Consider the following 144,179-nt stretch of genomic DNA (forward strand, 5'->3'; position numbering starts at 1 on the left):
TTGAATTTATTTTGTATATTGCATGAAGTAAAATTTAGGTTCACTCTCTTAGTATGGATACACAATTATTCCAGCACTGATGTTGAAAGATTATCCTTTTTTGAATTGGCTTGGTGGCGGCTATGGTTTGAATAAGATTTTCATGTGTTCCCCAAGGACTTGTGTTGGAGGTTCAGGGTGGCAATGTTGTAAGGTAGTGGAACTTTTAAGAGGTGGGCCTAGTGCAAGGTAATTCGGGTTATTACCTTCTGAAAGGACTTAGTATAGGTCTTGGGGAAATTTAGCTGATTATGTAAGAGTGAATTCTTGAAATAGATCAAGAGCAGCCCCTGACCCTTCTCTGGCTTCCTGTCTCTCCATGTAATCTCTTCCACACACATTCCCACCCACCATTCTTATGGCATTTGTTATGAGGCCCTCACCAGACCTGGCACCATGATGTTTGGACTTTCAGACTCTGAAACTATGAGTTAAATAAACCTTTTTTACATAAAGTACCCAATCTCAAGTATTTTGTTATAATCACAGAAAAATGGACTAAGAAAGTAGCTTTATTGAAAACAGATTAACTATATATGCAGTTGAGTCTATTTCTGGACTGCTTACTCTGTTCCATTGATCTTTATGGCTGCCTTTACACCAATACTGCAGTGTCTTGATTTTTGTAGGTTTATAATAAGTTTTGAAATCAAATAGAGCAAATCCTACAATTTTAATCTTTTTCAAAATTGCTGTGGATATCTTGGACCTTTTGAATTACTGCATAGATTTTAAAATCAGTTTTTCAATTCCTAAAGAAGAACTTGCTGGGATTTTGACTGGGATTATGTTTAATCTGTATATTGAGAGAGAATTGACATTTTTACAATATTTAATTCTAATATAGTAACAGGATAAATCACTTCCATTTGATAAGTTTTTATTAATTTTTCTCAACTATTTTTAGTAGTTTTTAGTATGCTGGTCAAAATATTAATATGTTATATTTTTGGAACCATGTAAATGGCAATGTTTATTCAATTTAAATTTCCCATTGTTTTTTACTTGTATAAAGAAATATAATCTATATTTAAATTTATTTTTGTATCTTGAGAACTTGAGTTCTTACTTAGTAGTTCTAATAGGTATAACAGCTTTTATTATAGATTAAGATTTCCCAGAAATCCATATCATTTGTGAATAAAGATGGTTTTATTTCTTTCTTTCCATCCGGATGCTTTTTATTTATTCTTCTTGCCTATTTCAACATACAGAATCAGTAATTCACGGTATTGATGATTTGAAAATATTAAACCTATCTTGCACCCATAGGGTGAATCTAGTGGGTCATAACATGTTATGCTTTTCAATATATTGCTGGATTCAATTTGCTATAAATTGGCTTATAAATTTTTGCATTTATGCTGGGATATTGGCCTAATATTTTCTTATCTCCTATGTCTATATATCTTTGGTTTGGGGACTAGGTTATAAATGTTGGCCTCATAAACTAGATGTGTATGTACAGAAGTGGTATTATTTCTTAGTTAAATGTTTGATAGAACTGGTCAATGAAGCCATAAGTTCCTAGAGTTTTCTTTGTGGCAAAGATTTACACCACAAATTTAATTTCTTTAATAGATATGTGCCTCTGTTTCTGATTGAGGTAGCTTTGATAGTTTATATCTTTGAAGGAATGTGTGTATTTTATCTAAGTTGATACATTTATTGCCATGAAATTACTAATAATGTACTTTTTTATTCTATTAAAGGATCTGTAGTGATATCTTCTTTCCCATATTTTGTTTTTATTTATTATTATTTTATTTTTTTATTATTCATATGTGCATACAAGGCTTGGGTCATTTCTCCCCCCTGCCCCCACCCCCTCCCTTACCACCCACTCCGCCCCCTCCTTCACCCCCCTACCCTCTCAATACTCAATACCCAGCAGAAACTATTTTGCCCTTATTTCTAATTTTGTTGTAGAGAGAGTATAAGCAATAACAGGAAGGGACAAGGGTTTTTGCTGGTTGAGATAAGGATAGCTATACAGGGCATTGACTCACATTGATTTCCTGTGCGTGGGTGTTACCTTCTAGGTTAATTCTTTTTTGATCTAACCTTTTCTCTAGTTCCTGGTCCCCTTCTCCTATTGGCCTCAGTTACGTTTAAGGTATCTGCTTTAGTTTCTCTGTGTTAAGGGCAACAAATGCTAACTAATTTTTTAGGTGTCTTACCTATCCTCACTCCTCCCTTGTGTGCTAAAACTTTTATCATGTGCTCAAAGTCCAATCCCCTTGTTGTGTTTGCCCTTGATCTAATGTCCACATATGAGGGAGAACATATGATTTTTGGTCTTTTGGGCCAGGCTAACCTCATTCACAATGATGTTCTCCAATTCCATCCATTTACCAGCGAATGATAACATGTCATTCTTCTTCATGGCTGCATAAAATTCCATTGTGTATAGGTACCACATTTTCTTAATCCATTCATCAGTGGTGGGGCATCTTGGCTGTTTCCATAACTTGGCTATTGTGAATAGCGCTGCAATAAACATGGGTGTGCAGGTGCCTCTGGAGTAACCTGTGTCACATTCTTTTGGGTATATCCCCAAGAGTAGTATTGCTGGATCAAATGGTAGATCAATGTCTAGCTTTTTCAGTAGCCTCCAAATTTTTTTCCAGAGTGGTTGTACTAGTTTACATTCCCACCAACAGTGTAAGAGGGTTCCTTTTTCCCCACATCCTTGCCAACACCTATTGTTGGTGGTGTTGCTAATGATGGCTATTCTAACAGGGGTGAGGTGGAATCTTAGTGTGGTTTTAATTTGCATTTCCTTTATTGCTAAAGATGGTGAGCATTTTTTCATGTGTTTTTTGGCCATTTGAATTTCTTCTTTTGAGAAAGTTCTATTTAGTTCACTTGCCCATTTCTTTATTGGTTCATTAGTTTTGGGAGAATTTAGTTTTTTAAGTTCCCTATATGTTCTGGTTATCAGTCCTTTGTCTGATGTATAGCTGGCAAATATTTTCTCCCACTCTGTGGGTGTTCTCTTCAGTTTGGAGACCATTTCTTTTGATGAACAGAAGCTTTTTAGTTTTATGAAGTCCCATTTATCTATGCTATCTCTTAGTTGCTGTACTGCTGGGGTTTTGTTGAGAAAGTTCTTACCTATACCTACTAACTCCAGAGTATTTCCTACTCTTTCCTGTATCAACTTTAGAGTTTGGGGTCTGATATTAAGATCCTTGATCCATTTTGAGTTAATATTGGCATAGGGTGATACACATGGATCTAGTTTCAGTTTTTTGCAGACGGCTAACCAGTTTTCCCAGCAGTTTTTGTTGAAGAGGCTGCTATTTCTCCATCATATATTTTTAGCTCCTTTGTCAAAGACAAGTTGGTTATAGTTGTGTGGCTTCATATCTGGGTCCTCTATTCTGTTCCACTGGTCTTCATGTCTGTTTTTGTGCCAGTACCATGCTGTTTTTATTGTTATTGCTTTGTAATATAGTTTGAAGTCAGGTATTGTGATACCTCCTGCATTGTTCTTTTGACTGAATATTGCCTTGGCTATTCGTGGCTTCCTGTGTTTCCATATAAATTTCATGGTAGGTTTTTCGATCTCTTTAATGAATGTCATTGGAATTTTGATGGGAATTGCATTAAACATGTAGATTACTTTTGGGAGTATCGACATTTTTACTATGTTGATTCTACCAATCCATGAGCATGGGAGATCTCTCCACTTTCTATAGTCTTCCTCAATCTCTTTCTTCAGAAGTGTTTAGTTTTCCTTGTAGTGGTCTCTCACATCTTTTGTTAGGTTTACACCTAGGTATTTGATTTTTTTTGAGGCTATTGTAAATGGAATTGTTTTCATACATTCTTTTTCAGTTTGCTCATTGTTAGTGTATAGAAATGCTAATGATTTTTCTATGTTGATTTTATATCCTGCTACCTTGCTATAGCTATTGATGATGTCTAGAAGCTTCTGAGTAGAGTTTTTTTGGGTCTTTAAGGTATAGGATCATATTGTCTACAAATAGGGATATTTTGACAGTTTCTTTACCTATTTGTATTCCTTTTATTCCTTCTTCTTGCCTAATTGCTCTGGCTAGGAATTCCAGTACTATGTTGAATAGGAGTGGAGATAGTGGGCATCCTTGTCGAGTTCCTGATTTTAGAAGGAATGGTTTCAGTTTTTCTCTGTTAAGTATAATGCTGGCTGTAGGTTTGTCATATGTAGCTTTTATAATGTTGAGGTACTTTCCTTCTATTCCTAGTTTTCTTAGAGCTTTTATCATGAAATGATGTTGGATCTTATCAAAGGCTTTTTCTGCATCTATTGAGATGATCAAGTGGTTTTTGTCTTTGCTTCTGTTAATGTGGTTTATTACGTTTATTGATTTTCGTGTGTTGAACCACCCCTGCATCCCTGGGATGAAGCCTACCTGGTCGTGGTGAATAATCTTTTTGATGTGTTGCTGAATTCGATTTGCCATTATTTTGTTGAGGATTTTTGCATCAATGTTCATTAAGGAGATTGGCCTATAGTTCTCCTTTTTGGAGGTGTCTTTGCCTGGTTTGGGGATAAGTGTAATACTGGCTTCATAAAATGTGTTCGGCAGTTTTCCTTCCCTTTCTATTTCGTGGAACAGTTTAAGGAGGGTTGGTATCAGCTTCTTTAAAGGTCTGATAGAATTCAGCAGAGAATCCATCAGGTCCTGGACTTTTCTTTTTGGGGAGACTCTTGATTGCTGCTTCAATTTCATTTTGTTTATAGATCTATTCAGGTGATTAATTTCCTCTTGGTTCAGTTTTGGATGGTCATATGTATCTAGAAATCTGTCCATTTCTTTAAGATTTTCAAATTTATTTGAATATAGGTTCTTGAAGTAGTCTCTGATGATTTCCTGGACTTCCATGGTGTTTGTTGTTATGTCCCCTTTTGCATTCCTGATTCTACTAATTTGGGTTTTTTCTCTCCTCATTTTAGTCAGGTTTGCCAGGGGTCTATCGATCTTGTTTATTTTTTCAAAGAACCAACCTTTTGTTTCATTAATTCTTTTTATGGTTTTTTTGGTTTCTATTTTGTTGATTTCAGCTCTTATTTTTATTATTTCTCTCCTTCTATTTGTTTTGGGATTTGCTTGTTCTTGTTTTTCTAGGAGTTTGAGATGTATCATTAGGTCATTGATTTGGGATCTTTCAGTCTTTTTAATATATACACTCATGGCTATAAACTTTCCTGTCAGGACTGCCTTAGCTGTGTCCCATAGGGTCCGGTAGGTTGTGTTTTCATTTTCATTGACTTCCAGGAACTTTTTAATTTCCTCTTTTATTTCATTGATGATCCATTCTTTATTAAGTAATGAGTTATTTATTTTCCAGCTGTTTGCATGTTTTTTGTCTTTACTTTTGTTGTTGAGTTCTACTTTTACTGCATTGTGATCAGATAGTATGCACTGTATAATTTCTATTTTCTTATATTTGCTGAGGCTTGTCTTGTGCCCTAGGATATGATCTATTTTGGAGAAGGTTCCATGGGCTGCTGAGAAGAATGTATATTGTGTAGAAGTTGGATGAAATGTTCTGTAGACATCAACTAGGTCCATTTGATCTATTGCATATTTTAGATCTTGGATTTCTTTATTGATTTTTTTGTTTGGATGACCTATCTATTGATGATAATGGAGTGTTAAAGTCTCCCACAACCACTGTGTTGGCATTTATATATGCTTTTAGGTCTTTCAGGGTATGTTTGATGAAATTGGGTGTGTTGACATTGGGTGCATACAGGTTGATGATTATTATTTCCTTTTGGTCTATTTCCCCTTTTATTAGTATGGAATGTCCTTCTTTATCTCGTTTGATCAATGTAGGTTTGAAGTCTACTTTGTCAGAGATAAGTATTGCTACTCCTGCCTGTTTTCAGGGGCCATTGGCTTGGTAAATCTTCTTCCAGCCTTTCATCCTAAGCATATGCTTATTTCTGTCAGTGAGATGGGTCTCCTGTAAGCAACAAATTGTTGGATCTTCCTTTTTAATCCATTTCGTCAAGCGGTGCCTTTTGATGGGTGAATTAAGTCCATTAACATTAAGCATTAGTACTGATAGGTATGTGGTGATTCCTGTCATTTAGTTGTCTTAGTTGTTTGAAGGTTTGATTGTGTGTACCTAAGTTGAGGTTACTCTCTACTGTCTTGCTTTTTCTTTTTCTGTGGTTTGGTGCTGCCTGTCTTTTCATGGTTAAGTTGGGTTTCACTTTCTGTGTGCAGAATCCCTTGAAGAATCTTTTGTAATGGTGGCTTTGTGGTCACATATTGTTTTAGTTTCTGCTTATCATGGAAGACTTTTATTGCTCCATCTAGTTTGAATGATAGTTTTGCTGGGTAGAGTATCCTGGGGTTGAAGTTATTTTCATTCAGTGCCCGGAAGATCTCACCCCACGCTCTTCTTGCTTTTAATGTTTCTGTTGAGAAGTCTGCTGTGATTTTGATGGGTTTACCTTTGTATGTTACTTGTTTTTTCTCTCTTACAGCCTTCAATATTCTTTCCTTAGTTTCTGAACTTCTTGTTTTAATGATGGTATGTCGTGGGGTAGTTCTATTTTGATCTGGTCTGTTTGGTGTCCTGGAGGCCTCTTGCATTTGTATGGGAATATCTTTCTCTAGATTTGGGAAATTTTCCGTTATTATTTTGTTGAATATGTTACGCATTCCCTTCGCTTGCACCTCTTCTCCTTCTTCGATGCCCATGATTCTCAAGTTTGGTCTTTTGATGGAGTCGCTGAGTTCTTGCATTTTCTTTTCACAGGTCTTGAGTTGTTTAATTAATAGTTCTTCAGTTTTTCCTTTAATTACCATTTCATCTTCAAGTTCTGAGATTCTGTCTTCTGTTTGTTCTATTCTGCTGGATTGGCCTTCTGTTTTATTTTGCAGTTCTGTTTCATTCTTTTTTCTGAGGTTTTCCATATTCTGGGTGGTTTCCTCTTTAATGTTGTCTATTTTTGTCCTGAGTTCACTTATCTGTTTCTTTATCGTGTTCTCTGTTTCACTTTGGTCTTCATACAGTGCTTCTATGGTTTCCTTTATTTCTCCTTTTGCTTTTTCAAATTCTCTATTTTTGTTGTCTTGGAATTTCTTGAGTGTCTCCTGTACATTTTGGTTGACCCTATCCAGTATCATCTCTATAAAATTCTCATTGAGTACCTGTAGTATGTCTTCTTTTAAATTATTCTTGTGGGCTTCATTGGGTACTTTGGCATAGTTTATCTTCATTTTGTTGGAGTCTGGATCTGAGTTTCTGTTCTCTTCATTCCCCTCTGGTTCCTGTACTAATTTTTTGCTGTGGGGAAACTGGTTTCCCTGCTTTTTCTGTCTTCCCGTCATTGTCTTTGGTGTTGTTACTGTCCCTGAACTGTGTGCAATTAAGTATTTTCTAGCTTGTAATAATAACAATGGTAATATTTAGAATGGAAGGGTGAGCTGAGATGGAAAGCAAGAAGTTAACGAAATGGGAAAAACAAATACACAGACTGGAAGGAGAAAACAGAACAAGGTATCAGACAAGAAGGTTTCAAAGGTATAAACAGGGAGCTTTAGTGTACTAATCGTCAGTAAGCTGAACAGACATCAGCGAGACAGAGATAGGATTGAAAATCAAAAATAAAAAAAATAAAGATAAGAATAAAAATAAAAAATAAGTAAATGAAAGAAAAATCTATGTATAAAATGTATTAAAATAAAATGAAAAAATAGAAAATTTTAAAAAACCAAAAAACCTCCAAGTTCAAATGCAATGAAGTTTCAGTCTTAATAATTTGGATGTCTGTCTCAGTCTCCAATCCTGGAGATGGTGCCTCAGATGTTGTTCTGTAGTTGTCTCATCAAAGGGGATGCATAAAGTAGAACAAAACTACACACACACACGCACAAAAAAAAACCTCACCAAGTGTCCTAAGTTCAAATGCAATACAGTTTCAGTAAGTTTTTCAGCTTGCAGGTGTAAATCGGTTGTTCTCTCATCAAAGGTAGGGAGACAAAGAAAAAAAAAGAGTCTGGAGACAGTTCTGAGAATGGAATCTGTAACTGTGGCTTGCCTGCCCGCTGCTGTCAGCCTGCTGTTGCTGGAGGCGTTATTTATGCAGATCTCAGGGGTGAGCTTAGCAGTCACCTGGCCCTGCAGGCTTTGTTTACTCAGATTTTTCCTGTGCGTGAGCCTCTGCTAGAAGCTTTCCCCTTTCCAAGCACACTGGGAAAGGTGACACTGCACCCACATTGTCAGGCCTGCGTGTTTATTTACAGTTCATGTGGGAGGTGGGTCTTCCCCCCTCTCCTGTGCAGTTCTCCTCCCATCTCCACTTTCACAAGCTTTCCTGCTCCTGATTACTGGGCCGTGCTGCTGCTCCTGCAAGCCGCCATGTTTGTTTACAGCTCACATGGGAAGTGGGTCTTCCTTCCTCTCCTGTGGAGTTTTCCTCCCTCCGCCACTCTCACAAGCTTTCCTGCTCCTGGTTGCTGGGTGCGTGCCCCTGCTCCCGCCAGAGGCTCTCTGGCCAGGCAGGCTTGTTTATTTACAGTCCCGGGAAGGATTCCCTTCCCCCAATCTTCGGTGCTCAGTGTGCCCTACTCTCTTTCCCGCATGTCTTTATTGCTCTTATTGCTTATTACTCAGTTTCTCTTTTTTCCCCGGGTGGAGGTTGGTCTGTCCAGGGGGCTATGCTGTTCTGGCCCAGTCTTGTCTGTGGGAGTACCACAGTACTGTGAAGCTCACCTGGTCCGTGTCTTCCTAAGCCGTCTGGGCGCCGGCAACTGGCGGCCTGGGGGCCCTCCTGGTTTCTCCGTTTAACGTGAAGTGGAGATTCTCTGCGCCAGCTGGAGGTGTGGAGGGGTCAAAGTTATGCCTCTTCTCAGTGATTCTGCCTGCAAAGTGTGTCTCCAGCGTCTCTCCTAGATTTCACTATAGGAGGCTCGCTTTCTGCTTCCTCCCTCTAGCCGCCATCTTGGAATCCTTCCCATATTTTGTATTGGTAATTTGTGTCTTTATGCTTTATCTTCTATTCAATCTGGCTAGAATTTTATTAATTTTATTGATCTTTTCAAAGAACCAGCTTATAAATTTACTGATTTGTCAAAGACTATATATGACATTGAAAGCATATGCCATGAAGTAAAAAGTATTAACATGAACTTTATAAAAATTAGACCACTTTGCTGTGCTAAAGAGACTGTTAAGAAAATTAAAAATCCAGGAACAATGGTGTAAACCAGTAGTTTCAGCTACTCAAAGGCTAAGGTAGCAGACTCATTGAGTTTGAGGCCAACCCAGACAAAATAGGCAACATAGTAAGACCCTGCCTCAAAAAGAAAAAGGTGGTCATTGGAGAAACATTGGTAAATAACATATGTGGTAAAGGACTTGCATCCAGAGTATACAAAGAATTGCCAAAACTCAAGAAATAAACAACCCAGGAAAAATGGGCAAAAGATCTGAACAGATACTTTACCACATATACATGAGTCAAACAGTATAAGTAAAGATGCCCAGCATATTTAGTCATGAGAGAAAGGCAAATTAAAACCACAACGACATACTGCTATACTTGTTAGAAGGGGTAAAATCAGAATACTGTAAATAATAAATGCTGACAAAGGCATAAAGTAACTGAAAATACCACCTATTGCTGGAAGGAATGCAAAAATGTTACAGCCACTTTGAAAATATTTTGACTGTTTTTTACAAAGTTAAACATACACTTTCCATGTTCTGTAGCAATCCTGCTCTTAGGTTTTTATTCAGGTGAATTGAAAACCTGTTTTCAATTATACATGCTTATAGAAGCTTAACCAATAACTGGAAACAACTCAGATATTCTTTGAGCAATTAATGGATAAAAAATTGTGCTCTATCTATAAGGTGAAATACTATTTAGCAATAAAAAGGAATGAACCATTGATTCATACAATATTATATTACAATAATATCAATAAATCTTAAACAGATATTGCTAAGTGAAAAAAGTCATATGATTCCATTTATATGACATTTTGGAAAAGGCCAACTAAAGAGACTGAATACCAGCCAGCGGTTGTCAAGGGTTGTGGTCTGGTAAGGGCTGGTGGTGCTTTGTTGCTGCACCCTTGGAGGGGACTAATGTATTTTCACACAGTGAAAGGCACAGAAGAGAAAAGGGGATGGAAGGAACAAATTCACCTTTTTAGACCCTAATACTACACATGAGAGTAGAGCCATCATGGCTTATTTATGTCTTAAAAACCCCACCTCTTAGCACTGCTGCACTGGGGATTAAGTCTCAACATGAATTTTGGAAGGGACACAAGCATTCAAACCAGAGTACTGAATTGACAGTGGACACACCTTAATCAGGGGATCTAAGGTAAAGACTGCAGATAATAGGACAGATGATAAATGTGTCCCCAATATGTGACCTGAGAAGAGCATACCATCTTTGTGACATTCTCCCCACAAAAATATGGCTTCAAGAAAACTGCCTAACACATTTTATGAAGCCAGTATTACACTTATCCCAAAACCAGGCAAAGACACCTCCAAAAAGGAGAACTATAGGCCAATCTCCTTAATGAACATTGATGCAAAATTCCTCAACAAAATAATGGCAAACCGAATACAACAACACATCAAAAAGATTATTCACTACGACCAAGTAGGCTTCATCCCAGGAATGCAGGGGTGGTTCAACACACGAAAATCAATAAATGCAAGAAACCACATTAACAGAAGCAAAGACAAAAACCACTTGATCATCTCAATAGATGCAGAAAAAGCCTTTGATAAGATCCAACATCATTTCATGATAAAAGCTCTAAGAAAACTAGGAATAGAAGGAAAGTACCTCAACATTATAAAAGCTATATATGACAAACCTACAGCCAGCATTGTACTTAACGGAGAAAAACTGAAACCATTCCCTCTAAAATCAGGAACCAGACAAGGATGCCCACTATCTCCACTCCTATTCAACATAGTACTGGAATTCCTAGCCAGAGCAATTAGGCAAGAAGAAGGAATAAAAGGAATACAAATAGGTAAAGAAACGGTCAAAATATCCCTATTTGCAGACGATATGATCCTATACCTTAAAGACTCAAAAACCTCTACTCAGAAGCTCCTACACACCATCAATAGCTATAGCAAGGTAGCAGCATATAAAATCAACATAGAGAAATCATTAGCATTTCTATAAATTAATAATGAGCAAACTGAAAAAGAATGTATGAAAACAATTCCATTTACAATAGCCTCAAAAAAAATCAAATACCTAGGTGTAAACCTAACAAAAGATGTGAAAACTGGTTAGCACTCTGCAAAAAACTGAAACTAGATCCATGTATATCACCCTATGCCAATATTAACTCAAAATGGATCAAGGATCTTAATATCAGACCCCAAACTCTAAAGTTGATACAGGAAAGAGTAGGAAATACTCTGGAGTTAGTAGGTATAGGTAAGAACTTTCTCAATGGAACCCCAGCAGCACAGCAACTAAGAGATAGCATAGATAAATGGGACCTCATAAAACTAAAAAGCTTCTGCTCATCAAAAGAAATGGTCTCCAAACTGAAGAGACCACCCACAGAGTGGGAGAAAATATTTTCCAGCTATACATCAGACAAAGGACTGATAACCAGAACATATAGGGAACTTAAAAAACTAAATTCTCCCAAAACTAATGAACCATAAAGAAATGGGCAAGTGAACTAAACAGAACTTTTCTCAAAAGAAGAAATTCAAATAGCCAAAAAAACATATGAAAAAATGTTCACCATCTTTAGCAATAAAGGAAATGCAAATTAAAACCACACTAAGATTCCACCTCACCCCTGTTAGAATAGCCATCATAAGCAACACCACCAGCAACAGGTGTTGGCGAGGCTGCGGGGAAAAAGGAACCCTCTCACACTGTTGGTGGGAATGTAAACTAGTACAACCACTCTGGAAAAAAATTTGGAGGCTACTGAAAAAGCTAGACATTGATCTACCATTTGATCCAGCAATACCACTCTTGGGGATATACCCAAAAGACTGTGACACAGGTTACTCCAGAGGCACCTGCACACCCATGTTTATTGCAGCACTATTCACAATAGCCAAGTTATGGAAACAGCCAAGATGCCCCACTACTGACGAATGGATCAAGAAAATGTGGTCTCTATACACAATGGAATTTTATGCAGCCATGAAGGAGAACGACATGTTATCATTCGCTGGTAAATGGATGGAATTGGAGAACATCATTCTGAGTGAGGTTAGCCTGGACCAAAAGACCAAAAATCGTATGTTCTCCCTCATATGCGGACATTAGATCAAAGGCAAACACAACAAGGGGATTGGACTTTGATCACAAGATAAAAGTGAGAGCACACAAGGGAGATATGAGGATAGGTTAGACATCTAAAAAATTAGCTAGCATTTGTTGCCCTCAACACAGAGAAACTAAAGCAGATACCTTAAAAGCAACTGAGGCCAATAGGAGAAGGGGACCAGGAACTAGAGAAAAGGTTAGATCAAAAAGAATTAACCTAGAAGGTAATACACATGCACAGGAAATTAATGTGAGTCAACTCCCTGTATAGCTATCCTTATCTCAACCAGCAAAAACCTTTGTTCCTTCCTGTTATTGCTTATACTCTCTCTTCAACAAAATTAGAGATAAGGGCAAAATAGTTTCTCCCGGGTATGGAGGGGGTGGGGGGAAGAGGGAGGGGACGGAGTGGGTGGTAAGGGAGGGGGTGGGGGAAGGGGGGAGAAGTGACCCAAGCATTGTATGCACATATGAATAATAAAAAAATATGTCTTCAATTTAATGATAATACTTATTATTTATCCTAAGTGAAGGGTCATTCAACAAGCTATCTGATCAGTATCCTTCATAAGCATCAAGATCACAGAAGAAAAGAAAGAGTGAGAAGTTTCACAGACTGGAAGGGGGGACTAAAGAGACATAAGTGTTATGTGGACTCCTGCATTAGATCCCAGAATGGATCCCAAATAGTGTCTTTCTTAGGGTTTAATTAGGGAATAGGTAGCAGCATGAATTTCTCAGTTTTGATAATTATATAATGTAGAATGCTAACACTGGGTAAGCTGAGTATGTGGCAGTTCTCTGTACTGTCTTTGCAACCTTTTTGCAAGTATAAAATTATTTCAAAATATAAGGGTTTTTTAAAAGGAAAAAGATGACTTACAATACCAAGTAAGGGCAAGTGAAAAAAGAAAACTGTCAGCAGAAGTGTAAGTTTTTGCAAACACCTTGGAAAGTGTTTGGTATTGACTAGTAATGGTGAAAAGCTGCATGTGCTGTGATTTAGAACTACACTTCTAGGTTTATATGATAGAACTTCATATATGTATACCAAAAAAGAAGAGCAACGATGTCTATAGCAGCACTATTTGTAATTGCTAAAGAATGGAAATAATCCAAGTGTCCATCAGCAGAAAATGATAATGTGCAATCTTTGAGTACTGGAATTAAGTAACTACATACAGCAATGTAATTTTGAATAGAAGAAATCAAACACAAAAGATTACATGCTGTTTAAAGCTCAAAAACAGGCAAGACTAATTTGTGAGGTTAGAAATCAGAATGATGGTTATTTTTGAGAGGAAGAAGGGAAAGTAATTTGGAAGGGCCCAAAAGAAAATTTTTAGGATGCTGATACTATTAAATTTCTTGTTATTGGTGAATACATAGTCTTTAGTATAACTAATTGAAACTGTACTTTTACAACATATATACTTCTCTGTATGTTATAGTCTAATAAAAAGTTTGAAATATTAAAATATAAGAGCATATTTTTTTAAATCCATGTAGCTGAGATCTTTGTTTTAAAGATCTATATTAGTTACCTTGGTTTGCACTAATACAAATTGGAGAACTACTGAAGGACATTTTATTGGATGGATGACTGGACTGTGAATAGGGAAGCCATTACAGAAACTGTTGTTCAGGACTTGAGTCAGACGTGGGGATGGGTAAGACCAGATACATGTCATAGAGATAAAACTGGAAGAACATAGTGTTTGATTGAAGGTGGTTAAAGACTTTTGACTTTATTCTCTGGGCCATAGGATCTAATAGATTTTTCTTAGGCGGGAAAGAACATGATGAAACTGTTATTTTTGAAAAGTTAATCTGTTTTTCACTCATAACAGACTCTACTGTCTCTTATAGTTATATTAACTATAATATATTCATTTATAGCCATGTCCCTGCTAGTAAGTCACAAGTCTCTTCACAGAAGGGCCTGATTTGGTATGTCCTTCTCTCTCTGAGCTGAAGTCTTTGCCTACTACAGCAGATTTATTATCATTTAAGAAGACCATAATCAAAAGGCAATAAGCACCAAATGATGGGGAACTGGATCGGAAATAAACAAGAAAACATCTTAGAAAATACATGAGGGACATTATATTAAAACATCTATCATTAATTTTAAAAACTTATTAAACCTTATGTAGGATACTTTATTAATGTAATGAAGACTATTATTTCAATGCAATAGTCATCCTCATACTCAGTAGTAAACTAATAGAGTCATTCATAAGAAAATAAAAACAGTTATTGACTATCAAGAATGTTTACTATTATTTTGTCAATGTAATAAAATTTAAAAAAATAGATATAAGTATTGAAAAGGAGACCAAAGAAAGCATTATTATTTATAATTTGATATGGTTGTATCCCTGGAAAGCTCAAGAGAATTAAGCAAAAATATATCAGAATGAAATATTTAAATTAGCTTCTTTCTTCCTACTTACATCTTAAGTCATCTTTGAGTCTGTTGTAAGTTCCACTTTCTCACAAGCCAATGGTGAGGAAAGAAATGAGGGAGAATGGTAGGGAAGCTCAAAGGAACCAACATCATTATTATTGTCACCATTGGATTCACCCATTTATTTACCCATTTATTCAACAAATGATAATTCTCCCACCATGTTCCTTGCATTTCTTCCCACCTGAGACAATCAATCTGAAGAACTTGGTGTTTGTCTACCTTGTCACACATTTCTCTACATTTATAGGAGGACATTCCAACCATCAGGCTCTGTGTGAGGCACTACACTGGTGAAATGCCAGGCTCTGAGATTCAGTTACAGTGGTGCATCAGTGTGGCTAGTTCACTGAGTATTGATTTCCTTCTCCTTTCACAGTAATTCAAGTTTTATCTTTGTACATAGCTACTCACTTAAAACAATATTTCCCAGTCTTCTTTGCAGATAGATGTGGCCATATGAAGAAGTTCTAGCTGAAATTTCAACAAGTATTATGTAAAACTTCTGTTCATGTCCTTAAAAGAAAGGAACATGGCTTATCTTTTCTCAGTGGCACACAATGGTAAGAGTTGGGTGTGGATTTTGAGATGGAAGCTTTATACTGAATATGCATCAAAAGAGCCTCAATCCTCTGGTTTCCAACATCATTAAGCCACCTACTTATCTGAAATTTTATATGGGGTGGGGGAGAAACATCCTCTTACCTTGTTTGTGCCCCTGTATGTGTGCTGTGCTGTTACAGTGGATTCCCCTCTGTGCTAACTCATAAAAATGCTGAAAAACATTAAAATGTTCCCTGTCTTTAAGGAGACCACAGTTTAACACAGAAGTTAAACAAATCATTATAAAAGTATTTGCTATGTGCCATGATAGAACAGGCACATAGCAAATGAAGCCACTTAGGAGCAACAAGACAGGTCTGTGGAGGACATAATGTCTTATCTGGGAGCTGAAGGAGGGGTAGAGTGTAAACCGTTCACTTCTTCAAAAACCTCATCTCCAGGCTTCAGTGACAACATCCTCCTGAATTCCCTCCCACTTCTATGATGTTCCTTCTTTGCTTCTCTTCCTGTATCAAGTGGTAGATGCTGACTTTCTCAGCGTTCTCTCAGCATATTCTCTCTAAAGGATTCTTTTCATGGGTGTAAATAATCACCTTGGTGCTGATGATTGCCAAGTCCAGCCCTTTCTTCTGAGCTTTGGACTCATAATTGCATAGTGTACTGATCCACCTGAAAATCTCACAGGCATCTCAAACTTAGTATGTCAAGTATGAACTCTTTTTTTCTTCCCTCCAACCTGCTCCTCCCACAGTCTCCTTCCTTAATAAAGGTTATCACAATCTACCCAGTTGCTCCAGCCAGAAACCTGAGTCATTTTTAACGCCTCCTTTTTCTTGCCTCCCACATATAACTTATAACCAAGTGCATTCATACACTTTAAAAAAAACTATCTTAAATCCATCCTCTTTTCTCCATCCACTGTTACCTCCATGGTACAACTAACTCTCTAACTGAGCCTCACTTCCACTTTAACCCACTCCCTGCCATTCTCAACACAGCAGCCATAATGATCTTTTAAAAAGCACAAATCATATCTACTAAACATTTTTCAGTGGATTGTTTTGCATTTAAGTTAAAAGCTCCAAATGCATGGACTAGCTCTTGCTTATTTCTCCAACCTCATCCCTTGACATTTCTTCTTACCTCACGACTGGTTCTGCTCCAGTTACGAGACCCTAGCTCTTTGTTGACTCAAGGCAGTTCCTTCTGTGGGAAAAAGTCTCTCCAAAACTCTTGTCCTGGCCACCTCCTACTTATGCTTCAGGTCTCATTTTAAAGTTACTCCTTCATAGAGGCTTTCCTTATTCTCTAATATAAATTATATTCTTTCAATTTCTCCTGCATATCACTTTTTCTCCCCTCTGTTGAAGACTTCTAATTGTTTCTCAACATTCATTCTCCTTTTCTATTATAATAATAGGACTTAGCTGGGCATATAGCAGCTCAGCAAAAGACACTGTTTCCCTCCTTTGCTCCCAGATGTAGCCATGTGACTATGTTCCAGCCAACAGGAAGTGAATGGATGTAATGTGTACACATGCTAGGGCCTCCCTTAAGTGACTGGGTTTATAGTTTCCATGCCTCATGGGTTGGGAATGGTGAGACCTGAAGCAGTCAACCTTGACCAGAGATGGAATCCATGTGCTTGTTTTGTAGATGGTGGGGCTATGGTATCAACTTACTTGTGGGCTATTATATGAGAAAAAAATTCTAATCCCTTTTAGCTTCTAGACCTTTGAATATCTTTGTTATAGCACAGGAGGTCTTGGATGGTTTTTAAGTAGAGGAGCAGGACTTATGGTAGCACATACAGGAGGCACAATAAAATGTGAAGAGTGCCCCATGGTTACATAACCCTGAGGGACTGACTACAAAGAAATTGCATGGTCAGATGTTTTTAAAGATTATTTTGGTGGCAAACTGGTTTCGAGGACATGCTGAGGCAGACAGGCAAGATAAATGGTTGTCATAAAGTGAAGAGATAACCTCATGGATTAGGATAGCACGGGCATGTAGAGAAGAGGATGGATTCCAAAAATATTTCAAAAGGTGGACTCAGGAGAGTTTGGCATTTTGACTGTTATGGTAAACAGTTGTAGCCCCCTAGTCCCAATCCCAGGCACCTGTAAATATGCTACCTTCCATGCAAAAGGGACTTTGCAGATGTGATTAAGGATATTATCTTCAATTTTCAAGATGAGCCTAATGAAATCAACAGGGTCCTAATAAGAGGGAGGCAGGAGAGTCAGAGTCTGAAAAGGAAACTGAAGACTGAAGCAAAGATTAGTTAGAGTGGTGTGCTTTGAAGATGAAGGAAGGGTCCATGTGAGCCAAGGAATGCAAACAGCCACTAGAAGTGGGAAAAAAATCAAAGAACTGGATTGTTCTCTGCAGTCTAAAGAAGGAATTCAGCCCTGCATCACTATAACTTTATCCCACTAAACCCCATTTTGGACTTGACTTCCAGATTATAAACAATCCACTGAATTTATAGCAACCTGTTTCAGCAGCAATAAGAAATGAGTGCACTGGTGTAGGGGAAAGGGTGAAGGAAGCATCTAGTGTAAAGGCCTTGAACAACTGGGTGGATGACAGTTTGGAAACCCAGAGTTTGAAAACCCAGAAGTAAGAGTGAGTGGGGGAGGAACAGAAGGTAATGAAGCAGTGCTGTGAAATTTAGTGACTCTGGGATGCCTGTGATACATCCCACTGCACAATAGCCATATGGGTCTGGCATTCAGGAATGAAGTTGCCCCAGGGAGAGGGATATTGTGGTATCTTCAAATATTCTGTGATTGAAGCCAAGGGTGTGAAAAAGAGCAGTGACAGAAAAAACAGAGTCAGAAGAAAGGAAGGCCTAGAACAAAATCCAAGAAAAACTAAAATCCAAATGTAGTATACAAAGGAGTGTAGCCGGAGAGGAAGAGGAAAACCCAAGTTGTTGGGGTCATGGAAACCAGAGGAGGGAGAGTTTCCATGAAGAAGGGATTTTGACAGTGTCCAGTGTTGCTGTTAGGTAGAGAAAAAGTGGTTGATACATTTTCATAAGAACAAAGCCCCTGACCCTCCATATATGAACATAATGTTTGTAAGTATTCAAATGAGCAAAGAGGAATGAGTGACTGAGAGCCAGGGCATGAAACCAGCCTATATTCAAAATACAGATTCTATCATTTACTAATGGTGTGATCTTGGTCAAATTGCTTTACTTTTATATGTACCAGTTTCTTCACTTATAAAATGGGATAATAACAATCCTACCTGTATATGATAGCTGTGAAGATTATGTGACTAAATATGTTAAAAGTTCATTGAGCACTGCCTGGCACATATAAGTCCTGTGTAAGTGTTAGGTATTTTTGCTATTATCATTACCAAGTGCAATGTGTTTATTATATTATTATAAGAATAAGTGATCCTGCCAAAGGAAATAAGAGAAGTAAGCATTATGAGGAAGATAATTGATAAGATAAATAAGTAGAAGAAAGTAGTTAGTGAGATAAAATAGTATATATAATGATCCGAATATAAAGAAAGGACCAAGTGGGCACCAAAAATTCTTGATATGCTAAATATTCATGAGGCATTCAATATTCAGTAAGGCTTAAAATAATCACACACTGGTGACACCTGTGCAGGCTGCATTTGCTTTCTGCCTGAGAAATGCAGATAGAATCCACAGCTACTCATCAGATTAATTGGTGAGCTATAACTATGGCCAGGCACACTTGCTCCATGTCTCCTGACAGAGCAAGTAGTATGTTCTGGGTTTGGCACCAGGCACCTTCTGTCTACCAACCCTCCTTTGCCAACCTCATCTCTGCTCCTTGTAACTACAGTATCAACAGGGAAGAATGGTGCAGCTGAGAATGAGGGAGGGGAAGACACAAATCTATGCATGTTTCATAAAATACAACACCCATTTGTATCCTATCCTGAGTGTGTTAACCTAGCCTCTCTCCCCTAGCTTCTTGCCATATGTTTCAAATTGCTTCAATAAGCATTGTGATTTCAACATCTTAATTTTGCCCTCCAGTCTTTCTGTGCAATGACCTCTGGGATAGCTTGATTGACTATGTACTTGGAAGGTAATTTCCCACACCACAACCACCATGGCTACCTCATAGAAGGTAGGAATGTGAGCACAGATCACTTTTTATGCATATTTGTGTCTTCTTATACCGATTTTTTTGTATTATAAAAATTAAGAGAAACTTAAATATGGTAATATTTAGTATGCACATGCATTTGAATAATGACCTACTAACCAAAACCCCTAATATATTAAGGGATTGTGGCTGCCAGGAAAAAATTCCTGCCCTAAGAAGGCCAACTAAAACAGTTTCTCTTATATTGATTCTTGAGGCTTCTCTGATATTGACTCTTGAGACTCTCTGTCCTATTTGAAACAGAAACACCAGCTTTGATCTCTAGGATGACTTCACTTCACTTTTCAACATGGAGCAACCTTTGAAGGTTAGGAACTAGCCCACCTTTCCCCAAATTCTTTCTGTTCTTTCCTCTCCTCTCAGATGCAGAAAAAGACCTGAAGCAAGTTAGGCCGGCAGCCTGTTTGCTTGCTTTCATTTCTATTTTGAAAAGCTGCTTCTTTAATAGCTGGACAGATCAGAAGAATGATGATTCTATGATATCAGCTACCACCTTTATTGTTTTCCAGTGAAACTTTAGCACTTACTGTCTTTTGCTTTTATGTTTCAACACAGCAAGTAGGTTTATCATGAAGCTAATGTCTTGTTAGACTTCAGGGATCTTTCATGGGCCCAGAGAGGGAACCCAGCATCTTTGTAAGTGTTTTAATTCTTCCTAGAGAAGGACTCCAAATTCTGAAGCTTCAGGGCCTATATAAGATTCTCATTAAGAGTTCATGGTCAGGAGCTTAAAGCGTGATTTAAAAAGAAGCCAACTTTCTTTTCTACTAGTTAGTAATTTTGGATAGATGATGTTAACTTTCAGCCTTGGTTTTCTTAGTTGTAAAATGGGAACAACATTACCTATATCCGTAGGATTATGATAAGGCTTGAATAGTACTTGAACGTTAAACAATAAACATTCATCAGTGTCAGCTACCATTAGTACTGTTGTCAGAACAAACCATAAACTCTCTGACAACAGGATCTGGTAGCCCTTAGAACCCATCACAGGCACACACATAAATACTTGAATACTTTACATATTCAACTCCACTCTAATCAAAAGACAACTTATTTGTAGTGCGACACCTGCGGCTACCTCTTCAGCAAACGCCCCACACTCCGCAGCGCCTTGCTAACAAGGGGTGCCCGGTGAGTGCTTCAAACTCACCATGTTGTTTGCCTCCCTTCCCCTGCCCTCTTCTCTCCGGTCGGCTGCGGACAGTCCACTGAGCCTGTCACTAGACGCACGCTGATAACGCGTTAGTAGCGTTTTGTGCCAGGTACCCAATAAGTGCTCATTAAATGGCAATTACAATTTCCAGACCAGGAGGCTACTAAGCCCCCGCCCCTCGCCAAGGCCTGCATTCTCTGGCTGGGGCGAAGTGGGGAATGAGGGGGTCCTCAGCCCGTCTGTGCGCCCGTGTTGTGGCGGCGGTAGTGGGATGGAGAGGGATGGTCGCCCATCGCATTCCCCTTCTCAGTGCACTTTCCCAGCCCGGGTGTGCCCAGGGGTCCCCTGGGGCCGCCAGGGCGGAGGGCAGGCCGGGAGGAGGCGGACGACGCATCCGCCGCCGCCGCAGGAGGCGGAGCGCTGCACCTGGCGGCCGGTCCTCGGCACTCAGCCCTGAAACGGGTCCAGCCGGTGGTGAGCGGCGGCAGCGACAGGGAGGCCCGGGCTCCAGAGGAGGAGCAGGAGCAGGCGCGGGAGAGAAGGTCGCGCGGCGGGTGCGCTCGTCCTCCGCTGTCGGGCGCCACACCCGATCCGCATCCGTCCGCGCCGCGCCCCGCCCCGCTCGCCGCAGCCCCCGGGGAGAGAGCGAGCCGCCGGCCCGCGATGGTGCGTACCGGACCGACAGCCGCCACCCTGGCGCCCCGCGCCGCCGTCCCGCGCGCCGGGGACAGGACCCCCTGCGCCCCGCGCAGCTGAGCGCCGTCGCCGCAGCAGGTGAGTCGGTGCGGGGCGCGCTCGGAGGGCGGGGGCGGCCCGCAGCTCCGCCCGGGCCTCCCCGCGGGGGACGCGCGGCACCAGCCCTCCGCCAGGCACACCTGCCGTCAGGGAAGGGCCCCGGGAGGGCGTGGAGGTGTCTGCGTCCCCTGCCCCGCTCGCCGGCCGCCGCTCCCTCCCTCCCCTGGGCTCCTGTGTCTGTTGTCATCTTTGTGGGGTGCTGGGGGAGGCTGCCGCCTGTGCCCCGACGCGCTGGGCGCGGGCAGCACTTCCGCAAACGTAATTGGAGTCGGGAAAACAAAGGCGCTGCCCAGGGAGTCCTTGCCGGACGCTAGCAGCTGCTGCCCAAGGTGGGGGACGAGGGGTGGGCCCCAAAGTCCCGGCCCTTCTGGGCCCAACCCCGTTCGCGCCCTTGCCATAAACATCCCCGGGAGAAAGGAGGAGATGAGAACCTCCACACAGTCCAGGTGACAAGGACGTGGCCAGGAGGAGGAAATTGACATTGTCTGCCTTCCCAGGTAAATAAATACTGGGAAAATATGCCTCTTCCTCTGGCCTGTCACCATCCTAGGAGTAATTCTGCACCTCATGCTTTTGTACTTCCATTTGATGATATGTCTGAATCCCTTTTGAGGCAGTGATGGGGGTCTCTAATCCTTCACGTACTGTTTATTCCCTATCTAGTAACTATCCTGTAAATTTAAGTAGGGTGGTGAAAAGTGCCAGACACAACCTTCCCCTCCTGAATCCCATCCCCATGTGGACACACAGGTGGATTAATTACCTAAGTCTGGCACATGGTGCATTTTGTCTCTCCCACACACATTTGAAACCACAAATATTTCCTTTCATCTAAAAATATTTAATAAACATCTCATAGAACCACTGGAACATATAATAAATACCTGACCTCTTAGTTGCTGGAAAGAACCTTAAAAGAGTCAGAGTTCCAATCCCAACTGGTGTCTAAATAGTTTTGTGCCCTTGGTCTGTCACATCGTCCTGGGCTCTAGTTTTCTCACAAGTTAAAAAAAAAAAAAGAAGAAAGAAAGAAAAGATAGTATAGTAGTTAAGACCATTTTCCCTTGGCCTTTCTAGAAGTCCATGATTTTGTGTAACTCTAACCTCATCAGTGGAGATGAATATAAACAGTGGATAGACATACAGTTTAGGTATGACTAGCAACATGTAATAGAAGGACAAGAATATTTGGTAGGACTGTGATATGGATAGAACATCCCTTCCCCAAGATGGGCACTGGCCAGCTAAAGGTTTATGCATTATTGATGGCCTTGTTAAGTGAAAGGAGAGGATAGAATCCTCCTTATTGGGAAGCTTGGCTTTTGACACTGAATGCTGCCGGTCACAAGCAGACATCGGGGATTTCTCAGTTATTTAATGGTAGTAGGATAGATGGTGTTTTTCCTAAGTTGTAAGTAAAAATTAGCATTGCTTAGGAAAAGGTGAGAACATTGCTTATGAGCCTGGTGCAAGACACTTAAGAAGTAAGAGAAGATCATATTTCAATAATGCATTAAAGCTACAAAGCATATTTATAGTAATTTTTAAGACATTTTCTGTCTATACAAATAAATACAAAAATATAAGGCAAACAAACCCAAAGACAGAACAGCAAGATTTGCACATTTGATGGTGTAGATATTGGATCACCAATGCTATCATATAATTTCTGGATCATAAACAGTAATAAGTCACTTTTGGGGCACTAAGAATGTTGAAGATAACATCTTAAAGAGTTAATTCTAAGTCTCTGTAAGATGACTTTCCCCTAATTTTGTGCATGATGAAAGGGAAGCTCAGAAAGGTTAAGCAACTTTCCCTAACCACATAATCAGTAAAAGGTAGAATTAGATTTGACCCTGTCTCTGGCTCCAAAGCACAGGAAATTTCCACATGGTATCCCTTCTTGCTCAGGACCCATTAAGCTAAACCACCTATGCAGATGCTTTCCTTTGCTTCTTCCCTTTGAAAATTAATTTCATTTCTGCATACATCTATTCCAGATGGTAACATTTACCCATGGAGGATAAGATACAAATTTATAATGGATATATATTAATTAGTGCATGTATACTTACCCATTTGTTCTTAGCATTCTTCAGTTGCAGCCAATGGATAAATTTAGTATTAGGCAAATAGGCCTAATACTAAATTTTGATAGCCAGTAAATCTTGATTTAGCATTCTAATTGTGGTAAAAGTAGAAACACAATCTATGTATGTCTCCTAGCTGCTTTGGTACATTGACTTTGAAGAAATCAAGATTTATTAAGTGAAAAAAGCAAGTTGCCAAAGAGATTTATATATATTTACTTAAACTGTTATACAGGCACACATGTACTTCTTTGTCCCCAAACTGATCTAAGGAAGGGGCACAGGGTAGAGACAAGAGGGTGTTTTTTTCTTTTTTACCTTATTAAGTTAGGTATAGGCTTAAAAAAATGGAAGAAGCCTGTGTTCTTTTGTCATATAAACTAAAAAGAGAAACAAAAGAATGGAATTAATTCACTTTACAAAAATCCAAAATAATAGAAATCTCATTTCAGTAAGTGAGGTGAGGCTCAGAGATCAAAGAGAAGGGGTGTTCTGGGAATTGCAGGTGTGGTGCAAAGAGTAGCATGTTGGTGACTGATTTTTACCCTTCCTAACAGTAGTAGCATAGTCTGCAGCTCCTTAATTTTCCTCCCCGGCAAGAATGCATTGGTGCGCACCCAGTTTATCTGACAGACTAAGAACTCCTTTTTCCTGGTCTTGGTAGTGTAGGAGCAATCAGTTTACTTGCTGTGTCATCTCATGAAACTATGGCATTCTGGGTAACTTCAGGTGTAATTATTCTGAGGAACATAATTTCAGGAGCAGTAAGTTATCAAGTTAATCTAGCCTGTTGCATATTTATTAAATACGGTCTCACAGCTGGGCATCAGTAGCCCACATCTATCCGCTAAATCCTTTAGCTGCTTGGGAGGCTGAGATTGGGAGGATCACAGTTTAGGGCTAGCATGTGCATAAAGTTCTTGTGATCCCATCTCAATCAATAGCTGATGGTGATGGCACACACCAGTTACCTCAAGCTGTGAGAAGACTGAGGTAGGGAAGATTGCAGTGCCAGATCAGTCTGGGGTGAGGGGATAGGAAAGTTCGCTAGACCCCATTTTGATGGAAGAAAGCTGGGTGTGCTGGTGTGCATCTATAATCCCAGCAATGGTGGGAAACATAAAATAGGGAGATCAAGGTCAGCTTGGGCAAAAAGCAAAACCCTATCTCAAAAATAACCAGAGGAAAAAAGGGCTGGAGATATGGCTCAAGCAGTAAAGCACCTGCCTGGCAACTGCAAAGCCCTGAGTTCAAACCCCAGTACCACCAAAAAAAGAGTACAATTCCCAAATTCTCCCCATTTCTATGTAAAATTAGTGAAAATCAATGCTTATAATACTTAAAAATTAACACATTTCCCTGTTCAGACTTGGAATTCCAGAACTATATATCCAGGCTTTTCAGAATCAAGAAAACACATTCTTCTTGTGTTTTATACATGAAGGAAATCTGAATAAGCTTGGTTTATTATAAATGTGGTATTAATCCTGAGAAAGAAATAATTGTGAAATTGTTTTGCAGAGGAGATATTCTGATCATTTTAAGTGTGACCCAAAATTTCACTTAATGTTTTAGACAAAAGGAAATCTCAACCCTTTAATTTAGGAAACTTTATTAAATCAAGTGCAAAATCCTGCCTTAGTACCAAGCCAGTTTGGATCAAACTCTTCCTCAAAACGAAACTACCATAGCAATCACTGGACACACAATTTTGGATTCCTGGGAAAAGCAAACATATACACCTGATGTGAATTCTCTGTGGGGCAAAAAAAACACCTTAGTGTCTCCACAAAGAGTGTTCCATTTGGATTTGTAATTCTCCCATGGTTAGTTACCCAACATTAGCTGTCTGTGGCCATCCGTTATGCTGGCATTTGGGATGATAGGGGCTTCTGTCAGCTTGATCTGGTTCCCTAAATCCTGAATGGCATGCTTTCCAGTACACAGCCCCATTATTGGATTCAGTACCCTTTGCTTTGTAGCTATTTTAGTTTTCTGTATTTGGAAAATGATTATTTACTGTTTTGTAAAACAGCATTGTCTCAAATTCATTGGTTGGGCAGCTTTTGGAAACCACCAAAGTCCTCTGCTGAAACAAGTGATGTTTGCTTTGTTGGTGCAGAGGCCAAAACAAAACCATAACATGTTTTACAAAGATGTGGAACAGCTAAACCTTGAGTTTAGGTGACACATATTAGTGTGTGTCTGCTATAGATGACACAACTCTTGTCTCCATTTTGTGGCTCTAAAATGTACACTTATATACGCACACACACATACCTACCAGTTTGTTGTGTGTATTCAAAGTAGTGCCCATAGTATAGTGTAAGTGTTGCTGAGCCATGGATGTGCTGGTGACTGTATTGAAGGCATGTTAATATTGGGAGAGGTAAATAAGAGCTTTATGGGCTGGTGTGATCCTGCTGTATTTTAGGATGTGGAGGTAGAATGAGAGATAATGGGGGAAAGATAAAGAAATTCAGGCTACCAGAAAAGCCATGCTCAAGAGGCATTCATTCTGGGTATGTTTGAGAATGAGACTAATTCAGGAAGCACTCTAAACAGAAAACAGAAAAGTCCAACTGTGAATGACTCTGAAAAATGTTTAGGTAGAGTGTTCTGATCTGAGACTAAGAATGAGACTAGGAAAAGAGAGGAGGACGGAACACCATGAATCAGCTGTGGCTACAGGGCGCTATGGTGTGGCTTTGTGGAGTGCAGAAAAGAAAACTACAAGGAGGAACTGGTCCTGCCTGAACAGGTCTGATTTGTGGGTTAACTTTGCCAAGGGAAAGTGAGTAACTCTTCTGGACTGGTAGTTAGCTGCCCGTGTGGAGTTACCCAGAGAAACGCTCACTCCACAGTCAGGTACCCTCTTCTTCCCCATGGCCTGCCCAGCAGAGCCCCTGTAAACCCACGAACCAAATGCACCTTGAGCACCTTTTCACCACTGGGGGAAGAGGGAAGCTTGCCAGTAGAGCCAAGAACAGTGCAGGCATGGGTCCCTATGACCTATGTTGGGAATCCTTTTATAACCATTCTGGTCACTTTTAGGGACAAAGGTTAAGGTAGAACACACTTGGGCCCAAGGCAAAGTTTCTTTATATACAGCAAAACACAAAGCACCCACATGAAACATACAGAAGTGCACACATGCTACCTATTACTTTTTTTTGTTTGGTAGTACTGGGGTTTGAAGTCACTCCTGCTAGGCAGGAACTCTACCACTTGAGCCACACTGACAGCCGTGTGTGTGTGTGTGTGTGTGTGTGTGTGTGTGTGTGTGTGTGTGTGTGTTGGGTATTTTTGAGATAGGTTATCTTGAACTATTTGCCCAGGCTGGCCTTGAACCAAAATTCTCCTGATCTCTGCCTCCTGAGTAGTTAGGTTTAGAGGTGTTGGATCACTAGCACCTGGCTTCTGTGACTTTTAAGATATTTACTTTTGTGAGTGTGTGTTGCGGGGGGGCAGTACTGGGGTTTGAACTCAGGACCTCCAGCTTGCTAGGCAGATGCTCTACCACTTGAGCCACCACAGCCCTTTTTTGCTTTTAGTTAGTTATTTTCTTTTTTCAAATATACTTTATTTGGAGCAAATAAATGAGTTTTAAAAAAATCCTGTGAAGCAGATCACAAATGATACCAGTCAGCTGGGAAATTATTTTCTCCTTAGTTTAGTTTAAACCCTGTCTAGCACACTCAAAAACTATTTTTACCATGTTTTCTTCCTCTAAAAAATATTTTCTAACAATCTCACACTGACAGAAGTAGGGTCTTACATTTTTTGCCTGGCTCAACCTGGACTGCAATCCTCCTACCTATGGCTTCCCACATTAGCAGGGACTGCAGGTGCATGCCACCATGCTCGGTTTATTTTTTGAGATTGGGTCTCACTAAATTTTGCCAGTACTGGCCTCAAACCATGATACTCCGAATCTCTGTCTCCCAAGTAGTTGGGATTGCAGGCAGGAGCTACTGTGCCCAATCTAAGAAATTCACTATTCTTGATGAACATGATTTGATCCAGAAGAGTCAAGTTTCTTTAGCTGATATGGATTGCCTATATAATTCTCTTTCAGAGTGTCTGTGGAATTGTGTTTAACTAATGTGCAAATGTGTCCTCAATTCACCTTTATAAAGGAGTTTAAGACTTTACTTTTGAATTTTCTAAAAGGTAAAAATGGCACATACTTTATTTTGTATATGATGTGTCTCCCTCTTGAAGATATAAAATCTCTAAAGTTCAAAGCTTGTACAGGTATGAATTGATTCTACTGGTGGAGGCCTAAGGCACTTGTGGATAATGAGACCAGTTTGGTAACTCCCTTGTGATCTTTCAGGAACACCAGGATCAAGGGTGTTCCAATTGTCCCTCAAATGTTTTGTATTTCAAACAATGCCTTTTAAAAATATGTATTTTAATAGTGATAAAAGGTCATTGAAGAAGAACTCAGCTAAGTATAAGAAAAAACTTAAAGTAAGAGCTAATTTAGTGCACAAAGATAGCACCTAGTAACATTTTGGTGTTATTTTCTTCAAGTCTTTCTCTGAAATATATTTCACATGAGGTTCATAGATTTATAGATATCAACTCTCACTATAAACAGTAAGAGTTAAGTCCTGTTTCTTTCACTCAGTAAGATACATTTTTCCATGTGATTAAGTTCTATTTCCCATCACATGGATATAAGATTCTAATTTTCCCACATACAGACTTGCCATAATTTATTTAACTGCTTCCATTATTGCTTACTTTGTTCCAGTTTCGATTGCTATGAAAACTGCTGATAAACGTCTTTACACTGAAGTCTTTGCTTTGTAGAAGGCTTATGCTTCTGTCCTCAGCAATTGAGAGTGCATGCCAGTCTTCATCCTCATCAGCATTAAATATTTTCATTTTAAAAACTACTGGAATGACACGTATGCTAAAGTATTTTTTAACAGGCTAGATAATAAAACTTTTTCTGAAAACAATTTTATCATTAGAATTGATAGCACATAATAATTCTCAGTATCAAAATCCTGACAGAATAAGAAACAAAATAATTTTAGATTATATGTACTGGGATGTGCTAAGGATATAAATTATTCTTTTTAGACTGTAATACATTTAGGGAATGTAGAAAAATCATGTCTCTATGTATTTTAAACCTTGAGGTTTAAGTTGTAAAGTCATAAAACATACATCTGAAAAAGAAGCGCCTATAAATTTCTATTCAAAATGCCTTGTTCCCCTGGGTAGATTGTGCTTTTTTAAATCCTCTTAACTCCTCAGTGTCTCATAGTATAAGAATAGCCAAGGGCTAGCACCAGTCTTTTGTTGAATTAGCATTTATTAAGGACCGCTTGTAAATAAGTACAGTATTAATATGTCTAAAGTAGTACTATAATCTATGTCATATTACTAATACCTGGAGTTTCTCTCTCTCTCTCTCTCTCTCTTACACACACACACACACACACACACACACACACACATACATATACATTTTTTTTGGTGGTGGTACTGGGGTTTGAACTCAGGGCTTCATGTTTCCTAGGCAGGTGCTCTACCACTTAGAGCCATGCCTCCAGCCTCCTGGAGTTATAATTCTTATTTATTATAATTCTTATTTTCCTACAGTCTGATTTTTCTGTGTTTCTCATATTTTTATGTTCTTGGGCCCATAGTTCTGCTACTAAACTACAGTTGCTTTCTGAAAAGATGGGGGGAAAAACTGTGTATTTCTGTATAAAAGAGGAATTCACATAGCTGGGTTTACAGACCATTCAAATTGGATCTAAACCATTCAAGTTGAATTATAATTTGCTTTTTTAAAAAACTGATGTATGTTCTGTATAACTCATCTCTAAAGAAATCACCTCTAAAGGATAACACACTATAATTTATTGAGGAAAAGCTTCTAAGACTTTAAATGAACAATTGCTCCAATTTCTATCTTTTACATATCTTTTGTATTGTACTATGGAAAGATGAGAAATCTCAGTTTTGCCTTGTTAGTTTACTGGCAAAGAAACAATTTATATTCATAAAAATAATGAAAGTTTAATAGTGTTAACTTGCCATGACCACTGGCTTTGCCATGGCCTTCAGTGGTTCTGTCTGTTTCCTCCCTAGCCTTTTACCTGGCCTATGATCTATAAGGAGTCTGAAGACACCATTTTAATGTAGGCTTCCCAGGCTCACATGGTCATAGTTGGTTTCCTAGGGTCCCCTATCTGAGAAAGTACATGAAGATAAAAGAAATAAGAGTTGCATTAATATTTATTAGAGAAATAAATACACGATGGCAGCATGAATAGGTATAATTAAGAACAAGTAGAATGTAGATGTGTGACACATTTATGTATCATTTTTAGAGACCTCTGGCCATAAGCCCATATTTCCAAAGATTGGGTCTGTTGCCCTGGAGGATGCAAGGGCTGGTGATCCCAGGCCCACCCCTGTGGCTCGTGGCTAGAAGGGAGTGAGTAGGATCCTCAGGCTGTGGGTGTGGATGCCATGATGAGATGTGGCATTGGCATCCCAGACTGAAAAGTAGAAAGATTTTCTACCTTATAAGTTGTACACTCTGTAACCTTTCAGTTCTTAGTACTCTTAGTTAAGTAATCTGCGTACGCTACTATTTGAAATACTATTTGTATTTCAGTGGGAAATGGCTTCTAAGCTGAAGCAATTGGAAGTACAGTGCATACTATGCAGTCTTGTCTTTTGTTGTTTGAATGTACTAGACAAGAAATTTCATGGCCCCACCTTGCTACTGATCTTTGTTTAGGAGGAGAGGAATATACCTTGCTTCCTACTTTCACAAAATTTCTGTTGAATACATTGCATTCCTTCTTAACAAATAATTGCACAGAACCAGCAGTAAATTCAATTAATTTCACTTCCTATCTTGAACATATATTGATTTTTTTTTTTCCTTTGGAGAAACTCAAAAGATGAAAATATGTTTTCTAAATTTTTTTTTTCATGTTGTGATGTAAACTGTTATTGTTCTTCCTGCTGGGCTTGTTTTAAGACAGGAAGAATATTTGAAAGATAGAAGAAGTGAGGTTCTAGAGCCTGCTTTAAATTTATGTTATAAATTTTGCCGTATTAGTACAATATTTATTCATGAATAATTAATGCTGAATTAGTACAATATTTAATATTTAAATAAATAGAAGTCTGCTTCCGTGATGATTGATATGGTCTGAAGGAGCTGAATTATAATTTCTTTAAATATTTCTTTCTACAAAGTGAAAGCAAAAATGCACTTGGCTTTTAGTACTAAAGCCACCTTTATGGTTAAAAGCAACTCCCCACCCCCACTTTAAGAGATAAAATTAGTTCGTTCCTTTTACTCTTAGCAGATTGAAGGGAAGTGTTGGGATATCAGCTCTGTTCTTTCAGATTTGTGCGGTTACAAATAAAAGTAAAATGATTGTACAGAGGAGTATTTTTTAAATGAGTAGTTGTTTCTGACCTACAGATGCTTATTTATCATTCCATGGTAAAGCAGTGTGTTCTGTAGTGATCCCATTCCTCCCAGCCCCCCAAGTAGGCTGTGGGCTAGGAAGTCAACAGGAGCACAAACCCATGAGCATTGGTGGGTAAATGCCAGCCTAGGTCAGGGGTAGTGTTGGAAGGTCCTAGAACACTCACTTGGGAAGAACACTGTACTCTTCCTATATATCCTGGAACAAAACTACAACTACTGTTTCTTCCAAATGTTCATGTGTTGGTTTTGAATTAACAAAATGCTTTTTCATATGTTATTTCATTTAAACCCTAGAACCTCTGTATGAGTTAGTTGTCTTGGGTTTGTATTGTTATCCCCACATTACAGTGAGGAAAAGGAGGCTCAAAAGGGCATGATTTATCAAAGCTAGAAAGTACTGGAACTTTTTTCTGCTCTACTTCCTAAAATTACTCTCTCATCAGGTTAAACTTTAATTAAAAATCTTATACATATATTACCACTAGGTGCTTACTGTTGGTTATTGTTGAGCATTTACAGAAGTAAGGGGCAATATGCAAAGTACTAGATTCCTCTCTCAAGGGGTTAGAATCCTGTTGGGTGGATAGGAGACATCTGTAAAAAGAAAGTACCTATAAATCAGGGTTGAGAACAATCTTTAGAAATAAAGGAAGGAGTAAGGACAATGTTGCAAGTTTGATCTCTTTCCAGGTGTTGTAAAAGCTGGTATTAGGTAGAAGTCACAGAACACCATTTGTTCAGAAATGATACTGCCACAGCAGTTTTTATTGCCATTAGTGATAAGACCCTACACTAAAATAGACGTTCAGCTATTAGGACATCCTTAATAGGGATTGTAGTAGCAAAACCCTGCTGATCTATTTTCCAGGCTTAAGCTATGATGGTCTTTGTAGAATATAAATGTGGCCATTTTTTTCTCTCTAAATAAAAAGTACCTACAAGTTCTTTTGTCTGTCAGCAGTGTGCTAAGGGTTCAACATGCATTATGCTTTTTATCCTCCCAGCTATCTTGTGGAAAACTGTTACAAAGTTTCTCATTTGTAGATGAGGAGACTAAGCTTTTGAGAAGTTAAGAGCTTTTCCAGGTCCTCACAGCTAGTTGGTAATAGACCTAGGATTCCAATCTCTGCCAGTTTCTCATCCATGCCTTAGCAACCACTCAGAATCCATGTGGGCCCTCTGGATCAACCCACTGTTCCTCTTCTGGGCTGCTCCCCATATTCTTGGAGGCTCCCTCATGACCCCACCCCAGAAACTTCTACATCACCCATGCTTGCTCCTGTTTTAACACAATGTTGTGATTGTATTTATTCCTACATCTCTCACACTGCCTGGTCTTCACTTTGTGAATCATGAGTCACCAAGTACATGACTTGTCTAATGGTTGGTGCTAAATTTATAGCTGTTGGGTTAAAAGAACAGATTCCTTGAATTTTAGTGTAAGTTTCTAACACTGAAGTTTGTGTTGTATCATCCCTCAGCCTGATATTCAAGGCCCTCTGTAATCTGTTGCTATCTGGTAACTTCATGTGCCCCATAGTCCTGGTATAAATCTTTTGAGGAACCATTGCTTCTTTTCCATTTCCCATCCTGGAATAGTTTTCCCACTCATCTTTGCCTAAGGTAGACCCTACCCACCTTCCAAGGTTCAATGTAAGTCATTCATTCTCTTTGCCAACCCCTGTGTGAAGTTTGGGCTCTTTACTTAGAACTCCAGAAGTACTCCTATTGTGTGTAAGGTTTTTGCTGTTATTAATTATGGCGTGCTATGTGATTTCTGTTTCATTATTCTTCTGACCTGTCATTTAACTCTTCCATATTATTTAATGTTTCCTTCTCTTCTTATCTACTGTACACAAAAGTTTGACATTGATGACTTATAGCTGCACAGTGCAGCTATAGCTAAGAGCAGCCCTTCTACTTATTCCCCATTGTCACCTTGTGCAAGTTATTTGACTTCTCTGTGCCTCAGTTTCCTGGTCTATAAAGTTGGAAAATAATCATACCCACTCCAGAAAACTGTTGTGAGGAATGGATGAGTTGATACTTGTTAAACCCATGGCAAGTGTTTACCTAAGTGTCACGGTATAGTTAGTGATATAATGAGGACAATATAGCACATTAAGCCCTATTAAAATATAAATATATTGTCAACATGGAGCAACCACAGGTTATGTGTGGATCTCTTTGTGATATAGCAGTGAAGTTTTGCTAGGAGCCTGGGAAAGGGCCTGCAGAAATGGCAAGAGTGGCAGTTCTGGTTTCTAGGAGGAGGCTCAATCCCATTGGAATACTGTGATAAAGCCTGGGGGAGCTCTGAGAGATTAGAGGGCTCATGCTGAAAACTGGAATGGCAAGGACCAGTTTGGGCTCTCACAGTTTGCCTCAGCCATAAAGGAGCCATGTCAGAATGCTTTGGAAGGAAGAAGATTCCAAATTAGTCATTCACTTTCATATCCTTTAGTACCCTTGTACCCTGTGTGGCTGTTATAAAGCCAGTTTTATTTTATTTATTTATTTATTTCATGACATTGGCTAAATGTCTAGCAGATGCTAAAGCATTACTGATTTTTTTTTTTTAAAGAAAAAAAAAGACCTACTGGATTGACGTAGCATGCTGTGTTTCTGAAGAAAGCTTTATTCTAGAAAATGTTAGGGGTTGAACTGAATGTTCAAGAGTGTGGTATATAAGCACCAGGACTCTAAGGCTTATTTACAGTGTTATCTCTTTGTCTATGCAGACAGTAAATAGCGGCAGTGTTAAGAGTCCTGCTCTGGGACTTGTATCACCCAAAGGCATTGAGAATGGGCAGTGAGAGTTGACAAGGCAGAGCCAGCTCCCAGGGATCAAGTAGATTTTCCTGTTTCACAGCTTCCGTCCTGGGTCTCTGGGCAGCAATGAGTTAGGATGATAATGGCACAGGAAAAATGTCCCTTTCGTGTTACCCAGGGATTGTTTCCTCGCTGTCACTGGTGGTTATGTCACTGCTATGTCATAACACACATTATCATCATATTTGTAAATCTGACCTTTGGCAATGATTATTCCAAATATACAAGTCTAAAAGCTGTTTTCTTCAGAACTTTAATCCATTTCCGTATTCTTACATATTTGTGGATAACAATATGTTTGTGTCATTGTAATTTAAATACTTAATGAAGAAAGCTATCAATTTTAACAAGAATGATTTCATTGCCTCTCGTCAATAATTCAGAAACCTGCTATTTGAATGATTCAGTGTAGGTACTGGTAGGCTGCCTTTTAAGGCTGTGTTATGTTTTCACAGTAGTGGTGTTGATTACTATCACTACAGTGTGCTAGGTGAGAAAACTTGTTTGCCTTACTAAAAATTAAGCAAAAGCCCTTCTTAACCAAATCTGCAAACCTGTGATAGAGAAAATTTCCTAAAGAAGTTCATACATTTCTGTGTTTAATTTGAAGTATCTTCTTATTCTTTTTGTTGTTTATTTTTTTGGCAGTACTGGAGTTTAAACTCAGAACCTTATAGTTGCTATGCAGGCACGCTAGCATCTGAGTCACACACCAACAGCCCTTCTTTGCTTTAGTTATTTTTTTGGGCAGCATCTTGTTTTTTGGCTCAGGCCCAGCCCTAGACCCTGATTCTCCTACCTATGCCTGCCAATTAGTTGGGATTATATATGCATGCCACCATGCCTGGCCCTCACTTTTTTAAAGTTTCTTCTTTTTCTTTTTTTTAAAATTATTGTTGTTGTCTTCCTCTCTCCCTTCCTCTCTCCCTCATTGCCTCCCTCCTTCCCTTCCTTCCTTCTCCACTCTCTTCTTTTTCTTTTACAAAAAGCTTTAAGACTAAGAAGTTTAAAAGAAACTATTAGCTGAATAGATTTGTGTTGAATGACCTCTGTCGTAGTCTGTTCAAGCTGCTGTAGCAAAATACCATACATACTCAGGTGGCTTAAACAACAATTTATTTCTCTCAGTTCTAGAGACTGAGATGTGGAAGATCAAGATGCTGATAGACTTGGCTCCTCATTAGGGACTCCTTCCTGGCTTGGAGACAGCTGTCTTCTTACTGTGTCCTCACCTGGCCTTTTCTGAGCAAGTGTGCATGGAAAAAGACCTTTCTGTCTTCCTGTTCCGTAAGGGCTCTAATCCCATCCTAAATCCAAGTTCTACCTCCAAATACAGCCATGCTAGGCTGTAAGGCTTCAACTTAGTAATTTTGGGGAGACACAAACACTCAGCCCAAAGTAATGATACTTATAAAAAATAAAATTTCCCTTCACTTTGTCAGCATATTAAGTACCTAATTCAGCATATAAATATTTTTACCATTCCTTATACTTGCTCTGTCTATACATATAGCAAGTTTAATTGTAGTTTCATTCAGGTAGGTCACTATTTTGGAACATATTTTAATTTTATTCAAGTACAGAAGTTATTCTAATTTATTTCTTTTTCCTCAATCTTGTAATTACAGAGATGGTTTTAATTATACTTTATTTCATTACTGTTACAATGATTTCTCCATGTTTTTGTTCCTTTTCATCAAAATCTAAATATGACATGAAAATACTGTCTAAAAATTAATGTCCCAAATTCAGGAAGATGTTTAATTTGAATTTTTAGATTTTCCCATTTGTTAATGTTTTGAGAAGTACTTAGTATCAGGACTTATGTAAAAAGAGAAACCTTGCATCATCTTAAAATAAATCATTTGAACAAAGCAGAGAATAGTTTTAGAGAAAGTCACTCATCAAGGTTTAATTCAACATCCTAATGTAAGCTATTTGGCATCTTTGGATTAGCACTTGGCCATTGGTTCATCATCATAAATTGTACAGTTCAAGGGAATTATGCCTTTCTGGAGGATTTTGTGTCCCTCTCTATCCTACTTGGTAAAGTCTCAGCAGTTGATTTACGGAGGAGAATTCATTAAAGGCCACTGTATGGCACCTGATTAGAATTCATGCAGTCAGACATCCTGTACACTTCTGAAAAATATTTTTAGTCAGTGATTTAAGAATACCAGAAGCTGTTTTAAATTACTTTCTCTGGCAAAGCCAAAGCTCATCTGACTGCATATTTCTCTTTTCTTCTTTTTTTAAATTAAAATTATTTTTAAAGTGATCCAGGACAACATAAACATTGTACAAGTCAATGGGGTAAGGCTTCCACATGTTTATGCATTGTGTAATGTTTAAATCTGGTTAAACATGTCTCCTCAAACATTTATCACTTCTTTGTAGTGAAAACCTTCAATCTAATTTATTCTAGTTTTTTGAAATGCACAATTCATAGATTTTTGTTTTTAAAATGAGAGTTATGTCTGTTCAAAGTTTTAAAAATTGAAGCAATTTACAAGGCTTCTTTAAAAAACTAAAAAGCCCCCTCAGACTTTGTGTGCTCTCCCTTCTCATTTCTTTTCCCAAAGGCAGCTGCTTTTTCTGCCATTAGGTAATTATGTTGATATTTTTATTTCCTGACTTTGGAATGTGGCATTATTTGTTTTTCCACTATGGAAGATATAAATCTAACTTCCTTTGCTGTTCAGTCTTCTCCTTGCCTGTCTTCCCTGTGTAGTTATGTGGCAATTTGGTTAGTTCAATTTTCACTGTTCACATTAGCATGACTGAAATCACAGTGGAGACATGTAGTAAGCTGCGTTTATTTTTGCTTTTCCTGTGTAACTTTTTGTTTTCTTGTAGTGTCCTGTTAACTTTCTTTGTACATACCACTAATTCATCCCTGAACTCTTCACCAGTTGTCTAAATTCAGATGTATTGATACTTTACCAATGTCATTGATCTGACATTCTCCTCTGGAGCCTCCCCACCTAACCTGCTAGACTGGTTGCCCTTTGTGTACAGTGCACAGCTGTTGTCTTGGCATCTGTCATCATCTGTCTTATTCTCCCTTGATTTATCCTTTTGGTGTGGCCAGGTACAAGCTGAGAAAAAGACCAATGAGAGATCAATTTTCTGTGAAGTTACATATGTAAAATGGCTTTATTTCATTGCAGAGGATTATGACTATAAAAATGAATCTGCTTATTGTCATTTTATTGAGCTTATAGAAGGAATCAAGCTTAGATGTATGCAGTATTCCCTGTTCACCCGGAAGTGTCATAAAACTTTATGCTTTTTTTCCCCCTTGCGATACTGGGGTTTGCACTCAGAGCCTACACTTTGAGCCACTCCACCAGCCCTTTTTTGTGATGGATTTTTTTCAAGATGGGGTTTCACGAGCTATTTTCCTGGGCTGGCTTCAAATAGCAATCCTCCTGATCGCTATCTCCTAAGTAGCTAGAACTATAGGCATGAGCTGCTGGTGCCTAGCTAACTTTATATATTTTAATCATATCATTTCTTTCTGTTTTGAGCTCAGGAATTAAACGAGTTTGGGAAACAAGTTCAAAGGGGAGTTACTTGTTCTTGTCAAGTGATACAGTAGAATTGGAGCTGCTGAGCTGGATAGCTGAAGATACGAACGATGAAAGAAAAATAATTATAGAGCTTCAAAGAAGGTCATAGCTAGGCAGTGAAAGATTAGATTTTGCTTTTCCTTCAAGTTTCCTTTCACCATTAAGAAAAATGAGATTTGGAAACTAGGTAGAGGTGGTGGCCATACAATATTGTCACTATACTAAATGCCGCTGAATTGTTTTACCTCAAAAAAATTTTTACATAAACCATGAATACTTTCAAAGCTAGTAGCTACATGACATCCTGTTTTTTGGGATAAAAGATAAGTTGACTTATTACACAGGTCTCATTAAATTCTGTTTCAAAGCCTAGAAGTTTTGTAGAGCTTTAAAAAGTGCTCACAGGCATGATTCTGGGATGTTTTCAGAATGTTAATACATTTTGGGAAAAGAGAAAGCAAGATCATTCCAAGCGTTGGCATGTGAAATTGGTATTTCTTTGTGATAGAGGTGAAAGGAATTAGCAAGTTTTTGCCTCAGAGTATAAGTCATTGCAGCTAGATAGCACAAATTTTGATGCAAGCAAGAACTTTTGACTCTTTAGTTGTTTATATGGCAGAAAAACGGGTAAATGCTGATGGAATGTGGTATAGTTCTTATAAATTTATAACGCAATACAGTGCTAATCTTTCATATCAAACACCATGTTTCTTAAAAAGGGTTAATAGCATTTTATTACCTAAAATGTAATCTGTGGCAGTTTGGTGTAGTGCATTAGAGCATGTGTCCTGACACCATAATATCAGGGTTCAAATCCTGGCTCTGCCTCTTATTAAACTTCCCAGGACTCATTTTTGTTATCTATAAAATGGACAAAATGGTAACCATGTTGTGATGAATGTGAATTAATACATCTGAAGATATTTAAACCTTACCTATCACAGAGTTTATAAAACATTAGAAGATTGAATTTACTATGCTTTATTTCCTACCTTCTATCCCTTCCTCCCTCCCTTCCTCTTGGGATCAAACCTTCATTCCTCTGGGGATTAAAGAGGACCTCATGCATGTGAGGCAAGTACTCTACCACTGAAATGTACCCACAGCACGTAATAAATGTTATTTTATGATGTTTATTAAATTGAAATCCATAAAAATGTATTTAGAGTAATGTATATAACATAACTAATGAGAAGACTACTTCCTTACCAGAATGTCTTATTGTGTTTCTGGTAACCAACTCTAGTCACAAACATGCAGTTGACTATCTTTCTTACTACATTTGGAATTGTGGTTAAACATTTATTTCTCTTTTTCCTCTACAAACTGAATGGTTTTAGCTACCTTTTTAATTTATAAAGAATTTTATCCTTCATTTGCAGTGGATTTGCTTGAATAGTAAGAGCAAGAATCTGTCAATCGTGTTTATTTTCAATTCCCTGTATTTGGTTTAGACATAATGCCTGTCATTTGTGATTTGCCCTTAGAAGCAATGAAAAGATTGAGAATGAATATGAGCTATAAACCTGCATCTGAAAGATTAATGAGTCACTGACCACAAAGAATACTTAATTTTTTTAAAGTTATTTTTCTTTACTAGGATTTTGTGGTTCTGATAAATGATGAGAATTCTCTCACCAATTATTATCTTAAGTACAGTTTGAAATTCCTCATCTTTCTGCAAGACGAAGTTCTATGCTTACATGCTCTGGTTTTCATTAGTAAGACATCTTTTAAATTTTTCTTTACAGATCACCAGTCAGAAATTTGAAGGTCATAAGCTTTCTGATGGTGGTGGTAAGCCATGGCGGCAGATGATAAAGTTGCTATCCTAACTGATGATGAAGAAGAGCAGAAGAGAAAATACGTGCTTGCTGATCCCTTCAATGGCATTTCCAGGGAACCAGAACCACCTTCCAATGAAACACCATCTTCCACAGAAACGTCTGCTACCCCTGAGGAGGAAATAGACTGGATAGAGAAGTATTGTGTGAAAATAAACAACGATCTTCTCATCTCCAAGGTTTTCTACTTCTTCTTCTACTCTGCCTATGGCTCTCTTTACCCACTTTTGCCTGTGTATTACAAACAGCTGGGAATGTCACCAAGCCAGAGTGGACTACTAGTAGGTATTCGGTACTTCATTGAATTCTGTAGTGCCCCCTTTTGGGGTGTGGTTGCAGATCGCTTCAGAAAAGGCAAAATTGTCCTCCTCTTTTCTCTTATGTGTTGGGTTTTGTTCAATCTGGGTATCGGATTTGTCAAACCCGCTACCTTGAGATGTGTACCAAAGATTCCTCCAACAGCTCGCCCCACCAACGCAAGTCACTTGGTAACCATCCTGCCAACAAATTCTTCTGCTGTCTCTTTCCTTACCACATCACCGAAAATACGTGGGAAAAGAAACCTGCCTCCTTCCAATTGGACATCAATGTTAGAAACAGAGCCCAAGAGCTCAGATGCTGATATCTTTTCAACAGCTTTGACCAAGACCAGTGAGCCTCCTCTACATCCCCAAACAGATGAAGTTACTGACCGTGTTATAGACTTGATCTTGAATGCAAGCACAGCAACTCCTGCCCCCACAGCAAATGTAACCAGGGAGACAACCACTGTTATTGTCACTACCACCAAATCTTTTCCATCAGACCAAGTCACTCTTGTTTATGATCAACAAGAAGTTGAAGCGATATTCTTGGTGATCTTGGTGGTTGTCATTATAGGAGAATTTTTCAGTGCCTCTTCTGTCACGATTGTAGACACAGTGACTCTTCAGTATCTGGGAAAACACCGAGACCGCTATGGATTGCAGCGCATGTGGGGCTCACTGGGCTGGGGCCTGGCAATGCTGTCTGTGGGCATTGGGATTGACTATACCCACATAGAAGTGCTCATTGATGGAAAGGGGTGTAAGCCCCCTGAGTACCGAAACTACCAGATCGTCTTCATCGTCTTTGGAGTTCTCATGACCATGGCTTTGATTGTTGCTACTCAGTTCCGGTTCCGCTACAGCCACTTCAAGAACAATGAGAGTAAAGGGAAAGAGGTGGAGATCCCTCAGGTGGAAAGGAACAACTCTACAGAGTCCTCTGAGGAGACACCAACCACCACAAGCCATTCACAAGCCTTCAACTTCTGGGACTTAATCAAACTACTCTGCAGTGTGCAATATGGCTCCGTATTGTTTGTGGCTTGGTTTATGGGTTTTGGATATGGCTTCGTGTTTACCTTTCTTTATTGGCATTTGGAAGACCTGAATGGAACTACCACCCTCTTTGGGGTCTGTTCAGTCCTGAGTCACGTGTCTGAGCTGACAGCTTATTTTTTTAGTCACAAGCTTATTGAATTGATTGGCCACATCAGGTAAGAAAAGAATTGCTATTGCAATTGAACTTTATCTTATTATAGTTTATAACTCCTCTTTGCATATTTAAGGATATTATAATTTGTGTTGGAGTTAAGTGTTGGGATGGGAATGGGACTTTATGTTACTTTTCCTCCTTAAAACAAGAGGAAGAAGACATAAATTTATCTAGATAATCAAAGAGAAACAAACAAGCAAACAAACACGAACGACTGCCTCCCTCTCCCACCTCTCAGAAAAAAATCCATAAGCTACCACCTATGTGCTAAGAGACTCTTACCGTAAATGTTTTCGGGTACGGAGCATTAACTTTTGTGAATTGTTTTATTCCATGGGCTTGGAGGGGTCTACCTGTCTCAGTTATTTATGAAAGAAAGTTTCAGTGGATAAAATGGATTATGTTTTTCCAGCCTTAATTTATTCTCATACACTTACTGACACAGATAGAGCTTAGATATATGACATATAAAGATGATCAAGGGCTGGGGATATAGTTTAGTGGTAGAGCACTTGCCTACCATGTGTAAGGCCTGGAGTTCAACCCCCAGGACTGCCAAAAAGAAAGACCATTCTATTTAATAAAATTGTGATACTGTGATATAACCCACCATAATCCCTAATTTATGATATTAGATGGAGGAAATCTTATATAACTTTTTTCTAATTGTTACATGAATCACTGCATTTTTGTCCTCCATGAAGACATGGACTATTAAAAATCTTCCTTTTACCTGAGTTTCCCTTGTTAACCTTTCAGTAAAAAAAGAAAGAAGTATCTATAAATGCCTATTCTTCCTTTTTTGTGCAGTATTTATCACCATTAATGTTTGCCTGAAGCTGACTGAGGTACCTTGCTCTTTGAGGTTTTTCTGATCTATTTTTGTCTCTAAGATGTAGAACCAGATGCACTTAAAACATTCTTGCCTGAAGAAAAGTGTGACATGTTTGCCATAGCTAAAAGAAAGCTATTGTGTATATTTGTGTGTATGTGATAATCTATAAATTCTTTATTCTTGTAAGAAATTAAAAAGAAGAAATAGATTGACATGATTTGGAAAATGTTGATCTTTATTCCTTTCATTTCCTTGCTAATTGAGGAAAATATTTTCTAATTTAAAGTTTCAATCTAGAATTATGCTTTTCTCCAAACAGTTATGAGTATTTGCCCTTGTTTGGTTTGGTTTTGCTTTGGGAAGCTGTGTCCTGTTCCCTTTTTATTCTCAAATGTTTGACCCCTTTGTTGTCACTAAACAGAGTCAGGCACTGTGCGGATGAGGCACAACCAGTGGGGCTATTCTGAAAAAGAACTGTAAAATATTAAGGACTTGGAGTGTCCTTAACCTTGCCCAGCCATGTTTACGTGCTCTGAGCTATGTAGATTGACCATGATGAAGTAGACACCTCAAAGCCTGGATATATGAGCAGATCTCATCACTAATAGTATTTCTTAAGCCAATGATTTATTCCTAAAAAGATGCCTAGTTAGGTGTTACCAATGAGTAGAATTCCTAGACAGTATTGTTTAATTAGTCAATAGCATCAGTTGAACATTGGCTCAGTACAGAGTATGCATATAGGTTCTATCTTCAGAGGTATTGTTAGGTTCTTCCTGAGTGCTAAGAAATGACAGCATCCTGCATTTGCCCTTTGTCTGAGGCCTGCATTTCCATGATAACATCTTAGTGGGTTCACTACTACTTTTAATAATTACATAAGCTTATACTTGCGTTTTTCTTTCCTGGTGGTATTTGTTACTTGTTATTTTAAAACCTATAACCTTAGTTTTCTGGTTTTATGCACAAAAAGCATTTCTCTTTTCTTATTTAATGATGTGATGGAAGAAGGCCACTCTTGTGGTCACACTGTAGCTCCAAGAGCTGCTGGGATTCCGTGGTCCTTCACATTTTAATTGTTAGTTAAAGCATATTAGTTACTTTAAGTACTGTTAAGAGATTCTAATAGCTAATGTGAGATTATACCCACATTTGTACTCAAGTAGAGTGGATATGTTTCTCTTGCTGACAATTTTGGTAGCTCAATCAGATGATGAATATCAAGATTTTGATGTTAAATGTATAGTGCTGATAGCTTAGACTTTTCATTGGAAGAATATCATATATTAAAAAGTTGAGGAAATGATCTAAGAATCTTTAGTCTTTATATATTTTTATAGGGTGACAAAGGGAAATTTATCTGTGGCTCTTACATATTGCTGTACATCTTTTCACTATCCTATTGGAGTTTTAGGAGTTAGCACTACCATAAACATTATAAATATCCTAATATAGTTAGAAGGATATTTTAAAAAATTCTTTATTTAGATTCATAATGAAGAAAAATTAACATCAGAAAAAGTTTTTTAAAAATAGCATGTCCAGTTTTGAACCACTTAATATTCTCAACAGTTCCACAATTGGGGCCTGCTTTTTCAGAGAATGGCTTGTCAGTCTGAAACACCTACAAATATACGCACACACACACAGAGTTAACAATTTGACCTTGGATTTTGTCCTTTTTCAGAAAGTGACTCTCAGGCAAATAGGATAATGCTTAATATTTACACTAAAAAAGTCAATTTCTTTTTATTTGAAATCCTAAGACTTTGGAATTTACAGCAAATATATTTCTAGGCCCAATTATAGAAGGATGATTAACTGAAGGTACAAATGTATCCTAAGGGTCCATTTACCTTGCTAAATGTTTCAATTTAGCAAAAACCTACCATAAGTAGGTTTTTGGCCAAAATAAATTACAATGAGTCATTTGTAAATTGCTGAATCCTTATTATCCAATGTTAGGCCATCACCTGTGCTATTTGATTTAAATTTAGTTCCATTTTCATGGACACATAAAAATATGCTCAATCAATCAAATACTTTGCCCTGAAATTCTTACATTTAAGGTCAGTTTTGCCAGGTAACTGTTATCTACAGGAAGTGATACATTACCCATTGTTAGCTATGAACTACTTAATAATAGCTAAGTATCCAAGTGGCCTAGCCAATTTGGGAAAGAAGGAGATACATGCTGCAAATAGAAGAAGAGGAATACCAGGCTTTCCTGACGGGCACTGGAGGAAGGAGACCTACAACAGATAGCAAAATGTTGGGATGTTCGGCTAACACTCAGCTGAGGTCGTACAGGAGACAGCTCATAGCTCATGAGAAGTGTGTGGTCATTGGAGTGTGGAGTGTGTGTGGTCTCTCTCTCTCTCTCTCTCTCTCTCTCCCCCTCCCTCTCTCCCTCTCTCCCCGTCTTGCTCCCTCCCTTTCTGCCTCCCTCCCCTCTCTCCTTTCTCAGAGTTTTTCCATTCTCATCCATTCTCTTGTTTCTACCCACTTCTTTGTGCCATCTGCTGATCCAGAAGAGCCTGCTGCTTGTCAGATCCTCTTTCACCTTGTGTGCAAGAAACTGATTTCTGCCAGCTGAGCTTCCCTGGATCTGGAATCTTGTCTTCTGCCTGGGTTTAGCTAATGCATTGGTTCTCAACAAGTACTCTCACCAGGAGGCATTTTAAAGCTCCTCTTCACAGGATGCATCCAGACCAATGACATCAGACTCTCCAGGCATTTGTGCTTTACAAAGCTTGGTGGTTCATTCCAGTGTGCAACCAAGGCTGAGAACCATCAAGGTAATGAGAGGCACAGGCAAGAGGGAGACTGGAAAACCCAGGGCATTTTTCTCTCTTTGCATCTCATGCAGAACATGGAGTGATCTTGGGAGATTGTTCCCTCAGTCCTTCCAGGTGGCTTTTCCCTGGCCTCTGGTATTGTCCTCACATGTACATGCTGGAGACTTGAGGAAGCCCTCTGCAGATCTCTGCCACTCTGTCTCTCTCATGGGTCTCTATTGTGAGTCCAACATCTCCCCGCTCTGTTATCCTAACCTGGGCCATGTGGAGGATGCTTGTAGCTGTCTCAGAGTACTTTGGCTTCTCAGCTCTTCCTTCATTTCTCTAACCAATCCCTGTATTAAAACATATTGGTACCTGATTCCCTGATTAGATGCTGACTCATACAGCATCCATCACTGCTCAGAAAGACTTCCCTGGCAGTTGCCTCAGTGAGGAAATAGCATAGAAATATAGTAACTTAATTTTTAATTAAAAAATAAAATGGATAGGATGATTAGGATGTGGGAATTGAGATAGAGACCCCACATTCCAGCTAGTGTATGGTATTTTCACAACTAATAGGAAATTCAGAAAAGAGATGTGGCATTAGGAAGGAGGGGACATAAAATGATCTGAATTTAGTGTCAGATTTAATTTGAAGTTGAAACATCCAGAAAGGGATGTATGTCTAGCAGACAAATTAAACCTAAAGCTTAATTTGTTAGGTTAGGATTGGGGTCACAGGTTAGGACAATTAAAGCCATGAACATGGATAAGATCATCAAGAAAATCTTGTGGGTAAAGAAGAAAAATGGGCTGAGGAAAATCAGTTACAGTTGTTTCCATGATAGCATTCCGAGACTGTGGCTTCAAGCTCCACTGGGAACGCTGGTGTGTGTCTTATTGCTTAAAGTAAGTATCCTTATACTTGAGCATAGTTAGTCCTATGGGGGATTGTGTTCTGATTTCTACCGTAGTCTGCTTCAACATCTTGGGCAGCAGCAGTTGACTTTCTGAGCATCCCTAGTGCCATCACTGGAGCTGGGCACCCTCTGTGGTGTTTACAAGAGCTGGGCACCCTCTGTGGTATTTACAAGTGGGACTAGGTCATATACAAAGGAGAGAAAAAGTAAGGGCACAGGGAGATAAAGGTGAGAAAGGGCAAGAAGGAAATATCAGCTGTCTTGTGTCCTCACATACAAAAGGCAGCATTACACAGTGGTTACTGCCAGCACAGGCTCAGGGTCAGAGCACCTGGTTCAGAGCCTCGATCTTCACTTGGAACCATATGGCCTTTGGCAAATTACAGAACTTGTTGTATCACTTTTAGTGTCTATCTGTTAATGCTCTTTTCATGAAGATTAAATGATGAAACAGCAATTTTTACAGCAGTGGCTGGCATATATTAGCTAATTTTTAAGTTATTTTTTTGTCAATCTGATATATTATGTTTCTCATAACTACAAGACTATTGAATTTAATAAAAATACAAATGGCAGTACAATACCAGCAGTGTATAGATCATTAAGGCTCCCAAGATGTCTGGTGTTTTCAAAGTAACTGATGTTTCTCCTCAGAAACATCTGGTCAAATCAAGAGTTTTTTTCTGTCAGTTTATGATGACCACAGATTGTCAAATGAAACGCAATTATATTAAATTGGAAGTGCTTAACCTGATATAGTCTTTGCATTATGGAATGTTTTGCTCTTTTAAACCATAAGATTATTTTAAAGATTAGCCTAATCTAGTTACAGGTTATCAGTACTAGAAAAATGAAGTACTTTTATCATTTAGAATTTGTAGGGTATGTATTAAAAGCTGCTGATCTGATATATTGAAGTTAATGAAATAAAATGTAGTGACTTACCCTGTAAAATGAGGTCCACTGGTCTCTTATTTTCTCTGCTTGAGTGGTATGTACAATGTAGCTTCAAACTTGGTGTGTGACTATTTGTGGTCACATGGGTGTTATAGAATATGGTTTTATCAAAGCATTAATTCTGCTGCAACATCAGTGTTAGTTTTTAGGATGTGAAATGAAGGAGGCTCTCCTGCAGGAGACGGGAGTTTATTTCCAAGATCTGGGGAAGGTGAATTGCAGACTTAAGTGACTGTGGAAGTGTTTTTGTGTAAGAGAGACTTTATGATTCTTTTGAAGTCATCATTAGCCACAGCTCAGTTTTGTTATTTTTAATCATATTTTTTTATTTGTTACATAAAATGTTTGGTGAAACACAAAAGAAAATAAATGTAAAGCCATAACCTAAATCATAAAATTGCTTAATCAGCTAAACATTTGTATAGGAGTTAACAATTACATCATTATATATAACTTTCCTGTTACAATTTTGAAAGGGAGAGATTGGGTACAACAAGCAAGCCTCCACTTCTTTGAAAAGCAGTTGTTTCACAATGTTTTGTGCCCTATTTTAAATTCTGATCTTATACAAGAATACATAGTGGAAAGAAGTGGCATTAATCTTTTCCCCCTTTTTACACTATGTATTTGATAAATTAACTCTAGAATTAATCTGAATTACATTTAGAGAGAGAATAGTCCAGTCCCCCCATTTTAAGTCTTCCACCCTTCAGGGCTGGCTGTGGGATTGCCCAGGGTTCCATCCTGCTTCTGCTCCTTACTTAATTGACTGGTCTTGGGCATGTTGCATGGGCTGAAGCTAAGTTTTTTTCATTGGTAAATCTGGATGGCAGTATCTTTTATATAGGGGTATTACAGAGAATTTCACAAGATTTGTGTAAAGCACTTAGTGTGGAGTCAGGTGGATAGCAAAGATGCAGGAAGCAGTAGGAACTGCCACTGTTGTTGTATCAGTGGTGGTGGTATCCTATGCATTTGAGTGTTAACTTTTTAATCAGAGTATTTAAGAGAATGTAGATATTTCACATACTAAAAAGTAGACTGAAATGTGTTCTATGCTTCTTTTCACATTATTACTCTCTTTTTTGAGCATACTATGTCCATTTTAAAAGATGAGAGTTTTTGTTGGCTTTGTCAACCTTTGTCAACTGGTGCTCCTCAGAAGCATAGAACATGGAGAAGGATTTGAGTAACTGTTTCATCAGTTCTCCCAAGGGTGGTATATAATTAGTACCATCGTAGATATATAAAAGAGAAAGTAATTAATTTCCTATTGTGGATGATTTATAACACAAAATCTTACTCCTCTCCTGGTACCTTCACTTAGAAACTCCATTTGCAGAGTCAAGTAGAAAAAAATGATAATGCTTCTCCTTTCATTAGAATAATTATGTTAGAACCATTCATAAATGGCAATATGGAAGGAGTTAATGCTTCTTGTAATTGACTGGCTGTGTAGACAAAAAGAAGGTCATTTTCTCCTTTCATTTTAAGCTCAGGATTATGGAGTCGTGTTTGGAAAACAGTGTTTTTTATGTGGGTAGGTGTTTTATGTGGGTAGTGTATTAAACACTGGTACCAGAAACAAAATGTTATCCTCTCTCCTTCTTAATCAAAGGGTATGAATTTTAATATCTAAAAAATTTCTTTGTGAATTAATTTTTAGAAATCCCACCCTCACAATAGCACTCTACAAAAGAGAATTACTTTTGCCACCACCCAGGAATCTTCAGAATTCTGCCTTCTTGTGATAAGGCTTAGTTCCCCAAGACCAAGCTGAGATTTAGCCTTGCTGAGCTCCCTCTTAGTTCTGATCATCACAGAATCATTATAAACTCTCAAGACCATATTATTCTATCAACAGGAAGTCCAAGTTGAGGCAGAGCATCTCTCAAGCAGTAGTTCGAGAACCCTGCAGACCTCTTGACTCCCTAGCAGAGTATTCTGTCCAACAGAAAGACACAGGCACTTTACTCTTAAATCCTATAATTCAACTGCCACGGCTGCCTAGCTTCATAGAAAAATAAGCCCAATCAAAGGCAGTTCTAACTGGGAGAAACATGGATAAGCGATAAGATGTACTATATCTGAATTTGAAACAAATTATTTGGCAATTCCAGTGATATTTCTAAGTTTGATGAGGGTTTAGGGCACATTCAGTTTATAGAGAAGCTTGTGAAACATGGACTGTGAACTAGCTAGGAAATCTGCAGCAACTGAACATTTACTGATGCTTGTTCTGAGTCTGCCTAACTCAGGACTATATACTGATTTTCCAGAGTACCAGTTATAAAACTTGGTTGTAGTCTCTGACATTTATGCTCTTGCTTTAAAGTTGAGCTTAAACGTTAAGAACCTAGAGAGTCATATAGGGCCATGCTGAATCTAGTTTAGAATGAGCCAGATTTTAAGGAGTGAGGGATTTAGGGATCCAGGGATTTTAGTGCATTGCTCTCTAAAAATATGACTGCCTGTGTGAGCCCCTAAAACAGGTCATAAACCATCACCACAAACATTACTAAGAGACTTCATGTTTAATACAAATCTAAATGTTTCAGAAGAAACTAAACAGATTCTTTTCTCTCTCTCTCTTCTCTCTCTCTCTTTCTGTCTCTCTGTGATTCATAAAAAAAGATATCTTGACATACAAAGTATGAAATATTAGTGCATTTGGGTGGGTCTGACATAATGAGTATTATAAAATGCAGCTAATTAGACCTTTCCTAATTAGGAAATACAAAATTAGGGAACTCTGTTTTTTTTTGTTTTGGTTTGGTTTTAGCCAAAACTGCAGTGGGCATTCCTCTCTTAGACAAGAGCAGTTGTGAAGACAGGTCAGACAAGTTCATCACCATTGGATTTTGTTTTTCATTTGTGTAAACTGGAGAGCACTGGAGTTTTTAAAATATGAGCAATTCCGGATTATCCCTGTCTTGCTTAATACATGGAGGACATATAAGCCTGTCTTATACATGCAGTCCGTATGAGCACTTACAAAAAACAAAAACAACAAAACAACACATCTGGTGATTTTGTTTTTAGAAAGCCACATGTAAAGCAAATTGTTTATACAATCCTTAGTGCCATCTTCTAGGGCTTAGTGACTATAAGCTTCCATTTTTGTAATAGCTTGCATACAACATAATTATAATTGTAGCTATTATTATTTATATGTGGGTAGATTCTATTTTCCTGTTCCTTACTCATTTTACCTTCAAAGATGTTGATACCTATTTTTACAGGAAAAGCCTCTGAGAGATATTTCAAGTATAGATTCTTATTAAACTGTTAGGATGTAGAATTTCAAAAATAGAATTTATGATTGGGAGTTGAAAGGGAGTAATTTGACTTTTATAGTACCTTTAAAGAACATCTTTGCAAAGAAATATATTACCATATTATATCATAGCTATCAGGCTGACTTATTAATTGTAGCACTACTTAAAATTGAACTATTCACAGTTCAGAATAAAAAGCCATTGTTGTAAGGTAGTATAAATGAACCCAGAGCTTCATTATTGGTGTTGCTTTTGGTTTTCCCCTTCACCTTCCATGGCTGGGTTGATTGAGATACTCTTTGGGTTAAAGATAACAGGACTAACTCTGCATGTGCATAGTTTTTGTGGTTGCACGTTGCCCACAGACTGCCACCATCTCATAGGCCAAGGTGGTGGTCTGGGTGTGACTGGACAAGAGTGAAGACAGCTCATACACATTCTTCGTCATTTTGCAGTGTATGGTAATCTTAAGTTGGACATTCCCTATGGCTTGAAAATTGCATTTTAAGGGAAAGATTTGCCTAGAGAAACACACACATTCAGAAATACATATGACCATACCTATATGCTCACTGTGGTTTTCTCACAATGAAAATCAGAAACAGTTTAAATAACCATCAGTTGAGAAATGGGTACATTCAGTGCAGTAGCCATAAAATGGAGTAGTATGCAAGAGTGAAAAGAAATATACTAAATCAATATGCCAACAGATATATGATGTTAAATGGGGAAAAAAGTGAGTTTCAGTCTGAATACTCAGTTTGGTACATTTATGGAGATTTTAACACAAATTTTAAAAGTTAAACATATTTATGGATATACCAATATATGTTTTTTTATTTTATTATTCATATGTGCATACAAGGCTTGGGTCATTTCTCCCCCCTGCCCCCACCCCCTCCCTTACCACCCACTCCGCCCCCTCCCTCTTCCCCCCACCCCCTCAATACCCACCAGAAACTTTTTTGCCCTTCTCTCTAATTTTGTTGTAGAGAGAGTATAAGCCATAATAGGAGGGGTTTTGCTGGTTGAGATAAGGATAGCTATACAGGGAGTTGACTCACATTAATTTCCTGTGTGTGTGTGTTATCTTCTAGGTTAATTCTTCTTGATCTAACCTTTTCTCTAGTTCCTGGTCCCCTTTTCCTATTGGCCTCAGTTGCTTTTAAGGTATCTGCTTTAATTTCTCTGCGTTAAGGGCAACAAATGCTAGCTAATTTTTTAGGTGTCTTACCTATCTTCACCCCTCCCTTGTGTACTCTCGCTTTTATCTTGTGCTCAAAGTCCAATCCCATTGTTGTGTTTGCCCTTGATCTAATGTCCACATATGAGGGAGAACATACAATTTTTGGTCTTTTGGTCCAGGCTAACCTCACTCAGAATGATGTTCTCCAATTCCATCCATTTACCAGCGAATGATAACATTTCGTTCTTCTTCATGGCTGCATAAAATTCCATTGTGTGTAGATACCACATTTTCTTAATCCATTCGTCAGTGGTGGGGCATCTTGGCTGTTTCCATAACTTGGCTATTGTGAATAGTGCCGCAATAAACATGGGTGTGCAGGTGCCTCTCAAGTAACCTGTGTCACAGTCTTTTGGGGATATCCCCAAGAGTGTATACCAATATATTTTGACAAACACCTAAATTAGGAGAGGCAGAATACATTCTAAATTATACATTCTAAATTCATATTAGATCTGAATTTTTGGACAGGATGGAAAGAGAAAAGAATGAAGAAGGGGAACAAAAGGATGGAGAACAAAGAAGACCAGCGCTTTGTAATGTTTTCTTCTTTGAGGAAATATAGGAAAATATCCACATTTTCCCATTTCTTTGAGCTAGATATTCTCCACTTCTTTTATTTTGTATTTTCTATTGGAAACTATCTTGGAGATCTTGAAGCCCATGTTTACTTACAGTGGGTCAATATAATCATCCTACTATTGAAGATCCAAATATGTGTATTGATAATTATGGCTGCATATGTTTTCAAGAGACTTATTCATCCAAATATATCAAATAAACATTGAGATTTTATATCCCTGATATGTGCATTGCTGTATATTTCCCCAAAATAGCATAAACATAAATGATTTTTTAAATCTACTTTATGTAATTACCATGACCTTTGGCTTTGTTTCCTTCTCTTTAAAATGAGATCAGGTCAGATTCATAATATCTAATTAAGAATTAATATGTGCCCAACAAGTCTGACGAGCAGTAACGATAACATTTCTGTATAAAAAGCGGCTGGGGGTATAGTTCAGTGCCAGAGCTCTTGCCTAGCATATGTGAGACCTTGATTTCAATCCACATTCTGAGGGAGAGAGGGAGAGAGGAAGAGCAAGAGCGACAAAGAGCGAAAGGAGGAGGGGAACAGAGACAGAGACAGACGGGGAGAATAGGAGGGGAGAGAGTATCACTTTTTGGACACCAGAAACCAAAGTGATATCCCAAAGATCACAAAGCTTATTACCAAACGTGTTTGCACCAGCTGTTGGGTTGTCTTGAGTCACACAGTGTCAGTTTACTGCCTTCTTATTATATAAGTCAAAAGGCCAAGTAATTTGGCTAATTATATTTTTACATGTCCATGGAAATATTTGGTAAGTTGTGGTTATATGATTTTGTAGGATAATTTGGAACAGAGGAAAAGAAATTGCCTTATAAGGTTTCCTTGTATCATATCTCTTGAAAGCTTTTCTAATCTGAAGGAAAAAATTCCATTCTTTTGAAATGTTAAACAACTATTCTTTGCATTTTTTCTGCTGAAAACATCTAAAGATAGGCAAACTCTTCTTCTTTCCTTTAAAACCAGCATACAGATTGAAGCTTTGACATTATCTAAAGAGTAATAAATGTTCTATAGCTTTAGACTGTGCTCTTGCAGATCATGGTTGACTGCTGAGAATGGTTAAGAATGTTCAGTGGTGGAGTGTTGGTGAATGGTCCTGGTATGTCATTTCTGAGTAGGCATTTCATTCTGTTAAGAAAACTGAGAAAGAAAAGCACAAACTGACCTAAGCTTGACTCTAGCCATCTTCCTAGGCACTACTTAAGATTGTTGGGTTCTGTTTACTAGTTTACCTATAAACTCTGTGTGAGTGTGTGTGTGTGAGTGTGTGTGTGTGTGTGTGTTAGGTTTTAGGTTCTTTGATGGTAAAATGAGGGTAATAATTGTACCTAACTTCCTAGCATTTAAGATTAAATGAGATAAGGTGTAGCACATAGTAAGTGCTCAGTAGGCAGTATTATTATGCTGTTACTAATTCACTGTGACAAGTTACTTACTAAGCACACACTGGGTGACAGAACTTTTATAGACTGGGAATATATGGGATATGTAATGAGATAAAGGCAGGCCTCATCAGATTAATGGGTTGGGGGGAACAATAAACAGTAAACACATTATTTTAATTCTGACAATGATAGTGACATAGGCAAAAATAAAACAAGGTGAAGGAACCCAGAGGGACTGTAGTTTTAGTGTGGGTAGGTTGGGTGGCTTTCTGTAAAGAAGCAACATTTGACCAGTGTTCTGAATAGAAGCCCCCCACATACACCCAGTGAAGACCTGGGGAACAGAGGAAACCATGGGTGTGAATGGTCTGTGAGTGGGAAGGAAGTTGGTGAGGAGGGCAGCGATCCTGCCAGGCCTTGAGCATCAACTGACAGTAATGATGATGTTCTAAGGGAAGCTGAGTTTGCGCAGGGGCTGACATGAACTGATTTCTTTTGTGTGTGTGTATTTTTTCATTATCATATTATTGTTGAGGGTACATTATGACTCTACAAAAGTGCTTACAATATATCTTAGCTAAATTTGCCCCCCTCCATTATTCTCCTTTATCTTCCTCCCCCCATTCTTAGAATAGTTTCAACAGGTCTCATTTTTCCATTTGTATTCATGTATGAACTGATTGCGCTCTCTCTCTCTCTCTCTCTCTCTCTCTCTCTCTCTCTGTGTGTGTGTGTGTGTGTGTGTGTGTGTGTGTGTATTTGAAAATAATTACCTGGGTAGAGAATTTCTCAGTATTTGAATTGCCGTACTGTACAAAGATCTATCTTACTTCATTCTTTGAATTTCAGGGAAATGAACTCATCTCTTGAACTGATAATTTGTGTACTACCAATTCAGTTGAAGTTTTTTGCTTTACTTTTTAACAATGCCAAGGTTTCAGAATGGCAATATAATCTAGAGGACAAATAAAAATATAGGAAAAAGTCTCCAACCATAACAAAAGTATAATTGTAGGATAATACCATAAAATAATAGTAGCTATACTACCATTTGAATGCTTATTACACTTGCAAAGGCATGTGCTAAATGCTTCACCTACAAACCCTTATTTAATCCTTGTAACAGTCTTGGGAGTCAGGTATTGCTATGTCCATTTTAAAGATGAGAATTTTAATGTGTAAATTTGTTGTCCGTGGTGACACAGCTAGTAAATAACAGAAGTAGGATTTAAGCCCAAGCTAGTCAAGTTCCAAAGCCCTCTTTTCAGCTGCTGCTTTATAGGTTTATAGGTACCAAGTTATCTTGGTGAATGTTTTGTTCTTCTCTGCAACCGATCCTCACCTTTTTGTCTTCCTCTTTTCTGCTCTGACTGACCAGTGCCCTCCTGATAGAGAAGTGTGACTCTTTGGATTGAATTATGTCCTTCCCTCCATTCCTCTGTTGAAGCCCTAACACCCAATGAGATGGTATCTGGAGATGAAGCCTTTAGGAGATTATTAGGTTTAGGTGGGGTCATGAGAATGGGGCCCTAATAATGGGACTAGGGTCCTTGTAAGAAGAGATACCACAGTACTTGTGTACTGTTCTCATTCATTCTGTCTCTCTTTCTCTCTCCCTCTTTTCCTCTCTCCCTTCCTCCCTTCCTCCTTTATCTTCTCCTTCTGCCCCGTCTCTCTCCTTGCTGCACTCCCTGCCATGTGAGGACACAGCAAATAGGTAGTCATCTACCTAAGCCAGTAAGAGAGTCCTCACCCAGCCCAACCTTTCTGGCACCCTGTTTTTAGATTTTCACCCTATAGCATTTTGTAAGGGCAGCCTCAGAAAATTAAAATGTATGTCTAAATAGAGAGCCAGAGCCAAGAGAGCTGAAGTACATATAGAGACTTGGGATTTCCAAACATCTTAAGAGTCCAAGGACACTAGCATAGACATTCATGGCTCGGCGCAGTGGGATGATATTATAGTGAGTCCAGCAGTGACAAACTTTTGTTTCCCTGCATGTATATGCATACCTGTATTTGAAACATACTAATTTCTAACAAAATATCATTAACAGACTTTCTTCCTTAATGTCACAAAAATAGAACAGGTGTAGTTTGAACAAAATCTGCTGTTCAGTTAGAATTTCCCATTTAAAAAACTAATGCAGCAAAGTTTCTTGTCATAAAAGTTTACTAATTGGCAGGTTTGGGGTAGGAGTTTATTATAACTATGTTTGTGCTATTTTTTTCTTTTCTTAAAATATCTATGACTTAACTTGCACTTTAGGCAGAAAAAAGGTGTTTAGTATTGTGAGTGGGGATTACATTGAATTAAAATTGCTAGTGAAAGTTAAAGACAGAGAGGGAGATAACCCAAAACACAGTGTGGCCTCTGGTGGCTAAGACTTCCCAGCGAGTCATGTGTTGCCACATGAGGGATCAAGGAATGGATCAGGGCTGCTTTCAGTCCCTGGTGAGTGAGCCCAGCTCAGGAGCTTCTAAGACTGGTCTGGAGACCTGCAGGGTTGAAGGATACAGCTGCACCTGGGATTAGAGAGGCTTTGGTCAGTCCCTGTCTCTGCCAGTCTGTCTCTGTCCTGTCCACTGCTCTCCTCTCACTGCCTTCTTTGCTGTGTGTATGTGGTGCCTATCTGGTTTTTGCTCCTTACACAGTCAAGCAATCAACTTCTGACTATGTCAGTCTGCCTGCTTGATGCAGTCCCCGCCCAGCCTGCAGGCAGGTAAGGGGTGGAAAACATTTCTCATGCGTTATCCTGCCTCAGCATTGACACCTGCAGTTTCTGTGGCTACCTCAGCGAAATGACCTTTTTGCTCAGTTCATCTCATAGCATAAAATTTTGCTTCTGGGTAAGCTCTTCTTTTGTGATCCAGGATATTGGACAGCTGCTGAGTGGCATTTACTTTTCTTCTTTCCTCTTACCCCAGTCTTCTCAATGATTCGTGAAAGTTTAAAATGTCAACCATCTTCTAAAGCTTCCTTAATCCAGATGCAGAGCTACATTCAGTCTTCCACAGAAGAGATTACCTTGCAGTAGGAAAACAGCAGGCACCTTGCTACTTCTGGTAGAGCACTGTAGGGCAAGGGGGTTGGGCCATCATGACCTTCCATTGGCCAACAGGCTTCATGGCCCTATTGTACCTCTCTGGATCTCTCTCCTTGTCTCTATGAAATGAGAGGGTTGGAGGTGATATCATGGCTGCTTCTAATTGTGCTTCTAGTGATACAGCGTTTCCTTTAGTTGGTTTTAGTATGTGAGAAACCATAGGCCAGGCCTCCCCTCTCCCTGGTTGCTGTTACCCTTTCCCCAATACTCAGACCTGTAATGGGTTTTGCTGATGGGTAAGAAATGTGCACAGAGCCATTCATGGAGACTTAGCTATGCCATGCTGTGATGGCAGACTAGCCAGTAATAGTCTAGTAATAGTAATAGGGGATGTGATTTATGATAGCAGTGCTGGGATCTATATACAGAATTTTCTTTCTTCAGAGTCAGTTGACCCAAATGAAAGGACTCAGAAATCTTAGATTCATTTATAATGATGAATCTACTTGATGATGGCTCAAGTAGAATTCGTAAGAGAGATGGTTGTTCTTGCTGAAATATTTATATTTTATTTAATGGTAGCTTTCACATTTGCACAGTGTTTTACAGTTTTTCTTTACACACTTATTTGATGTTTTCAAAACCCTAGTCTATCTAAAACATATGTGACTACTTTTGAGAAAAACCTGTTCAAGTATGCCTGTGTTATGCATTCCTCCATCTCAACTGGAGTGCCCCATGCCCCACCATCCTGTTCATTGTGAAAATGCACTAATTAGCACTGTTGGGACAAGCTTTGTGTTTTATAGCAACCAGAGGAAAAGTACATAGCAATTCTCCAGATAAAGTAAATGAGTAAATATGGTCAGATTAGGTTTTGCAAAATGCTAACAATCCTCCTCTAAGGACAGAGCTTTAGTGTGCCTGCAGAGGCCCAGGGAAGCTGCCATTGCTTCTCTTACATCCTTTATTATTACTCTGTGCAATAAACAGCTCTTGAGAAAGACAGACATTCTTTACTAAATATTGCTATATGTTAGAGTTGTAAGTGATGGTGGGGGACATTTTTATGGGCTAAATTGCATGCCCTAAAAATTCTTATGTTGAGGTCCTGACCCCTTAGAGTGTGGCTTTATTTAGAGTTAGAGTCTTTAAAGAGGTAGTTGAGTAAAAATGAGGTAATTAGGATGGACCCTAATTCTTTTAAAGTAATGTCCTTATGAGGGGACCAGGATATAGACAGCCACAGAGAGAAGACTTCATGGTGGCACAAGGAGAAGACAGCTATCTACAAATGATGAAGAAGGCTGTAGAGACAGCAGTCTCTACTGTACTGACTGTTCCCAGGTCTGACTTTGGGCCACCTCCTCTTCACCAGAAAAACCCTCTGCTTCTTAAATGTCTTGCAGCCTTGCTTCTCTAACTCCCTCAGGAATTACTTCCAGATCATTTTATCCAGGAATCTCCTTTTTTCTTTTCATTTCTTATTCTGGCTCTTTTTTTTTTTTTTTTAAATCATGACCTCTTAAAATATGGTGCCTTTAATTATATCCACTTCTTCCATGGTCTGAGCAAAGTCAAGAACAAATCTGATATTCCTTCAGCTTGAATTTTAAGAAACTTGTTTAGTTCCCTCAAATTTAGCTTAGGGTCAATGAAAACTCTTGTGGCCTTTTTCAAATGAATCACTATGCCAAATGTCAATGATTCTTCTCTGGAAATTATAATGATTGTATTGTATGTGTACCTCAGGCCATATAAGGAAAACATTAGCAAAATTGTGTTTGTGTATAAATGTGTGTCTGTTCATTTGACTTTTACCTAATTGGAAAATATATCAACAAAACGGCATATTGTGTCTTCCCAGTGGTTGGGTTCCATTAATGATGGTTCTGTTTGGTTTTTTACCTAGAGATATACATAACTTAAGAAAATGTAGATTGACAAATTAAAAGAACAATAAAGAGATAATAAATATGGCCAGGAACCAGAATAGTGACCCTGCTGGTGGTGACTATAATTATACTCTTAGCCTCACTTAACCCTTTAGAGAGGAAAGATCTGAAATTAGCAAATAAAGAATGATTTAGGATCAGCACACTCAGACTTCACTTTTACCTTTTCTTTTTCTAGCATAAAACACACACAGCTAAGTACCTGTTGTTTCTCCCTCATTCACTCTTCTGACATACAATGTAGTTCTTATTCTCTATTCTACAAGAATAAGAGGCTAGCTGTACTGCATGGTGATGGAAGTATGGTGGCCTTCAGGGATGCTGTTGGTGATCCCTTTATGCTATGGGAATGTCGGTGACTTTGAGCTTTGTTTTTTTATGCAAACTCTTTTCTGGTGTGATAGGCCCGGGGTGAACAGGACCCTATAACCTTGTTATTTGCTTTAGCACATGTGTTAGGTTCCACTGCATGGTACTTCAGGATGCCCCTCAAAACAAACTATAGTCAGCTATTCATTGAACTATTACATGTCCTCATAAATGACAATATTTGTCTTCAACCAAAGTCTATTAACTGTAGTCAAAAGTGTTACCAAATATGGACATCTTTTTTAAAAATTTTCCAATTTCTAGGAAGAAATCAATTCATTATTTCACAAACCTATCACTCAGTCTTTGCCATTACCAGGTATCTTAAAGTCTACATACACACAATTATATCTTGTTCACCACCATATCCTTACCATTAACACTGCATGTGTTCAGTAAATATTTGTTCATTTGTGTTCTGTGTAAAGTATTATTTTTCTCCAGTTCATGAGAATTTGTTGGGTGCCTGTGATATGTTATATACTGGGAATTAAATTGAACTAATTTAATATGAGTCCTCATCCTCCATGGAGAACGTAGTCAGGCTGTAGGTATACAGTTGAACTGAGGTGAGTGTTTTGTGGAGACATGTGATGCTGTGATCACATGTCAAAAGAAGTGGACCTGGTATGATGTGGAGCTGAGTGGGATCTGAAAGAGGAGCAGGATGTCAGGGCAAGGGATGGGTGAGGGTGGTGGGCAGTGGGCCCCTCTGGCTTTCGTGCAGACTGGAGAACAGGCTGCAAGGCAGAGTATTGTGCTGGATAGGCTGCAAGGAGAGCTGTTGGCTTCGATTTGAATGTCCTCATGTGTAACATACTATCATGGCAACAATTAATTATTTCATGTGCCTCTTTTTTCTTAACTGTTTGGGCAACTGTATGGTTTACTTATATACAACCTCTCAGCAGATTCAAAAGATAGGAGTAATATTGAATATTAAGTTAGGATGTTAAATTATTTTTAAGCCAAAACAGAACCCCAGATAATGATCCCATCAGGTTGGAGAACTAGGGGTTCAACATCACACATTTTTTTGTGTCAGAAACACAGTGATGGGTCACTAGTCATTCTTTGACAGCAGAGATACACATGTGGAAAGAATCAGATGAACATTGTAAGGTGAGCCTGCTTACGCTTGCTTTGCTGCTCATACCCTGTGTTATTGCTGGAGTAATTTCTAGAATAGATCTAGACTGGAAAAGTTTATTTATCTCTCAATCACTCCTTATCCTTTTATCTTTTAAACCCACTCTCTGGCCATAGATTCTTGTGGCTTTATGGTTAACTTTGTTCACCTTGTTCCTGTAGCCCGTCATACTTTTCCCACCATCTTTGTCCAGTTACTTCTGACCAAGATGTCTGTGATCCCCCAGTGTGAGTTAAGACTCTCTCTTTTGTGTTCCCATAGTACTTTGTGCATATCTCTTTAGCATATTTTGCTTCAAATTCTTTTGTCTTTTCCCCCACTCGTCTGTAAGTTCCTTGAAGGCCAGGAGGATTTGTTCTTCATTTTTATTCCCCTTAAGTCTAGCCCACTGTATAGTACATATTGGTATCTCAATAAATATTTATTGAGAAAATTCATGTTCATTGTGGCTTCATATGACTTTTAGGAGGCATTCAGCCAAATTACTTTTTAAAAATTTCTTTTACTCATATGTGCGTACAATGTTTGGGTCATTTCTCTCCTCTTCCTCCTGCCACCTCTTTCCCCCACCCCCTCCTTCTCCCTCCCTACCCCCTCGCTACCAGGCAGAAACTATTTTGCCTTTATCTCTAATTTTGTTGAAGAGAGAGTATAAGCAATAATAGGAAGGAACAAGGGTTATTGCTAGTTGAGATAAGGCTAGCTATACAGGGAGTTTACTTGCATTGCTTTCCTGTACATGTGTGTTTCAGCTAAATTACTTTTCATTTAATTTGGAAAAGTAGGGCATCCTACCTAACCTACAGTGTGTTAGAAATTCCAGAATGACAATTATTTGTATCTATTTCCTGAACACTATCTGTTTAAAAAAATGTAACTACCAATCAAGTAAACTACTAATACTGTGAATTGTGGTTGCATAAAAAATTAGAATTTCATAAGGACTTTTACTCCTACTTTTTAAATTTTGCTCCAGTATAGAATCTAAATAGCTGATAAATGATTTGGATTTTCCTTACTAGTTGTATTCCTCTTTGTAGATGACTGCACTTAGACCAACCACCTGTTCTAAAATTGCCTCTGTATCTTCCCTACTTTTATTTTATTTATTTATTTTTTTTTCATTTTTCTTTTATTGTTCATATGTGCATACAAGGCTTGGTTCATTTCTCCCCCCTGCCCCCACCCCCTCCCTTACCACCCACTCCACCCCTCCCTCTCCCCCCCCCTCAATACCCAGCAGAAACTATTTTGCCCTTATCTCTAATTTTGTTGTAGAGAGAGTATAAGCAATAATAGGAAGGAACAAGGGGTTTTGCTGGTTGAGATAAGGATAGCTATACAGGGCATTGACTCACATTGATTTCCTGTGCGTGGGTGTTACCTTCTAGGTTAATTCTTTTTTTTTTTTTTTTTCATTTTTCTTTTATTATTCATATGTGCATACAAGGCTTGGTTTGTTTCTCCCCCCTGCCCCCACCCCCTCCCTTACCACCCACTCCACCCCCTCCCGCTCCCCCCCTCAATACCCAGCAGAAACTATTTTGCCCTTATCTCTAATTTTGTTGTAGAGAGAGTATAAGCAATAATAGGAAGGAACAAGGGGTTTTGCTGGTTGAGATAAGGATAGCTATACAGGGCATTGACTCACATTGATTTCCTGTGCGTGGGTGTTACCTTCTAGGTTAATTCTTTTTAATCTAACCTCTTCTCTAGTTCCTGGTCTCCTTTTCCTATTGGCCTCAGTTGCTTTAAGGTATCTGCTTTAGTTTCTCTGCATTAAGGGCAACAAATGCTAGCTAGTTTTTTAGGTGTCTTACCTATCCTCACCCCTCCCTTGTGTGCTCTCGCTTTTATCATGTGCTCATAGTCCAATCCCCTTGTTGTGTTTGCCCTTGATCTAATGTCCACATATGAGGGAGAACATACGATTTTTGGTCTTTTGGGCCAGGCTAACCTCACTCAGAATGATGTTCTCCAGTTCCATCCATTTACCAGCAAATGATAACATTTCGTTCTTCTTCATGGCTGCATAAAATTCCATTGTGTATAGATACCACATTTACTTAATCCATTCGTCAGTGCTGGGGCATCTTGGCTGTTTCCATAACTTGGCTATTGTGAATAGTGCCGCAATAAACATGGACGTGCAGGTGCCTCTGGAGTAACAGTCTTTTGGGTATATCCCCAAGAGTGGTATTGCTGGATCAAATGGTAGATCGATGTCCAGCTTTTTAAGTAGCCTCCAAATTTTTTTCCAGAGTGGTTGTACTAGTCTACATTCCCACCAACAGTGTAAGAGGGTTCCTTTTTCCCCGCATCCTCGCCAACACCTGTTGTTGGTGGTGTTGCTGATGATGGCTATTCTAACAGGGGTGAGGTGGAATCTTAGCGTGGTTTTAATTTGCATTTCCTTTATTGCTAGAGATGGTGAGCATTTTTTCATGTGTTTTCTGGCCATTTGAATTTCTTCTTTTGAGAAAGTTCTGTTTAGTTCACGTGCCCATTTCTTTATTGGTTCATTAGTTTTGGGAGAATTTAGTTTTTTAAGTTCCCTGTATATTCTGGTTATCAGTCCTTTGTCTGATGTATAGTTGGCAAATATTTTCTCCCACTCTGTGGGTGTTCTCTTCAGTTTAGAGACCATTTCTTTTGATGAACAGAAGCTTTTTAGTTTTATGAGGTCCCATTTATCTATGCTATCTCTTAGTTGCTGTGCTGCTGGGGTTTCATTGAGAAAGTTCTTACCTATACCTACTAACTCCAGAGTATTTCCTACTCTTTCTTGTATCAACTTAAGAGTTTGGGGTCTGATATTAAGATCCTTGATCCATTTTGAGTTAATCTTGGTATAGGGTGATATACATGGATCTAGTTTCAGTTTTTTGCAGACTGCTAACCAGTTTTCCCAGCAGTTTTTGTTGAAGAGGCTGCTATTTTTCCATCGTATATTTTGAGCTCCTTTGTCAAAGATAAGTTGCTCATAGTTGTGTGGCTTCATATCTGGATCCTCTATTCTGTTCCACTGGTCTTCATGTCTGTTTTTGTGCCAGTACCATGCTGTTTTTATTGTTATTGCTTTGTAATATAGTTTGAAGTCAGGTATCGTGATACCTCCTGCATTGTTCTTTTGACTGAGTATTGCCTTGGCTATTCGTGGCCTCTTGTGTTTCCATATAAATTTCACAGTAGATTTTTCAATCTCTTTAATGAATGTCATTGGAATTTTGATGGGAATTGCATTAAACATGTAGATTACTTTGGGGAGTATCGACATTTTTACTATGTTGATTCTACCAATCCATGAGCATGGGAGATCTCTCCACTTTCTAGAGTCTTCCTCAATCTCTTTCTTCAGAAGTGTATAGTTTTCCTTGTAGAGGTCTTTCACATCTTTTGTTAGGTTTACACCTAGGTATTTGATTTTTTTTGAGGCTATTGTAAATGGAATTGTTTTCATACATTCTTTTTCCGTTTGCTCATTGTTAGTGTATAGAAATGCTAATGATTTTTCTATGTTGATTTTATATCCTGCTACCTTGCTATAGCTATTGATGATGTCTAGAAGCTTCTGAGTAGAGTTTTTTGGGTCTTTAAGGTATAGGATCATGTCGTCTGCAAATAGGGATATTTTGACAGTTTCTTTACCTATTTGTATTCCTTTTATTCCTTCTTCTTGCCTAATTGCTCTGGCTAGGAATTCCAGTACTATGTTGAATAGGAGTGGAGATAGTGGGCATCCTTGTCTGGTTCCTGATTTTAGAGGGAATGGTTTTAATTTTTCTCCGTTAAGTATAATGCTGGCTGTAGGTTTGTCATATATAGCTTTTATAATGTTGAGGAACTTTCCTTCTATTCCTAGTTTTCTTAGAGCTTTTATCATGAAATGATGTTGGATCTTATCAAAGGCTTTTTCTGCATCTATTGAGATGATCAAGTGGTTTTTGTCTTTGCTTCTGTTAATGTGGTTTATTACGTTTATTGATTTTCGTATGTTGAACCACCCCTGCATCCCTGGGATGAAGCCTACCTGGTCATGGTGAATAATCTTTTTGATGTGTTGCTGAATTCGATTTGCCATTATTTTGTTGAGGATTTTTGCATCAATGTTCATTAAGGAGATTGGCCTATAGTTCTCCTTTTTGGAGGTGTCTTTGGCTGGTTTTGGGATAAGTGTAATACTGGCTTCATAAAATGTGTTTGGCAGTTTTCCTTCCCTTTCTATTTCATGGAACAGTTTAAGGAGGGTTGGTATCAGTTCTCCTTTAAAGGTCTGATAGAATTCAGCAGAGAATCCATCAGGTCCTGGACTTTTCTTTTTGGGGAGACTCTTGATTGCTGCTTCAATTTCATTTTGTGTTATAGGTCTATTCAGGTGATTAATTTCCTCTTGGTTCAGTTTTGGATGATCATATGTATCTAGAAATCTGTCCATTTCTTTAAGATTTTCAAATTTATTTGAATATAGGTTCTCAAAGTAGTCTCTGATGATTTCCTGGACTTCCATGGTGTTTGTTGTTATCTCCCCTTTTGCATTCCTAATTCTACTAATTTGGGTTTTTTCTCTCCTCATTTTAGTCAGGTTTGCCAGGGGTCTATCGATCTTGTTTATTTTTTCAAAGAACCAACTTTTTGTTTCATTAATTCTTTGTATGGTTTTTTTGGTTTCTATTTCGTTGATTTCAGCTCTTATTTTTATTATTTCTCTCCTTCTATTTGTTTTGGGATTTGCTTGTTCTTGTTTTTCTAGGAGTTTGAGATGTATCATTAGGTCATTGCTTTGGGATCTTTCAATCTTTTTAATATATGCACTCATGGCTATAAACTTTCCTCTCAAGACTGCCTTAGCTGTGTCCCATAGGTTCCGGTAGGTTGTGTTTTCATTTTCATTGACTTCTAGGAACTTTTTAATTTCCTCTTTTATTGCATCGATGATCCATTCTTCATTAAGTAATGAGTTATTTAGTTTCCAGCTGTTTGCATGTTTTTTGTCTTTACTTTTGTTGTTGAGTTCTACTTTTACTGCATTGTGGTCAGATAGTATGCATGGTATTATTTCTATTTTCTTATATTTGCTGAGGCTTGCTTTGTGCCCTAGGATATGATCTATTTTGGAGAAGGTTCCATGGGCTGCTGAGAAGAATGTATATTGTGTAGAGGTTGGATGAAATGTTCTGTAGACATCTACTAGGTCCACTTGATCTATTGCATATTTTAGATCTTGGATTTCTTTATTGAGTTTTTGTTTGGATGACCTATCTATTGATGATAATGGAGTGTTAAAGTCTCCCACAACCACTGTGTTGGCGTTTATATATGCTTTTAGGTCTTTCAGGGTATGTTTGATGAAATTGGGTGCGTTGACATTGGGTGCGTGCAGATTGATGATTATTATTTCCTTTTGGTCTATTTCCCCTTTTATTAGTATGGAATGTCCTTCTTTATCTCGTTTGATCAATGTAGGTTTGAAGTCTACTTTGTCAGAGATAAGTATTGCTACTCCTGCTTGTTTTCGGGGGCCATTGGCTTGGTAAATCTTCTTCCAGCCTTTCATCCTAAGCATATGCTTATTTCTGTCGGTGAGATGAGTCTCCTGTAAGCAACAAATTGTTGGATCTTCTTTTTTAATCCATTTTGTCAAACGGTGTCTTTTGATGGGTGAATTAAGTCCATTAACATTAAGTGTTAGTACTGATAGGTATGTGGTGATTCCTGCCATTTAGTTATCTTAGTTGTTTGAAGGTTTGATTGTGTGTACCTAACTGGATGTTACTCTCTACTGTCTTGCTTTTTCTTATCCTGTGGTTTGGTGCTGCCTGCCTTTTCATGGTTAAGTTGGGTGTCACTTTCTGTGTGCAGGATCCCTTGCAGAATCTTTTGTAATGGTGGCTTTGTGGTCACATATTGTTTTAGTTTCTGCTTATCATGGAAGACTTTTATTGCTCCATCTATTTTGAATGATAGCTTTGCTGGGTAGAGTATCCTGGAGTTGAAGTTATTTTCATTCAGTGCCCGGAAGATCTCACCCCACGCTCTTCTTGCTTTTAATGTTTCTGTTGAGAAGTCTGCTGTGATTTTGATGGGTTTACCTTTGTATGTTACTTGTTTTTTCTCTCTTACAGCCTTCAATATTCTTTCCTTAGTTTCTGAACTTGTTGTTTTAATGATGATATGTCGTGGAGTAGTTCTATTTTGATCTGGTCTGTTTGGTGTCCTGGAGGCCTCTTGCATTTGTATGGGAATATCTTTCTCTAGATTTGGGAAATTTTCCGTTATTATTTTGTTGAATATGTTACGCATTCCCTTCGCTTGCACCTCTTCTCCTTCTTCGATGCCCATGATTCTCAAGTTTGGTCTTTTGATGGAGTCAGTGAGTTCTTGCATTTTCTTTTCACAGGTCTTGAGTTGTTTAATTAATAGTTCTTCAGTTTTTCCTTTAATTACCATTTCTTCTTCAAGTTCTGAGATTCTGTCTTCTGTTTGTTCTATTCTGCTGGATTGGCCTTCCGTTTTGTTTTGCAGTTCTGTTTCGTTCTTTTTTCTGAGGTTTTCCGTATCCTGGCTGTTTTCTTCTTTATTGTTGTCTATTTTTGTCCTGAGTTCATTTATCCATTTATTCATTGTGTTCTCTCTTTCACTTTGGTGTTTATACAGTGCTTCTATGGTTTCCTTTATTTCTTCTTTTGCTTTTTCTAATTCTCTATTTTTATTGTCTTGGAATTTCTTGAGTGTCTCCTGTACATTTTGGTTGACCCTATCCAGTATCATCTCTATAAAATTCTCATTGAGTACTTGTAGTATTTTAAATTATTCTTGTGGGCTTCATTGGGTCCTTTGGCATAGTTTATCTTCATTTTGTTGGAGTCTGGATCTGAGTTTCTGTTCTCTTCATTCCCCTCTGGTTCCTGTACTAATTTTTTGCTGTAGGGAAACTGGTTTCCTTGTTTTTTCTGTCTTCCTGTCATTGTCCTTGGTGTTGTTACTGTCCCTGTACTGTGTGTAATTAAGTATTTTCTAGTTTGTAATAATAACAATGGTAATATTGAGAATGGAAGAGTGAGCTGAGATGGAAAGCAAGTAGTTAAAGAAAAGGGGAAAACAAATATACAGACAAGAGGGAGAAAGCAGAACAAGGTATCAGACAAGAGAGTTTCAAAGGTATAAACAGGGAGTGTTAGTGTACTAATCGACAGTAAGCTGAACAGACAATAGAGAGACAGAGAGAGGATTGAAAATCAAAGATAAAAAAATAAAAAATAAGTATATGAAAGTAATATCTATTTATAAAAATGAATTAAAATAAAATGGAAAATAGAAAATTAAAAAAAAAAAAAACCAAAAAATTTCCAAGTTTATATGCAATGCAATTTCAGTCTTAATAATTTGGATGTCCGTCTCAGTCTCCAGTCCTGGAGTTGGTGCCTCAGATGTTGTTCTGTAGTTGTCTCATCAAAGGGGATGCATAAAGTAGAACAAAACTACACTCATACACACACAGAAGGAAAAAAAAAAAAAAAAGCCCCACCAAGTGTCCCCAGTTCAAATGCAATACAGTTTCAGTAAGTTTTTCGGCTTGCAGGTGTAATTCGGTTGTTCTCTCATCAAAGGTAGGGAGAAAAAGAAAAAAAAGCGTCTGGAGGCAGTTCTGAGGGTGGTATCTGCAACTGTGGCTTGCCTGCCTGCTGCTCTCAGCCTGTAGCTGGAGGCGTTATTTATGCAGATCTCTGGGGTGAGCTTAGCACTCACCTGGTCCCACAGGCTTTGTTTGCTCAGAGTTCTCCTGTGCGGGGGGCCTCTGCTACAGGCTTTCCCCTTTCCAAGCACTGGGAAAGGTGACACTGCCCCGCGTTGTCAGGCCTGCGTGTTTATTTACAGTTCACGTGGGAAGTGCGTCTTCCCTCCTCTCACAAGCGTCCCCGCTCCTGGTTGCTGGGCGCGCCCCGCTCCCGCCAGAGCCTCTCCGGCCCGCCCGGCTCGTTTATTTACAGTCCCGGGAAGGATTCCCTTCCCCCAATCTTCAGCGCTCAGGGCGCCCCACCCTCTTTCCAGCGTGTCTTAACTGTTCTTATTGCTTAGTACTCAGTTTCTCTTTTTTACCCGGGTGGAGGTCAGTCTGTCCAGGGGGCTATGCTGCTCTGGCCCAGGCTTGTCTGTGGGGGAACCGCGGTACCGCGAAGCTCACCTGGTCCGTGTCTTCCTAAGCCGTATGGGCGCCGGCCACTGGCGGCCCCAGGGGCCTCCTCGGTTCTCCGTTTAACGTGAAGTGGAGATTCTCTGCGCCGGCTGGAGGTGTGGAGGGGTCAAATTATGCCTTTTCTCGGTGATTATGCCTGCAAAGTGTGTCTCCAGCGTCTCTCCAAGATTTCACTATAGGAGGGTCGCTTTCTGCTTCCTACCTCTCTCTTCCCTACTTTTATTACTGACTTCTTGTTAGGAAACAGAAAAGTGATACTGTTATTAGGGACCTTTATCAGTAAAGATGTTTAATAGGCATCTCTATCTCACTGAGAAGCACTTTTTCAAACTATTTTTCTGTTTCCAGACCTCAGTATTCAGGGATATTCTAGGACTTTGAAAATAAACTCTGTATTCAGCAGAAGGAAGAATTTGGTCATCCAGAAGATGATCTAATAAAATGTAAATACCTTCTTACTAAGAAATCCTAAATTTTATGAGAGTAAATATATTGATTTGGCTGCCATAACAAAATACCATAGATTAGGTGGCTTAAAACACAGAAATTTATTTCCTCAGTTCTAGGCACTGGAAGTCCAAGATCAAGGTGTCATCAGGCTAGATTTCTTCTGAGGGCCACTCTCACTGTCTTCATGGTCTCCCCTGTGCCTGTCTCCTAGTCTCCTCTTCTAAAGATACCTGTAACATTGTATTAGGTCCCACCCTGTAACCTTGTTTTACTTTAATTACCTCTTCTAAGACTCTGTCTCCAAATATAGTCACAGTCAGAGGTACTAGAGGTTAGGACTTAGCATGTCAGCATATGAAGTTGGGGTACAGTCCAGTCTATAAAAAGAATATGTCAGCTTAAAAATTCCCATTCAGGTATTAAAGAGATTCTTAGGTTGCTGAAATACTTTCCAGTGATTGTTCAGTAAGTATGCTTATGTCTTTGCCTTGTCATAGGTCCAAATGCTGCCTCCCTTTCTGCTCATATTACCTTTGGCAATTTCTTAAAGCCACTAGTTTTCCCGAAAATGGTTAGAGAAAGGTATACAAGGTACCATGTTAGTTAGCTTTTCATTACTATAACAAAATACCTGAGATAAACAAATTAAAAGTGTAGCTCAAGTAGTAAGAGTACCTGCTTAGCAAGCATGAGGCCCTGAGTTCAAGTGCCAGTGCCTACAAAAAAACAAAAACAAAAAGGCAAGTTATGGCCTAGTGAACTGGATCAAGGTGTAGACACTGAGTTTAAACCCCAGTGCCCTCCCCCAAAAAAAACAAAAGGGAAGATTTATTTTGGTTCATGGTGTGAGTTCATGGTCGCTTAGCCCCATTGCATTGGACCTGTCATAAGGCAGAGCATTGTGGTAGAGAGGGTATGGTGGAGCAAAGCTGCTCCTCATATAGCATCAGAGAAGCAAAGAGAGCAAGGAAGGAATCAGGATCCCAATATCCTCTTCAAGGACACACCCCAATGTCCTAACTCCTTCTCACTAGGCTCCATCTCCTAAAAGACCTACCACCTCCCATCAGTACCATCACATGTAGACAAAGCCTGTAATGCATGAGACTTTGGAAGAAAATTAAGATCCAAACCTAAAAGGTTCCTCTCTCTTTTGGAATTCTAGGATAAAGCTTTAGTCAAAAACCAAAAAGCTTTCTTGGATACTTTTCTTTAAAATAATGATAGTGCTACCATTTATTGAGTGCTTATTTTGGGTGAGTTGTTGTGTTGTCATTATCCCTACAAACTTGTAGAATAAACTTTATTATCCTTACCTGGTACATGAGGAACCTGAGTCTCAGAGAGATGGACCAGCTTGCCCTGGACACTTATTTTGTTTGTCTTTTTTTAGGGTACCTGTTTGTTCCTAAACAGTTATCAGTTGTGACATTAGAAATGTGGAAAAGAAGTAAAGGCTATATTGAGTTTATAGTTCTTTTTGAGTTTGTTGGTGGCAACAAACTCAGCTTGTTGGTGACAGTCAAGACCTATGGATCCCAGAACTATGGGCCAGTAACTCCAGGGACTGAATTCCACATGGGTAAAAGTTTGAAGACATAGCATAATCTGCCTCTTAAACTGGGTCTTTGGAAATGGAGTGAATGACTGTTGTCATGGCAACGTTGGTTCAGTGATGGGCTCAAAAGAAAAGATGAAGATAGACAATATGCATACTAGGAAAATTTGTTTTATGAGGGATTATGGGAAAGTGAGTTGCACCAGCTATGCAGTGGTTCTCCACCCCCAATCAGTTATCAGAATAACCTGGGGAGCTTTCAAAGGCACCACACCCAGGTTTCAGTCATAGAGATCTTAATTGAGATGGGTGTGAGTTTGATATCTGCTGTTTCTAGGAGTTACCAGAGTAAATCTGATAGATAGCCAAGGTTGAGAATTAATGAATGAGGCCAGGGCTTAAGGTTATTGGTCTCAGAGCCAAATTGACCCACTGTGTATTTTTATATGGTCCATGAACTAAGAGTGGTTTGTGCATTTTGAAATGGGTGAAAAATCAGAATAATAATAATATTTTGTGACACATGAAAATTATATGAAATTTAAATTTTACTATTCACAATTTGAATTTTATTGTAGTGTAGCCATGCTCATTCATTTATATATTATCTGTGGCTGCTTTCACGCCTCTAGAGCAGAACTAAGTAGTTGTAACAGACTTTGGTTCACAAAGCCTCAACTTTGACTTCATGGCTCTTCATAGAAAATGCTTGCAGTTCCCTGGCTTAGGCTGAGTGCAGGTCCTCCCGTACTTATCAGCTGGTTATAACTTAGTAGGAGGCAGAAGGAGGTTTGTGCAAGTGGTTTTGTTTTTCTGTAGTGTATTTTACATTTTAACTCCCTGTGAGGTTTTTTTTTTTTCTTTTCCCTAGTGGAAGAAGATTGATGAATCAGTCACGAGCTTATTCAACAAAAATTTTATCAAACAAGATTAATAAAACATACTTTTTCATCAAATGACACAAGTTTGAAGAATCCAATGTCCATAAAACTATATGACACAGGCCTTTTAAATAAAGTCCCTTCAAATACCCATTTCCTATCTTTCCCTTCTCTCTCTTTTTTTATCCTTTCCCCATCTTTTTGTTTCATATTTATGACCAATGCCAGTTTGTACATGAGAACATTTTTTTCCTTGATTCAGAGTTGGAAAAAAGAGACCAGTGTTTATAGAAATTATTTTAATATAAATATATAGCTGAGTAAGATCGAGAAAATACTACTGATTGCCATGTTGGCTTATTTCTTTGGCCTTCTGGTTTTCATCCACTTGGATTCAGAAAACAAAAGCATTAAGGTTAGGAAAATTAGCACAAATGGAAAACAACTGAGAAAAAGAAACCCCTATCATCAGGCTGTGTTTTGTACAGAGACGCAGCTACCATTTACCTCCAAACCAGTCTGTCCAGTTCAGAGTGAGAGAGATTGTAACTTTATGCCTGGACATCCAATTTCAGCCCTTTCTTATTTTGTTTTTACTTATATGTTTTGTGATAGTAATGTTAGGTGTGGGATGAGTCAAGAAATTAACATGTATTTATCAGTTTTGTAAGAAGATGATGTCATGGATAATTTTGAAAATAATAAATATGTGTCAATTTAAATCATAGGAAAATATTTGATTTCCAAATAATTTATTATTCATCATGAGATGATTATTATCAATGACCTTGAGAGTCTCCTTGTAAACCTGTTTGGTGACCTGGATATTATGAGTGAGGCCATATTCATGTTTACATGTTCTCATTTTTATCCTGTCATCCTCCCATCATTGTGAAGTGGCTACAATCCCAGGCATATTTACCCTACAGCCACCTGGAAAGAAGCCAGTAATGTCATTATAGATGGTAGTGTGCCCAGACTATCTTAAAAAAGCATCGTCTCTGCTACTAATTAAGTTTCAGGAAGGGTGATGTTCACTTTTATATTAAGCATTTGGGAAAGGCTGAGGGCAGATATGTTAGAAGCAGTCTTCTTATTACTAAATTCATGGTTAAATTTAATTGTCCTTTAACTTTCCTGTGCCTATGATTGGAACACATCTGTTTCATGGTAGATCATTTGGGGAAGAGGGAAAAGTAGGTAATATTTGCATGTTTTGTGTTTTCTACTGGGGTCTTAAATTGCTTTTTTTTTTTTTAATTTTTTAGGGTTCTGTACATTGGCCTGGCCTGTAATACAGCTCGCTATATTTATATTTCCTACCTGGAAAATGCCTGGACTGTCCTCCCCATGGAAGTTCTTCAAGGTGAGTTAACAACTGGAATTAGGATTTTTCTCTAGCTAGCGAGCTGTAACTACGTAAGAAAGAACTCAGTGGCCTTCAGCAACTGATTGTTCAAAGGAAGGGTGGAACCTACTGCTGTATGATTTTGAAGTGATTTGTTAAGGAAGGAGTGACGTCAGGAGGTGCTGGTTCTTCAGTTACCCTGAATGCTATCTTGCATTGAGCCAAGCAGAGCTGGATTTGATTCACACCCTTGTGATTAAACAAAGAAAGAGGAACTCTGGAATAAACTCCTCTGTGCAGTGGTTGGGCATAATCATTCATAGGTGGTTTTCAATATGAAAGGATTTATCTTGCAAAGGGTTAGATACTTTTGTTTTTTTAGGTTAACTATACTTACTAAACAAACATTTTTGTCAAAATTATTTTATCTTTTCAGTTATTTTTATTACTTGTGATGGTGTATAACTTAAAGCATTATAGTCACATTATTGTTTTTCCATGAACCTTCTAAATCTTTGCTCAAATATCCTGAGTTCCTCTTCTTGCTTCAGTGTACTGTTTCCCATTAAGGTGTAACTGAAAAAATTTCTCTGAGGTTCTTGCCATGTGACTTAAGAGCACTGAAAACATGGATTTATGTTCAGAGCTCACTGTCATGTTAGCTTATGTAATACTGACTAGATCCTGAAAACCCTGTGAGCATCTTGGATAGACTGTTTAATGATTAGAATTCTGATTAAAATAGAGGCATCTGAACAAGATTACTGGAGTTGAGTCTACTGTGACAACCTAGACTCCTAAATCATTAATTGTACTAAACAGTCTCAGTCAACATAGTTTCTTGTCATGATTTAGATCCTTTAAAATGAAAGATGTACAATTATGCATCTACACAGAGTGTACAAAATGCAAGCTTATTCATCAGATTCCATCATGGCAACAAAAAACAAACACAATTTAAAGGACATACAATTTATATTCACATTTTAATTGTAAAATTCAAAAATTACATGCTTTAAAGGTGCTTTTCTCACGTCTGACAATGGTGAAAGATTTGTTTACAAACATAGAACATTAGACTTATATAAGAAATTATTGTTTATAATAATTAGAATTCTGAAAGGGTCTTGTGGTGAAGCACATATCTCAGCATTGTGTCACTTAAAAATAACAAAACAGTAAACCAGAACTACAGGAGAGAACTGTGTACTGGCAAGCTATATACAACCCAATTCTTAGGATTTTCCATTCATGTTCCTGTTCTCTCCTTGTCTGACTTAATTGCTTTATTTATTGCTATGTCACAGTGTGAGGACTCTATAGAAAGATTTGTATGCCTACTGAAAAGAGTATATTGCAATAATATATGTATGTGCTCTTTGCTCCATTTTATGTAATATGTGTTAGATGTAAAAGGATAGTTTGCATAAGAAAAGAACATTTATGAAATAAAGGAACAACAGAATTTATAAGAAGGAAAATCAAATGCTGTTGTGAATATAAAACTCTTTTCCTATTAATTTATCAAAGATGTGTATTAAGTGGCTATTAAGAGCTAGGCAGCATGCTGAATGTAATAAAATAAATTTTAAAAAAATTAACTCAGGGCCCAGGGTCTCACCATCTGTTCTGAAAGCCAGATGTGTAAACATGGAATTATTATACAGTGTGTTGTTGGAATCATAGAAAAATGTGCTAGGTAACAGACAAGGAGCTAGGTAGAGGGAACAATTAACTTTTTGAAACAGGGAGTGGGAGGATAGAGCTTTTATGGAAAAATTCTCCCAGGAAATAATACAAGAGTTGGGGTTTGAAGGGCTAATAGGAATCCACCAGGTGGCCTGAAGAGAGCTGGTATTCTGGCACAAGGAAGAGCCATGAACCAAAGCATGAAAAGGGGGAGTAGAACAGCACCTTCAGGAACGTAATGGTGGATTCATCATTCCAAGCTGCTGATCCAGGACATGTTTTTATAATACTGTATGCACCTCAGGGCATGTCATCTCAGGATTTGGGGAGATGGACATACTCCGAGTCTAACAAGAATTCTTCTTCCTGTGGCTGACTATAGTTTATAGTGTGCGTTTCATTTTGTTCTTTCCTGTGCCAATAGAAACCTAGTTACTGATAAAAAGCAAGTAAAAGAGATCTATAAATGCAGAGTTTCCAAGCCCAACAGAGGGCTCTGTGACCAGTTTCCAGAGAGCTCATTGTTTCTAAAGTTGGCAGAGATCGGTTTATTCCCTGGCAGAAGAGAGTACTGTGAATATTTTGGCTGCACAACAAAAACAAAATCCCTTGCCTTTGTTTGACCCATGCCCACCCCTCGGAAAGTAGTGGATCATCTGTGTGGAATAAATCCTGTATCGCAGGAATACATTTCTGACTGAAATGGTTTGCTTTGGCAGTCTTGATTCTGCTGCCTTTACAGGGTTTGTCCAAATGACTTTAAAGTCCCTATACTCAAAGAAGACTCTACTTAGAAAGCACTAAAGACAGAAAATGACTATAGGAAAACATTGAATGATTTAATTACAAGCCCACTTTGGTGATAGATACCTCTTAGTTCATTGACTGTAAACGTTACCTAATTATTATGAAGGCCTTGGAAAAGGGAAGGCTGGGAGTCGGGTGTTACTTCTTATCATTGATGATTTAACGCTGGACAGTATGCATTTTCATTCTTCGATTCTTAACCAGTGCCACACAGGAGTCTTATTTTAAAAATATAAGCAGAGTCTCTCTTCATCCTTTCACCCATTGCCCCATACCCAGAACACCATGAAAATTAATACTATCCAATGGGTAAATGGAGGGGAAGAGACAGAAGCTGTGCTGTCTTCCATATCACCAGCTACTTATCTCTTCCTCTTTTGGGTTGCATGGAACTGATGGTGGAGAATTCTTTGTTTTCCTTCATTTCTTGGAGTTTTTGGTAATTCTCTCAGCATCTGTCTCCACAGGCCGCGCTGATAGTAATTAGCAGTTGGGATGAGAAAGAGGCAAATTTCCTCCTCTCTAGGCCCCTAGGAAGATCAAAATGAGACCATTGGATGCTGTTTGGAATTGAGAACTCTTTTCTTTCTCATGATCTCTCCCACATTTGCCAACATTCTCTTGCAACCTTATTCTTTTAGCAATTCAAACATGTTCAGTAGACAACAAGGGGCATATAAGGAAACTACCCACAAAGTGCCTGCAATTTATTTTGTAAAAAAAAAAAAGGGTGGGTCTAAACCATTGCTGGATGATGGTGGTGGTAGTAGAATTAGTTTACACTTATATCTCAAGATCTCATTTTAAAAACTCATGGAAATTTTCACCTTTAAATTTGCATAAGAAGCATTTAAACATTCATGATTGTGATAGGAATATAAGCATTTGATAAAAATCAAGCTTAAATTTGTTATGATCCTTTCCCGTATGGGTATTGGTTATAGTAAATCCTTACAAAACTCAGAGGTGAATGTGTTCACAATTATTCTTGCTATCAAAATGTATTTAAGAGAGTAAATCCAGACCAGGGGGTACTATAACTAAAGAGGTACTTTTGAGTTACTTGAACTAATAACTCCAGCACTGAGGGGTGAAAATAAGGTCTGGGTCAGCTTGCTGTCTGTAGGATGCTCTACTGGTGGGAGTTGGGTTAAGATGTTGATGAAAAATAGCTTTTTAATGTCACCAGTAGGAGGGCCTGAGCTGACATTTATGAAGCTTTATTCTGTTTGTCTTATGCAGCATGCCTATTCAGCTAAGTAAGAGTCCTATTTTCCTTTTTCTTATGTTCTTGAAGAGGACAGAGAAATTATAAGAGGATTACCATCTAGCCCTTATGTGACAGTGGAAATGCTACACATGATTCTAATCTTTTATCATCCATGTTAGAAATTTTCTGCCTGACTTAACCCTTGAAACCCAAGTAGTTTGCTACATGAATAACAATAGACAAATGCTATAAGTTTAGAATTTTACTAGATAAACTGGCATGCAAAAGTCATTGATGTCACTGTTAAAATTAATTTTTATTGAAATAGTCATGAATTGTAATTGAGTGATTATTTTCTGTCACTGCCTGTTTTACAGTTATTACAAGTTCTTATAAAACATTTTCTTCTGAGTAGAAGTTAATTTTATCCATTTAGTATTCATTTTACATAGGTTTGTGGTCCAACAATCCTTTTCTGGTAGTTGCACTTAGCTCTCTTTTTCTGAGTTGTTCTCAAACATATGGGCTGTGTACATAGTTTAGCATGTAATTTCAAATTATTTATAAATGGTAGTTTTGTTCCTGTAGTCTAATCCCTTGAATACAAAGACCATGCCTTATACCATTTGAATTTCCAAATATTTGTGCATATAGGAAAATAAGCTATAAACATTTATTGTTTGTTTTTATGGTTCCTTGCATCTATATTCTTGTTGGTATTTTCCAATTTTTAAATCTCTGGAATAATAAATGTTCTATATGAAAAACTGTAAGTATCTGAATGAAATTTAAAAACTAAATTTAAAAGCTGAACCTTTAATATCCTAGCTCTTCATAGGATGATGTCTTATCATCCATGGCACGTCTGTAAAAACACTGGTGTGTTTTGTTTTCTTACAGTCTTACCACATTCTGCAAGTTGGTTGAGGCAGTTTACCACACTGTGTAATAACCTGGAACCCATAAAAGTTATGTTTGTGTTTGAATTCCAGCTTCCCTGCCTGTAAGCTGTGTCTTTGATCAAGGTGCTTAATCGCTAAGCTTTAGCTTCTTCAGCTTTAGAGGAGGTTGATTGACTAAAAAATCCAATCCATGCAAAGTATTTGGCATAGTACCTGATACACAATTCATTTGTAGTTGATAGTAGATAATATACAATAAGAAACAGGTAAGATAAATTATAAATAAAAATCAACACCAAGGGAAATACAATTAAAATATTCTATTTTAAGAGGTACATGAAATTATGCATGAAAGCCTGGCCATAAATTAGGCTCCAAGGCCTGGTAACCAAAGCACAGGGAATCCTGGCTAGTTAGTGCACACTGTTCTTAAAGTTATCTTTGGCATTTTTTCTGGCTTTGATTTAAAAAAAAAAAGTTCTTGTTTGGCTTCATGTGGGAAAATACTGAGCATGTAGTCTACAGTGTTGCCAAGTCTTGACATTAAACACACTCAGTTTTGGGTAATACTTCTAAAACCTTCAAAATATGCCAAAGGCATAATGTCACCATGTCAAATTCATGAGGACCCCAAAACATTGCTACATCAGGTATAGACTGCTTTTTTAAGGAACTCATTTTTTTTTTTAATTTGCAAGCTAAAGCTTGTAGAAGTGGTCTACTGTTTTATTTCCTCTGTCCACTTTTATTTATATATGAGATTTGGAAGTTTTCTCCAATCTTACCTTGAGTACCTTTTATGCATAAATACTTCTTTCTTATATCTCAACATTCAGATTACTGCCTGCCTAGTTTCAGTTTCTTGTCCTTTTGTTCTGCTGCTGATTGGTGTGAAGCCCTGTGCTGGTGCTGAATAGGTCTATTCTCCTCAAGGAGCTCAGTCTGCTCCTCTTTCAGGTAAATCTTGCCCTTTGTCACCATCGCTCCATGCTGCAACATGGTGCACCATAAGCTGCATGGTGGCCGGGGACATTTCTTGTATGTGATGATAGTCCCAAAGCCGAGCAAGGTACCTGGCGCATAGTGTAGATATTCAATAAATAATGCTGAATGAATGCATGAAGGAGATCCTGATACTGCTGTATGTTGGCAGATGTGGAAATGTTGGCCTTTAACTATAACTGTTGCCTGGGTTATATGAAGTTGCTTTCATGCAACACACCAAAGATTCATGCCACTTTGCTAAGGACTTTGCTCTTTGTAGGGTCCTCTGCTATTTTTGGAAAGTTCATTGCTGTGGCCCCAACTCTAGCAGGGAACCTGGTTTTCTAGTCACCTGCTGTTTTCCTTTCTTCATGGACCTACAGCTAGACTCCATTATCCAGTATCCCTTGCAGTGAGGAATAACCAGGTAACTGGTTCCAGCTAGTGGATTAGGAGCCAAGATTGATGTACCACTTCTCAACCTGGACCATAGAATTTCACATGTGCCATCCTCTCCTCCCTCCTCTGGCAGCTGGATGTTAAAACATAGGGTAACCAGGCATTGAAGTGGGCAGTCTCTGCATTCTGGATCCCAATGACTGTATGGAACAGAGTTGCTACTCCTCCTGTTTATACAAGCAAGAAAAGAAAACATCTCCTGTGTAAACTAAGATCCTGAGCATTAACAGTTAAAGCAGCTCGCATTGCCTTAACCAATACAGACCCCTTTTGTTGTCTGCCCAGTGGAAGCCTTTCCTTAGGAAGAGCAGCCTCTTACTGATGTCTAGCAGGTCATCTTTCAACTTTTTAAATTTATCACAGCATTTGAGAAGTACACTGAACTAATTGAAATGTATGCTCTGGTCTATCAGGAGAAAAGGTTTGTCATGACTGATTCTGTGTGCCAGTGCTAAAGGGATAATTATATTTTGTTCATTAGCATACGTCAGTGGCAGAAGCAAGAAAAACAAAACAATTCCAGTTCCCAGTACTTTGTCAGTTTTCACCCCCCCAACCATTATGATGTGATTTCCTTAAGCCAAGCAAGATTTTACAAAGAGCAGCTGTGTCCTTGAGAAGAAAGGACTTTTTTTCTTGCTCATACTTACCATGTACTGCTGTGGGCCAAGACTGAACCATTTTGAAATGCATATTGCAGAATCACACACCTCTATTAAATATTATAAAGGAAAGAATTCTTTGGGCACATTCTGATAATATGTATGATATGTCAGCTCTTTGGGGAGGGAGGAAAGTAGATTATTGGTAATATTTGATATTATGAGCAAACCTCTCAAAACAGACAGCTACACATACTACAGAATGCTTGAATATTTACGAGGACATACAGAGTAGCACGTAAGCACTTAAGTTCTGAACTTAGATGCCTTGGATTCAGATCCATTGTTCTGTATTTCTGTAACCTTGAACAAGGCACTCTGATCTCTCTGTGCCTTTGTTTCCTTTTTGAAAAATGAATAAAATATATTATTGGAAGGAATAAATGAAATAATCTATACAAAATAGCATAGTTTCCTTTGAGTACTATAACATTAGTAATGAAAAAATTTATTGTTAGTTATTTTTAGTGATTCTGTGTTATTCACATGACCCTCAAAGATCAAATAAGGTCATGCAAACATAGCCTTTCAGTCCTTCCTTACCTTACTAGGGTCCCTCAGTATTAACTTTGAGGCCTAATGGAAACAGAGATTTTCCACACTACCTACTGCCAAGGACATTAACTATATTATTATTTTAAAACTAGAGGACCAGAACACAGTGTAATAAAAAAATTGGTAAGAGTTTGAGATTATTAAGGTTATTGAAAGAGTTGAACACTCAAGCTGCATACTCAAGCATAAGAGCCTCAGCTGTCTTTTAAGGTGATATTACTAACCTATTCTCTTCTGATGGATCGCTTAGTTTTGCTATTTTCTCTTCTAGGAAGTGGGATGGATTTAGTTAATTTTTCCATTGACATGATAATTTGATATTTTGATAATTTCTATTTCAGAGAAATAAATTTTAATCCTACATCTTCCCTGGAAAATGTTCGCGCATAAAGGCAAAGTGGCTATTAGTACCAGAGTGGGGGGGAAAATTCACTGTATGCTTTACTGTTTTCTTCAGCTAATGCCCTGAGTAATTCTAAAGAGTAGTTCCCACTTACCTAATCAGTCCCCAAAAATAATAAGGAAACTCAAGAAGCCTAACTGGAGAGAATCTTAAAACTGCCACTTATTACCAGCCAAGAAATTCTAAAAGCAGTATAAAAGTATCCTGCCTAAAGTCATTCTGCTGGAAAATGCTTTAATTATCTTAAAAGACTCAAAGTTTTAGAAGACACAATTTTGAAAGAAGAACAGAGTGGGGCAGGGAGAGAGTGAGGAAAGTAGGAAGAAAAGGGAGGGAAGGAGAGAGGTAGAGAAGACAGTCCATTATTGGAAGACTTTTATGTACACCCAAGCCTTCACAAGTAAGAGAATCATTTCAAGAATTATATTTCATCTAAAATTATACAAAAAATACATCTTAATGTGGTTACATACATACATGAGTCAATCTTTTATAAATCCTGCAATTGATTGCCCATAGTCACCATTTGATGTGATTTTAGGCCTTTAAAATCATTTCTTAAACATGAATCTGCCTATTTGGATTTTATTATTATTGAATCTAATTAATTTTGAATAATCTTATTTCTTGGAATAATTTTGAATTTTATTCTAGTGTTAATGAAAAATATATGTATCTAAAAAGGAAAATTAGCATCATCTTTAATAATATAAATGAAAATATTCCCATTGTGTACTACTTTGTCAACATTCATAAGTAAAACTCTATCTAGGCATTGTTTAATTCTGACAAAGCTAGATAATTATTTAAGTATCTAGTGTATTGCAGTTTTTTAGCCAGACTAAGCAAATACTTTGACTCCTGTGGAAATTAATTAAGTGTGCATGCTACCACTAACCATCTAATCCATTTTTCTAGGTAAACATTAACCTAGTTAGGGCTGCGGATATTATTCAGTGGTATAAACACCTGCCTAGGATGTATGAAGGTGGGGTTTGAGTCCCACCACTGCAAAACAAAAAGATATATAGGACATAGCAAAATTATTTTGATGCTTCTTAGTTATGAGGCATATAATCTAGTGTGCCAGTAAAAAGTGTTTATCCATTATGAAACTACTTATGTATGATCATCCTTGGTGATTTTTAGTTGTATGGCCCACATTGTGAATTTCCTTTTTTTGGGGTGCTGAATATTTTTGTATTCTTATGAATATGCTTGAGCTTTGTCTTGGGACATAGCTAAGTTACTTGGAAATAGTATGATCCTTTTGCATCTTGCTTTTAAGACTACTCAGATGAGACTACAGCAGTGTTGAGTCTAGGGCTAATTATTTTATAGTAGTAACACAAGACCCTATTGAGTATCCTACCAATGCCAGGAATCATGAGTTTTTCTAGTTCAGCTGGTGGGAAGAGGTGCTATTCCCAGCCTCATGTGAGTTCTGAGTACTGTTCTCTGTAATGCTCTTGGGTACTTCTTTCCTTGGCTTTGGATAGCTTCTAAACACGCTTTTGCTGATCAGCACTGTGATGAATACTTTAGGGGAACCATCTGCCAGTCTCTTGAGTTTTCTCTCTGGGAAGTTCTTTCCTCTTTAGTCTTCTGCCCTGGCACTGTAACTGCCTTGTCTCCTTAGACTCTTGGCTCAAATCTGCACTCAGAGATTCTCCTCCATGCCCTGTACCTTTTGGACTCCAGGCAGTAAGCCGAGGCTCCCCATCTGTTTCTCCTCCCTCAGGAATCACTGATGCTCCGTGTCTTAGGATCATTGTTGCATACATTTCACCCAGGTTTTTACTAATTTCAAAAAGGAAGGTCAGTCTAGCCACTGTTATTTTGTTCTGGCCAGAAGCAGACCACTCTTAGATCAAAACTTAAATTTCCAAAACATAGGTTGAGTTTCTGATGATCTTATCTCCAAGTAAGATTATTTTGGAGGGGAGGGAACCCATTACTTAGTCTAGGGAGAACTAGATGATTTCTCAAACCCTTCTGCTATAAAAACTATACTATGTTGGTAAAAAATCACATTTAAAACAATGCCCCTATGAAGATTTTAATTCAGGCAGTACACAGTTACCATATATTAATGATGGAACTTTTCTTAGATGACATCTGCAACCCCCACTCATTCCAACAAAGGGCAAAGATATAATTAAACTGTTATGAGGCATTATTTCTACACTTTTTTAGAAAACTAATTTTAAACTGTACATTCACAAGCATTAAAAGATTCTTCAGATCATTACCTCGCTTACAGAATTATAGCCATGCAAACAATCTTATATATGTAAAAACCTGTTTATCCAGAAATGTGAATCATGGTGCTAATTATAATGGGAAAGGGTAGAAATAATCTTAATGCTAAAGTAGGTGCTCACTAAAGGACAAATACATGGAATATATCAACTCAATAACAATAACAACAACAACCAAAAAAAAAAACCCGAAAGTGGGCAAAACTTGAATAGACATTTCTCCAAAGAAGACAACTCAAAAAACCAATAAGAAGAACCTAGTGATAATCAGCACCACTATTAGGGAAATGTAAATACAGACATGCTACTTCACTCATACTTGATAGGATTGCTATTATTTAAAAGGACAAAAAACAGAAATAAGTTCTGGTAAGTATGTGGAGAAATTGGATGTTTTGTGCATTTCTGGTGGGAATATAAAATGGCACAGATACTGTGAAAAACAGTTCAGTGGTTCCTCAAAGTTTTAAACATATAAGGGCCATGTGGTCCAGCAATTCCACTTCTGGCTATAAACAAAAAGAACTAAAATCCGGGATTCAAACAGATGCTTGCATACCAATGTTTATAGCGGCATTAGTCACAGTAGTCGAGAGGTGGAAACAACTCAGATGACCATTAACAGATAAATAGATGAACAAAATGTGGTATGGTATATACATACAGTGTAATATTTAGCCTTAAAAAGGAAGGAAATTCTAACACATGCTACAAGAACATTATGCTAAAAGAAATAAGCCAGACTCAAAAAGGGCAAATACTGTGTGATTCCGCTGATGTGAGACAGTAGAACAATAGTCACATTTATAGAGGTAGAAAGTAGAAAGGTGGTTGTCAGGGGATGGCATGAGGGGTGTAAGGGTATAGAGTTGGCATTTGGGATGATAAAAAAAGTTCAGGGGGTGGATGGCAGTGATGTCTGCACCACAATGTGTGCGTATATTATAATATAGTAGATGCCTAATGAAATAAATAGTTCACATTTTGGAACACCTAAGGAGTTCTGAGCAGACATTCAATCCCCCCCATTCTTCTCCAGGAGTGACACATGCAGCAATCTGGGCAGCATGCATTTCTTACCTCAGTGCTGCTGTTCCCCCTGAGCTGAGGACGTCTGCTCAGGGAATCCTGCAGGGCCTTCACCTGGGTTTGGGGAGAGGATGTGGTGCCATGATTGGAGGCGTATTAGTCAATTATTTTGGTAAGAACAGCTTTCTCTTCTTTTTTCCTTGGTGTAAACCTGTTTTTCTAAGCAGTACCTTAATAAGCACTCAAATTATTATGAAAGATTGCCAGAAGCTAAATACCAGTACTCATATTCTCTTTCTAGATTGCATGATAGTCATAATTGTAAAGCATGTGCTTAGGTTAAAATTAGAGCTAATTCATAACTGCACATATCTCTGACAAGCATTTGGTAAGACATAGACCTCAAAGGAACTAAACAAATGAATGAAGCACATGTGGTTTTGGCGTAAGGCATGGTACCCTAACCTGCTGATAATAATATGAAAGAAGCTTCATCATTGTTATCCCATCAGGAGACTATGAATCAGTAACTACTTGCTGGCTTTGGTCAGATTGCTACATCTGACCAAATTGGGCTGTCTGTTTGGTCTTTATGAAGAGGAGAGAGCCATTGAATATTATGTGTCATGACAGAAAGCAGTCAGGGACAATCCTTTACAAATGCAGTTTTATAACATCAGCAACAGAACCAGTATCAGCACCCGGGTCTCCTGACTCCTGCCCAGCCCTGTGTTTTTTCCACTATATGGAACTAATGGAAGGGCACTTTTCTCTAGTTCACTGAAAGCTGTGCTTTCTTTGCCCAGAAATTTAGAACACTGAGTTTTGGTTGAGGCCTTTCTACATTTCCTGGAGTTACTCTATAGAGTGCTCTGTTTATTTCTAAAGGGGCTGCTGCAACCTTCCGAGGAATTGGCATGGCCTGTCTGGTGATCCTCCTGCTCTTTGCCCTGATCCAGTGGCTGGCAGTACCAGACGAAGAGGAAGGTAAGTATTCACACTCTTTGTTGATGGTTCTAATGATGCAAACCACAGGAACTCTACACATCCCTCCAGCAACCCAGAGGTAGTAACAATGTCCAACAGGCCTACTTAGCTACATTTTCTGAGTGGTCTACCAGTGAACTCATGCACAAGCTCGAGAGAACCTATCTACTATGCCAAAAAGAATTCTGGTTATGTTAGGTAGCTTGAAGTTTTCTTGTTTTTTGTTTCATTTTATCATGCAAGGCACTGGAGAAGCACTGGTTTTAAACTTCCTCAGTATTCTAAAGGGATTTCAAGTTCAAGTCAAACACATATAAGGCTATATAGTAAATTTACTACTAAGGATAGGGAGTGGTCTTCATGCCTTTCCCTTTACTTGAAAATAGAAGTATAAGCCTGAAATTTAAAGGTCCCCCTGAACCAAACCTTTATTAAAATTGTTATACAAAAAGGAGGTTAGAGCAGGTGTAATGTACAGGCAAGAAAAAATTAAATCAACTTTTTAATGGAAAAGTCCAACAATGCAACACACATTTCTTGCTCAGCTCTTTGGTCCCACCACAGGCCTTGTCTTATTTGGGTATCCTATCCTTCCACTATTGGCCTCAAGTACATGAAGTGCTTATGTTAAGAGAAAAACTTGCTTGTTACAGAAATCTCTGAAACAGATTTTAATCCCATTGAGTACTCAGAAAAAAAAGACCTATCCTGGTTTTTCTCACCTTCCTGCCTCCCAAGTAGCTGGGATTACAGGACTGTCCCACCATGTTGGGCTTTTTTTTTTCCTTTGTATAAGTATGTAGAAAACTCTGAAAAATAATTTCAACATCATTTTTCTGTCCAGACAAGACAATGTTGGCAGAAAGGATTCCTGTTCCCTCCAGTCCTGTTCCCATAGCAACCATCGACTTGGTACAGCAACAGACAGAAGATGTCATGCAGCGTATTGAGCCCAGACTTCCGCCCAAGAAAACCAAACACCAGGAAGAACAGGAGGATGTGAATAAACCAGCCTGGGGAGTCAGCTCTTCTCCCTGGGTGACCTTTGTCTACGCACTCTACCAAGTTAAAGAGTTGATCCAATTGACAAGAGACAATCGTGCTTCTGAGATACAGCCTTTACAGGTAACCCTCTGCTGGGCTAGTGATAGTTCCTTTGCTGTTACTCATTTTTCATTTGTCAAGATTTATTGAAGGCTTGGTAGGAAAAAATAGACACGCAAACAAATAATCTCATGTAATTTGTGGTAACAGTGTTTTTAGAAGAGTGTTTACAAGGTCCTATAGAGAGAAAATGCTGTCGTAGAGTTCAGGAAGGCTTCAAAAAGGATTCTATAATTCTTGAAAGAAATAAATCCATTTCAACCTTGTATACTTCAAATTTCTGTGTTGAGGGATACCAGCAGCAAGAGAATATGTGACTCTCAGGAACCATATTAATCTCTATAATTTCAAAATTCTAGTAGGAGATTACTTATGGTAGGAATGCAAAAATAACTGTATGGGTATAAAGCTGTGTCCTGACTTTAGAAGATGAGAATGACTTCTGTGGACAACTCGGCAAAAGGAATGAATCTGCTTCCCTCCTTTTTATATTAGTCCCTCCCTGTTACTTGGTAAGTTGTGTCAGCTTTATGCTTAGAATAGCGTAAGAAGACCTAGAAGAAGAAAATAAAGAGGAAAGTCTTAAAAATAAAGGGAAATTTTGATAATTTCCTTTTTAGAAAATTTGACCTACCTTAATTAAATTTATCTTTAATTTATAAACTAACACAAAATCTTTATGTGATTTTCACTGATATGTCTGATTCTTCACTGACAGTCATATGCATGCCAGTCCATGCATAGTCCTCCTTAATCATTATTATGACAATAAACTCACATAACTCTTCTGTTCAGTCCTAAGCTAAACATTGGTGGGAGGAGCACCTGGAGGATTCTAATACCTTAAAGCAGGGAAGGGAAGCAGGAGAAAGGATGACAGCTTGTTGCTTGTGTAGCAATGTGTTCATTCCTTTGCATATACACCCTCATTTTCACAGCAGCCTATTAGGGTTACATGTTAATTTTTTTCTGATGTGGGTTAAGAAGTATCCCTTGTGATGTAGTTATTCTTATGAAGAAGTCATTATATTAAAATTTTCCTTTTACATTTTAGAATTACAGAAAACTTTTCTTCATTATTTTTTTAATCATGCTTCCTGACTTGTAAAACCAATATGGCATTTTATAAAAATGTACTAGAATTAAGTGTGTATACTCACAATGACTTACCATTGGTTATATAAGTGCTTGTTTATATTCCCTGTTTTGTCATGTTTAAATTTTAGTGCCTGTTTTTAAATCACAAATATACATTAGGACTCTACATGACAGGACACTTGTCTCCTGGCTGATCAAAGGCTGAGAATCCTGTATTTACTTACTATTTGAGGACTTCAGCTCTTGAGTTTTGTGGCCTCAGCAAGTAGACTGGTTTCAGTGATCCTATGGTCCTCGCCCAGTGACTTTACTACATGAGTAGAGGGAGTTCAGAAAATATTTGCTAATGGAAGCTGTTTGCCTAATAGTGACAGGCATTTTGGTAATAATTTTCTTTTTTCCACAAAATATGTGTGCTTATAGTGTTTGTGTTTTTCATGCGGCTCTGGCAGTTGCACATAGGAAAAGAGATGAAAGGTAAGACATTCTATCCTTATTCCTCCATTCCTTGGTCCCAGAAGTGGGCGCTTCAGGATGACCTCCCAATATTTGCTGTCTTACTTGAAAACATACAATATGTTGGATTTATTTGCTATGTCTCACTATGGGGCATCTGTTTTTTTCCTTCCAGGAGACCAGTGAGAATTGGGAAAATTCTCCAGCTGGCAGAGTCCAGCATATCCCTTGTGAAACTCATTCTGACCCACCTGTGAACCAGCCATCCCCTGACGCAGCAGCATCTCAGACGCAGACAAGTCCCGCTCACCCCACTGTGGCCCCACGTGTGGAAGAGAGTGAGGAGCAGCAGGCGCAGCCCACCACGGGAGGACACTAGGGTGTCCTGCTCATCTCACATCCTGCATGGACCTGGGCTCTTTGACCAGGACGCAGAGGGCGAGGTCCCTAATAGAGATCACACCTCCCCAGAGGAGCATAGCACTGCATACGCTTCTAAATATCTAAGCTCATTAATGTGGAAGCACCACACACACACACACACACACACACACACAAGCTACAGTGTGTTTCAGCAGGAAAAGGGAAGCTTTTGTGGTCCTGTGGGAGTCGCAGAAGGGAAATGGCATTTAGTGAGAACTCACCTCACAGTTATGAGAATGACCACAGGTCTTCTCTGCCAGTGCAATAAGGGAGGAAACCAACAAATACATTAAGTAAGTGGGGGGAACAAAAGGTCTTAAGGTGGATACTGATATAATTTCCCTCTTTTGATTATTTATTCTAATATCAGATTTTTAATGTAAATTGGGGAAAAGAGTACATCTATAATTTTTTTGAGGAAAACCATTAAAAAATTATAAGACATACTTAAAAAGTAACCAGATAAAAGTTAGTAGTACATATGACTTGTTTAAAAAAAGTTAAAAGTTTCAATTTAAACTACATATCTCTAGCAAATATATTTTTATATGTGTATGGCATAGAATGAAAATGGTCAAGTCTGTGTGCAGCAAAAGTTGTTATTAACTACTGCAAGCTAAGTTCAGCTTTAAAATGCTTTTTGTTCTAAATGGGCTTGAAAATCGCCAGAAATGAAGGAATATTTCCAAAAAATACCAATCCTGTGACTTGATAGAGAAGGGTTTACTAAACATATCGATACTGTAAGTCGCCTCTATCACTATTTACTAATTTATAGTGATTTGGGCTCTAATTAGCTGGTGGAATAAAAGAAACAAAAATCATTTAATTTCTAAGGGTTCCTTTAATTAAGCAGTACTATTTACAAAGGATAGTATAAGATTTAAGTGCCTGGAGGAGGGATACAGTTTTTAAAAATTACATAGTAGGTCAGTTTTGTTTGTAAGGTGGTAAATAGGATACTAGGAATGGGAGGGATGGAAATAAGAAGTACTTTCTAATAACTAAAGAAAAAGATCTTAGTATGTTCTTTCCCAACAAGATACGGTCATGCACTGGGCAATTCAGATTTGGGCATGCAACTGTAAGTTTTACAACTACAGTTGGAAAAATGGCTGAGTGAATCACACGTAAAGCTTGCTGCTGAAAATGGAAGTGGAGATTAATGGGAAGCCTCAGGAGAGCTGTGGAAAAGGGAACTTGGCTTTAGTTGAATGAAGGTCAACTATATTGTACATAACAGCCATGGATGAGCACAAGAGAGAGGAAAGAACAGAGTTTAAAATGAACAATATCTTCACCTCTCACCTTGAGTAGACAGGATCAGTTGTTAAGTGAGAGCTTCTCCGCAAAACACTGCAGCCCAGTACTGCATCTGGGGGAAGAAATTCTGCACTTGGATGTCTAGCTTCACCACAAAATACAGCTTAAAATAACTGAAAGAAATAGAATTAAGCAGATAGTTATTTTTGCACTTGAACTGAACCGTACAGTACTGTAAATTATCATGACTCATTTTAAGTGACCTTTCAAATCAGACATATTTATTATGCTTGTGTAATTATAGAAATAAAGAAGTGGGCGATAGGCTGAACCTCACCTCTGAATGTACAGTATGTGGATTGTGAAACTGACTGTAGGAAGTCAAAAACTTGTATCTTGTGTTTACAGTTCTGATTTGTTCTTTTGAAAAAGCCTGCTGTTTTGGAAATGCATAAGTGGACATGTTGAAATAAAAATAACCATTTTTAAAAATTCTTAAATGATAAAGATGTAACCAAACAAGTGAAAGTCCTTACTCTGTAATGAATGAGACCAAATTCAACATGCCTTTGTTACAAAATGTTTACTGTGAGAGTTGATCCAATAATGCAGTAATTTCCAGCCTTTTGAGCTGACACCGTCATGAGTTTGTGGACTTTGTGACTTTTTCTTTCTGTCCTCAAAGTGCCATATGCCACTTTAAAAACTATTAAAGTGAATTCAAATTAAATCTTGACTTGAGAATTTTTTAACCCCTCTTGAGATCCCTAGAGTACACAGGGGTGTCAGAAGGCCCAGGCTGGTAATCACTGCCTTAGTGATTTACTTTCTGCTATTTTAGCTATGACCATAGAAACTGCAAATTACCCCAGTTCTGAGTTTATGTGCAGCCAAAGAGGCTTGTTGCAAATTATTAAATTATTCCTTAAAGCCTTAAGCAAAATAATGGATTATTACACATCACAATACACAGTACACCTCCTGAAAAGGCTAAGGAACTCACAGAAGAACTGTGCTGTTTTACTGGCTTGTTTGACCTGCTAATCATGCCATTGCTGCATGAAGCAGACAGTTGACTGAAAGCTTCCCATAGATTTCAGTTCCTTCCAGCACTGCTGGGGTAGGAACCACACTTCAGCAATATTTCTCACAGCCAATCTGGAGTTATACAGTGAATCTGGGACAAACACCACATCTGTGGTTACTGAGTGCTTCTTAGGTGCTTGCTGAGATTATCATGTCCTTACAAAAACCCTAGGTGGTACATATCACTATTTTTTTGCAGTACTAGAGATTGAGCTCAGGGCCTTGAGCTTGCTCTACCTCTTGAGCCAAATCCCCAGTCCTTTTGTTTTTATCTTGAGTTTTAATAGGGTCTTTTTAACTTTACTCAGTCTGACTTCAAAGAGAATCTCCTGTGTCTGCCTCCTGAGTAGCTGGGATTACAGGTGTGTACTGTCACTCCTGGCTTCATTTTAAATATGAGAATTCCGAAGCTAACAAAGCTTGTTATTAAATGAAGGTCACAAAGCCAGGATTCAAACTCATATCGTCCTGATGCCAAAGTCCTGGTCTGCTCCTTACTCTTCCCCCACCCCAAGGCAGAGGCCATTCCCTCCTTCTATTGTGGCAGAGCCAGCCATAAAGAAGCCCTGCCCTGAGCTATTCCAAATATGCCTGAAACACATCTGGTGTGTGGTTGTTTCCATTTTGAATTTCTGGATATTCCCAGATAGCTAGAAATCCAGCACCTTCAAACTCCTGATGCTTTGCTAATTGTGAGACCAGACCCTTTACTGCACTCTGGAGGTGGCTTAGCTGATTTGGCAAACACAGAGGTTTGTGACGACTGAAGATGAGAGCCATGGGAGTCAGGAAAGGCAAGCAGACATATCCACAGCTTGGTGTCCAAGGTAATGGCATTGTAGAATAGCATAGTATGATAGCTCTTACTAGGAAGATGACAAATTCTCTATTTGCATTGTTCAGTATGGTCACATGTGACAATTAAGCATTTGAAATGTGGCTAGTGAGTCTGAGGAATTAGATTTCTAATTTTAAACAGCCACTTGTGGTGCCTGGCCACCACATTGGATAGAACTGAAATGGAGGAAGGGGCCGCTTTTGGGAGGCCTTACGCCTCAGCTTTCTTAACTTCTGCAGGAGTATGTGGAGTTTAATTTATGTTATTCTATAAAGATGAGGGTATGCTTGTGCTGGATGATGAGAGGGAAGAAAAAGTGTGATTTTCCATCCAGAAGTTCTTCAGTTTTTTGGTTCATAGGGTTAACACAAGGGCTACTTCTGAAGCCCTTAACTGCTCCTGTCCTATATTTCAGCAAAGCTCAAGAATTCCAAACCATTGGGCAGTTGGGAGAGAGAGACTGATGCTTGGATCGGGACAGGATCAAGAGGTGAAAGAAAGTCATTTCTGAAATCAGAAAGCATCATACTTTATGCCAGTGCAAGTGAGTAACTGGAAACTTGCTGCTGTCTGCAATGAGGAAAATGTGAGCCAGTCCTGGTAGGTACCTCACTTACACAGCTCCCATCTTCTCTGAGCAGCACCACTGTAGCTCCAGGAAAGTCCGTTTTGGTAATTCAGGGATCTTACAATGCTAGGATTGGGAATGTAGACTTTGGGACCAGAATGCTGTCTGGATTTAAGTGCCAGTTCTGAAAATCACATATATACATAATGGGGTGAGTCTCACAGCCCTCCTCTGTAAAACTGAGATCATTTGAATATCTGCTTTACTGGTAGTTCTGATGTTTGTGATTCCTGACACAGAACATACTTCATAGACACCACCATTATGGCTAATGTGGCAAGAGCTTAAGCAGCAAGAGTGCTGTTTCATTTTCCCAACCCAGGACCTTACCCTTAGTGTTTTATTGACATTTAAATCTGTAATAAGAGTCCATTCTCCCAAACTATAGTACCATGCTAAATATATTTGCATAAAGCTTTCAATAAAGCTTCCAGTTCCAGTATGCTTTGTAAATAATAAGTGCTTAGAATTAGGAGATAAAATTACCAAAACAGAAGCTGAAGAGGATGGAAAAATGGAAACTCCACAATATGCAAAGCCTGCAGAGGGGGAGAGGTTATAAGACATTTGTTCCATATTCCATTTTTCTTATAATTAGTATCAACAAAAATAAGCAAGAACACTATAATAATTTTAAAAATTATATACCATGCTCTTTTCCAAGTAGCTGAGGATGTTATTCTTTTATACTGTAAACTTGTGTTTCAAAAAGATCAGGAATTTTTTTGTTCCTTAAAAAGATCAATGTGTTCTCAGAAAATTAACATCAGTACTATTCAGAGCGTGGCCATGGGCTGCTGTCTGAACTATTGCTGCTGTGTGACAAAATAGGAATGAAGCATTTGAAATGCACTGCTTTGACATCCTAGCACATAGTCTTATATTTTGTATGTCTTTTAAGATTATTTCAATTTTTCAATATTTTCAATGGATCTTATGCAAGTATTACTTTTAATGAGCTGGGAGGAAGACATGCACCCCCCAATATTCAGAGAAGCATCAACGTGGACCAGTCTTTAGTATGCATAGGTATAAGGCACGTGTTATCAGTATGTGCAGTTCATTAGCAGATGTAGTCAGCACTCCAATGCATTATTCCTGGGGCTGTTTCCTTGACCTTTCTTTTTTTTTTTTGCTGGCACTGGGGGTAAAACCCAGGGTCTTGCATATGCTTGCCAAGGGCTCTGCCGCTGAGTTATTCCCTTACTCTAACCTTTTTAAAAAGATGGCAATAGAGGAAGCAGAAAGAACATGGACCTTGAAAACAGACACACTGGACTCAAATTCTGAGTACCACTTTAGCTGCATCGATCTGTCAACAACTCTCAGTCTTTCCTCAGCTGCAAAATAGAAATAACACTAACTCAATCACAGAGTGTTTATGATTCATAAACACACAAAGACAGAAGGTGCCTACCACAGTACCTGATGGATCGCCAACAAATGTTGACACTTTTTTTGGAAAAAAAAAAAAAGGACCAAATCTTAAAAAAAACACCTCTCAAACAATTGAAGTAATAAACAAAAGCAGCTACCCTGCTGAATGCATCTTCCAAGACTTATCCCGGTAAATACGTATCTTATCCCTAATCTCTGGTGACCTGTTAAGGTATCACATCTTGGGATCCTACCAAAAATATGCAAAAATTATCTTTAAGACAACTTGACTCCTTAGGCCAGAGAAAGACTGAAGATTTTAAATACCTGAGTAAAATCATGCCCACCAGAAAAAGTTGGTGGTGCTGGGCCACCAAGAAAAGATTAGAAAACCAGCAGTCACAGAGAGGAAAAAGGCAGGGCTTAGACAAAGGAAACAGTGATCTTTGCCAACAGACTTGGTCTCTCATCCCATTAGCAATGCTAGCCAACTGGGGGGTGTTTGCATTCCTTAACATATGAACTATATAACAAATTACCTGTGTTCTGATTCTGTTCACCAAGCAATATCTCATAATACAACCCCTTTCATAAATGTCTTCTGAGAAAATCTGGTCTTGTTAATACAAATATTTTTATCCTTATGCCAGTTATATTTTTTTGGCTATGAATTACTAAATGAACCAGGTGAACAGGCTTATTAGAGATAAGTCTTCTTATGGAGCAATGACAAAAATCAGGTTTCTAAGTCAAAGCCCAGAGTCATACTCAAATGGCTAACTCATCCCTGTCATGCCACCCATTGGGGTCTCAAAAGGCAGGGTGCTCCTGGGGTCAACTAAAATACCTCTGTCTTACTGCATACTTCACCATCATTATCTTACCTATGCACAGGACCCTGCTTTCAGATGGACCAAAAAAAAAAAAAACTCATTAGAAAATTTGCATACCTCTTATTTGAATAATCACATACAGAACAATATAAGAGCCTATTTGTTTTCTTGACATCATTTAAGAGTCTAAATTCATCCACATGTTAGATACATGGATGTAATTCATCAGCTATTCCAAACTTCTTAAAATCTAAAATCTCTCAAATTTCTAGATTTAAAAAAAAGTCATAAATTCAAATATTGTCCTAAATATCAGATTGGCACCCCCTTGTTATTCAGCCCTAAGTATTATTGGCAAACTATGCAGCTAATTCACAAAGCATTTTTTGTGATATGTAAAATGCACTTTAAATCCTTTTAAAAAATAAATTTGAATTATACAATTGTTTAAGCACAGTCACCTACGCTGCTTCTCTACCCACATATTTGGTGTCAAATAGTCCAACTTACTAACAACAGTAAGCTTTTGTGAGGCACTTAGGGTAAGCAAGAACACAACAAAAGGCTATGTTACGCTGTGTTAACTGCACACCTATGATGGTATGAAGCACAAAGCTGACTGTTAATCACCTATGAAGGGCACAGCCATCTATTGAATGGTCACTGAAACTGCTCAAAGACCTTTAAAAAGACAGAAATGGAGTGGAGAGGGGGAGAAAAAAAGAATATGGGAAAGGCAAGGAGGGGAAAAAATCTGTACATTGCTTGATGGGGATTAGAATTGTGATCAGTGCTGTAATAAACTCCAAATCAGAAGAACACAATATAAACCAACTAAACTCACATAACAGAAACTGACAAATTCACGACTTCCTCTATAACTATGAAAAACAGTATTATGGAAGACTATTGTTCTTTTTCTGTAGTTGTTTTTATTGGAATGGTTGCATCAGCTTATTGGCCCATTTGTATCTGCTTCTGCCCTGCACAGACCCTCTTCAACTGGCTCAGGAGAGAGCCAGGAGCTGTCCCAGAGGGGACAGACCTGGCAGCCCAGCTCCTGTTTTGCACACACACATTTTGTACTATACCAATTGCCTCTAGGGAGGGGAACATGGGGAGTACAAGCATTGACAAGTATGATACATTTATAATACATCACCAGTAAATACAATTATAAAACAGAAAAATCAGATTAATGTATAACAAACATGTTGTCAAAACTCCTGTTAAACAGTTAACATCATCAAACTGAACGGAAGTCTGTTCTTTGATTTTTAAAAAAATAGTCTATGTAAAGGCACAGATCGAATTAAGTTTACAAAAAGAAAAAAAAATTTAAAAACAGACCTATAAGCACTTATATACTGATTCAAAAACAAAATATAATTTGGAAATTAATCTAGAAAGATCCAAATGACTAACTTCACTCTTACTTAACAATGTGGAAAAGCTTTACTAAATTTGGCTCAGGAAAATGATGGTGACAAAATTCTCTGTATGCCCTTGCCCCACTGCCTTATCTTGATAAGAGGGGATTCCTCATGATTTATGATCCCATCAGAGCAAGAAAGCCTGAGTTTGATTCTCAGAGAATCAATTCAGCAGCAGCATCCCCACAATCTGCTTTGCCATGTTCAAATCTCAGACCTATGTTCTGGCTTCCTTTCCTCAGGTCGAAGTTGTTAGTCACTCATTTCACTCTGGAACTTAACATCATGAATCAAGAAACAAATATGTGCAGACTATAAAAAAATCAAATCTGGTTTTTAAGAAATCAGTAAAAATTTTTTTAAATGAATCTCGAAATGTCACATATGGTTAACCTTCAACTTTATCATACTAAAAAAGAACAGAAAGTCATTCTAACTTCTAATCCTTATGTGTGGATATAAAAATCTTACCAAAACTTTAGAATATAATATTGTAAATGTTTCTCTTTATCACAGTTATTAAATAGCTGGATGGCCATTATTAAAAAATAAAGAGGGCTGGTGTGGCTCAAGTGGAAGAGCACCTGTTCAGCAAGCGTGAGGCCCTGAGTTTAAACCAGAGTACTACCAAAAAATAAAGCAAAAGAAAATTTTAAAGAAGATGCAAACACTGTGAGACCCAAGGCTGTAAGGAGATGGTCCCTCAGTCTGCATCTAACCTGATAAGACACAACAGGGCTGGAATCCTACCAATGCTGCCTCCAAATAGCTTTGCGGTGTTGGACAAATTATTTAACCTCCCCAAACCTCAATTTCACCATCATTGGAATTTTCCAAACATGTGTTCCAAGTATTATTAATCTCATGAAAAAGGGTTTGTGGTCAAGCCAGAAACCACTGCCCACAATTCCCCATTTTAAGAGACTCATAATGCACCAGTATCATTAAAGACTCTGAGAAGTCCTGCAGTGTATTTAGCTTTGTACTAATCTTTGTTGAATTCCTTTACTAACGCTCATTAGTATCCTATGGACTATTTCCTATTTCCTATTTGGAAAACACTGGTCCAGCATGTTTCAGGTCTCTCTCAGCCACTGATATTGATGAAATGCATGAAGAATGCAGTCCTTTGTCACAGGTTCAGGGGATTAAGACAGGATGAGTGCCCTGGTGCTGAGAAGGCACCTGTTGATGCTTACTGGTCCCTCGAAGAACTTTTTCTTGTTCCTAATGAAAGTCTTCATTTAAGCAAGGTGGCAATGACCATCACAGAATCCTGACGTCCACCTACAGAACAATGAACAGCAGAACTTGTGGAGAATAGTAAGTCCTCTTCAGTACAGGTTAGTTTTCCTTTCCAATCTTGTTGAGTTTTCTCCACAGAACATGCTTTTTCCTCAGTTCATCAGAACGTTTTAGGATCCTTGCCCTTTACAGCTTCCTTGTCCGGAGTGAAGTCAACTTGCAGGTAGACTGTCAGTCTGTAAGTTAAAAAGCTGATCTTCCAAGAAGGCACCACCAAGGCCATACTGTTCTTCATGTAGACTGATTTCTTCAGGTGCTAAGTGACTTGCTCCAAGAACAAAGTCTGCAAATCTAATAAATTTTTGTTTTAAATAAAGTTAATGTTATCACAGAAAGGTTTATTTGGAAGACAACGTGTGCCCTTGCTACTTATCCCCTTCAATTAAATATGACTTTGTGTCAATGGAAGGTGACATTTACACTCTGGGTACAGAGAGGGGGTAGTGGCTTATGTGATCTCTCCAGGGACAACTATTCAGCTGAAAGGTAGAAAGACACTAGATTTATGAGCACCCAGTGCAGCCAGCTCACCCACTCCTGTTCCTTCTCTATTTTTACAAGTTTAGGTTTATTATTCATTACTTTAGTATCATACTTCACACCAGATCAATATAACATATCAGATCAATATTTACACAGACATTAGCAGTTCTACTGCAAAGTCAGAGTACTGAGGCAAATGAACCTCTGACAACTTTGATAGCTTCTATGATCCAGGGAAATAGTCTGTTTCTAGGCTGAAGTGTCTGTCCCCAAACACTATTATTTTCAAACTAATCTGAACCCAAGTTATGGCTGAAGCAGCTAAGCAGGGCTTACTTTTTAGGAGTCTGGAGTCTGGAGACGGCCAGCCAGGAAGGGAAGTCCGGCCGGCGGCAGGCCTGGCGCAGTTCCTCCAGAGCACTGGTTGTTTCAGCTTCAGCTTGTTCCCTGTACTCATCGTCAGTGAGATACTTAACCACCAGCCGTTTCGATGTAAACCTCTGCTTCATTTTCCTAAAACATGTGTCATTTGGTTGCTAGATTCCTGCCCAATTCAATCCTTAGGATTTATAAAAACACATCTCTTAGATGATAACAGTAATACCTCTTAACTTCCTATATATCGCACCTAACTTTTCCTACAGGTAGTCACTATGGCTGTGAAACGGAACGTGCAGTTTGGGCCTAATGTATACTTCTCTGCTTCCTGCACTATTATAAACAATGTCTGAAAGCCTTGGAGAATCAGTTTCTGACAGAGACATTTATTATATTTTTCTTCCTCAGTGATTTCTAGTCACACAATTAAAAGTCTGGCTTGCTTATGCTAGGCCTGCTGATTTGGGCACAACAGAAGCAAGCCTCTGGTATGTCCTTTTATGGAGGCTCAGCAGGACGCATACTCACCACTTAGTCTCCAGACCAAGAAGCTGGATTTGTGGGATATCACTTCCCCCTAGTGGTGGCAACTCTGACTAATCCTATAAAAAAGAGTAAATATTGTACAAAGGTCTTTTTGTACATAATTTATATTAGTCTTTAACTTCATGCTGAGAGGCTCACAATTGGAATTTTTTTTCCAATTGGTTTTTCCAACCAGGCAAGTCCAAAATTTCAGAAAATTTAGGAATCAAAGAATTTCATAGAGTAAAATGACAATAAGGTTTTTAAAAACATTTATGTCATCTATCAATGAGTTTTTAAAAATGTTATGGAGTGGTTTTAAATCTAACCAGGGATTTCTAAATCTAAATTGACATCAGAATTATCAGGTTTAAAACATACATATTTTCTTGAGGATGGGGACCTAAAAATCTTTTACCTCTTAAACTTCACCACATGATTGATGAGTTAGACTAACTGACATTTCCTTCTCCTTTTCTGAATACCTATCATGGTTTCCCTAGACTCTGAGCCAAAAGACTGGGGAACAGTCCTAGATTTTGAGTTTTACTCACTGCATGAACTTGGGCAAGTCCTTCACAGTTCTGAGGCTCACTTTTCTCATACAAAAATAATGAAAGCAGTAACATCTACCTCATGACATCACTGTACAGATTAAATGAGATATTTTGTGTAAAGTGCTTAGTACAATAAGTAGCCTATCATAAGTGTTCAATAAGGGGTTGGCACACTGGCTCAAGTGGTAGAGCACCTGCCTAGCAAGCGTAAGGCCCCGAGTTCAAACCCCAATACTGCCAAAAAAATAAAAATGTTCCTTAAGGTTAATTAAAATAGCAACCATAGATAACTAAAATGTATATAAACTTCTTTGCAAACCAGAAAGTACAATGCAAAATCAAGGTATTGTTTTCTCTGGTTTATTATTTAACCTAAAAGTTCCTGTTTTATTCCCTAGTTCTTCATATAATTATTCACTACAAAATTAAAGTGGAGAGAATTAGTACATTAGGATTATGACGGAATGTCCAGCAAATTCATAAAAGAACCATAGTGCAGGTGACAGGACATACTTTGCTCCTGGCAGGGCAGTACCTTGGATTCTTTGGGCTACAACCTGACAAAGGACCTCTGATAATCACAGGCACTGTCTATTTGGGCAGGAGAGACACTCAGTGTCAACCCCTCACACCTGCACTGCTGCCTTATAGCTCATCACCATCCTCTTGTTGATGCACTTTTAACCCAGTGACTCTGCCACACATGCAGTCTACCAGATCCACAAAATAACGGCCTGTCACATAAAGTCTCCTTCCTCATGGCCAAATAACTAACTCCCTTTTCCAGCCCTAGTCTTACTGTCCTACACCAGGTCCTCATCAGTGCTTTCCTGGACCACAGTGATGTCTAAGGATGGGTTTCCTGCTACAGGGGCCACCCCTTTGATTCACCCTGTGTGCCAGAGACACATAGACCACATCCCACCAGCCCTCATGTTTTCATGATCTCTGGTTTGGTTTTTGTTTGTTGAATATATTTTTATTTTTAATTAGATTAGCTGCAAACATTTTAAAATCCTAAGGATTCATACTTTAATCTCAATCCAGATTTGTAGTTTTCCTACAAAGTCAGATCTGGCAATGTAGGACCCATATTCCCACAGGGCAACAATCAGCTCAAGCTCCATGGTGAATGCCCCTTTTTAGATAAGGGTGCACTGCAGAATACCCTGGTCCTCACAATCACCACTGCCTCATCTCTGCCTGGCACAGTATCAGCCCGGGCTCCAGTTCTACATTTATACTTCCCATCTAGGCAGCATCAAAGAGCACTGAATGAAATGTACTCTGGTTAACCCCTTCATTGTGTATAGAAGCAGACTAGAATCCTCAACATGGCTCCTAGATCTGGCCTGTGCCCACCTCACTACTGCACTGACAGCACTGCTGCCTCATGATAGCATCACACAGGGCTTTCTCCTTGACACATTTATTCATTGTGCTACTTATTTATTTATTCATCCACATTTATTCATTGTGTTATTTTGGTTCATTATTTAAGATTCAGTCCAGTGATAGCTGCTCCAGGAAAGCTTTCCTGGACTTTCTTTATACACCCTAGGTAAGCTCTATTTTAAAACTTAAAAGATACAGAAATGTGTGCCTGTATCACTTCAAGTATACCTCAAAGGCAGGGACCATCTCCATCTGTGTACTTGACATGAAAACAGGTACTCAGACCTCATGACTGAGGAGAGACATAACAAAGCTGTGACAATAGAAGCTACCCTATCTTTGTTTCTATACATTCAAAAGGGTTAAGCCTTAACTTAAAACCTAAGAGAAAAGAAAGTCCTTAATAATGGACTCATATGCCTTTCAATATATATGATTCTTCTTTCCCGTTACCTCATAAGCATGATTAGTACCACTAAAGCATTTTTGAGCCTAATGAAAAGAAATTTTAAGTAACTTAGAGCCTAAGAATATTTGCCACTAATTTTAATAAATTACTCAGTAATTGGTGGTAACCTCTGAAAGATAAGTGAAGACAAGTGAATGGAGATGGGATCAAATGCTTAGAGCTTTTCTTCCCTCCTCTCTGAGTAAAATCTCCAGATTAAATGTAGTTGATTAGAGATTAAATATGTGTCCAAAAAATTCCCCCAAACAATAAATAAAACCTGAGTTCAACATGTCAAATTTACTGAGAACAAAAGAGATACGTACCACCTCATATAACTGAATGCTTTCAATGGGTAGCTCAGACTCCGGGAAGACATGAGGAGTATCATAACTGCATAAGCAAACTGAGGCATGGCCACCCCAGCATAGATCAGAACCAGGGACAGGAACCACAGAACCCATGTCAGAAGACTTCTGCTCCTGTCATCAACAAGGGGCCCATGTTTATAACAGGCAGCAAAGCTGAAAAATCCAACTACCAAGACATAGCCTAGAAAAGCAGAAGGTACAAAAATGTAAATCTGCATTTGAAAAATTATGTGCAAAATCTGGCAGAACCTTGATTTAAAAGTAAGAGTGAAAAACCTTAATTTTTGTTTTTTGTTTTCCCAATGAAGTTAGGGTGAAACAGCAAACAGAGCTAGTTATTTCTAACATGAGATACTAGGCTGGAGATTTATAATTTAGGGTGTGTAATGATAATAATGATGATACATGGCTGTTTCTAGTCCAGTGTCCAAGACAGGCAAATGTTACCATGGTTGCTTTGATTAGAAATAAGTCACAGTGGGTTTCATAGTATGCTATAAGCCATATTTTTTAATTTTTATCTTCTAGTCACAAAAGGAAAATGCAACTTTACAGCAGAGAGATCAGGTGATCACCCTCTTAATCCAATGATGAGTCCTGTCATTACTAATCTTGTAACTGACTATATGATACTCTGTTTCCAGTTATGATCCAAACGTGAAGTGCACTTATGTACTCCACCAAAAGTGTTTTGTATCTAAGCAAACCTTGAGATATAATTTCATGTTTATTGGAAGAGAAGAGCAAGTTAAATTATGCCACAAAGGAGTCATGAGATAAATTCAGAAAGCAGACAGTTTACAGGACACCTAAAACTCAGTCTCTACAGTATACCACTGTGATTAAAAATAAAAATAAAAAAGAAACTGTTATGGATTAAAGAGATTTACAGGATGTAACAGGTACAAAATATGATTCTGAGCTATATCCTAATTTACATAAACTAGCCATCAAGAATAACTTGTAAATTTTAAGATGATCTAGGTAATAAATGATTTTATGTAATTACTAATTTTTTAAAAGTTGATAATGGGGCTGAGTAGGACAGCACATGTAGCATGCATGAGGCCCTGGGTTCAATTCCCAGTACTGCAAAAGAAAAAGTTAAAAGTTAGTTGATCACATAGAAATATGCTCTTGTGGAAAAGGAAGAGAGAATGATAGAGCATCAGTAATATCAAATAACATAAGATGTGATGGTAGAGGATATAAGGAAGTGTACTGAAAGCTGGTGGGAGGTAAAGGGGTAAGGGAGAGTAATGGAAGGGGTCAAATGGTCCAAAGTAGACCCACAGTGGGGATACATTGACACACCCCTTTGAACATCACCTTAAATATTAATAATGAAAACCAGGACTGTAAAATAGGTACAGTGTGTTTATTTTACAGTGTGGGGGGGAGGGGTGTACTAGTGGGAAGGAAGAGGGTGAAGGAAGGAGATTAAGGTGATGATATATGGTAGATGGACTTCATATACCTGTATGAAACAGAACTAAGAAACCTCCTGTCATTGCTTTAAGTGGGATGGAGAGGGGGTTGTGGGGAGAGATGATGTGGGCGACGTAACTAATGTATAATATAAGCCTAATCAGAATTGTAGTTGTGAATCCCCTACATATAATGAATATACCCTAATAAAAAATTTATATAAAAATTTTAAAATATGCTCTTGTTTTTTAGAGATGAGCAGTGAAGTATTTAGGAAAGTATACCATGTTATCTTTAATCTACTTTAAAATATTTTAACATAAAAAGAAAAATGAGCTAAAAACAAAACTTTCAAGAACAATCAAAGATTGTTTTTGTTTTAGAGGAGCTACACTTGTAAGAAAGTTGGGACTAATGGGTCTCCTGTTCTCCATTAATTCCTAATAAAAATAAAACAAAATGAATTTTTTGTAACATAAAATAAGGAAAAAAAGAATCATTTTTTTTAGCCTCCCTTTTTCTGAAAAGTTTTCATTAGTCATTTACATTTATAATTTCTCAACTTTCATACTAAAGACATTAAGAAAAAGAAAATAAAGAGTCATACTTTAGAAAAACTTTTACATTAGAGCTTAACCACAACTCAGAAGCAGATGCAGTCAAAAGGGACAAATACTTTTTGTTGCTTTTTTTTGATGATTAGTATAGAAAACTAAGGATCACTATAGGGAAATAGTTTAAAATGAGAATTAAACAAACTGAAATCACCAGTTATGGGAGTAAAATAAACAAAGTAGTATTTTTAATAGCACCTCTCCGTATTTCAAAATGAAAATTTAGATGCTAGAGAGAAAATTGTAACAAAAGGCCTGTAGTTGTACTTTTTTTAAGCTTCACCAATAATAAATAGAATGTGCTATTTTTTTTTTCATTTACCTACCTAATAAATATATTCTGTTTCCATACCACAGCCATTTCAGGTCTTCCATCAACTGGCATATAAAATAAACTGAAGCAAACCAACAACCAACCATTAGAGCCCCAAAGGTGCTATACTGTATGTGGAAGAAAATAAATGACATGTTTTTTGGTTCATTTATTCTCATAAAAATAGAAGCAAACAAATAAACCTTTCGTATTAGAAACTTCTACATTGAACTGAACTGAAGTCAATTTAAGATACTCTCTCGAGTCTTGCTGTTCAGAGCAAAACAGCAACGTCAGCATCACACAGGAGCTCATTGAAAATGCAGACTCCAGGTCCCACCACAGACTGCTGAACCAGAGCCTGCATTTTAACAAGATCCCCAGGTGGCTTGCCTGTACAGTGAAGGTGGAGAAGTACTATTAAAAAGAATAAAGTTACCTCAAAATAATGTTGATTTTCATTAGCTAGCATTTGTTGCCCTCAACGCAGAGAAACTAAAGCAGATACCTTAAAAGCAACTGAGGCCAATAGGAGAAGGGGACCAGGAACTAGAGAAAAGGTTAGATCAAAAAGAATTAACCTAGAAGGTAACACACATGCACAGGAAATTAATGTGAGTCAACTCCCTGTATAGCTATCCTTATCTCAACTAGCAAAAACCCTTGTTCCTTCCCATTATTGTGTATACTCTTTCTTCAACAAAATTAGAGATAAGGGCAAAATAGTTTCTGCCGGGTATGGGGGGGGGGTGGAGTGGGTGGTAAGGGAAGGGGTGGGGGCAGGGGGGAGAAATGACCCAAGCATTGTATGCACATATGAATAATAAAACAATAAAAATTTAAAAAATAATAATGTTGATTTTCAAGCTTTAATCAGAGTAACTGCAACATTACAATCACAAATTAATATTTACTTATCCTCAGGACATTATTTTATTGAGGGTGAGCTGGAGAACTAGTAAAAGTGAAAAAATTCCCAGATGTAGCAGGGCTATTATTCAAGGCCTCAAAGCTTGAGTATGAGATTTCTAAATTCTACCAAGATAAGAGCAACTGTCATTCAATATAGAATCAGCCTCATCACTCACTAAAAAAAGCAAAACAAATAAACAAAAAAAGAACCCACTACCTAGAAAATAAAAGGGTCTCAAAAAAAAAAAATCACCAAAACTTAAAACTTAGGTAAGCCTACATATTTGTAATAAATAAAAACAACCTCTCCAGAAAAAAAGACACATTTTGTTTATTTTTTTTCTTTTCTCTCTTCTTTTTATTTATTTATTTATTTATTTTTATTCATATGTGCATACAATGTTTGGGTCATTTCTCCCCCCTCCCCCCACCCCCCTCCCTTACTCCCCCCCACCCCCTCCCTTCCCCCACCCCCACCCCCTCGATACCCTGCAGAAACTATTAAAGTCAGGAGCATAGTTTGAGTTAGGACCTGTCATAACACGAATTAATTTTGATGCCTATGAAATCTTGGTTTCCATTTTTATTAATCTACACATATGCCTACCTTTGGAATGTACCTCTTCACCATCAGCAGGACAAAGACTAATGTCATTAGAACACCTAGCACGGTTCCCAAAAAGTAATAGAAAACAGGACTTCTGTCAAAATAAGCAGATAAAAGTCATTTAAATGCCAAGCGGCACTTTCAGTATGAAAAACATATTTAACACAGCAACAGTAGCCATAAGGAACACTAAGAAAGAAAAACTGAGAAGGCAACTCTAATGACACCCTATATTCTTAAAATTGGTATGATACTTGTAATTTATGGTAAATAGCTTGGCGCTAACTCAAAACAGAATGTCTGAATTACCCTCTATATTCAGAATATGATCCAATGATAACAACTGAGTACCTGTCATGTAGCCGGCACATATCTGAGAGCTTTATATACATTCAAAGCTTTTCATGTCTAAGTTTTATAGAGGTAGAATCTAAGGCATCAAGAAGTTAAAAGACCTGCCCAAGTGAGTATCTGCTAACTGTAGGATTCAGGACTGGAGTCTGTCTCCTCGGAATACAAGCTTTACTCTTCCTGCTATGTGCATACCATCCAGTTTATAAGGGTAATGGATGATATTAAACACACTTGATCATACTGAAAGGAAAAGCTCAAAAATGAACCATGTTAACAATGATTTAAAAAAGTTGGTTTCTAGCTAGCAAATTAAGAAGTAAAACATTAGAAAGAGATTGCTTTTTTACTAGAGAATTGCAAGAAACAAAACATCAGAACAGCATGTTTATTCAAGAAGAAGAAATTTGTTATGTTCAACTTTCTATACAGAGTCACAAATCTACAAGGCAGATCTAATAATGTAACAGACCAAGCTCAGATATGAACTTGGCCCTGATATGAACTAGTTGTGTGATGATGGGTAAGAGTTTTCTCATGATAAAATAAGAGCATTAATGCAGAGTTCATACAGTTGTTATGAAAATCTAAAAAATGTTAATAAATAAAATAATGTATGCAAAAGCATTTTGTACCATATACATATCGTACCACAGAAATATCTGTTTCTATCTTTCAAACATTATCTTCAGACCTATCATTTGCAAAACCTACAAAAGCACAATGGTGTGGAAATGTTTAGCATGGGGTCAAAAATGACCCATAACCCTTTCAAGTCACAAAGTTAAGAATGTAAAAATGAGTACTTACTGACTTAAGACCTCTGCATAAAAGAAAAGGAAAATGCCTATCATGAACACAAGGAAAAGTCTGAAATCCACGACTGTAAGGAAAAAAAAAGATACACACAACAAAGTTTTGTGTCAATGTACTGTCACTGAAAGAAGAGACAAGTCAATTTAATGAAATTCACCCCAGAAAAACTAAATCCAGAAAGTCAAGTATAATAAAAACAGACTTACTGTTTCGATTCACACTCATTGTATAGATAAATATCTTCCTGACAGGCTTCACAGAGAAACACACAGTCTCCCCATATGGACTGATAACTATGGTAATTTCATTAGACTCCTCTGGTACCCAAAAGTTATTAATCACACATTTGATAAAAGACAGAATGGTTTCTGGATACTGGCAATTATGATTTTCTGTAATATATTCAATACTGAGAAGACCTGGACTGGTAATTTTCACCTACAAATAAGAACAAAAAAATACAAAAATACAGAAGTAAAAGCTTCTCTCATGCATGAGGAATAAGAAGAACCCAAGATTGATTGAGGAAAGAACACACCGATGCACATGATTGAGTTATGGCCCCAGGGTAGACCTTATGTATCTGTATTTGGTCCAAATACCACTGGACCACAGACACTTTTAAAAGTGGATATTTCTTCCTGGAGTTGTGGGTGTCTTAACTCCCTCTTCTAGCAAATCATTGTGGCCAAGAGGCATGTAAAAAAGGATGAAACAAAAAGTAATAGGTGGCAAACTTTGGCTACAAATATGAGAAAAGGGTCTATATCTCCATCTTTTTCTACTGTGATTAAGAAAATGTACTTTTTTTCCTCTGGATTAGCTTTAGCATATACACTTCAGGCTTTTCTCACAGTGTCACTGAAGAAGGACCAGAACCCAACCTCAGATCCTACTCAAGGTACAAAACAAACACTAGATACAAGCAAATATTAACAACCCAGTGGTCATTAAATGACAATTCCACCACAGCCCTTGTCTGTCTCTTTTTCTAGCCTTCTTTGTCTAACAACGGGAAGGCCTGGAAAGGGGAGTGAGAGCACAAACTTTAATCTCAGGAACCAGACAGCATCACAGACTATCTATCAACCCCCTCAATTCCCTGTGACTCTGGCTCCTGGCTCACTATGGCGAGCTCTTTACAAAACTTTTCCTGTCATTCTTAGGGATGTCAATCTACACAGACTATGTACCAAAACTCCTAGTACCCAGGTCTCTCGGGTCTTGGAACCCATCTCTTTGTGGACTCTTGTCCCTAAACGTACCTCAGCTAATCACTCTCATGGCATGACCCTATCTACACCTGTCAGTGTATCTTCATGCATTCCACTGGCTGACCTCTACCCACTACCTTTCCTCCAGCATGCCCTCTTTAACATGCTGACCCCACTACAGATCTGAAATCTTTCCTGTGCTCCTTACCACCCCCCCGCCACGTCCTCATTTCCTTTTTACTCAGCCGAATTCCATGATCAATCATAAACCATTCCTTTGAATGCACCCTTGAAACTCCTTTACACTCTCCTTGCTTTATAATTCCTTACCTACAAAATCAAATTCTATACCTATTCCACTCTTGCATTTGTGCCACCAAATATACCAAACAAACATATGGTAGCCTCACTTCAAATCCATGGCAGTAAGTCTGAAGTAGACATGAAAGCTGCAGTCATTTATACTAGACATTCCTACCCATTCTTTCTTCTGCTGTTTTCCACAAATGATTTCACAGCTCCATCCTCAACACTCCAACACCTCCTTCCCATCCTCATTCTCAACTGGTAATCTTTCTTACTTCACAAAAAGTGGAAAAAATCAGAAGTGAATGTTGACCAACTCCTTTCCCCATATCCACCCACCTGTCAGCATCTCCAGGCACATGCTCTGCTCCCTGCTTGTGGGGAGGAAATGTCTGCCACAGAGGAAATTTGTATGCTCCACTCAAGGCAAGCCCCTGACTTATGCTCTGGATCATACCCTTACCTACTCAAGTTATATCCCACTAGCACTTCTTCCCTCTCCACTAGATCATTCCTATAAACATACACTATACTGATATATTTCCCACTAAAAAATTTCTATGGACTCCACTTTTCCTTCCAGCTAAACCCCTATTTCTTTGTCTCTTATTGCAGTAAAACTGCTTTAAAAAGTTGTCTGTACCTAGAGTGAATTGTTAAATGAGCAAATCTAACTCTTAAATCACTCACTGGCTTCATGTTTCACAATGTGATCTCTTCCTCCATGTGCTACCATCCTTGCCATCCATCATGAGGTAATACAGCCAATGCTACCTGACTTTTACTCTCCAAAACTGTGAACTAAATAAATCTCTTTTCTTTATAAAGCCAATCTGTCTCCTTTATTTCATTATAGTAATGAAAACCAAACGAATACAGTCCTCTTCTCCATCTGAACTTACTTCCTTAGTTTCATGGCTTTAAGTATTCCATATTTAAAAATGCATTGCTCCTTACTTTTGCAAAAAGAAACACAGGAAAGATACAAAAATTAATGACTGATTACCTACAAGGGTTGGATAGGAATGAACAGAAAGGACAGAGAATGGGGAGTGGGACTTCCCTGAGAATACTTTTGTGGAGAGTTTTGTATACACTCAAAAATAATATTAAAATCAACCATGATGGTAAAAATCCTGAAATGGGAACAAATAAAAAACTATATTTTGAATGAATAATGTAGCCATACTGAAGGGTGTGGGTGAGTGGGAATTAATTAACCCAAATAACTTTTGAGACAGTGCCCTCGAACTACAGATAAAACACTGTAAACAAATATTGAATTTCTAGTGCTAGGTTTCTTTCTCACAATGGTGTAAATTAGCAATTCTGAAACTACTTCCAATATATTCTACATTATGTAAATAAATATATTGAGGATGATGGTAACCAAGTTTCTCATTATCATAGAATAAGGTTATACATATGGCAAGTGAAAGTCTACAATGAACCCTGTGGTCTTGAAGCTATCAGAACTCATGGTTTTAAACTGACAGGTAGATAGAAACAGAAGTATGTGCAGGAGTATGGATGTATATGTGTATGTGTTCATATGTATGTGACAATGGTCTCCAAGACATAATGAACACAACTAATGTTGATACTGCATAAAAAATTTATATTGCAGAGTTGGGTGTAGGAAAACACAACATAAGCCTGAAACATCTTGTTTGTTAGAAAATAAAGAAGTAACCAAAAATGATAGGCATGAATTAAAAGGACATAAAAGCTGGTTTGAAAGAGCTCCTACTAGCCAAATTTAGGAGAATGTGAGTATAAAAACAAATGAGAGTAATAGATTGCAATCCATTGAACGAACTGGCAATTCATGAGACTATGTGCATACAAATAAATTAATAATTAGGAATATGAAAAATTCTTCCTTATAGAATGCCAATTAATGTAGAAGAATAATGGAATTTAAAAATTACCATTTGATATAAACATCATGGTGATAACTTATTCAGGCAAGCATTATCAATAGATAATAAAACTAAGGGTAGAAATTTGATGAGGAACAGAGTATCTACATAATTTCAGATTATCTCCTTGAAATACTCATTCATTAATAAAGGAAAAAATAGCAATTTTAAAATGGAAGGACATGACAGATACCATCTTAATCAAATCATCAAAGTAATATATATTATTGGTAATGGTACAAATCAATATCATGTGTCTCCTGTTACAATATTCCAACTATCTAATCAGCCTAAAACACTCTTTCCCTACATACCTTCATTTGTAACTCACTTCATTTAAATCACCTTCTCAATGTGAACTACTCTGACCACTTTTTTAAATACCACAACCTACCACACTGTATTCACTTAGATGATACACTCAATTGGAGTGGTGTGAGGAGGGGCTATTGAAGCATATGGTATGGAGGAATCAATGTGCCCTCCAAAAAACCCACCACTCCTTGAGCTGTGTGTGATTCTCATGACAGTTTTCATCCTAATATTCAGCTGTATGTCATACAAAATGTATTCTCAAAAATGGTACGTTTCCTGTCCTTAAGACGTGATTTAAAAGTAGGTTCTTACCTGCATAGTTGACCACATATATGTCCACTCCATTTGGGTGTTGTGGTTGTAGCAGTAACAATCTGACTCAGAAGTTTTAATTAAATCCATTTCCTTCAAAGCTTTACACCTTGGAACTGGGAGATGAACAAAGAAATAACTTCCTAAATATTTCATTGCTCAGAATTTTTTAAAAATGTATTGAGAGAGAATAGAAATTTTAACATTTTATGACCAATAAATTCCTCTGCATGGTAATTATAGTCCTTCAATCTTTCCAACATAGCAGGAAACATACAGAGAATATCATAGTCCAGTCAATACTTTTGTGATATATGAAGGGTACTATATGAATACAGAGAATAAGCATGACTACAGATTTAAAATGGAGGGCAGAAATTAAGGGCAGTTTCCCAGAATAGACGAAATATGAGTGGAAGACTGAAGGATAAGTTGGAGGCAATGAGGCAGAATTGGGGGCCAAAGGGGTTGAAAATGATGTATACAGAATCACGGAGATGAGAGAAATCATGGAAGTGGTACCTGACTATTACATTGGTGAGGGAAAGGATGAAGTGTAGGTATACAAGAAGAATTCTCAACACCTACAGTTGGAGAGGTAGGCAGTGGTTACTATGACATAAGGAACACATGGACTTCATCCTGAAAGCAGAGCTCAGAAGGACTTTAGGTAAGTGGCAGAATCTCAGCAGGAAACTGCTGACATTCAAAGTGGCTTAATCAAAAAGTTCAGTAAGATTGTGGGCAGGGTTAAGGCACCAATAACAAGGTCCTGTGAAATTCCATGCACCAATAGCAGGAAGTGTATCTCACCTCTAGACCTGAAACAATAAGTGAACAAACCCATGTTACTGGAACTATGAACTAAGGAAGGAGAAAGAACAGATTCAGGAGCTCTCAGGAAGTAAAATCGACAGGCTTTGGGGATTCAGTGGATGAAGGACAATAAGAAGATAATGAGGTTTCTGGTGAGCGGAGCAGAAGCGAGGTTGTGAGAGGAACAGGGAAGAAGTTCAATTTTAGACATGCATGAATTAAGTTTTCACTGATGGGACTAAGTAAAGATGGACAGGTCCATATCGCAAGAGAAATTTGGCTGCAGACAGTTTGTAGATACACAAATATGGATTCGTGCATGTACAAATAATAATTTTATATATATATTAGAACAGCACAACACAATTTGAGAGACAGAAAAAATAGTTTCTGGTTAATGTGGTGAATGATATAAAAATTAAAAAGTAATAGGGCTCATTTTCTTCTGGGACCAAGGCTGTGTTTGGATTTGAAATGAAATAAATTCTTTTGAATCCAATATACAGTATAAAACAGGAAATAATGCTCAAATAGGAAACAAGAACAGGGAATACTCATGGGTAACCAAAGAAATGGACCCTATACCCAAACTCTGACTTCTCTAAGGAAAGTGTGGTCAGCAGTTTCTACAGAAAAACCTGAAGGAGGCTAGAACAACCAGTTTAGCTGTCTTCTAAATTATTTGATACCTGTTAAGAGCAAGATGATGCAATTTAAATACAGTGTGACAGGTTGAATTTGGGAGTAAATGTTTCTATTACTCAGCCACATTCGTCCTGTACTTGTATTACTTTAATAGCCTTCCAGATGGTCTCCCTTCTTCCAGAATTAGCTCCCCCATGCCCTCCACAACTTCCATACAGATCTTCTAAAAGCATCAATCAGAGCAGATCACGACCCTTCAATTATTTCACATTATAGTATGATAAAAACCACCTTCCCTTCTAGGAATTCAGGTACCTCTACAATGATCTCTCCTCCACCTCTCTCCTGCTGGGCTGCTCCGGTCATATCAACCCTCTGGTCCTCAAGGGACCTCAGGTTTCCTGGACTTCAACTTCTTCCCACAGATCCTGGAAGAGCTTGATCTACCAATGACTGGTGCTTTGCTACAATTTCATCTCTGAAAGGCCTCTCTGAACCACTGTCTGAACTTGCATACCTCAACCATGCTCACCTGCTTTCTGCTAATTCTGCTTTATTCTGTCTTCACCCTATATATGCAATTAGTAGCTTACACCTTCCTCCCTATGGAGGAGCTGAGGAAATTGTATGTTCATTACTATATCCCAGGGCACTTAAACATTTGTCATTTGCGTGTGTGTTGCAATTCAAGAGGATTAGAGGATTATTTGAGCAGGCGTAGCCCAGCCGGTGAAAGCCCAGTCAGCACCACAAAAAGAGGTGCACTGGAGCCTCCCCTCAAAACTTCCCAATGCAGTGTGTACACCCTCTCCAGCCAGCACCGTGGCCATCCACCTCCAGAACCCATGTAGCAAGAGGGCCCTGCTGGAAGCCACAGGCTACACCCCTCCCTACCCTACCTCATCATCAGTGTATCCTTAACTAGAGGGCTGATCCTGTTACCCCCTCAAGCCCCCTTGTAAGGACCATCTCCTTACTTCTTCCCAGATACAGGAGGGCAAGGGAAAGAAAAAAGTGACAATAATCTTGGTTTTGTTTTACTCCTATATGGTAGATCCGTACATTCTATATATAAAGAATTCCTGGTTAGACAAAAAGAACTTGTTCTGAATTTGTCTCCTGGTCTTCAACCAGATTAAGGAAAGTAAAGATGAAAGCAGGTTGCCCTATTGATGACTATAGACACTACTAAAAGCTTGTTGCCAAAGTATCTCCTTGGGATTCTCTAAAGTGGACTCTGACTAAGGCAGTGAAGCTGATATGGAACTTACACAATACAAAAGACAGTATACACAAGGTGTCAGCATTTCATGGTGTCCTCTGGGTACTTTCAGTTCTTATCACCTCTCTTAAGGTAAATGAAACTCAATTAACCCACACAAGAATTCCTAAATATCTAAGGGACCAGAAACTCAGTCAGCCACAAGAAATCACAGTCTAGTTCAAGTGACCTGCAAGCCTGCAAACCATAGGCTAATTTGACAAGACATGAAGTAGTAACAAGATAGTTGTCACAGCTGGCCCACCCACTGCCTTCCTTAGAGACCAGATCTTTCTACCTTAAATTACAAAGGTCTTGTCTTTCCTGGACTTCTTCTCCCTTCCATAATCTTCTTCCAGAGACAATTCAGTGTTCAGTTTCTACCTCCTCTATAGCCAACTGAGGATGGGAAATTGAAAATGTACCCAATGTGTATACTTCTTTGAATCCTATCACTGATTAAGCCCTGACACTGAAGGCTATGAAACTGCCTACACATCTGAAGGTGTTATTTATTCATGCAGCCCTAGACTTTGCTGGCTAATTCTGCAATGATGGAACCTTTTGGTGACAGATGTAGGCAAACTCAAATATATCACAATACAATCTATAAAATGAAAAGGAATTCCTAGGAATTTCTAAAACTGTAATGAAATTCATTGGTCAGAAAGGAATGGTACCTGCTTAGGGAGAGCCACTACTTACATGTGAGTCCACTCTGGAGGGTGTCCAAAACTGAACTATTCATTTCCTCAAACCTGACTCAGATCAGGAGAAACATGAGACAGTGTGGGCTATCCCAGTTCTGCCTCATCTCCCAAGTACTTAGGGAGGCCTGTGGAACCAACACTGAATGCCATCCTTAAAACGGCAAAGACTGGTTGCTGTGCCCTAGAATGAGCATCTCTTTCCTTAACTCCTCCCAGTTCTCGGCAGGCTCTCTTGATTCTTTCAATATACCTGACTCATATACACAAGGTAGTAATTACTTACATTACCAAAGGATTCAAGCCAGGGTTACCTGAACCAATGAGATACATCTCTTCATTCACTTTAAATACCATTCAATTTAAAACTATTCAACTAATCTAATTTTAGGACTATAATAATCTCCCCCTTATCTGTTCCTTCACTTTCTACAGTTTTAGTTACCTGTGGGCAACCAGAATCCAAAGATGCTAAATGCAAAATTCCAGAGCTATGGTGTGGCTCAAGTGGTAGAGCCTAGCAAGAGGTAGGCCCTAAGTTTGAATCCCAGTGCCACCAAATAATAATAAGTTTTGAGTAACTTTTATTACAGGATACTATTACAATTGTTCTATGTTATCATTATATAATAAAATGTAATTTTATAATTATATATAATAAAATATATTTATATTGTTATCAATGTCTAACTATTGTAGGTATGTATAGGAATAAAGCATAGCACATAGGGGTTCTGTACTCTACAGTTTCAGACATCCACTGAGGATCCTAGAACATATTAGCAGGTAAGGGGTACTACTACACACATACAAGAAGGGGACAGCTGCATATCTCTTGCTTTAATTAGTAAGATAAATTTAAAATTACTCCTTTAGAGTACTTTTGTCATTTGTTAGTTTTCTTAAATGGCTAAGTACATGTTTAAGTTAAAGAGTTTAGTCATACATATAGTACAAACATTCAGTCAAAACTTTAGAGAAAAGCAGGCAGAACTTAAGCCTACTTGTAGAATATTCTGAAAAGGAAAAACACAAACACTTCTCAAATCTTAGCAGATCTTAAATCACCTCTCACATAAAAATATTTCACTGATGTTCCACCTGGAAACACATCCTTCCACGGTTCTAATATGGGAAAAAAATATCCTCAAATGAAACTATACTAGGATAATAATATAAGCACTTTTTTACGCTGAAATTTGCCTCCCCCATTTGACCTGTAACTGTTTTTCTTTGGGGACACGAGAAGGGGGAGAGCAGGAAAAACAAAAAGCAAAAGCCAACAAAGCAACCTTCACTTGTGGGAGTGCAAATGCAACTAAGTGGTTCTAGATGAAGTTAGGATTTTTCTTGGTATTTTTGGTAAACTCCTACTTTCAAAGGTGTTAGTCACAAAAGTAACTTCTTTATTCTATTAATTCCAGCTTTTTTAACCTGAATATAAATCCTGGGTTTTATTCTTCCAAGAACATGAGGATGAAACTAAAGTTAACACATCCTAATGCACATTCGGAGCTGATTTTAACAAATACAGAGTTTCCTTTGCCATGTAATTTGAAAGCTGTGACTTTGAAATGACCTGCTGTAGTCTAACCCTGGGAAGCCATTCTGTAACATGAATTTCACTGTGGGGAAACACACACTTTCTAGGGGCCTCAGCCACTGGTTGCAAATTACTAGCGACTCTTGGCTTGGTTTCTCCTGCTCTCAGACAACTACCTGCGTCTCCTGTGCCAACTGTCTCTGACTTTCCTCTAAACAGAATGATAGAAAAGCAAGCTGGCTTGGTCTGAATATTCTCCATTCCATCCAAGGGTATGTGTGTCCAACACAGAATTTCAGAATAGGATACGGCCTTCTTAAGTGTCACTTAATCCAAGCCACTCGTGCTGTAAATGGGCCCTACTTTGCAGAAGTACAGTAGTATTCCCTTTTTGTAGTTTCATGGTCAATCACAGTCTGAAATATTAAATGGAAAATTCCAGAAATAGACAATTTGTGAGTTCAAACAACTTTCACTCTAGTATCTTACAATTGTTCTATCTTATAATTACTTGTCATTGTTACTCTTATTGTGTCTAATTTATAAATTAAACTTTATCACTGATATGTGTACATAAAAAAAACATTGATAGGTAGGTAGATGAGAGATAGATAGATAGATAGTAGACAGATGTATAGGGGTCAAGGCTATCTCAGGTTTCAGACATCCACTGGGGGTCTTGGAACATATCCCTGCTGTGGACGTGGGTGTTTACTATACTGACTGTTCATCTCAGGGTTCTTCACAAACCACAGACTTGTAAAGCAGCACTCGTACCCGGACCTAATCTAATTGAGGGGTTCCAACACAGTGTCACTGGCACACTGGAGCATAGTAAGCATCTCCTAATCTACATTTAAAGACTATTTGGAATGGTAAGCCTCACTACGTGGCAACCAAGTTGACATTTTCCTTAGCTGTGGACTAGAATTTTATCAACTTAGTGGGCAATTTAGGCAAAACAGAAACTCTGATAAGCATCTGTGTCATTAACAAAACAGAGAAACTTTACCACTGGTAATACAAAAACTTGAAAAAACATGAACTTCATTGAAGGAAATAAAAGGTGAGGAAAAAATCTGAAACTATTCAGCAATAAAACATCTTCATTTTACTAATGAGAAAACTATGGTCTATAAAGATGAGGTGCCTGGGCCAAAGGTGGCAGAATGTAATAACTGAACTACAGCCCCAGGTTCTGGGAATTGGTGCAGGGCTACTACTAACTGTCTGGTTCCTGCCATGCCCAGAGGCCCTTCTTGGACTAAATGTGTGTTTTACTTTTTCAGGAGTATACATTTTTTTTGTTATATTTCTTACTACTATGCTGTTTCCTAATCTGTTAAATGGGTAAGTAAATGGTACTTTACATATGGGGCTTCTATGGATAATGAAACAAGACAATTCAGTTAAAGCACTTTTAACACTGCCTAGCACATAATACCCAACAAATGTCTGTACAATGAAAACTGGGTACAGTTTTCCAATATTTAACTCCCTGCAAGATCGTCTGAGCCTACAGATGTGGCAGGAGCTAACTGCCTACTCAACATCCATTCTCTCCATCTTAGACAAGGAGCCCTGACCCTGTTGGGGTGTGGGTGGTCCAGATAAAAGCCCACTTTCCACAGGGACAGATAGGCAAAGCAATGTAGGGCCGTCTGTGGGGGACTATCCAGGAAATCGTTTCAGGGATGTTATGGACACAGACAGGAAGCCGAAGTCAGGCTCATGGCAAATCACCAGCTCTTCCTGAGTTAGTTTTCGGACTCCCCGCTCCATGTCAGGTTCCTAATGCACACTCTACCTGTAAACCACCAGTTCTGGTTTACTGCCAAGCAGAAGCAGGCCTGGGGCACAGGGAAATTTCACAAACCCTGACGCCTCCCACGTGACCAAGGTCACAGCAGCCGGTCACCGCAGGGGAAGCCCGGTCTCTGGAAAGCTGAGGCCTCGCTTCTCTCCAGAGTCAAAGGACAAGCTGGAGGTTCAAATAAGGTTTTAGATCGAAACTGCGATGCAGTGTAAAAAGCCCCGAGTTGCAAGTCTGGAACTGAGGCCAGCTGCGCCGGTGGCTGGCTGTGTGACGCCGGACCACAGACCGTCTGTGAGTTAGGACTGCTTCTGTAAAACGAGGGAAGCGGGCCGGGCTCTGGAATCACAGAACGTCCCGAGGCCAGCAGACCCGCAGGGGCCCGGTTACCTGACAGCGCCGCCTCCTCCTCGCGCGCGGCGCCCGCGAGCAGCCAGGCCAGCGGCGGCAGCCAGAGCAGCAGCCAGCACTGCCCGGGCAGCCGCATCCCGCCCGGGCTCGGCGACGTGGAAATGGCGCGGGGCCGCCGCGCGCGGCAAGCCGGAGGCCCCGCCCCGGGGGCGTGGCCTGTCCAGGACGCGACCCCCTCTCCCCCCGCCTCCCCGCCGCGCGCCGACCCCCGCCCCTCCCTCTCGGGTCCCAGGCCGCGGGCGGGGCTCCCGCCTCGCCCTCCCGGAAACCGTTTGTCGCCGGGAGCGAGAGGGGAGGGGACTTCTAAACCAGGCCTGACCCCTGATCTGGGATTTGGGGGCCGAGTTCCAGAGCCCCAGTGAGTGCCGGCCCCCTTTTAATAAACAAAAGCCCGCTTCTTTGTCTTTTTTTTTTTTTTTTTTTGGTAAGAAGCAATAATAGCAAATTGGAAATTGGGTTGCTGAAATCACGAACACCCCACTTTTCAAAGTACAAAGGCATTGCAAGATGTTTCCTCACCAATATAACAGGTATCTCTTAAAATTAGATTGTGTTAAAAATAAATAAGGTATTATCATGAGTGGTCTTAATACTGATAATAAGGATCATTTTCTTTTAAGACCCTCTTCAATTCCTGGAAACCCGTTAGTGTAATTTAATATTTCATACTTAAAACTAGGACAAAAAGTCATTTTCTCTAATTGTGGCCCACTGAGAGCCCTTAGAGAACACAGGATGGCAGAAGTCATTCTCTTAAAAATAATCCAGCTTCCTTTCCCTAAAGATCTGAATAGGATGGACTAGCCTTCCCCGACCTAAAGGTGTAGCCAGCTGCTCTTAAACACTTGGGTCTGCTGTATGTGTAAACCACGGGTATACCACATGTGACTTTTTAAAAGTTCCAAAATGTCCTTGTAAGGGACTCTTCAGGGAAGTTATTTTTTAAAATAAGCCATCATCATTTGGAATTTCCACTTCGTTCATTCCTGATCCAATTCTTCCCTAAATTCTCCTGGTTAGGTAGGTAACTTGTCTCTTCAAAGACAGCTTTTTTGCCCTAATACATTCATTTTGATTTGGTTTAATTTTTGATGGCACTAGTTTAGTGACTAACAGGCATTAGTAGAATGTCAAATGAATAACAGGTTTTCCTGAAGATGTATCTGGTAGAGAAATAAAAGGGCAGACAGCAATGTACTAAATATTTACACTGCTATTTATGTAATAGATCCTTAGTATCAATAAAGAAACTTTATTGAAATACCACTTGTCAGAAACTATGTAAACTAGAGAGACTAGATTGACATCTTTGAAACACTGGAAGAAAAAAATATTGCAGACCTAGAATTCTATACCTAACTACAGTATCTTCCAAAAATGAAAACAAATGTTGCTTTTTTTTCTGTTTCCATAGGCCTTTCACTATAAGAAATGTAAAAAGAAGTTCTTCATACAGAAGGATTATGGTAACAGATGGAAATTTGGTTGAATACACAGAAATAGTTCTAGAAATGATAAAGATAAAAATAAGTAAAACCTTGAAATTATTTTAATCTCTTCAAAAGATAGCTGTGTGAAGTAAAAGTAGGCTTATATATCATCTTTAGAATTAAAATGAATGGTAATATGACAAGAATGAAAGGAGAGAAATGGAAGCATACTATAGAAAGGTTCTTATAGCACCTAACTAAATTATCTAGTTAGTGGACTAACACGAAATTATTTAATAGTACTTGAAGTTAGATTATAATAAGTTAAATGTGTATATTATACAGCTTAGTGCAAACACTAAAATCTTTTTAAGAGAGCTGGGCACATGCCTATAATCCTAGTGTTTGGGAAGCTGAGGCAGGAGGATTGCAGATTCAAGGCCAGCCTGGGCTACACAGTGAGAGCATGTATCAAAAAAAAAAAAAGAATGAAAGAAAGAGAGAGAGAGGGAGGGAGGAGGGAAGGAAGGAAAGATAGAAAGAAAGAAAAACTAAAAATGGAATAATAAAACAATGAAAGCAAGAACATAGGCAGAAAGGTTAAAGAATAAATTGACAAATAGAAAACAATGGAAAAAATGGTAGCTTTAAATCCAACTGTACTTATTGTTAAGTCCCTGGCATTCTTGGGGCAGGCAGAGGCTCCCAAGACTAGCTCCAAAACCAGACCCCCCTGATTTATGACTGCTTGCAAAACTCTACTACTTGTTTCCCTGCTTGCAAAACCGCAGGAACTTCCCATCTCTCAACTAGCTATGCATGTCGACCCATTCCATCTAGTGATCACAGATAAATGGAGGCCAGTGGCCCAGCTGTTCTCTGGGAGGAACACCTTCCTCCGTCCCTCACAGTGTGGCCCCTCCTATAAAGCACCCTACCCATTCCAGCCAAGCTGCTGCACTCTGGACCCGAGAGTCAGCCCAGCAGTCTGTGCTTCCAATAAATCTTTCTTTTCTACACATGGTATGGTCTTTGTTCGGCAGTTCCTTACACTTATTACACTAAATATAAATAGCCTCAGCACTCTAATTAAATAGCAAATCTTGTCAACTAAAGCAGACATTGTCAGCTAAGCTTCTTAATACAATATACTAGAAACCCTTAAATGTAAAGATTTAGACAGGTTAAAAAGAAAGGAATAGAAAAGCATTTGCCATATGAATACCAATCAAAAGAAAGCTGAGTGGCCACACTATATTAGACAAAGTAAACCCCAAAATAAGAAAGTTATTCATAATTATTCAGTAAGTCAGGATGTGGCCTGATAGCCTATGTTTCTAACAAACTTCCTGGTCCAACAATCAGACCTTGGGATGGGATGTAAATCCTTTGAACATGAGGTACATATAAGGTCAGATAGTTTCAAAAATGCAGCTTACTATATTATCCCTCTTGGTTTATATTAAACATAGTCACATCCTGAACAATGTTTCGGACAGTAACAAATACTATATAGCCTAGGTATGTAGTAGGCTGTATACCGTGTAGGTTTATGTATATTTATGAACTCTGATGCTCACACAAAGATGAGATCACCTAACAATGCATTTCTCAGAACATATCCTGGCTTTTAAATAATGCGTGAATGTACTTTAAAACTCCTACAGCAAAGAGACTTGTAGTAGGCAGCCTCTAAGATGAGACTTCAATGATCCCCCTCACCTCCTGTACTCATGCCCCTGTATAATTCCCTCTCCTTGAGGGTGGGATGGAAATATTTACTCATTTTGAATGGATGGTATATGGCAGAAATGACAAAATGTCACTTCCAATATTAGATTATAAAAAGACCTTGGTTTCCAACTTGAGTGCTGGGGGAAGCCAGTAACTATGCTGTGAGACATCCCTGTAGAAAAACCCATGATGGTGAGCAGATGCTTCCCAACAGAGGCTTGAGATGACTGTGGCCCTTCTGACACCTTCACTGTGGCCTTGTGAGAGACCCTGAGCCAAACCTATCTAGTTCAGCTGCTTCTAGATTCCTAACCCTTGAAAACTGTGACAAAATGAATGTTTACTATTTCTTCCTGCTAAGATTTAGAGTAATTTGTTATGCAACAGTAGATAGCTAATACAAAACTAGTTTAATTTTCCCTACCCAGTGTCTAGACTGAAGGATTGGCTAGTTTTGCCCTATTAATGCTGTGTTGTTTCCATAATAGTTTCTCATGGTATTGAGAAATGATAGGTGCAATATCTGGTTTGTGCTTGAACTCCACCAAAATTTAAGCCATAATGATTATTTTTTCCCAAATAAAGTCTACAAATGTTCCATGCATACTGTTTAGAAAATACTATACTTAACCTTTAGTAAAGACTTATTTCGAAGTTAAATGTCAGCTATATAAAAAGCTTGAGAATATTTAGGCCAAAATATTAAAGGTGTCAATGGGTGGATAACATATCTAACTTTTGTGATGACAATAAGCCAAAAAAAAAAAAAGACACTAAAGGGAATGAGAAATCTAGGAAGATAGAATTGAAAGTGTGGTCAGATTTAGGAAGGCACTCAGGTCCTTTGAAGCCATCATATATAATTGCTGCCTTCTCATAAGAACCAGATGTAATTAACAAAGTAATTATTGCTGTTGTTTTTAAGTTACACCAAAATTTGTGTTTCTTTCTAGGAGATGAACTATATTCATTAAACAAAACAGAACTATATAAAATACCTATGTAAACAGCATCTGCAGACTCTTCTGTTCAGAGTCTTCTATACAAATTTTCTTTCTATGTTTCCATTAGAAAACACAAAAATTTTGCCAATCAATGATTCAGTAAGGTGAGAAAGTTGAAGTTTGAATCATCATTAGATTTGCCAAGATGATATAAGACAATTGTGACTGGATATTATCACCAGCTCATAAATTCTTACACCCAAAGAGATGGATTTCACAAAAAGGACAGAGTTTATCCCCTCTTCGAAGCAATCTCTCACTTGTGTTTATGGATCCTAGCTGTGGCCTGCTAGTAAATACCCTGCATCCTTTCTCTAAGACAGGATGAAACATGACATTATGGAGGATCTGGTGAAGAAGTTGGCATCTTTGTCAGAATTTGATAGCAGTGCAGATCATAGTAAGTGTTTAGCATTGTAAATGCAGATTCCCAAGATATCCTTCAGAGATTCTGACTGGACTGTGGACTAACCTTTGATACCAGTTTCGTACTTGATAATAGGGAGCTGCACTAGTTTTTTCAACCTGTGACAAATACCTGAGAGAAACAATTTAAAAGAAGGAAGACTTATTTTGACTTACGCTTTCAGAGGTTATAGTTCATGGTTGACTCACTCCACTACTTTGAACTTGAAGTGCAGCAGAACATCATAGTGGTGGGAGCAGGTGAAAAAGGACTGCCTACCTCATTGCAGCCAAAAAGCAAAGGCAGATAAGACAGCAAGGGACTTTTGGACAAGTACATCCTTCAAAGGCATGACCCCAAGGACCCACTTAGTCAATCAGGCCCTACCTTCCATAGTTTCTACCACTTCCCAATAGGCCATTCAATTATGAACCCATCAATAGAGTAATCCATTGATTAGGTCAGAGCACTCATGAGCCAATCGCTTTCCCCAAAGCTCCTCCCTGAACATGCTGCATTGGGAACCAAGTCTTTAACACATAAGTCTTTGGGGTACATTTCATACCCAAACCACAATAGTAACATTTTGGATAAGTTTGTAATCATAACTAAAATATTATGTATATATTCATGTTACGTAGTTCACATTGCTGTAATATGACATATAAATATTGACAAAAACAATGTATACTAAGATTTTCTGAAAATACTTTAGCAACCTAAGCTCTTTAATTCCATTAGACTATTTTCGTGGGGTATAAAAAAAGATGACAATTCACTTTTCAGCCTCTGCATTTTTATTTCTAGAGTTCTTGCTCTTTATAGCTAATTAATTTTCCATAACTATTGTAGGGTTATAATCAGTCACTATGAATCAGAAGAAAAATTCAGCTCATGTCAGAATTTGTTTAGGAGCTTTCCCTTGGTTCCTCGGTAGAACAGTTAACTAAATGAGTTAGAACAAAATAGGAAAAGTTCTACTACTTTGTGTTCTTTCATAAAGAAAGATTTAGTCTATTATTCAATGGTATTAGTTAATTCCATGATTACAGAGGCAATAGGTTATCATTTCCTTTTAGGAATCTAAAAGAAAACCCCAACTTTTAGAATTTTACATGTTGAGAAAAGACAGACTTCCTAAGATTTCTACATAAAAAGAAGGAATAAAAATAGGAATTGATTTGTTGGATCATGTTTTTCTTAGCATATTTCATTTAGGAAATATTTTGAAATTGACTTGCCATATACTAGTAAAATTACCAGTTCAGTAATTTTACTAAGTCGCATCAAAACTAAAAGATATTTTTCAGTATGAATAAATTATATTGGGAAGGATTAGAATAAATAGGATTTATTAAGAAACAGGAAATATGTTCTGGGTACTAAATTGTTAAAACCCTTGGTAAAAGAATAATTGGTCAAAGTCCCATAAATTGAGAGATGTGGAATTCACCTTATACCTGGTAGGCAAGTGCGCTACAGCTGAGCAATGAATCCAGTCCCAAGAGATGTGGAATTCTTTAAAGCCGTGGTTCTCAAGTTTTGATTTGGGTGAGAGTTCCATCCCTAAACCTTCTTATTCAGTGGGTCTGATAGACAGCGTAGCAATCTCCACTTATGGTTCTGAGACAAATACTCTTTTGACTCTTTAGCAGTGGGAAAACAATCCAAAGATACTGATGATTAGTGACTGATGGCTAGAATATTGTATCTATGGAAAAAAGAATAGTGTAATTTGTTAATCTGAAAAAAACAAAGATTAAATAATTATAGCTTTGTAAGAGTACATTTAAGGAATAGGGATAAAGAAAACTGGTCACCAGTTATCTGTTAGCTTTTTTTTTTTATTGTTGTCCAGGGTGGGGGTACATTGCAGCACTTACAAATGTTCTTACAATATATCAATTATGTCATACTTGAATTCACCCCCTCCATCATTTTCCTTTATGCCTCTCTCCCCCATGTTATGCTTTTTTTAAGTAAGAAAGAATTAGAATTAAATTGTAGTTTAGAATTGCACTATAAATACATTTTCCCAGCCCTGTGACCATAGTTTATATCTTGCCTAGACACCATCCAATCTTGCTCCTCCACCTCACTTGATTCCTGAGGAGCCTCTGCCAAAGTTTTCTTTGCAAAGAACACTCCCTTAGGAAGCAGTTTCCTTAATCTCCATTCTCTAACAATCTAGTGCTTCTTGCACACACCCTGCACACACCACTGGAATAATTTCCACTGAAATGATTTGTAGAGGGAGAAGGTAAATCATATTGTAAAGGTGTTCTTTTTCTTCCAGGGGAAGCTAGAAACAGTAGATATCCTTTTAGCTTACATTCTTAACTACCTTTTTAAGACTTCTGACAACGAAAACTATTTGTGTATGATTCAGGAACCCTTCAGTTTTAGCTAAAACATAGGCATCTCATCAAGCTTTCAGTTCTTGATCATTCACTTCTGAATATCTCCAGCAGTCACAGTGCATCCAGAAAATTCTTCAATCTATTTTCTTACATGTGTTTTTGGAAATAACTCAAATATTTTTAAAAAGGGGTGGGTGGAGGTTGGGAGACAGAGATAAATATATAACAGTCTCAGATTTTTTCCTTTGCTTGTATGCGTTCATTCTCTCTCATTTTTTTTAAAGTCACCGTGTCTCAGTAGTCTCTATTTCCAGTATTGCTGTCACTTTGTATCGTACATCTAGTTGGATCCAAGTGTATTTTGGAGTTGTTATACATATTTTTCATTCCTTATTTTTAAAGATGTTATTGCTGATCAAAGGAATGGAATGTCGAAGAAAATGTAAGCAGCTGTTGGAAAGAAATTTATAACCTAGATATTCCAAAATTTTATTTTATGAAGAAAATTGATACAAGAGTCTGTCTGTTCTGAACTGTTTCTATAACAAAATCATAATTTCTAGATTAGTCATGCTTCAAAAGACATCAGGGGAAGTACAATGTAATTAGGGTAATTAATAATTCCCCTAATATATTTCTAATTTTTGCTAATGTTACTAACCATACTTTGTCTATAAAGCTTAGATAGGTAAGATCAAAATATGTAGATCTTGAAAATATATATATTTTTGCTTGCATTAGGCAAAGTGTATAAAATTAGAAGAAAAAGAAAATTGTTATTATTTAGTACATTTCAGTTCTTCCCATTCCCTGCTGTTAAATACAGGCCCTGACGTATTAATAGAGTCAAGAATTCTACCTGTGTCATCAGGGTATGCATTATCTGGGATGTTTCAGCTACAAATAACAGAATTTATTACTAAAAGTGTCTTAAACAATGAAATATTTATTAGGCCAACTGGAAGTAAGTCCCCAACCAAGTATGCTATCAAGGCAGGCTTTCTACTTCACTACTCTGAGTTTGTTGGACTTTGTCCTTAAGCTTTTCTCTTCATAATTGAAAAGGCTGTTAGAGGAGCTAACACTGGCTCTTCATACAACTGTGACCAAATTAGGGGGACTCTTCCTTCTCACCTCTTAAATAGGATAAAGTAAAGCCTTTCTTGGAAGTTCTCACCTTCACCCTCCCAAAAAACTTCCTTATTGGGCCCATTGGTAAGCTACTAGCGTACTGTTGTGAAAAATGATGGAGCGAATAATCTGGTATGTGATGGGAAGAGATTTCATAGATGACAAAACCTAGAATATTGATTGGTGGGGGGGGCGCAAGAAGAATCACTATGGTGAAATTTTTTGACAGCTACCAAAAGCCTTCATAATGTGTGAAAATGGTAATCTGGAATTTAATGGTGACTTAACAAATGAGTTTTACTTATTATTCTAAACTTTCACAAATGTGTATTCTATTTTGAAATTTATACACTGACTCAAAATGGAAGTTGCTTCTATGCCAATATCGATCTTTTTAGTAGAGTATGCCAGGTTTTATTACAAATCATTTTATTTCCTAAATAGCGAATACTTTCTATCCTTATAATGAAAGAGAAGAAAATTTAGACGAAGGAGGATAGGTTATAATGAGGAAAGATAATAAGATTGGCAAAAAAAAAAAAAAGGGGTGGAACAGAATGAACAGTGACTAAGCTGGATGGTATATGTGAGAGAGTTCAGCTAACTAGGTCACTAGGAATGATGTTCAGGTTAAGCCCTTAAGACACCAGAGCAAAAGGCAGGAAAGAGGGAGGAAGCAGACTCCTTTTCTAGGCATGCACTCTGCAGGTTGGAATCTGTCCTTCCTAACCACAGGGCAGGTGTGTCCATGGAAATGGTTCACATAGCTTAGCATTAGGATTCTGGTGGCACTCATAACAGGCATTAGTCTGCTCAGACTGCCATAACAAAGGACCCAGAGCTGGTAGATTTAAACAATAGATATGGATTTTCTCACAGTTCTAGAGCCTAGAAGTCCCAGATCAAAGTGTCAGCAGTTTTGGTTTCTTCTTGAGACCTCTCTTCATGGCTTAGAGACAGTTGCCTTCTCCTTCCAATTCATATGGTCATTTTCCATTCAGTTTGTCTTAGTCTTATTTTCTTGTAAAATTAGTCAGATTAGGGCCCACCCTAATGACCTCACTTTACCTTACTTACCTCTGTAAAAGCCCTATATCCATATATAGTCACATTCAGAGGTCCTGGAGATTAAGATTTCAACATACAAATGGAGGAGGATGCCACACCACTCAGCCCATAATGCTATCTATGTCTATGTCTCTCTCTCTCTATGTAACGTATGTATGTATGTATGTGTATATATATCTATATATCTACCTATATATATACATACATAGATTTTTTTTTTTTAAATCAAGCTGAATGCAGTGTCTTAAGCCTGTAATTCCAGTAGGGATCTGGAGGATCACCATTCAAGGCCAGACAAGGCAAAAAGTTCATGCCACCCCATATCTAACAATGGCTTGGCACAGTGGTGTGTGCCTATCATCGCAGCTATAATAGGGAGACACAAATAGGAGGATCTCAGTCCAGGCCAGCCAGGCAAAAAGCGAGACCTTATCTCAAAAATAACCAACACAGAAAGGGCTGGGAGTGTGATTCAAATGGTAGAGCACCTTGCAAGCAAGAGGCCTTGAGTTCAACTCCCAGTACCACACACAAAAACATATGTATGAAAATCTAGTCTTTTAAAAAAGTAATTAAAGGACTTTGGTAGAAGAGAAGACAAAGACAAGAAATGTTTGACTTGGGATTCACCTGGCTGATCAAAAAGAGAAAGCCCAAATATTCCTTTCCCTCTTTAGCAAGAAGCGAGCTCAGTGGCTCTGAATTAACTCAAAGGGAAGACAGTGGAGGACTAGTAGTGTGGCAGGAAGGCAGGGAGGCAGAAGAGAGATTCATGAGTGCTACAGTAAAACAAAGGAAAACCGGAGTTGGGGAATGTTACCCGGAGACCAGAGGAGGGCACCTCGCCTCAGAAGTTAAAACAGCCAATGAAATAATATGTCATTATGTATGGGAGAAGCTGTACCCCACCCCATTTCTGTAACCTGCTCTAAATGGTATATAAGGAAAGCCCCCTTTGTTCTGGGGCTCAGTCTTTGGACTCAAATCCACTGAGTTGCTGCTGGCTTGCTTAATAAACTTGCTTCCCAAAAGCTCTGGTGCCTTCTCAGTCTCTGTCTGAGCCCTCCTGCATCAGTAGAAATGGGCTAAGAGCTCCTTAGTTAATCTCTGATATGGTGAGGCTACTTCCCAGCCAGAACACTCACAGTGCCACACAGGGCACTCCCTGTCCCCCGACCTCTGCCAGCTGTCTGCAGATATGAACAGTAGTGCTGGAGTGGGGCTCTCAGCGCCCAGCTGTGCACCCCACCAGCATCTCACTTCTCTGTGTGGTCAGAACACTCCCCAGTTTCTGCCTCCAAGGTCCTCACATCCCTTTATCCCAGGAGCTCGCTGTGATAGTGACATCCCGGTCTTTCATCCATGCTTTTGTTTTTGTTTTTTTTTTTTGATTGGTTGATTGTTGGATTCATCAATCTTTATAGACTCCTCATCTCCTCCTTGGCTAGGTTCTTTTAAGCTCTCTGAGCCTAACTTAATCTGCAAAATGTAGGAGCACATCAAGATGACCTCTACAGTTCCTTTTAACCCCCACACTATGATTCTAAGTTGTCATTTCAGACATTAATGTATATTTTTAAAAATCCCACTTACATTTACAAAAGAAACAATATAAATGCCTTTAACAGATGGAGGAAGAAAAGCATCATTTTCCTCCTAGAGCTTTTAGGCTTATTTTGGAAGGAACCTTTCAGCTCACCTCAAAGTAGGGTCTTCAACTCCCCTGCCCTACCTTGGACCACACTGGTTTATAGAGGCAACACTAAGGTCACTCTTGAATAACCACGTACAAGCTGAGACATCTCTGTCTATAACATTAAGGCTTCATCACCAATTTTCAGGCTGAAAAACACACACGTGCTTGAAAAACACAGTTAAAAAATTTGGAAGGACTGTCTGTAAGATGGTATTACCAGAAAAATTTGCTTTTCCTTTTTTCACTAGAATTGCCACTTGTTTTTCTAATGTGCTTTAAGTCCTGGGGACTATTGCCTTATGACATTCACATGTGAAGTAGCTTTGCTGTTTTCTCCTCTCACCCACTCCCACGCCCACAGGACCCGCCTTCTCCTCCCTCCCCTCACTGACTCAGGGCCTAGTCTCTTCCCACACAGGTGCAGTGACCCTGCGTCCTCTCCCCACCCTCTCCCTTGTTCTCCTATGACCCACATAATCCTCTTGCCTTCATACAAGTACACAGCTTCACAATCCCACTGCTCAGTAAAACACAGTTCTGATCTAGGGGAAAAAGTGATTTTTTTCTAATGACAATTATGGGTTTTTTTTTTATTTCATTGAGAATCTGTAAGGACAATGATTAGTTGATGAACAGCTATTTTATTCTTAGAGGGTCTTTTTTCTTTGCCCCCAAATTCCCTCATATGCAGAATTGGCTTTGCTATTTTTAAAAACTACCGAAATGTATATCTACTTTGAGTGTTGCAACTTTTTTCAGTGAGAACAGATGCCCTATCTTTTGTCCAAATTAAAACATTTTACTCACATTTGGAAGTGAATGGCTGTACGCTGAAACAATGGCTCATGGGGATGCTTATTTGTGATGATGGTGTCATCTCTGAGCTATAGCTGGTATCAACAGGCTGCCTGATAAGAGTAATTGGCTGTGGATTATGCCAGAGCAATTCCAGAACCTACACCAGAAATAAGGGGCAACCCACTCATCAGAGCTCCACCAAGTTCTCTTCCTTATGTGGAGTTGGCCTCAGGGGAGGCAGGGAGGCCAGCCTCTGCTTCTTTTGTTTCTAGGGCTAACAGACATATCTTTCCCCAATCACCCTGATGTTGCTATGTCTAACATTCCACAATAAGATTCATTCCTTAACCCTCTTAGTATTTAAAGAATGAGGACTTAGAAAGATACTGCTGGAATTTCTTCTGATTCATGGCAATTCTTTTTATCTTTTTGAAGAGCTCAGATTATATACTACATGGTGTGAAAAGAACCAATTCTGTAATATTATGCACCTGCTCTTTAGCAAGAAATATGGACAAAATGATGGATTTTAAAGAGTACAAAACTGAGTGTGTATTTGTTTGTATTTTTGTTTTGTTTTCTCAATCATGCTTGACTTGAAATGGATTTGAAGTAAATGGCTGCAACTTGAGACAACGGCTCATGGGGATGCTTATTTGTGATGATGGTGTCATCTCTGAGCTATACTGGTATCAACAGGCTACCTGACGAGATTAATTGGCTGTGAATTATACTAGAGCAATTCCAGAGCCTATACCAGAAATAAGGGATAGCCCACTCATAAGAGCCCCACCAAGTTCTCCCCGTTATGAGGAGTTGGCCCCAGGGGAGGCATTTCTTCTCCTCTCTTACCTCTCCAAGGTTGTAGCACAATGCCTGACAAGTAATAGTAATCAGTCCACAGCTAGAAAATTGTTTCATGTTCCTGGTAATTTCTTTTGCCATCCCTAAGCTGCATGGCCAATTTCATTCCTCTTTCCATCCCCCTGTCTTTTTATTTTGAATATAACTACTCATTCCTTTAAACTTTCACAAAACTGGAGGGAGGAGGGGATAAAGGGAATAATGGAGAGGGTGAATTCAGTTATGATATATTGCAAGAACTTTGGTAAATGTCACAATGTACCCTCAGTATGACAATATTAAGAGATTCTTTTAAAGGAAAACAAATAGATTTTCATAAAACTTGTTCTGTTCTCATGTACATTGTCACTTTCTCTTTTGAATCATATTTAATCTTAAACTCTTATTGGTTTATCAGGACTTTTAAAGCACATTGCTATATGATTTAACTTTATATTCTCATATAAAGCTCCTCACATGAAAATCTCCTTGTATAAAAGAAGCAAGAAACAAAGCCAGGAGCCATGACTCAATCCTGTAATCCTAACAATTTAGGAGGCTGGGATTGGGAGGATCATGATTGAAGTCCTGCCTGGGCAAAAAGTTTGCAAGACCCTATTTCAACCAATGGCTGGGTACAGTTGTGTGTGCCTCTCATCCCAGCTAGTCAGAAAAGCATAACTAGGAGGATGGTGTCCAGGCCAACCTGGGTATAAAGTGAGACCCTGTCTCAAAAATAACCAAGTCAAAAAAGGTATAGGAACATGCTTGAAAAGCACAAGTCCCCACAAAAGAAAAAAGAACCAATACCTACTGCCCCATTTCATAGCCACAGGGGATGATAGGACCGCCAAGCTAACTTCTAGTGAAAGATGGCAAAATGAATGTAGGCACAACTGTCTTGGTGAAGATCACACAAAGGGTTGTAAGTGGATGAGATCAGTCAGTAATACACTAGGGTTTGTGTGTCCCCATCCCCAAGTACTCAGGTTTTGGAAGCTTGGTCTTCAGTGTAGTGGTGAGGTGATAGGACCTTTAAGAGGTGGAGCTTAGCTCTCATGGGAGCCAGTTAGTTCCCATGGAATGAGTGTTATAAAAGAGCTAGCTTGACCCTTCTCTGATCTCTGGCTTCCTGTGTCACTCAATGATCTCTCCCCGTCACACTTTGCTCTATGATGCCATCTGCCATGATGTGACATAGCCAGAGGGCCCTTGCCAGAGCTAGCAGCATACCCTGGAACTTCCAGGACTGTGAATTAAATAAGTCTCTTTTCTTTTACATTACTCAGATGCAGGTATTTTGTTATAACAACAGCAAGTGGACTAAGACAAAATATTTGTTGGGAAGAAAATGGAGGAAGGTTAATATTCCTAATAGTGAAAAAAGTCACAACCTTGGTATAAACAAGACATTTTACTGTAAAGATCAGGATTTGGATTAGTTGGTTTTGGCAGAGAGAGGGTGCCAGGGGAAGACAAAAGTTTGAGATAAATTAAAAGCTTATTTGTGGAACAGCTAACTATACCTTGTGCCCCAGGCAGAGAAAATCAGCAGCTAACCTACTACCATCTCCCCCTGAAGGAGTTATAGGTTTGTTCCTGGGAAGCTGTAGGGAAAGCCTTGGCATCAGGGAAACCAGGCCTGATAGGAGACAGGGTAAGGCACGAGGATGTGAATGGAGTCTGCTCTGGGAATGGCTGGGCTATTTGGGTTATTGGCCCTCTCTCTTGCCACACAATCAAAACTCTGTTCGTCAGTCTACTAAACCCTGAGCAAGTGTTTTCCAAACTGTGAGTTATGAAATCAGTTATGACTAATGGATTATGAAATTAGTTTAATGGATCATAATCAACATTTTCATGGGTTGAGTCCCCCAAGAAGCAGACTTTGAGACAGAGATGAGAGTTCAGAATGTGTATTAGGAGGGGCCCTTGGGATCAACTTCTGTGGAAGGTTAAGGAATTGGACAAAGGGAGAGGCAGAGCTATAGCACAAGGCCCAGTACTAAGCAGCAGAGAAGATAGAATAGCTCTTTGGAGTAGTCCCAGTTGAGGCAAAGACGTAGAAGCCTTTTTCCCCTGTTAGGAATTGATTGTGTCATCCCTTTCCCCCTCCAATTCCTGTGAATTCCCAGTACCTTAAAATGTAAACTCATTTAAGACAAAGGCTTTAAAAAGAGTGATTAAGTTAAAAATGAAGTTGTTAAATTAGGGACCTAATCCTAATAGATGGTGACCTTCAGGAGAAAATCCAATGTGAGCACAAAGAACACATGTACAAAGAAACGGCTACGTGAGGAAGTCAGCCATCTGCAAGCCCTCTTGAGGCTTTTGGAGAAGCTAAAACTACCAACACCTTGGTCCTAAAATTTTTTGTTTAAGCCATCCAGTCTGTTATTTTGTTATAGCAGCCCTCAAAAATTGATGCATCCTCTTCAATGGTTAAGGCCACAGAAGAGTGACCTTGGGCTAGAGGCTCTTCCCTGAGGCAGCTCCTGAAGGGGCTGACACTGAGCATTACATCCCAGTAGCACTGCCAGGGGCTGTAGGCTGAGTCCCTCCCTCACAGATGATCTGTTGGTACCTCACAAGGCTAAACAAAACCCAATTGCCTAGACAGAGAGCATCAGAGTGCATAATATGTAGAAAAAGTAAGCATTGTTTCAGGAAACAATGTACTGACTGGGACTGGAAATAATTTCTGGTGCTTTTATTTATTTATTTTTTAAGACAGGGTCTCATTATGTAGTTCAGGCTGGCCGCAAATTCAAGATCCTCCTGCCTTAGTCTTCTGAATATGGGAATTACAGGCACTCCACGATGACCAGCATTGATGGAAAATTCTTTATTACTGTTCAAAACATTCTTGTCACTTCCTTTAATAAGAAATTAGAGACCTTTTTTTCTAAAAAAGGTAAACAGATCCAGAAAAGACACAGAATATTTTCTGAACTAACTCGAAGAGAAGCCCATTACTCTGCAAACCTCATCCACACACAGAAGTACCTTATGAGCTGCTTAGCACCCATTTTAAATATGAATGGACAAAAGGAATCACCAGGTGCACAAAACACACCTCTAACCTGAGAGAGAGGACTCAACATGAAAAACAGAAAATTCAATAGAAGGGAAAACTATAAAGAATAGAAAAACACTGTTTAAATGCTATTATGGCCTCCAAATGATGAGATTTGTACCTATAAAATAAAAGCAGAATGCTGTAAGAACAGACCACTTTAAAAAAAACAGTTGAAAACTATACATACAATTTTTAAAACTTCAACAGAAGGATTAGAAGAAAGTTAAGGAAATTTGCAGAAAGTAGAACCAAAAGATGAGTAGATGAACAATAACAAAGAGGAAATGTGAATCTTAGGGAATCAATCCTGCAGATATAATATCTGGCTAGAAATGAGCTCCAGAAAAAAGAAATGGAGGAAAAAATATACAAGAAAAGTTTTCAGAGCTAGAGACCATAGTCTCAAAATTGAACGCGTTGCATGCTAAGCACAATAATGAAAAAAGGGCTCCCACTAAGGGCCATCATTGAGAAGTATCAGACCATTGGGGATAATGAAAGAATTCAAAAAGCTTCCAGAGAAAGAAAAAGAGAAAGGAATGAGTCTATGCTAAATGTAGGAATCAGAATACATCAACTTCTCGACTTCAATAATGGCCTAGAGAAAGAAATGAAATGCCTTAAGAATTGTAATGTAATGTCCAGCCAGATTGTCAATGAAGTTTGAGGGTAGAATAAAGATGTTTTAAGACATAGAAGAATTCAGAAATTCATGCATCTTTTTGTTTACTGGGTGATATTATCTAGAAAAATAAGAGGAAAAAATAAAAACATCAGACACAAGAGAAAGAGGCTCTATCACATTAGAGAGAAAAGGGATTCCATATGACAATTGTGGAGGTGACTTGAGCATAGCAGTTTGCAAGAAGCCCAAAGACAAGTTCAGATTGATGGCAGGCTTCAGTAAGGATGTCTCCAAGAAAAGAAAGTTATGTATGCAATGTTTCATGAATCTGAATTTAGTGAGAGATTTACATTTCTGGCAGAGAACAGGGAATGAATTTGTGACAGGTACATGGAAAACTAAGCAGAAAAATCAAGATAACCACCAGCTCCGGAGAAAATAGAAATTTTATATCAAGAATGTCATTCGCTGGTAAATGGATGGAATTGGAGAACATCATTCTGAGTGAGGTTAGCCTGGCTCAAAAGACCAAAAATCGTATGTTCTCCCTCATATGTGGACATTAGATCAAGGGCAAACACAACAAGGGGATTGGACTATGAGCACATGATAAAAGCGAGAGCACACAAGGGAGGGGTGAGGATAGGTAAGACACCTAAAAAACTAGCTAGCATTTGTTGCCCTTAATGCAGAGAAACTAAAGCAGATACCTTAAAGCAACTGAGGCCAATAGGAAAAGGAGACCAGGAACTAGAGAAAAGGTTAGATTAAAAAGAATTAACCTAGAAGGTAACACCCACGCACAGGAAATCAATGTGAGTCAATGCCCTGTATAGCTATCCTTATCTCAACCAGCAAAACCCCTTGTTCCTTCCTATTATTGCTTATACTCTCTCTACAACAAAATTAGAGATAAGGGCAAAATAGTTTCTGCTGGGTATTCAGGGGGGGAGCGGGAGGGGGTGGAGTGGGTGGTAAGGGAGGGGGTGGGGTCAGGGGGGAGAAATAAACCAAGCCTTGTATGCACATATGAATAATAAAAGAAAAATGAAAAAAATAAAAAAATAAAAAAAAAAAAAGAATGTCAATACAACAATAATATATTATGTGCCTTAGTCAAGAATAATATTTACATTATCTTAATTACCTGAAGACTAATTGATAATATGAGAAAAACATTGTGATATAAGTATATTGGAAAACAAGAGGAGGATACAAGAGAATAAGTCTATACGGATCTTCCATAAAGGGAGTCATAGATTATATCTCAAACTGAAAAATCAAGAAATAATACTTCAATTTGTGGAGATAAATACCAAAAGAAATAGTTGAAAGAATTGAATGAGTTTGGGGGGGATGGAAATAGAACTAGAATTAGCAGTTTGGTCAGAGGAAGGGGCAGTTTTTTTCATTTAGTCTCTGAAGAGCAATTTTTCTTTTAAAACTGTATACATTTAGTGGGGCATGGTGACACATATCTGTAATCTCAGCACTAGGGAGACTGAGACAGAAGAATTATCAGTTTGAGGCCAGTCTGGGCTACAAAAGAAAGCAAACTGTATATTTATAATATAAGGATGCAAATAATTTTATAAAGAAAAAAATGAGAATATATGCATATAATTTTTGTAATCATCCTGAAAAGTAAAATAAAGAAAGCCTGAAAATTATTTCCTTTGGGGAACAGGACTGAAGATGGTCTTCATTGCAACCATTGTTAAGATTTTGGCGGCTTGTAGGAATGTATTCTGTTAGGTGGGCACTTAAGAACGTTAGGGAGCTGGGGTGAAACAAAGTCTCTTAGGATACGGAAGGATGACTGTAGTTGAATTTGTGTGTCTTTAAATGATTTTTCAGTGTTCCCAAAGCTGAATGGAAATCTTAGAGCACTGGATTTATAAGAGAGTTTGGAGGAAGTTAAGTTACAAATGACTTAATAAATACCCCAAGATGGTAGCTTAATTAGATCATTACCCTCTCCTGCAATGGAATTCTAAAGAAAGTCAGCTCAACTCTAGCATGGTGACTTCATCATCAGCACAGATTCCCACCATTTTCAGCTGTTGCTCTTACATTGCGAAAGTTCAGTCCCCTCCCTAGGGAGCACAGGCCAGCACATCCACACCCCGGGGGGCAGGATGGAGGAGGACAAGAAGATGTGCCTTTCCTTTTTAGGAAAGTCACCATCCTGTTTTCCTTTAGATCTTATCCTGTGGAACATAGTCATTTGACTACTCATAGCTACAAGCATGGTTGCAAATGTGGGCTTTAGCTGGTGGCAACATGGTCAGGTTAAAAGAGAAGTTCTATTAGTTTGAGAGAAAAGGGAAAACGTATATTTGGTAGGCAACCAGTGGTCTTCACAACATGTTTGAGTAATTGCCATGGAATTCACTTCTAACAAAACCAATCTGTCAATAAGTTATTTTATATATAACGCTAGGTTCACATAAATACTTGGGGAGACCAATTAGCAAATTCAATATTTGGAGTGTTGGATTTAATAACTTACAGTCAAAGCAGTGCAGGTAGGGAGTAAAAACTTGGGATTCTGAAGTTGACGGCCTATGAACATAGGAAAATTATTTAAATACTCTGAGACCTAGTTTTCTTTTTTTGTAAGATTATGGTAATAATAATTGTATCTATCTAATGGGATTTTGGAAGACTGAGTTAATATATGTGAACATATATTAACATATACTATATATGTATTTCTAATAGCATCCACATCATAAGTGTTCAGCAAATGTTAGCTCTTAGCATACTTTTTTTGAATTAAAACTCTTCCCTTCAAAACTATAGGTAGGCATGCCAATCTGATTTTCCATTAAGAATTTACAATTAAGAATTTCTATTTCTGTGAAGAACTTATAATCACAAAGAAATGATTAATGTTTGAGATGATGGCCAACCTAAATATCCTGAGTTGATCTTTACACAATGTGTAATGTATCAAAATATCACACTGTACCCTATAACTATTTGCAATGAACAGATCAATTTAAAAATAAACAAATGGAATAATTTCCAGGTATACAATATTTTCTACTTTTGAATATATAGATACTTAAAAATGCTAGGGCTGGGATTGTAACTCCATGGTAGAACACTTGCCTGGCATATGTGAGGTTATAGGTTTGATACCACCACTAAATAAAAATAAAAGAAAAAAAGCTGATCTCTGGAGTTAGACAACAAGTCTTTACTTGAGCTAATAAATGTTACATTCCCTGGTGGCATTGTAAAAGGGAAAGGACTTAGGCAGGGTTAAAACTGAACAATAACTAGTTTGTCTCTTTTCTTTTTTTTTTCTTTTATTATTCATATGTGCATACATGGCTTGGTTCATTTCTCCCCCCTGCCCCCACCCCCTCCCTTACCACCCACTCCAGCCCCCTCCCTCTCCCCCCCACCCCCTCAATACCCAGCAGAAACTATTTTGCCCTTATCTCTAATTTTGTTGTAGAGAGTATAAGCAATAATAGGAAGGAACAAGGGGTTTTGCTGGTTGAGATAAGGATAGCTATACAGGGCATTGACTCACATTGATTTCCTGTGCGTGGGTGTTACCTTCTAGGTTAATTCTTTTTGATCTAACCTTTTCTCTAGTTCCTGGTCCCCTTTTCCTATTGGCCTCAGTTGCTTTAAGGTATCTGCTTTAGTTTCTCTGCATTAAGGGCAACAAATGCTAGCTAGTTTTTTAAGTGTCTTACCTATCCTCACCCCTCCCTTGTGTGCTCTTGCTTTTATCATGTGCTCATAGTCCAATCCCCTTGTTGTGTTTGCCCTTGATCTAATGTCCACATATGAGGGAGAACATACGATTTTTGGTCTTTTGGGCCAGGCTAACCTCACTCAGAATGATGTTCTCCAATTCCATCCATTTACCAGCGAATGATAACATTTCGTTCTTCTTCATGGCTGCATAAAATTCCATTGTGTATAGATACCACATTTTCTTAATCCATTCGTCAGTGCTGGGGCATCTTGGCTGTTTCCATAACTTGGCTATTGTGAATAGTGCCGCAATAAACATGGATGTGCAGGTGCCTCTGGAGTAACAGTCTTTTGGGTATATCCCCAAGAGTGGTATTGCTGGATCAAATGGTAGATCGATGTCCAGCTTTTTAAGTTAGCTTGTCTCTTTTCCTTCCCTTTGTCTCACTTCTTCTTTTAGTAGACTGTCCTGATAATATCCCCACCTCCTTCCCACCACACACAGACACAGACACACAGACACACAGACACACACACACACACACACACACACACACACACCATCTAGCCCTGTTGTCCCAGGGCTGTACAGGGGCTGGACTCTCTGTGCCCACCAGGGCAGCAAACATTGCACATATCCCTTCTCTGTCATGCTCAATAATGATTTCTGACTGTTTGAAAGGATAAAACTGCCCAAATTGGGGCAAAAAATGTCATTTTCATGTGCTTTTCTTATTTTCTGTTTTTTCCCCTAGGTTTTCCTGAAACATCATAAAAATGATAGGATCCATTTTCGTTTTAGACAAATTGTATTTGGGACTGTGGATGTAGCTCAGAGAGTGAGCACATCCCTAGTATGCACAAGGACCTGGGTTCAATCCTCAGCACCTCCCCCAAAGAAAATCAGAATCTAAGACAAATTTTGATAATTAATTGCATTAAAACTACAACTAAGACACTCTTTGCCTTTTTAATAATAAAGATTGGAATAAAGATATTTTAGAAAAAAGAAAAAATCAGTATTTCCATAACTTATGGATTTCATCTTTGGTCCTAAGGCAGTTATGACTGAAGTTAAGACTTCAGTTATGGCTGTTTTCTTCTTAAGAAAGAGGTAGATAAGAACATGTGTCTCAACACTTTTCTGGCAAGTCTCACACTTTGGTTCTGCTTATATGCTGCTGGCCCAGACTTGATCATATGACAATACTGAGTTTCATGGGAAGCTTGGAAATGCAGCTGGCATCCCTGTGACCAGCTGAAGCTGGAGATGTAGGCTTTGTTACCTAAAAGAAAGGGAGAACAAATATGACCAGTTTGTAGTCTCTGCCACATTAAAGTATCACATAGCTGCAGAATAGTGAAAACAATTACATTTTGCTTTTTACTTAACTTCATATCATGAGGTTTTAGAAATAGTATTACATGGTCTTCTTAATTATAAAGTATTGGCTTTGCCAACTGTGGCAGTACACACCTATAATTCCAGCACTCAGGAGGCCAGTCGCTCTACATTGTGAGTTCCCGGCCAGTCTGGGCTACATACTGAAACTCTTTCTCAAACAAAAACAGCAAAATAAAAAATAAAATAAAAGTAGTTGTGATCAGAAAAATAAGCACTGGCTTTACAATAATTCGTTGAGTGCATAATCAATAAATTATCTCTTCCCATAGTTGAAAGTATAGAGTCTCAAAAAAAAGTGTAGATTCTTTCTAGTGCTTCACTATTATAAATAATGTCACAATGGATCTTTTCATGAATATATCTGTATCTATCTATCTATATTTTAATCTTTTGAGGATAATTCCTTTAGGAAAAATTCCCAGAGCTAGAATTAGTAGGTCAAAGGGTATGTGAACATTTTATGATTCTTAATGTTTTTGTTCCAATTTGGTTTCTGAGAAGGCAGTTATCAAATCGTTCCCAATGGAGCTGTACATATTTTTCTATAAATGTGGGGTGGGAGACTATTCCACATATCTTTGTAGGTAGAATAGTTTCAGTTTTCAGAGTGTAGTTGGAAAGAGCCAGGACAACTCAGGAAATTTTCTAGCTGGCTAGGTGTAGCAAGCACTTATTTTCCCTGTGTCTCAGATTCCTTATTTATTCTTTATTTTAAAATTGAGTCTACAAGTATTTTCCTCATAAGGTTGTATGGTAACCATCAAGACTGTTGACCAATATCCTACTTTCCCATCTTCTGTGCACATAATAGAAATGCAATGTCCTGCCACACTGAAACAGATATGATCTTGTGACTTATATCAGCCAATGAAACAGAAGTAACAAGTGTCATTCCCAGGTGTTTGTTCTATAAGTCTGTGTATGACTTACCACTCTCTTTTCCTTTTGCTACGTGGCTAGAAATGCTCCAGATGGTACCAACTCTTTAAACCCAAGTCCCAAAGTAATTAAAGCACAGAGAAAAGACCCAAGCTAATCTGTGATAGATTTGTAAATTGAGAGAGAAATAAACCTTTTGAGTTTTTTGAAGTCACCAAGACTTTGGGGTTGTCTGTTACTGTAACATAACTTAGTCTACTCTGACTGCTGTAGGTTTTCTCAAGATTAATGATATATGCATGAGATGTTGGACCAATGGTAGAGCCTCAATATACATCCTTCACAGCAATAATTATCATTCAATTAAGTGCCTTCTTGTGCCAGACATTTATATACATTATTGTTAAAATTCAAAACATTGTGAAGGGTAGTTTCACAGTCTATGGGTTGAAATTAATAAATGGAAATTTTTAGAAATAATTCATAAATTTTAAATTGTGTGCTGTTCTGAGTACAGTGACAAAATCTTGCACCATCCCATTCTGTCCTGCCAGGACATGAGTCATCCCCTTAACCAGTGTATCCACACAGTATATGTGACCCAACCATTAGTCACTCAATAACTGTCTCAGTCATCAGACAGACTGTCTCTGTATTGCACTGCTTATATTCAAATAACCCATATTTTACTTAATAATGGTTCCTGAGTATTTTATTATAATACAAATTTTACCATACACATGTGCATATAGTGAAAAACACAGTGTATATCGGGACTGGTATAATCCATGCTTTCAGCAACCCACTTAGAAGTCTTGGAATGTATCCCCAATGATAAGGGGGGACAATTCTCTTATAAAAACCTCCACTTAATAAAGGAAAAAAGCAAACCTTAGAATGGCTAGTATTCTGCCTTATAGCTAGGAAGCTGAGAGCTGGGATTCACACCTGGTGTTTCTTCCTATCTTTATTTCTTTTACTAGTCTTTAGAAGTTTATGGTGAAAAAAAAAGAAGTTTATGGTGTTATTTTGTTACTGTTATTTACATCTTTGCATAGATTTCCTAATGTTTATGGACTTCATATTCATTCTTACAACAAAACCTCTATCTTCTTAAACTTGTTGCAAGATAAACGGAAATACTGAGTCAAAGGTACAGTACCTGGCAATTCAAGTTCCTGCTTGTTCTATAGAAAGCTCATGAACTCAAGTACCTTTTCTTTTTCTTGGTTCTAAGATGCTAAGGAATAATTGAGACTTATGTGCTTATGAAAGAAAAGAAATGGTATTAAAATTGAAGTGGAATGAGTGAGATTAAAATGAGTTAGATCAGATCAGGAAATTCTCTAGCTCCAACATTTACTGACTCTCTCTTGGTACTGAGGATTGAGATGAGGCCTTGAAAGTGCTAGGCAAATGTTCTACACATTTGGCACACTCCCAGTCCTTTGCTTTTAGCTTGCTTTCCAGATAGGGTCTCATAAATTAGCTTAGGCCAATTTCAGACCACATTCTCCTATCTCCACCTCCTCAGTAGTCAGGATTACAGGTGTGTGCCACCCCACCCAACCTCTCTCACTCTTTTAACAGCTTTATTAAGCTACAATTCACAAACCATTCAATTCACACAGTTACAGTGTGCAATTCAATAGCTTTTAGTATAGTTGGAGTTGTGAATCCATCATACAATTTTAGAACATCTTTATTGCCTCAAAAAGAAACCCCATTTCCCTTAGCCATAACCCCAACCTCTCTTATTACCCTACCTGCCTCCCAGCTGTACTTCTCCTAAAATAGTTTCTTTTTTCTTTTTTTCAACTGGATTTGAGAATAGTCTGTTCAATACTTTCAGATATTTCTCTTTCTACATCGGCTCCTGGAATGTCAATTTCTTACCATTTCCAATGGTAAGAAATTTCCCTCCCACTCCAATCTCACCCCCAACTCTGCAAAGCTTTGCTCAATTATTTTTACTTCAAAATCTGAAGTATTTGTGGTAATAGACTATTTAAACATATATAGTTTTTATGTAACATAATACTGAAGGTTAAAAAGTATTATTGTTTTAAAAAAAAAAAAAGTCTCGTGTGTTCATGACCTGATTATCCAGTTTGTGTTTTCAGTCTTTTCTCTCGTTGTCTCTTATGAGCCTTTCCACAGCTGGTTGGCACATCCAAGGATTATAGAGTGGTCAAATAGGCTCTAAAGCACTTGCCTAGCCTGTACAAGGTCCTGGGTTTGATCCCCAGCGCTGCCAAAAAAAAAAAAAAAAAAAATGGTCGAGCAGATAAAATTACAATTTGTCTCATATAACTCTGTTTTTTTTTTTTTTTTCAGAAGTGCTGCTTGGGGGAAAGACAGGAATTGAAATACATGGTTAAAGAGTATTAAGGATCATCTGTGAATTTTAATTGCTATGAAGAGTTTCTGGTTTACTTTTTTATTTTTCTTTTTACAGTTTTGGTTTACTTTTTCTTTTATAGGAGACAGGGTCTTGTTATGTTGCCCAGGCTAGACTTGAGCTCCTGGACTCAAGGGATCCCCCCCCACCTCCCATCCACCTTAGTAACAGGGACTACAGGCTTGATTTACTTTCTTTAGTGTTCAGTGCCATGGAAAATCATTGACAAGTTGTTGAATTGGGTTGCTTTTCTGACTGAGATTCACATTATATGAACCATGGACAGAAAACAATGTTCTCTAGATCTCACACCAGCTTAAGGTTTGTTTACGGAAGGGAATGCTTAAGCTAATACATTGTCCTCATTAAATAAAACAGGAAGCAACAAAATGCAGCTAAGCATTAAGAGGATGGGAGAAATGGGAGAAGTGAAATGTTCCCTGGAGAGAAGAAATTAATGAAACACGTGACTCTTTCTATGTCCTGAAGATGGTGAATTAACTGGTTTATGGAGGGTCTGGTTCCAGTCTCTACTTGTGCCATGCTGACTTGTTTCCTGTGTGTTTTGGATACGTGTGGTGATAGCAACCTCTTAGCCTCTGGTAAAACCCAATCTTACGATAGGTGAAGCCTGGACATGTGAGGCTGAATAAGTGCATCCTAGAGCTGTAAAATATATTAATGTTGTTGGGCAGTTATGGCAACAGAGAAACACTGTTGATGGAATAAAAATGTTTAAAAGGTGATGGCTTAATACAGGTATAAAGCAGGCGCTTTATGCACAAAGAGTACATGCATACCTTTTCTTTATTCAATGAGCTTTACAAATTCTAACTGAGTCCTAATGATACCTGTCTTGGTCTCATGAAGCTTAATTTAGCAAATGTTTATACAGTAACTACATCATGCATAATGTCCTGGACTAGGAACTGTGAGGGATACAAGGAAGAAACCACAGGACCCCTGGACTTTATTCTTTGGAAAATAGGACCACTGAACCTTTTGTTGTTGCTTTGGTGGTACTGGGGTTTGAACTCAAGGCCTGGCACTTACTAGACAAGTGCTCTACCACTTGAGCACTTCTCCAGCCCTTTTTGCTGTTTTTAGTCATTTTTTTCAGATAGGGTCTTGTGTTTTTGCCCATGGCCAGCCTCAGATTGCAATTCTCCTATCTAGACCTCCTACATAGTGGGGATTACAAGCAGGAGCCATGGTGCCTGCCCCTCACTGAATTTTTTAACTTTTAAAGAAAATGACCAAAGCTGTTTCTGGTTATTCGTACATTTTTTTGTCTCATTGATATGATCTTTTTAGATGGTAAATTTTTGGTAAACAGAAACAGTGCCTATTTTGCTTATTCAATGTCTAATGCAATGTTGTAGAATATGCTTAATATTTCATTCCTATAAATAGTAGCTGGTATTAAAAGTACATGTGATCTCAGTATAGAAAGAATAAAATATTCTTTGTATTTCTTTTTTTTTAAGATAATTCTTTTTATTTTTGGCAGTACTAGGATTTGAACTCAGGGCCTCATGCTTGCTAGGCAGGCACTCTACCACTTGAGCCACTCCACCAGCTCTTAATATTTCTTTAATTAAACTATTATTTGCCTCACCAAGGAATAACAAGAAACCCAGGAAACTGGTACATCATTTGCTCAAGATCATTTTTATTTATTTTTTATACCTAAATCTTTATTTTAATTTAATCTAATGTATTTTCTTTTTCTTTCTACTTTTTATTTTATTTTATACAATATTGAGTTTCATTATGAGATTCCATACAAGTATACTTGACCAAGATCACTTTTAAGGACTAATAAATCTCTCAGGTGCTTTAGAGCATGGAAATGCACCAAGCTGATGGGTCTTGTGTTTCATGGATTCAGCATTTTTTATGTTAGGTCTATTGATAGAGTCCAATGAATCAACGCATATTTAAATCACCTAAGGATCTAGTTAAACATAAATGGTGTTATCCCCCTCCTCCATTGCCCTTTATATCCTCTGTGAGTTCTTCTGGCCTTGAATAATTTATTATCAGAGAGGAATGCCACGGCAGACAGATCCCACACAGTGACTCTGAAGAATGGACAGGAGGAAACTCGCCACAGAGTTATGGGGAAGGAGGAATGATAGTGACTATTGCAAAGCTAGAATGGTTCCTTTAGCAATTTAAGGAGGCAAAGCCAGAGTTTCTGTAGTTTCCAGAAATAGAATTGCCTGCCAGCTTCTTTCCTTCCTCCCTCTTAGCCTTGCTGTGGGAGAAGAACAGGCAGGCACATGCAGACTGACGACTTCCCTGCTTGTGACAGATTACCAACGGGCAGAAGATTACAGTGCCAGCATTCCCAGGCTCAAGAAGCAAAGGAGTGGGCTGGGATGAGGGGAGAGAAAAATCAGACTAATAACAAGCAGAGGAGATAATGAGAAGAAGAGGAAGTGCTGGGTGGTAGATACAGAGAATGCTGAGTGGAGAATGATGACAGCATGAGACAGGGAGCCCTGCTGCCTGGGTGTGTGTCTGAGAGCTCCGTGGGTGTGTTTGCAGAGGAAGTTGTGGGGGCATGTGTGTGTGTGTGTGTGCAGAATGTATGTTAGGGAAGGGTTTTATTGATGTAGGAGTGGGAGGGTGTGTGCACTAGGGTGTGGAGTACGGGGGTGGAAAGAAAAAAAAGAGTGCAGAGGGGTGGAGGGAGGACTTTCATGGAGTGCCAGGAACACCCATTTCACAAAGGAAAATTGCCAGCTGCCAGGAGCAAGTCTTTGTGGGAACAGATCAGCTACCCACGGTGACTGCAGGCCTCTGATTCGACAGGATGTTTGCCAAATGTTTGACCCATGAAGGGAGGGACACAATTTCTGGATTTTTACCACACCCTGATCCATGATCTTTCCCAGGGAGTGATGTTTTGCTACGTGTTATTGCAGTGTTGGTCACAGAGCAGCATTTCCTTGCAGAGAATCTAGTAAGTGAAACTGTAAATTAGAAAATACTTCCTAGTCTTAGTTTGTTCATCTGCTTTTTCATGGCCTTTGGATCCCTGCTATAGTATTTCTATGCCTGGTTCCCAATTTTTCTAGTAACAAGAAAGAATGTACCAGCCATCTAGTATAGAATCAATAATAGCAATGAGTAAATAATTAGAAAGACTAATAGGTAACATAATTTGATGGCATTGTTGGGAGGTGATAGAGACTTAGAAAGCAGGGCCTGGTTGCAGGAGGTGGGTCAGTGAGGCAGGCCTTGTGGGGTATATCTTGTCCCAGCCCTTCTTCTCTCTGCCTCCCACCACCATGAGATGAGCAGCTTTGCTCCACCCACACCCTCTGCCATGATATACTACTCAGAAACAGTGGAGCCATCAACATGGACTGAATCTTGAGTCAAAATAAATATTTCCTCCTTTAAGTTGCTTTTGTAAGGTATTTTGTCACAGCAACAAAAAACTAGCACCACAGTTATTGGGTATTTGGCAAGAAATTCAGCGGTGAATAAAAGTGTACTTAAGATACTCTGAAGCCAGGTGTGGTGGTACAAGAC

The 144,179-nt window shown here is 38.4% G+C and overlaps 2 protein-coding genes across 13 annotated transcripts; one reads left to right on the top strand and one right to left on the bottom strand.

Moving 5' to 3' along the window:
* Nucleotides 1-21,326: 21,326 nt before the first annotated feature.
* Mfsd6 (major facilitator superfamily domain containing 6) lies at nucleotides 21,327-88,821 on the top strand. Of its 2 annotated transcripts, XM_074071280.1 has the most exons (8): nucleotides 21,327-21,467; nucleotides 39,220-40,831; nucleotides 71,720-71,817; nucleotides 82,771-82,932; nucleotides 83,649-83,747; nucleotides 84,592-84,872; nucleotides 86,402-86,426; nucleotides 86,581-86,717. In XM_074071280.1, the coding sequence occupies exons 2-8, from the start codon at nucleotides 39,273-39,275 to the stop codon at nucleotides 86,589-86,591; spliced, it is 2,235 nt and encodes a 744-aa protein (XP_073927381.1). In that variant the 5' UTR covers nucleotides 21,327-21,467; nucleotides 39,220-39,272; the 3' UTR covers nucleotides 86,592-86,717. The 2 variants fall into 2 exon arrangements, with proteins under 2 accessions (XP_073927381.1, XP_073927380.1); XM_074071279.1 differs by lacking the exon at nucleotides 86,402-86,426 and having other exon boundaries at nucleotides 86,581-88,821.
* Nucleotides 72,767-116,182, bottom strand: Nemp2 (nuclear envelope integral membrane protein 2). Of its 11 annotated transcripts, none has more exons than XR_012447311.1 (11): nucleotides 116,034-116,182; nucleotides 108,859-108,974; nucleotides 104,996-105,227; nucleotides 104,784-104,856; nucleotides 103,623-103,716; nucleotides 102,117-102,231; nucleotides 99,704-99,929; nucleotides 91,130-91,182; nucleotides 88,137-88,264; nucleotides 82,812-82,874; nucleotides 72,767-74,825 (listed from the first exon to the last, which is right to left on the bottom strand). XR_012447311.1 is itself a non-coding variant. In XM_074071281.1 (10 exons), the coding sequence occupies exons 1-9, from the start codon at nucleotides 116,128-116,130 to the stop codon at nucleotides 88,159-88,161; spliced, it is 1,236 nt and encodes a 411-aa protein (XP_073927382.1). In that variant the 5' UTR covers nucleotides 116,131-116,182; the 3' UTR covers nucleotides 72,767-74,825; nucleotides 88,137-88,158. The 11 variants fall into 11 exon arrangements, 7 of the variants coding, with proteins under 7 accessions (XP_073927382.1, XP_073927388.1, XP_073927383.1 ...); XR_012447309.1 differs by lacking the exon at nucleotides 91,130-91,182 and adding an exon at nucleotides 96,411-96,587; XR_012447310.1 differs by lacking the exon at nucleotides 82,812-82,874.
* Between the last annotated feature and the right edge of the window lie 27,997 nt (nucleotides 116,183-144,179).

Source organism: Castor canadensis, chromosome 4 (assembly GCF_047511655.1).
Source record: "Castor canadensis chromosome 4, mCasCan1.hap1v2, whole genome shotgun sequence".
Taxonomy (NCBI): domain Eukaryota; kingdom Metazoa; phylum Chordata; class Mammalia; order Rodentia; family Castoridae; genus Castor; species Castor canadensis.

Coding starts and splice junctions, on each gene's coding strand:
- Mfsd6 (XM_074071279.1), top strand. CDS start 39,273: ATGGCGGCAGATGATAAAGTTGCTATCCTAACTGATGATGAAGAAGAG. Junction 40,832..71,719: donor GAATTGATTGGCCACATCAG/GTAAGAAAAGAA, acceptor TTAATTTTTTAG/GGTTCTGTACATTGGCCTGG. Junction 71,818..82,770: donor CCCCATGGAAGTTCTTCAAG/GTGAGTTAACAA, acceptor ATTCTTCTCCAG/GAGTGACACATGCAGCAATC.
- Nemp2 (XM_020176422.2), bottom strand. CDS start 116,130: ATGCGGCTGCCCGGGCAGTGCTGGCTGCTGCTCTGGCTGCCGCCGCTG. Junction 99,930..102,116: donor AAACAGAATATATTTATTAG/GTAGGTAAATGA, acceptor CTGCTTTTCTAG/GCTATGTCTTGGTAGTTGGA. Junction 96,588..99,703: donor GCATTCAGTTATATGAGGTG/GTACGTATCTCT, acceptor CACATGTTTTAG/GAAAATGAAGCAGAGGTTTA.